This window comes from Odocoileus virginianus, chromosome 7 (genome assembly GCF_023699985.2).
Source record: "Odocoileus virginianus isolate 20LAN1187 ecotype Illinois chromosome 7, Ovbor_1.2, whole genome shotgun sequence".
NCBI classification, from domain to species: domain Eukaryota; kingdom Metazoa; phylum Chordata; class Mammalia; order Artiodactyla; family Cervidae; genus Odocoileus; species Odocoileus virginianus.
In genome coordinates, this window is record NC_069680.1 from 61,741,908 (window position 1) to 61,885,293 (window position 143,386).

Here is a 143,386-nt window from a genome sequence, read left to right on the forward strand (position 1 = left end):
TTATGAAAGGGATTCTTGTTCTTTTATATTTATTTTCTGACTTTATTATCATCCTTTTCAAAACATTTTTCCCTAATCACCTGACTTCTGAGCTCATCTACTTTTACTTTATGTTTTAATTTCATAGTTTCTATCATTTAAAATTTTTCTTTAATTTTTTGGACATACTAAGTTTTCCCCTCCTTTGTGGACATATTTTTCTGACATGTGCCTTTACTACTTGTAGAATATGTTGTTTTACAGCTCACTCTTCTTTTTCTCATAATTTTACACAGGACCCAACCTTGATGCCTTCCTGGTGTTTCTTTTTAAAGTAAAAGGAATTTTCTAGTACTTTTAGGAGACATCAGGGGAGTAAGGTTATTTTTCTAGCTTCATGGATCTTTAGCTCCTCATTCTGTTGAGTTTACAAAGTGACTGTTCTCATTATTACTGCTGCAAAACAAATTGCCCCAAATTTAGTGTATAAAACAACCACTTTACTGTGTTCGGGGCTTCCCTGGTGGCTCAGAGGGTAAAGCACCTGCCTGCAATGCTGGAGACCTGGGTTCGATCCCTGGGTGGGGAAGATCCCCTGGAGAAGGAAATGGCAACCCACTCCAGTATTCTTGCCTGGAAAACCCCATGGACAGAGAAGCTTGGTAGGCTATAGTCCATGGGGTCACAAAGAGTCAGACACAACTGAGCGACTTCATTTTTTTTTCACTGTGTTCATGGATCCTCTGGGTCAGACATTCAGAAAGAGCACAGTGAAAATGGCATGTCTCCACATCATGATGCCTGGGGTTCAGGCTGGAAGACTGGCTGGAGGTGACTTGAGAGCGCTGGGCCATCTGACATCTCTTCCATTCACCTACCTGGCACTGGATGCCAGCTGTCTGCTAGAAGACCTACCTGCGATCTCTTCATGTGGCTCATTGGGCTTCCGCACAGCATGGTAGCTGATTCCCAAGAGTGAACATTTTAAGAAAGAAGAGGACATGCATAACATTTGAGCAGTCTTGGAAGCCACATGGCCTCTACTTTCTCAATACTTCACTGGTCAAGTCCGTCACAAAGTTCCAGTCAGGTACATGGGTCCCACCTTTTAAAGGGACAAAAGTCAAGGCCACGTTGTAAGAAGGGCATGTGGGATGAGGAGATGAGTTTTGTAGTCATCTTTGGAAAATAAAATCTGCCTCAGTAATTATATATGTGTGTGTGTGTTATATAACACATATACATGCACACACATGTACACACACATTTGTACTTCTTCAGATCCCCTGATCCTCCATCCTCCAACCCCACTTTTGTCTGGAGTTTTTCTTTCTTTGTCCTTAGCGTTGCTATCCTGATTAGTTTGGATTCTACTCTCCAAATTCCAGTGCGGGACTTTGTCATTAAAGAGGGCTTCAGCCTATTAGTTTTAAGAGTGTATAGGGGAAGCAAAAACGAGTTTATGGGACCCAGATGGTTCTCAGCATCATCGGACATCACTGCACAGCAGTCCCCTGGCACTCATATGCAAACTGGATCCTGCAGAAGTATTTTCTAGTTTCAGCTGCTTTTGAATTGACCTGCTATTGAGTACAAGTTGGTGATGTGAGAATTCAACTGTTCTCAGGACCATCAGAAGCCCAGATGTCTTTCTTCTGCTTTCTCCTTCACAGAAACCAATATCACATAAGTGTAGTAACAGTGGTTTGTCCCCACCCAATCAGTATTTTGAGCTTATGGGTTATGTCACCTAGCTTTGCTACAGAAGCTGTCTGTGACTCTTCTGATTTCCTTATTCTAGTGGTTTTTCTGGAGGTGGGGGGACAGGAAGGGTGGCAGATGAGTCTGTTAGGTCTGTCATAACAAAATACCACAGGCTGAATGGTTCAAACAACAGAAATGTATTTTCTCACAGTTTTGGAGGCTAGAAGTCCAAGATCCAGGTGCTGTCAGGGTTGGCTTCTGTGAGACCTTTCCTCCTGGCTTACAGACAGCCACCTTCTCTCTGTCTTCACATGGCCTCTCCTCTGTGGGCACGTGGAGAGATGGAGAGTGATCTCTCATGTCTCCTCCTCTTCTAAAGACACCAGTCCTGCTGGATTAGGCTCCTTATGAACTCATTGGACATTAATTATATACTTTAAGGCCCTATCTCCAAGTACAGTTGCTTTGGGGGTGAGAGCTTCAACATGTGGATTTCAGGGGGACAGGGTTCAGTCGGTAACAGGGAGAACTTGGGGAGAGGCTAGCATCACATTCTGCTGTCTTCCCAGAATGAAAGAGGTTCTGGATGCAGTCTGTACAGGCCAGTGACCCAGGGCAGGGAGCGCAGTGGAGGAGGGTGGGGAGTGCTCTGGGGGTGAAGGGAAGATGCCACCAAGCACTTGACAAAGGCCTCCCATGGCTGGGCTCCTGCCTACCTCGAGCAGCTCCTTGGTTTTCTTACACACACCATCCTGCTCCTGGGTCTTCTCTGTGGGCCTTTGTGCCCACAGTCGTGACTGCCTGCAATGCCTTTCCTCGCTTCCCTGTCACTTATCTCCAGTTCAACCAAGAGCTCCTATTTTATTTTATCCTTTAGAATTTATCTTGAGCATCTCCTTCTCCAGAAAGTCTTCCCAGATGTCTAGTTGGCTGCAGGGACCCACCATCTCCATGCTCCCAGACTGCGCCTGCATGCACACACACACGTGCATACACACACCCCTCCTCATTGCACTTCCCTCACTGCAGTGTAATTGTCTTTATGAGCACCTCCACCACTAGACTGTTAAGACTCCTGAGGGCAAGGCCTGTGTCTTGTCACCTGAAGCAGACTGGATCTCTGCTCTCAATTCATTCCCCTCATCACAGAATTCACTCTCTATGCCATCACCGTGGCTTCATGTTGGATAAACAGACTTCTCTACTTTTATACTTTGGGGTTGGGCATGTGATTTGTTCTGGCTAGTGATGTTGGCAGAAGTTTTAAATGTGCTCAGGCGGTTTGTCTCCTGTGTTCCTGTGATCTCCCTTGAGAAAAACGTGCCCCAGGCTATCCACTGGTCCATGTGGAATATGGGGATATGAAGAGTAGACCTGAACCCAACCCAAAGGCTGGACCCAAGCCCAGCCAACCTGTGGTCTGAAACAGAAATCCCTGCTGACTCCCCCTACCCCAGTGCACCTAGGAAAGAGAAAGATAAATACCTATTGTTGGGATCTGGAGGATGTTTGTTTTGCAGCATCACTGCAGCAATAGCTGATAAAAACAATATTCATCCTAGTGTTCCAAACCCGGCACAATCCTGGACCAAAAAATGTTTGCTGAGTAAAGAAGCAAATACATCCTTTGATCCAGTACCTTTGTAGTATGAGTAGGCTCTAGTCACCTTCCCTGCTGAGACGTCTTCTATCTCTTCTTTGCAAAGGGGATAATGACGGTTACCTTGTAGGATTGCTCTGAGGATTCAATAAAATAACCTAGGTACAGCTCCTGGCACTTTTTGCCCAATAAGTGCCATCTTTCTTCCTCCTCCTTCACTCCTTGACATCTTTAAACGAGCTCTTAAGGTAAAATGATGGGGGCCCACTAGGCTCATGGGCCTTGGGCCCTTTAACTCCAGTGGGGGAAGCCTCTTCTTATCCTTCCCCTTCCTCTCTTCTTTTGCCTGCAGGCTTCTCCCCTGAGTCACTGCCAATCACCTCCTCCTGGCCCACAGAGGAGATGTCCCAGATCCCAAGAGGGGTTTGGCAATTCCGTGGCAGCATGCGGCCAGGCTCCCTTAAGAGGTTGGGAAGCTTACACTTCCTCTCTCTTGGACAGCATCTGCTAGTAAGAGGCCTGACTACTCTGAAAGCACCATGCTGGGAGGATGCCAGGCCAGTCACATGGGGACAGAAAGGCCACACCGAGAAGCACTAAGATGCCACGCGTAGGAGTGAAGCCTCTTGGACTTTCCAGCCCAGCTCAACTGTCAGCTGAACACATCAGAGCGAGTGGCCTCGGCCGATGCCAGGTGGGGCAGAGGAGCCCAGCTTCCCACAAGATGGGGAGGACGTTTCTGCTGTTTTAAGTCATTAAGTTTTGAGGTGGTGTGTTACACAACAGATAAATTAATAAATAAATGAAACTCTCTCTATATAATATATATGCTATATATAATTATATATAATGCACATTTTCATTATTATTCCTGAACCTTTGAGAGGAAGTGGTAGAATGACCTTAAATGTTTCTGTGTGTATCTCTAATGAATCAAGTGTCATTTTACAAAACAGTTCAGTTATCAAATATTGACACAATATTATTATTAATTCAGTCCCTATTCATATTGGGTCAATGATCAAAATAATGTCTTTCATGTTGATTTTTTTTTTCAGTTCCAGAATCCAGTTCAGGATTAGACATTACATTTAGTAGCTTTATTACCTGTAAGAAGGTGCATAACAAGTCACCCCAAAACTTAACATCTCACCATGTCTGTGGGTCAAGAATCTGGATATGGCCTCACTGGGCTATTTGGGTCAAGGCTTCAACTGAGGTGTCATAGAAGGCTGCAGTGATGCTAAGATACAACTGGGACAGGATCTGCTTCCAGGCTCACTCAGGGATTGCTGGCAGGATTCAGTCTACTGGCCCAAGGGCCTCAGTTTCTTAAAACACTGGCCTCTCCATTGGGTAATCTCACAATTTGGCAATTTGTTTCATCAGATCAAGGAAGCTGAGAAGAATGAGAGAAAGAATCCTAGCAAGAGAGAAGCCACAGTCTTTTGTAATCTAAACACATTCTTCCGGATTCTCAGAAGTGACATTCCATCACCTTTGCTGTACTCTATTCATTAGAAGCAAGTCATCAACATGGAAGCAACCTAAGTGTCCATCACCAGATGAATGGATAGGACTTCCCAGGTGGTCCAGTGGTTAAGAATCCACCTGCCAATGCAGGGGACATGGGTTCCATCCCTGGTCTGGGAAGATTCCACATGCCATGGGGCAACTAAGCCTGTGTGCCACAACTACTGAGCCCCAACTATTGAAACCCGTGCACCCTAGAGCCCATGTGCTACAACTAGAAAAGCCACTGCAATGAGAAGCCTGCATACTAGAGTGTAGCTCCAGCCTGTCACAACTAGAGAAAGCCTGCATTCAGCAACAAAGACCCAGCACAGCCAAAAATAAATAAATAAAATTTTAAAAAATAAAACAGATGAACGGATAAAGAAGACATGATGTATTTATACGATATAATATTAGCCATAAAAAGAATGATATATTGCCATTTGCAGTAACATGGATGAACCTAGAGAGTATCACACTAAGTGAAGTGAGTCAGAAAGACAAATATTATATGATATCATTTATATGTGGAATCTAAAAAAATACATCTAAAAAATGAAATTATTGACAAGCATGAAATGAAATTATTGAAACAAACTCACAGGCACAGAAAACAAATTTATGGTTACCAAAGGGGAAAGACAGTGGGGGGGCGGGGATGGATACCTTAGGAGCATGGGATTAACAGATACACCCCACTACATACAAAAGAGATAAACAACAGGATTTACCGTATAGTTCAGGGAAGTATATTCAGTGTCTTATAACAACCTATAATGGAAAAGAATCTGGGGGGAAAAAAAAAAACGAATCCCTTTGCTGTATAGCTGAAACTAACACAATATTGTAAATCAATTATATTTCAATAAAAAAAAGAAAAAAGCAAGTCACCAGACCCTGGCACATTCGAGATGAGGTGATGATACATGAGACACAAAAGAGGGGCTATAATGGGAGACCGTCTTAGAAGCCTGCCTTCTGCAGCGCTCACGCCTCTTGATCCTCTTCCAACCTGGAGAGGTTTCCCAGCCTTTTCCTTTATCTCTCATGTCACTGACATTTTAAATATTACAGGCTAATTGTTTTGAAAATGTCTCTCAGTCTGGATTTGTTTGATGTTTCCTCACAAGGAGACTCAAGTGATGTGTGTGGTTCTTGGGGCAGGAACAGTTTACACGCTGTGTCCTCCCCTCCTGTCCATCATATCAGGAGACACATGATGTTGGTGTGTCCCATTATTAGGGGCCTCAGCCCATGTCAATGTTGATGAAAAAAATTAATCAGTAGTCAATCTAAGAAAGAAATGGAAAATTTTATTTGAGCCAACCTGAGAATTATAATCTGGGAGAGAGTCTTTCTAAGAACTCTGAGAACTGTTTGCAACTCTTTGGGACTCTCTGGGGAGGCCAGTATATATGTGAGTTTGCCAAGGGGGTACAGAGCAACCAAGTACATGTTGTGGTAGAAGGTTACGATTATTCCGAGGAACAGAGATCCTAGTTAATGGCTTCAGTGCTTTTCTAAGTATGGGAAGATGGAAGAACCTGAGTTTATAAAATTTTTCCTGAACATATCCAGTTATCTGAGGACCAGTTCTATCAGTTTCCCTAGAGGTACAAAGTGCCTCATCCTGATCCCTGAACCCATTTCAACATGTACTGTAGGTCAGCAACTGCAGTCATTAACAGCTTGATTCCTGTAGAACTGGGTGGTGGGTAACATTCTTTACAACATTCTTAATCCCCTCTCTTTCAGTCTTAATTTCGACCAAAGTTTGGGAGGCATTTCATGACCAATGTGTCCCATAGCCTTAGGAATGCTCATTCTCAGGTCAGACGAAGATTTCATTGATAAGCCACTCACTGTGCTATTACCCTGTTAAGAGTAACCAAAAGCCTCTGGACTGCCTTTCTTACTAGTCTGCTACGGTTCAGGAAATGGTTCCCTTTTATTGCTTCCTCCCATATCTAGAGTCAACACTATTACCATCATAATCTTACAGGACTATATATTTGGTCAACTGTTTCCAATTGCCTAGTCATCATTATCTTTATCAGAGGCTCAGTCACTCATTTGGAAATGCAAGAAACAATATCTTGTAAAGAAATTTGTAAAATAGGCAGAATATAAGTAATACAAGTAGTAATATTAATAAGGTCATAAGTAAGTATTTTAGCTAAGAACTTCCCTTAGATGTAGCTGGTATCCCCCCAGGTCATCTGACCAGTCTGTTCTGCACCAGTCAACATCTTTAAAGGAAATGATATACTGACATTTAAATAACAAGTTCACCAAAGAGGTCTGCATATACAAAGCAAGTGGTGGGTCACCGTGACCCTTTACAGGATTGAGAAAAGAAAGATGCCTTTTAAGGAGTTACGTGACTGGTGTCACAAGGAGAAAAATGGATCTTTCTGGTTGAGCAGGTATTTCTGCCACTGTCAAGGTCTAGTTAACATGCAATGCAGCTGTACAAAGTGTGCTAGAGAGAAGAGAAGAAGCCAAAGGGCAGGGAAAATTTTGTTTAAATTTTTCTTATCTTGCTTTTAAAGCATGAATTTTTAGAATTTTTTATTTTACTTGTTTTTTAAGTGTGAATTTTTATTTCATCCGTCAGATCGCTTGGTTAAAATAGTGCTCAGGCTCCCACAATCTTAACTACCCTGCAATTCTGCCTCTGGCCTGGAAAGTTCTTTCAATTTTTCAAACATCATTAAAAAGAGAGAGAGAGACTAACTCTCTTAGCAGAGCAACTGTGGGGAGACATTAAGCCTGGAAACTATTTTAGGATGAAAATTCTCAATGTCCTGGATCAGACCCTCATTCTCTACCTCTGCCTTTTTCATTCAAGATACCCTCACTGAAGGCCCAAGTGGTGGCTGGCGTGCTTGAAGAGTGAATACTCCTTCACACCTATATTTCTTTCAATTGCTGGTCCCTTTACCTAGGAAGCCCTAGCTCATAGCTACCTTCTTTCCGACCTGCAGAACTTCTGCTCATCTCTTAAGGCCGCCACACTGCAGAGTCCCAGGGGTCTGGGCTTGTCATGTTCCACGACAAGCCTGGTGCCCCCTGGAGCTGTGCAAGCCTGTGCTCTTGTTCTGGAGACACATATCCCCACCCCCAGCCTCAGCTCACACAGCACATGGACTGACTAGTGCTTGTTTAGCTGTAGGTCTGTCTGCTCGAATCAGAAGGTGAGCCCAGGCTTGTTCACCTCTCAGGGCCCCATATCCAGTATGCGCTCAACAGGAATTCCGCAGTGACCACCGGGGCGCACCCTCTTCACCCCGACCAACATCAGTAGCACAGAATCTCACTCTTTATATTCCGGTGGTGACGAGGTCTATGCTTCCACCTTTGTATTCCTTGGGGGCATCACAAAGTTCTGGCAATAAAATTCCAGAGTCTGCAGGTCCCACAGGAAGGCCTTTCTTTATAAGAACAGCAGGTGCAGTTAAACGTAGCTTTTTGACAGATTTGTGAGGTTGAAACGGAGGCTCTCACCTCTGAGAAAAGGGATAGGGTCTGGATAAAACTATATGCCAAGATACCTACTCCGAAACAAGCTGGAGAGCCTGCAGACTGACTTAGGGGCAGAGGCCCAGCCTGTGATGTGAGGCGAGCGCAACGGAGGGAGCTGCAAAGGGAAGGGTTCCAGGAGCTAAACCAGGAAGTGAGCTGGGGTCTGATCCCCTCTCGCAGGTCACTGTTAATAACACAGGGCTTCCCGGGTGACTCATGGTAAAGAATCCACCTGCCAATGCAGGAGACGCAGTTTTAATCCCTGGGTGGGGAAGAGCCCCTGGAGGAGGAAATAGCAGAGAAGCCGACAGCCTACAGTCCATAGGGTCACAAAGAGTCAGACAGAACTGAGCGACTGAGTACGCACGCAGGTTAACAACGTAAGGGAAGCAGCCAGTCGGATTTTTCTGCAGTAGAGACACCAAGGTCTCCTCCCATAGCCTGGAACACTGCCTAGCCCCCTCCAGCTGCCAGCTGGTTGAGACTTTGGATGGTCTGGACCCAGGTAATGAACAGGGACCTCTAACTTCTTGCACCTGTGAGGGCCTGTTCCCGGGTCATTCTCAATCCTCTTTGGGCTTCTCATCTACACATATTGAGAATGACAGATGCCAAGTGCAGATTGAGGTTTTCGCTTTTTTGTTTGTGTTCCAACTCCAAGCCCATTACCACACTAGCCTTGGACCCCAGAGGGCGCTGCACCACACTCAGGAGGTACCACACTTGGTTAAATAGGATTACAGGTCACTATGAAATAATACCTACTGATTTAACCAAAGTGACAATAAAAGATTTCAAAAGCAGATAAAAAAATTTTTAATAATGTAAAAGCTTGAAAAGAAACTTACAATCTGTTAGCAACAGCAGCTCAACAGTTAAAAAAAAAAAAACTGTTCTCTTTTTTTTTTTTTTAACTGTTCTCTTAATAGAGAAACCAAACTCAGGCTTTGCACCATCTTACCTTTAACATTAAAATTCATTGACTCAATTAAACTAATTCTAATCTTAGTTAGTCTTGACTACACATAGAATTTCTTTTTAAGAACTTTCCCTCTTGCAAAGCTTCCACAACTTTCTATACCCATATTAATTTGTGCCTTATTTTCTTTCCCATTTAGAAATAACCAGCTTTAGGACTAAATTTCCTTCTTTCTCTTAAGAAAATGCATTTTCATTTCTTATACCTTCTTTTCCTTGCACACAGAGATGTTTTCCTTATTAAATTTTAGTTTTAATTTCATATATTAGAATTCTCAACTCTTAAAAAACTTAATTTCTAGTGAAAACTAAAGAAATAAGCAATTGTGAACTGTCTTTTACATTAGCACTCTGTAGACTGGCAAACTTGTAAATTAGTCAATAAACATATTGTTTAACTTAACAAAATTCTAAAGTTTCAAGGTACCAAATATCTGAAGAAACTGTTTTCAAGTAGAGAGCCATAAAACATAACTATTCCTAAAGAGTTCTCCTTAAAAAAACTCATCTCATTTACATTTAATTTACTTTAAAAAAATTTCATCAAAAAAAAAAATTTCATCATATCAAGTTATTTTTCTTGCTGACCAATTTTGCAGATCTTATTTGACTTCCAGTAAGCCTAGGTACTATAAAAAATTTATGTCGATGGCTCCAAGGACATGTCTGATTAAACCAGCAAAAATTAACCTAAATGCCAAAGTTAATTTAATACTGAATATTTCCCAGCTCACATAAACCTGAAATTTCTTTGGTTTCTTTTATATTTCTGAGAATTTATGTAATGCTTAATTCCTTTTAAGCCAATTAAATAGAGCTCATTAATTTTGTTAATAAGGTCTGTAAATAGAGATACATCATATGTATAAGGTACACACAGACATATAGACAGACACAACTAGAGATCTCATAGCTTCATTTTAACTTAGTTGTGAATCAGGTATTACAATATAAAACTCACTAGTTTATAACTAACAGTTTAGTTTATAGCTAACAGTCGGAGTAAGTTAAGTTTAAAAAGGCCTCCCCCTAACCCCATTTTTCCTGTCAGTTTCAGGAATTGGAGATATCTAGATGAGACAGGAATTCCTGAGGGCCCTGGTAGAATATTCACATCTCAAGGCACAGGGAGAGAAAAGCAAGTTCCTCCTAGAACTTGTTCCCTTAGGGTCAGAATTCCGAAAACATGTTTTATCAAGCTGGCACAATTAGTTCTGAACTGTCAAATGAGCCCAACCTTGGACATTTTTCTCCAGAGTCTAAATAATATTGTAGTCACACATTGTTACCAATAATAATAATAATTTTGGCTTTAGTCATGGAATCAGAACAAAAAGCTGGTCCAGTTTTGCAGGATGCCTCCTAAAGGGCTGTTTTTAGGTACTGAATTTATGTTTGCCACGTCCATCAATTAAAATAGTGCACCTTCTCTAACACAAATACACACACACACAAAGATAAACAATAAACCAATTCCAAAAGGCTCAAAGCCCAATCAGTTCCAAAAGGCTCACTTTGATACAACAGCATAAAAGCCTATACACAAAGAAATTCAAGCCATTTTCCTTCCCTTTTACAAAACAGTTCCAGTTGGTGGTCCCTTCCTGGTGGTCAAAAACTGTTACTGAATCAAACTCAGGTCTGCTCACTCAACAAGCAGCAAGGCCAATATACCTATGCCAGGCTGTGGTGAAAGAAAGTACGGGATTTGTCTGCAGGGCACTCAGCAAAGGAGTGGGGGACAAGCCTCAGATCAATTCCACTTGGTCTTTGCGGGAGGCAGGGGGGTTATAAAGCAGAACAACAAAGAGGCTGGGAATAATCATCATCTTGGGACTTTTTCTGTGACATTTTTTAACCTTTCTTTAAGTTGACGTGTAGCCAATTTACAATGTGTTAGTTTCAGGAATAAAGATGATTCAGTTATACAAATATGTGTATATGTATGTGTGTGTTTATACATATATATATATTCTTTTTCAGATTATTTTCCATTATAGATTACTATAAGATACTGAATATAGTTCCCTGTACTTTCCGTGACATTCAGGTTCTGAGAGTCAGGATGTCTCTGAGAGTCAGCACCACCTCTGGCCAGGTGGTCCAGGACTCAGGGGTCTGTTAACTTATCTTGCCCTGGAGAAACCACCTGAGTGTATACATTAACCATATCAATAACAGCAATTCTAGTACATTAACAATGCTATTCACAACAGCAACCGCAGTACATTAACAATCTTCTCAACAGCAGCAATTTTAGTCATCTGACCCTGGCTGATGAGTGTTCGGTTAGCACTGGGCTGAACTCAGAGGGGAAAAGAAAGGGAATAAAGTTTGGGATAGACACATTAATCATAAACTCAAAAGGGAACGTAGGTTTAGAAAGACTCTGATTCAATAGGATGGGAGGCCGGAAGGGCTTGAGGGGCTCTGGCAGGGTGAAGCCACGAGGAACTCCAGGCCCCCTCCCCCGCCCCTCCCCGCCCAGGAGGGGAGCTCTTCCCAGCCTCTCCGGGAGCGAGGAGGGCTCCCAGCGTCTTTGAGAGAGTCCCAGGGGAGAGGCGGGCTGAGGCGCAGCACTGGGAACAAAGACCCACGGAAGGGTCCGGCGGAGCGCAGCTCCCCGGGGGCCGGGGCCGAGGGCCGCCCACCCGTCAGCTCCTCCCTCTCCTCCCTCGCTTCCAGCCGGAGGCCCGTCGCGCAGCCAGAGCTGCGCCAACTTCGCCAACGTTTCCCAAGTTGCTGGGGCGCAGGGGTGGGAGCTGGGTGGGGTGAGGAAGAAGAGGAGGAGGAGGAGCAGGGCTCCCCAGGCGCCTTGGACGCGGTTCAGGAATCTGCCGCCGCTGCCGGCCGCTCGCCGACTCCGGCCGAGCGGGGAGGGAGCCAGGCAGGACCGCTTGCTCGCTGCGCAGGACGGCGCCCGCCTGGCGCCGCTTTCCGCCCGGCGTGCGAACCGGCGGGGCCGCGCCTCCTTTCCTCCCCGCTGCTGTCCCCCCGGGGGCGGCGCGCCGAGCCGGGGCCACGAGGGCACTGGAGGCCCAGAGCCGCTTCTGCCTGGTCCTGCCGGGAGGAGGGCAAAGTTGCGGGCGGATGCTGCCGGCGCCGGACCCTAGCCTCGGAGAGTCGGATCCGCCCCCGCTGGAGGAGGCTCCGTGGCGGGGTAAGTAGGGCGACCGCCGGGGCTCGGGAGAGGTGGCCCAGTGGTGCACAGCCCCACCATCCCTGATCGGGCGCGCGCGCCAAACTTTGGAAGAAGAGGGGAAGAAAGCGAAGGTGGGAGAGGGAGTTCTTGGCTCGGGGCAAGTTCCACGCAGGCACCCACACCTCCAGACCCACTGCACCCAGATTCACAACTGCCTGGTACGCACAGCTCATCACCCATCGAGCCACAGGCAACGCACGCACGCCACACCGACCGCTTCAGCCCGACTGTACAATTCTGGGGGTGTGAACGTTTGGATCTTTTACACCAAGCATGTCCTCCAGCCCTCAAGTAAATTCACTGTCTTTGTCTGCTGCCCCACAGTGAGGCGTCCCCAAAGCAAGACTGGCCAGGCGAGGGGCTGCCGTGGCTTTGAAAAGTCTTGGCCCGGACCTCGAGGCTGACTGCGGAGTGGGGAAGAGAAATCAGGCAGTGCAGTCGGCTCTCCGGGTTCGTCAGGAGTGAGTTTGGTGTGGAAACTCGGTGTCTGGGTGATGTGTCTGGGTGTGCGCCGTCCTTCCGGAGGCGAGGCCGGGAGAAAGGAGGGAGTGATTCATAAACTCAGACCCGCCAGTGTTAGGGTCTGTGGGCAGAAAAGACTGGCAGGCGGTGATGCCCTGGACAGTTGGCTGGTGGCAGTGACAGGGCCTGAGAGGGAAGCACAGACCCTTCCCCCGAGCGGATGTGCTTCCTCATAGCGACTTCCAGGCAATGGGCTGAGGAGATTCTAGCCGTGTGTGTGTAAAACGGTAGGGGATGTTTAAGACTCAGTTCACGGAGAAAGCATGGCGCTCCTGAAGTCTTATGTATTTTCACGGCACCTGAAGTTGTATCTGATTTTGGATTCCCTGGTGTCCTGGGACTCCAGGATGTTTCAAGGGTTGTCCTGGATCTAGTACAGTGCCAAGCACATCACTGGTACTCAGTAAATAGTTGTCTGTCGAACAATGACACCCATAAATTATATTTGTTAGGGTCATTCTATGAGCCAAGCCAGGTGGCCTCAGCTGGGTTGGAAGTGGTTTTCTGCAGAGGACGGGGTCCTGAGTGGTTCCAGGGAGCCCTGCATGATCCGTTCAGCCCAAGCAGCACTTGGCATTGTGCCCTGTGGGCTGGCACTAGGGACTTGAGTTTCAACATTGCCCTCTACTTCCCTAAGAGGGGCAGTAAGAAAGGCTCCATGTCTGCATCTGGCTAGGCTGGGAGTGTCGTGGGATCTTCTTCCTGGCTCCTACTGGCCTGGAAGGAGATGAGTTCTCATGAAGGGTCCAGGAGCTGGATCCTGCAGCAGTGGCCTGGTTCTGTGGTGGCAGCAGGTGGAGGGGTGGTCACAGTCCCTGTACTGAGTATTGGGTGGGTTCCTCTGCACCAGCTGGCATGAGCTTCCCAGAGGAGTGGAAACATCTCATGTTCCCGGAACTGGGATTGCAAGCAGTCTTGGGACTGATTCCCTACTGGCATGGAATTGGGAACATGCAAGGATGTTGTGGCGACTTGGCCATGTAATCACAAGGAAATGTGTCATTCCCCACCCCCACCCTCACCCCTTTGTCCCTAGGTTTGGTGTACATTTCAAGCATCTAAATGGTCTTAATGCTGAAATTAGCAAAGTTTGTAGGCAGCACCCAGGAATGTGGTCCCAGACGAGCGAGTGATCTGGGCTTGGCCACCCCCAATTTCAGGTGGAACACTGCAGCCAGTCCCGTCCCAGTATCACCTTTCCACCTTAACTATGTCTTCTGTAAATCACAAGCTCTACATTACCTCAGTAAGACTTTACATCCCTATAAACAGCATTTTATCACCATTTTCAGATTACAAAACTGAGGTTCAGAAAAGTTAAGTAACATTTTGGGGGTCACACAGCTGGTGAGGGAACAAAGCCAGGATTTGAAACTGGACAGTCTGACTCAGGAACCCATGCTGTTTCCACCACACCCAGCTGCCTCTAAGGTCCCTAACTGGTTCTCCATAGCAACAGGGAAGCAACACTGATGCACTTACTGGGTCCTAGGGCCCCTGACTAGAGTCTTCGTTTTATACACACTCTGCCCAACCTGGCTTATACCATGGGTCATGGAAATCAAAGGCTAGGTGGCACCAGGCTGCCAGAGCCTTCCATATGCATCTGGAGTCAGGAAACAGTGGGGGCCTGGGAGTGATTGTGGGGGAGATATGGGGGTAATTTCAGTGAGAGATGATTCATTGCTTATCTGAGAAGTGGGGACAAAGCTACCACTGTGACCATACAAGTCACAAGTTTGGTAGAAATTGTCAGGTAAACATCATCAAATGGATTACTATCTTCTTTCCCCCTTCTGGTCTTTTCCTATTACACAGGAAAATCAGCCTTCACCTGAATATCCAGGGGCAGGTCCTTCTCCCCTCCCCCACACACACCCCCAAGAGAGCTACACTCCGTGGCACTGTCTGGTCCTCAGGAGAGATGGATAGGCAGAGCTGAGACAGCCGGGGCTGTGATAACCACATGGCTCATCTGGTCCCCAGCTTATGCTTTCTCACACAAGCCCCACAGAGGGACAGCAGTTATCATTCCACTTTGCAGATGAGGAGATGAGGCTCAGAGAGGTGCAATGGCTGCCTAAGGTCACAAAGCTAAGAAGGAAGTGCAAGTTGAGAGTCCCTTGGACAGAAGGAGATCAAACTAATCCATCTTAAAGGAAATCAGTCCTGAATATTCATTGGAAGGACTGATGCTGAAGCACCAATACTTTGGCCACCTGATGCGAAGAACCAACTCATTGGAAAAGACCCTACTGCCAGGAAAGATTGAAGGCAAAAGGAGAAGAGGGCAGCAGGGGATGAGGTTGTTAGATAGCATCACCAACTCAATGAACATGAATCTGAACAAACTCCAGGAGATAGTGAAGCACAGGCAAGCCTGGCATGCTGCAGTTCATGGGGTCACAAAGAGTTGGACATGACTTAGCGACTAAACAACAACAGATGTGAGTTATGCTGCCTTCAGGACTCCCTTCCATGCACTTAGCGACAGCTGTGTTCTCTGCCTGGTTGGTACTCTATCTCCCTAGCCCCAGGGCTGAGAGGGGGGTACCCCTGCTGGGGCAGAGTCACCACAGCTCTGCCCACCCCCATCTCTACCCCCAGTGCCTCTGATACAGGTGTTCATGGTATGGGGAAAGCTGGCAACCTTAAGCAAGGAGCAGAGGATAAGCACAGCCCAGCCGGCCTTGCCCACCTTCCACAGTAAACCCACCTGGGTGAGTGCCAGAGCCTTTGCAGTGCTGAGCTGCATAGATATTGGAGCCTTCTCCCTTTCACTGCGGCGTGGACTCACTGTCCAGGATGGAAGCTGGGAGACTGGGCATGGGGAAACACTGCCCCATCCAAGGGTGGGGCTATTCATCTTTGTCCACTGGCTCCATCCCAGTGTGTGACACACGGAGGTACGTAGGAACTTTGTCAGAGGATGGGTGAAGACCAGGGAGCGGCTGTGAGCGCCTCTGTTGGAAAGTGATAAAGCAGGGAGCCAAGGTATCAGTCGTCTGAGCAGAAATGCTCAGACGGGCCTCTGCCCTTCATGCAGGAGGTCACGCAGGAGGAAAGGAAAACAGCTCTCCTTTTCATTCTTTAAAGAGAAATACTTGTCCCCTTTTCTTGTCTGATGCTTAAACAGGTGGTAGTACGCTGCCTGTCCTGCTGCTCTGAGCTTGCAGACTCCATGGCTTGTGGCCCCTGGCAGGCTGGACAGTCTGTTCTGTGCTTGAAAGTCTCCACCTTCGTCTTCATCGACCTAAATCTGGCAGTTGCTCCTGCACACCCCAGCACATCCCTGCTTCTGCAAGCTCGGAAGGAGGGGCATGCGGGCCATGGGAGCCCCTGGGCACCAGGAACTTCAGGTCTCTGCGGCCCATCGCTCCTTCTCTATGCCTCTCCCCACCTCCGTGCCTTCCCTTAGCCTCCTGCCCCACAAAGATGGCTGTGTGCTGAGGGACCGTGGTTGTTTGCGCTCTGGGAAATTTATCAGTGGAATTCCAGAAGGCTCTCTGAAAAGGATTTGAAGGGAAAAGTGTAGAAAATAAATAAGCCAGTTAGTCCCCAACTCAGCCTCTCCTGAATGCCGCAAGTAAACAGCTGGCTTGGGAAGCTCTGTCTTGGCCTCTGTGCTTACACCTGGCTCACTGGCTGCCTCACCAGGTCCCTCCTTCCTGCCTCTGCCCTGTCCAGCCCCTCCTCCTTGCCTCTGGGAGCCTCAAAAGTCAAGGAACACCCCCATCTCCGGCCTGTCCTTGTGCTGTGGGACGCTGGGACACTGGTGGCTGGAGACAACAGGAGCTTGTGGGAGAGGAGACCGCCCGAGGCTCCGGCACAGCCCTGCTCCGTCTGAGCAAGTCCCCTGGCCTCCGCCCTGCTCAGCGAGGCAGGGTGGTCTCTCTTGGTGAGTTTGACTTTGATGATGAAGAATGGTGGGGCTTTTTCCAGTTTTGTGGCATCTAAGGAAGCTTTGCATCTTAATTGTCAGTTCAGAGTGGATGGAGCAAAGCTGATTTTCTCCAAGGTGGGCTCACATGTGAAGAAACCCTCAAAACCCCGTTTACACTGTGGGGCTTCCTGGACTAACCAGCATGTCAGGGGTCTTTGCTTTTGAGCAGAGTTCTATCAGCTTAGGCCCTGTTTAGGGTGCTGGTGGTGTGAGTTCACAACAGTGTTTTCAAGAGGCTCAAGCGCTCTTGTAAGTTTCTCTGTCTGGGGGGGTAGGAAGTAAACTCGGGATACGTTAATACCTTCCTTTGATCCAGCTGACCCACTCTAAACCCAGTGCCCGGTAAGAAGGGAAGAACCAGGGTGCTAGGATGGGGGTAGCTCCCCGGTGGGACCTCCAGTTCAGGGCTCCACTTCAGTCACAGGGAGTGGCCGGAGGAGGGGGTGCTTCCCACTGTTGTGGCTGTGCCTGCCAGGTCAGCAAACTGAACCCCCTGGGATCTGGGTAATGGGCACCACCCCTAGACTCTGGTCCTGCCCCTACGCCAGAGCCCTTTGTCCTGTTGTTGCCAGGCTTCTGAGAGGGAAGTTAAGGGGTAAGCCCTGTGGTTTACAGTCTTGTTGGAAAAGAGACTGCACACCCACATACTCACAGATTAACACAAATCACCATGGACCAGAGTACACTCACACATACACGGAGAGAGAGAGAAAGATGAGCACAGGGATGCACTCATCCTAAAAGACAAATTATGAGATAGTGAAGAGTACATCTTCTAAAGCCAGAATGTACTCTGTATGGCTTAGTAGCTGTGTGACCTTGGATAAGTTACTTAACCTCTCTGGGCCTTAGTTTCCTAGAAAAGGGGTGATGGTAATAGGTTGTAAGTAATAGGGCTATAAATGAACTTGTATCTGTGAGGAGTTTAGAAATGTACCCTAACTATTGCTCACCACATACTCTCTGCCCCAGACACTCAGGCCCAAGGGCACAAGACTTCCCAGAGAGGTGCTCACAAACTTGTCAGTGTATGGGATCAATCACTTTGCACTTTCTGAGTCCTGGTTCTCAGGATGCATGGCATTCTCTGTACTAGGCCTGAATTAGAATTTATTAGAAAGATCATTTCACTTTCCCTTAGGAAGATCTTTATTTTAGAACAATGTGGGCACTAACTCCCCCAGAGAAGGGTATGATTCCTTTAGCAGCATCAGTTTTCAAACTGGGTTCCATGGAGCCCCGGAGTTCAACAAGGACACCTCAGAAGCCTGACGGAGGGGGGTTCCAGGCTCTCCCCCATTTATCTGTTCTACATATTGGGTTTCCTAGGAAAGTTCTGGCTCATAAGAAGGCACCACAACTTAGACAGTTGAAAGCTCACCACTATAGGCTGGCCCAATCCCATCCTGTGTGCACCTGTCCGAGCATGCCGCGTGACACCCATGCCCAGGCGGGCCCCTGCAGCTACCTGAGCTCTGGCCCGGGGCCTCTCCCACTCTCTTCCCTGCTTCCCTCCTCCCCTCCGCTCCAGCTGCCTCGCCATCTGCAGGATTCTGCAAAGTGCTAACATGTCTGAGCCAAAATAGTGCTATCAGAAGAAATATTTTGAAAACAAACCGGGCCACTCCCATGGCTGAGATTGCACCGATTTTCAGCGAAGAATTTCACAGCTTCTGAGGTGGAGGCCAGAGCCCTGAATCTGCAGGGTTAGGACAGACAGGACTGAAGAGGCCCAAGATTATTGCAAACCTAGAACCAGGAAGGGGGAGTTATCCTCACAGGATGAAGAAATAAAAGCCTCTGTGACCATAGAGGTCAGGACCCTGTCCTCTTCTTCCTTTGACAGATACCACTTTCCTTTCACTTTTCCACCTCCTGCATCTGGTCCAGGTGCCTTGGGGCTGAGGACACAGGAGATAACTGGTGCTAACAGCTAACTGCACACCCTGTGCTTAATTAGAGCTGTCTGGGCCCACACTCAGAGTTCTCACTGGAAGCTCTGGCAGTAGGTCCTGTGTGATCACCGCTGTACAGACTGGCAGACAGAACCAGACAGACGGAGCAGTTGCGGGGACCCCGCTGCTGGTGAGTGCAGAGCTGGGTCTGAGCCCTGCTGCCTCACTCCAGAGTCAGTGCTCCTGACCCTGGGTGTATCCGTCCTGCTGGGGCCTCGACTAGAGGGGCGGAACGGCTCAGCAGGACAGTCCTCTCGTTACTGTGCCCAGGGTACACGCTAGTCACAACACTGTCTCCTTCCTTCTTTTCTCACGGCCAGCTCCCTTCACCCTCAGGCCTCGGCTCGGATGTCTCCTTCTAGAAGCCTCGGTCAGTGGCCCTCTCTGTGGCTGCCTGCACGTCCCCATCCTCACACTCTGCCTCGCTCTGTTGCCCCAGCTGCTTTCATGGTCTGTGGTCTCCACTGGGCAGTGAGCTCTGTGAGCAGGACAGAGTCTGCCTTGTTCTCCTGTGTCTCCAGTGTTTAGTGCAGCCCCCAGCAAGCATGCCTGACTGGGGAACACAAATGGTGGGTGTGACACTGGGCCCCACGAGAAGGAGGCATGGGACAGTGCCCAGGCTCCCAGGAGAGGACGCTGCTGATAGGGAGTGAACCGAGTCTGCCCAGAGGTGGTGGGAGTCACAGTGAGGGGGAGACGGCAGCTGATGTGGACCAGAGGCCCTGTATGGGACCAGGAGGGGACGGGAGAGTGGGACCCTGGGCAGATGGCCTCTTGTGGGCGCTACCCTGTGGGCATGGGCTGGGATCCCAAGGATGGGCCTGAAACCCTCCAAGAGACTCTTTCGAGCTAGGTGGACTGTGCACTCAACCCCACCAGCAGGCGGTTCTCAGTCCTTTCCCCTCTCTGGACGGACATCCATTCATCCTCTTCTGGGTCTCAAACCCAACCCTCCCAGCAGCAGAGGCCCCCATGAGTGCGCCCTTTTCCCTGAGCAGAGTGACAGAAGCCCAGCTGGCAGGCTGCCTCCTGGGGGTGGGTCCAGTTGCAGCCTTTGAGCTGTCCTTGCAGAAGAAGTAGGGCTCTTAGTGCCGGGCTCCCCTCCACGGCACCCAGGGAGCACACGTGTGGTGCCCTGGCCAGGGCATCACCTGTCTTGGGTGCCTGCTCACGCCTGACACCATGACGGGCGGAAGGTGCCTCCAGGCTAGAAGAGGACAGGACACCTGGGCACAAATAACCACCTTGGAGTCCAACATCAATGAGCCCACAAAGGTGGACATGAGGGAGGACTTGGGGGTGGCTTCATGGAACAGGTGGGCTCCCAGCGCCAAGAAGGGAACCTGGGCAAACAGCACAGGCGTGGGAACGTTCAGATCGAGTGCAGAGGTGGGTGAGGAACCTAGCTGGACTGAACTGCAACTTGTAGGATGGACGAAGAAGAGAGAGAGAGAGCGAGGGAGAGAAAAGAGGCAGGGAGGAGCTGGTTATACATGCAAGCTCTGGACCCAGGCTGTCTGCATGAGGAACCTCAGTCCCCACTTACTGCTGTGTGACCATGGCCAAGCTGCTTAGCCTCTCTGTGCCTCACTTTTCTCATCTGTAAAATGGAGATACTAAAAGTATCCACTACATGGGGGTATTAGGAGAATAAAATGAAGAGTGATCTATTATCCTTTTTTTTTTTTTTTAAGCAACTAGCAAAGTAAATTGAGGTCAGATCATAGAGGCCTTTGGAGGTCAAGCTTTCTGTTTGCTAAATACCTGCTGTATGCCAATCACTTTACAAACCTTCTTACTAAGCAACCTACAACTAATACAACCTAGCAAAATTATTAGCACTGCCTCCATTTTATAGATGAGGCAACTGAGACTCAGGGAGGTAGGGTAACCTGCCCAAGGTCACTCAGCCAGGTAGAAGCAGAGGCAGTAATGAAACGCAGGTCTGTCTGGCACTTAGGTCTTTCTTCAACACGGAGATTAGAGAGACATGACTGACGCAGCATGGGGACATCCCCTGGGCTGGGGGGTCACAGCCAGAAGCAGAGCATGGGTGGTATAGCCATGGGTCCCTACGCTGGGAGAGGGTGGTAACAGGGAAGGAAAGATTCAGGCAAGCCTGGAAGGCAAGGAGATGAGGATGCCCCGAGGCCACAGCACAGAGCTCACCATTCAGAGCCCAGGGACAAGCTGTTGAGTCATTCTGGGAAAACATGACATCACTGAGTTTTGCTGTCTGCTGCCCACCTGCCCGTTCTCGTGCCCAGAGCCCTGTAAGGGGACCCTCACACCCAGGTAGCAGGGCCAGGTCAGCTCCCCGGCTTCCTGCCCTGAGTTCTCCCCAGCCTCTGTCTCCCATCTTCCCACTGCCCCCCTCCCACCCCACCCCACTCATAAACCTGGATGAGGCAGGAGCTTCTGGAAGTGATGATGGGCATGAAGAGCTTCCAAAAGGGCCTCCATGACAAGCCTCCGACTGGAATCTTGGGTGGGAAGAGACTGCTGGGTTGAAGTTTTAGAGTTGCTTTTCCCTTAAGAATGGTGCCTGCTATTCCACTGGAATCACTTTTTAAAAGTAAAGCCTGGTTGAGCTGTGTGCCCAGCACTATGCCAGGTGCCAGCAGCCTCTGCCTTCTTGGAAGGTACAGCTGAGTATCTGAGAGCTCTTTATGTACTAGGCATCCTCAAGTTAAGTGATTTATTTGTGTCAATCTGATTGCATGAAGCAGCCCCATTTTATAGATGCCATCCCTGAGGCCCAGAAGGCTAGGTGACTTGTCCAAGGTCACACAGCCAGAATTCAAACCCTTGGTTCTCCTATTCCAGATGTACTTAGCCACTCCAGGCTCAAGTAAAGCCACTGGAGAATCATAGAAGGTGGGGTGTACCAAACCTATGTCTGCCAAATGATGCAGTACAGACAGGAAATTCCAGGAGAATTTTCATCTCAAGAGTGTGGGTCACTCCCCAGAGCTTGTTGGAGGTTGTGGATATATTTAAGAGGTAACAGAGAGCTCCCAGGTTCCTTGGCCAAGCAAACTCTGCTGACGTGGCCATTTGGGGTGAGACTCTCCCCACTGGAAGGGGCTCGGAGGGGGGGGGTCTGTCCTGGTTTTGGTGGGCCTGACCTGGAAAAGGAGTATGAGTCAAGCGAGGGGCGAGTGCCAGCTTCCTGAGCCCAGTCCACGGTGCAGGATGCCAGGCTGCCGCAGCTGCTGCCACTCGCCACACCCTCCCGGCCAGCAGGAGGGACTGGTGGCCGGCCCTGTGTTGAGTGGCACCCTCTCACCCACACCACGACCTAGCTAGGGGGGCACAGTTCTCCCCACTTCACAGGTTAGGACGCTGAGGCTTAGAGAGGTTTTCTGGTGCACTGGAACTCCTTTGGCCGGAAAAGGGAGGAACTGAGACCCGTAAGTCTCCCTTTTGCTAAGAGACGGACGGAGGAGGGAGGGGTTAGCCTGCCCTCTGACACTGAGCCACACAGGCTGGCTGTTCTCAGACTAGTATTTCTGATTCATCTGTCATCACCAGATCCCGGTGCTGTAGGACAAATTACCGCTGGGGTGAGAAAAGCTCTGATTTCCCTTGGGCCGTGAGTCACTATTTCTCTGGGAGCACTTTTGAAGCCATAGAGCTTCTCCCCAGGCTTTGGAGGGGCGCAGGTTCCTTCTCTGCTTGAGTGCCAGCCCCACCCTGGCCCTGACACTGCCTGCTTGTGGAAGGGCCAGGAAACAAGAGGCCTCCACCAGAGGCCTGGCCTCAGTGATTTCCCAGCATGTGACCCCCTGCCTTGCTCTCAGCAGACAGGTGCCACATTCCCAGAGGTCTGCGGGGTCTGCAAACTTGAGGGGTTGCAACCTAAAGGGGTTGTCCCCTTTAATGCCCGAGGCCCACGTGGTGAGCACAAGTCTACTTGCCCTCCCCAGGGGTGTCTGGGAATCCCCCAGGACTCCACCTCTGCAGGGCGGCTCCTCCTGACACTTCCTCTCCGCCCAGGAGGCAGGGGACCCAAGCCAGTCCCTCCCATCTTGTCAGTTTCGGCCCAGTCACTACAGTAATAACTACTGGAAAGTTGTCACTTTTCTCACAGAGAAAGCAGACTGTTAAGTTCGGCTGTAGGGGTAGTTCTGCTTCTCACCGCCCCCAAGTTTTCCTTCTGGGATGGGATTTTGGCTTTGCCTCTGCTTAAATTCAAAAGCCTGTTCAGATGACTCTTCCAAAATGAGAGTCTCACCTCAAAGGAGCTTTGCCTGTCCCTCTACAGGTAGAAAACTGGCACCTGCTTTTATTTTTAGTTTTATTAAATTTTATCAAAATATGTAATCCAGGCCCATGGTATAAAATTGGAAAGGTACAAAAGGATACGTGGTGGTGAAATCTCTTTCCCAGGCCTGACTCAGACACCCAGGTCTTTCCACGAAAGCAACCAGCATTATCAGTTTCTTGTGTATAAGCTGCTTTTAAATTGTCCAGCTTTAGAACTTATGGTTTGCCTGGGCGGGGGAAGAGAGAGTTGGGGAGTTTGGGATCGACGTGTACACACTGCTGTATTTAAACTGGGAGCTCAGCCTGGTGCTCTGATGACTTGTCGGGGTGGCAGGGGGAGGGGATATATGTCTATTTATGGCTGATTCATGTCGTCGTATGGCAGAAACCAACACAGCATTGTAAAGCAAATGAGATGGCTAACTAACACAGAGCTGCCGTATAGCACAGGGGTCTCTGCTCAATATTTTGTGGCCGCGCAGATGGGAGAGGAGTTTGAGAGAGAGTGGATACATGTGTATGTATATGGCTGAGTCCCTTTGCGGTCCACCTGAAACTATCACAACACTGTTAATCAGCTACACTCCAATATAAAACAAGCTGTCCCTTACAAGCTGCGCTGGCTGCCCATGTCCTAGCCCCTCCTCCTCAGCGGTCACCCCGGACTCACCCACGCGGCACAGACAGAGGCCCTCACATCCCTCATTCCCGGCAGCCCCAGGGAGCCAGCCCGAGGTCGTCCCCGGCTTCCATGAGCGGCTCCTCCAGGCTCCAGGTTAACTCTGTGCTCTTGGCTGCCCCTTGTCCGTTCTCCCCTCTGGTCTGGCTGGACAGGGGCCTGCAGCTGGGGCCTGTGGGGTCAGGGCTTGGCGATGGGGATCTGACCAGACCATGCTGCCTCTTGGCCAGACTGAGTGTTCCGAGTGCCCTAGGCGCTCACACAGACAGGGCGCATCCATGTCACTCCCATCCTGAGTGTGACCAGAGACCCTGTGCTCCTCTTCCCGACCCCCTTTCCTCTGCCCAGCTCTACTCCTTCCCTTCCTCCCTGCTCCTCCCCTCCTTTCTTCTTTCCCTACGCATTCAGTCCCTGCTGTATAGCAAACAGTAAAATGAATCTGAAAGTGCTAAGAATGGCGCAGGGCAGCGATGAGTGCTGCTAGGAAAGCCTTGCCCTTCACATCCCTTCACAGCCTTGTACCTCCTGCTGGGTGACCTCGGGCAAGTCACTTAGCTTCTTGGAACCTCCTTTTCTCAGCTGATTAAGGAAAGAGAGGGTGGCAACCAGGGTCCAAAGGGCTGCCGCTGGGAGAACCTGGAGCTGCCAAAGGGCCTTCCAAGAGGGTGACAGGTTTGAAACGTGGGAGGGGGGCAATGCTCCTCTTCTAAGGGAATGGTTATGTGGGGCAGGGCTCTGGGCACCTGTGAGGTCTGGGCTCAGCCCTAGGGCATGGATGGGCAAGGGGTGGCCCTCTGGGCAGCACCATCCTGCCTTGGGCAGTGGCTTTCCTATTCTGTATTTCCACACAGAGATGGACTCTCGGCTTTATATTTTTTAAGTAGTGGCTTAATTTTTGTAATAATGAAAGATGTTCAACTTGCAGAATTCAAGTAAAATGGGCAAATACTGAGAAGAAAGCAACAAATCACCCCTCAGTCTACTACCCAGATGTAACTGATTACCTATGGTCCACATATGTCTCTAGGCATATATACATATATACATATAAAGAAAGGGGAGCAGTGGGGGGACGGAAAGTTTTATAAACATGGGGGAAACACACAGTTTAACTTAGCTTTAGGCCAGTGTTGTAAAGAGGCTGCCTGCCCCCAAAGCAGCCCCTCTCATCTGTTCAGTAATCTACTTGAGGGTCTGGTGTGGGGCAAGGGAACTCTCATGCAGGAATCTTTAAAACCTCCCAATTCATACAAATTAGACAAAAAAGAGAGTCGGCTGAATTACAGATCCTCCTTGATTTATGATGAGGTTGCATCCCGATAAATCCATCATAAATTGAAAATGCATTTAATACACCTAATCTACCAAACATCATAGCTTAACTTAGCCTACCTTAAACATGCTCAGAACACTGACATTAGTATGGTTCTAACGGCTACAATTGGGCAACATCATCTAGCACAAAGCCTATTTTATAATAAAGCGTTGAACTCTCATGTAATTTATTGAACTCTACTGAAACTTTAAAACAGAATGGTTGTGTGGGTGTAAATGGTCGTTAAGTGTATCGGTTGTTTACCCTCCTGACCATGTGGCTGACTAGAAGCCCCAGGTGACTGTACAGCCTAGCCCCAATTCAATTATGGTTTCTACTGAATGTGTATCACTTTCACACCATCTTAAAAGTCAACCATCTTTAGTCCGGGACTATCTGTAGTACATTCTGGCTCAAGAACAATAGCTTTCGATCTTTTTGGACCAAAACCTCAGACAGAGACACATACACATCACTGAAACAAAAGTCTTATGAAACCCATGCATATCCTTATTACAGATCCTTAACACACTCTGATATTTTCTGTCTCTATGGTTCTGTTCTTTAAAAAAAAAAAAAAAAAAAAAAAAACCTTGTCCAACCTAGCAAACTGACTCCACAACCTGAAGTTTGAAATGTATGGCTCTATAACTGTGATTTTCAAATTTAAGCGTGCATCAGAATCACCGGCAGAGCTTGTTTAAAAAGAGTGCTCTGCCCACCCCTGAGAGATTCTGATTGAGATGGTTTGGGCTGGGAATGGGGGCGGCAAGAATGTGCATTTCTGTCAAGTTCTCAGGTGCTGCTGCTGATCCAGGCCCCCCTCTTTGAGATCCCACCCTCCTAGAATATGTTTTAAAGCAATGTACTCCCTAGGCAGAAACTATCAGAGAATTTGCTATATTCAGCAGATGAGAATTGCTGGTGCCTAGCCTAAGAACTGTAGGTCTCTGGCATTTTTGAGGATACTGATTAGGCACTATCTTGGGGATCTTAAACACCATCCTCCTGAAATCCACCCTCCTGAATATAGAAAAGGTCTGCTAAGCAAAAGGACGTTTATACCCAACCCTGGTTGAATTGCCTGCCTCTTAATCCCAAGCCCACAGAACATAAAACCCTCCCAGCCCTTTTGAAAACACTGTTCTATAGGCAATGAAAGGCACCATTTACCGTGTGGATTTCACTTTTCTGTTTTTGGAAAGGGAAGGAGGTAGGTCAAGTGTGACCACCCCACAGAGAAAGCTGTCCCCCGGCTCTCATTGGGGTCTGGTGGGTTTCATTGTCCCTGCATCCCCAGCTTTAATGGGAAACTCTTCCTGGCCTGAGTGGCCGCATCAGCGCCCAGACTTTCCAGCCTGCTGACTTACGAGGCTGGCCTGCGTTCCAAGCTGCCTCTGCTCCTCCAACCAGGGGGCTCAGTCCCCACCCGGAATCCTCCCCCATTCCCCTCGTAGCCCTGGGGCCCCTCCCCAGCCCCACAGTCCTCCAGAAGCCAGCCCTCAGCTGGGAGCAGCTTCGTGAGGGAGAGAAGTGTTAAATGGGCACAGAGCCCCCTCTGTTCCATTAACAATGGCCCGTTGATGACTGGATTCTGCCTGGTTGGGCCCCTTGACTGGACTTCGGAGAGGAGGAGAGACTCCAGCCCCCCAGGCAGCTACTTCTGGGTGTGAGGTTGATGCAGAGGCCGAGGCCTCTGTCTGCCCACAGAACCTCCTTCTTCAGGCCCTGTGATGCAGCAGTGAGAAACCCTCTCACCCCTCCCATGCCATCCCAGGGATAGCGTGGGGCCCCAGGAGTGATTCACTTCAGTCTAATTCAACAAACGTCTATTGAACAGCTCCTGGGCACTGAGGCTCGGAGCTAAGTAGCTGTGGGAATAAGAATAACTGCTGACATGAATTCAGTGCTTACTATAATCAGCCCCACTCTGGCTGCCCAACAGAGTCACTAGGGAGCTTATAAAAATTCCAATGCATAGACACTTCCCCCAACCCCAGATTTTCAGGAGTGAACCCCAGCACTATTTTGTAAAAGCTAAGTGCTTCTCGTGCCCAGCTGACATTAAACATCACCAGTCCTCTTGGCTAATCACCGTGCTGAGCATTTACCTTGGAGCGTCCCGTTTCACGTAGCACGTGCTTGTGGGAAGCTGAATAATGTGCCCCCCACTCAAGATCGCCACATATGAATCCCCACATCTGTGGACATGTTATTCCACATAGTAAAAGGAACTTTACAGTGTGATTAAGGATTTTGAGATAAGAAGATTATCTTGGATTATCCAAGTGGGCCCAGTAGAATCAGCAGGGTTTTTATAAGAGGGAGATTTGACTATAGAAGAGGAGGCCTGAGTAATGCATTAAGAAAAGCTCAACCAGTCACTGCTGGCTTTGAAGATAGAAGAAGGGGCCCACAAGCCATGGAAAACAGGCAGCCACAAGAAGTGGGAAAAGGCAAGGAAGAAGGTCTCCCCAAGACTCCAGAAGAAACACAGGCCTATTGATTTTAGGCCAGTGAAACTGATCTTAGACTTGACATTCAGAACTGCAAGATAATAAATATGTGTTGTTTTAAACTACGAAGTTTGTGATAAGGTGTTAATACAGGAATATTACTAACCATATTTTATAGACAAGGCACAGAAATGTGAGGCACTCACTTGGGGTCACACAGGCAGAGCTGGAAGAACTCAGGTGCATCTGACCCCTTAATCCATGCTCTTTCCACTTCACCACACTGCCCCTACGTTGCAGCCAACCAGACATGGATTTAGATCTCAGTTCTGCCACATTCTGTCTTTGTGTCCTTTGCCAGTTGTGGGTACATTTGACCAGGGTGGAGGCTGCAGGGAGGCAGGTGTGGAGACCAACTGGAAAGCTAGTGTGGGCCAGGTTATCTCCAGGTGGAACCTTGTGAAGAGCTTGAACTTGATTCTGAAGGAATGGTGCCCACAAGGTGCCATCCTCTTCTTCCTTCTGCATTGCATGATGCTGCCTCAGACTTTCAAGCCCACTCAGTCTCCAGAATCTGGCCCTCCTGTAGCAGCCCAGCTGTGGTGCAGAACTACAGGGCTGAGGCCAGAAGCAGCATTCTGCTCATTGTCACCTGAAGCCAGTGACGGTTGCTTGTCTGGGGTGGCCACTAAGCTCGCATTTCATGGAAGGCCAGCAGTGGCCTAGTGCCTCCAAAGCATGTTTCTTCCAAGACCCTCCAGCAGCCTTGTGTTTAGGGCCATGCGCGTCTTAGAGAAGGAGTGTGAGACATAAAGAGGTCCAGGAGTTGTTCAGAGTTGCACAAGCTGGTACAGATCCTGGAAGACCAGTTCCTGGCCAGGACTCTGGTCTGCCCACTGCCATACACCTCCTGCCTTTTGGCTAAATCTGCCCGCTCAGTGCTAAAGCACAGTGGTTGAATCCATGGACTATGGAGACAGACTTCCTGGGTTCAAATCCCAGCTTTACCTTACAACTGAGTGCAAGCTGTGTGCTTTAATTGGGGGGGGTGGGGGGGCTGTGACTGTTACCTATGAAGGCACTGGGGTACCTCCTTCACAGGATGGTTCTGAGGACTAAATTTATATGTGTGTGAAGTGCTTGGGACAGGAGCTAGTTCATTAGCAGTATTAACTTCTGTTATGATTCAGCTCCCCTAGGGCAGAGACTGTCTTCCTCCCCTCTATTCCCAGTGCCTCTTCCCACTCTTGGCCCAAAGCAAGTACTCAGGAAATGAATTTACTGGTTGACTATCAGCATTTATCAGCCAGAGGCTCCCTAGGGACTTTCCCAAATGTATTCACTTTTCAAACGTTCCACCTTAGTTACTCAAACCCTTCTCCTCCTCCTTCTTGCTTGTGAGCTGCAGAATTGCCACAATGCTTCCTGAAGCTTGCCCTGCCCCATGGTAGGTCCCTGTGAGCAATTCAGAGATAACCCAGGAGTTGCCAGGTATCACCAACCCTTGAGTGACAGTGTTGCACAGTTCACGTACTGCCCAGACCTTCTCACTTCAGGACTGTGCCTGATCCTCCTACTCAGGCCTCCCTGGGACCTCTGAGCCCTGGGCAGCCCCGTTTGAGCACCTCATCCACACCAGCTCTTCCACCTAATGGGGGCTCAGATGTCTTGTCATCCCTTCCAGAGTCCTGTCTCCCTCTTTCTTTGTTCCCTACTTTGAGGATGGGCTTCCTCGTTGTTTTACTGCCTCGAAGAGCCCCTAAGGTTGTCCCTGCACATGAACAGACCCCAGGAGAGTAGCCAGTTCCTGGTATTCAAAAAAGCCAAACTTGGAGTTTCAGATTGGACTCAACTTCTATGCTGCTGCTGCCCCAGGAAATGCATTTCTGCTCATTCTTATCTCTCACCTCTTGCTGCATTTTACAAACATCTCTTCAAAACCTGCTTACTGTCATGGAGGCTAGTTTTCTTTTTTTCTATTTAATTACACTTTTGTTTCAAGATAATTACAGACACACATGCAGTTTTAAGAAATAATACAGAGATCCCTTGAACCCATTACCTGGTTTTCCCCAATGGTGAAAAACTACTGCAATATCACAACCAGGATATTGATACAGCCAAAGTTCAGAACATTTCCATCACCACAAGGAACCCTCATGATGCTGTATTATAGTTATGCCCACTTCCCTTCCACCGCACCCCTTCTTTGACTCCTAACAATAGCAATCTGATCTTATTCTCTCTTATAATGCTGTTGTTTCAAGAATGTTATATAAATGAAATCATGCAATATGTCACCTCTTAAAACTGGCTTTGTTCACTCAATACTTACTCCCCAAATTCATTTAAGTTGTTGTGCCATTTTACAGCTGAGCAGTATTCCGTGGTATTGGGTGGCTGGTTTTAAACAGAACACTCAAACACTAACCTAGAAGCTTCCCAAGCACTGTATCCTTAGTAAAACAAGAATACTGGCATGCTCACCCAGTGTCGAGCCCTGGGCAGCAACTCCCCTGCCAGTCTGGCCTTGCAGCTGAGCTAGTGTGCACACAGGCAGTGGCTCCGCTGAGATGCCCTGAGATGGTGCTCTCTAAGAGGAAGCTGGGTGCTCTAAGGCATGGCTCTCAATCTTCTACCACCTAGGGAGCTTTAAACAACTGATGCCCAAGCCATACCCAGACCAACTCAATTGTAATCTCTAGAGGTGGCACCCAGGCCTCAGTAATTTCTGAAACTCCAAATAACTCTCACGTGCTGTCAGGGCCAAAATGCAGTGCTCAAGCAGATTCAGCAAATGCATAGCAGCATGCTACCCCTCTAGACACGACGGATATCACCAAGCAGTCACCGCATTCTCTTCCTGCAGAGATCGACCTTTTCAAACACGGTGCTCCAGGCAGTGACTTCCAGTTGATCGACTTGGCCCAGGAATTGCAACTGACTTGCCCTCCCAGCTGAGAAGCCTGAAACTGGCAACTGTCCTGTCCAGGTGTGTCTAGGCCTGGGGCCTGATGCATTAGGTAAGCGTCCCTCCAAATCACGCTGCAAAGGAGGGGCTTGGCCAGTAGTAACAGCAGCCGCAAAGCCAGAGCTGGCCAGGGTTTTCTGGGCTGGTTCTGTAGGGAAAGGCGAAGTGAATCAGCCAGTGTCCATCCCCTGCAGCACCTACAGCCCAGCTCGGGGAGAGATGTACATGCAGAGGGTGAATCAGCGGTGCAGTCAGCACAGACAGGCTCAGGCTCACACTGGTGCAAGCCTGTAGTAACAACCAGCCTGTGTGCCATCCTCTCTATTTTCAGAGCCTCACACCAGCTTAGCTGATGTTCATGACAACCCTGTGGGGATGACCCAGGCTCAGAGTGATTAAATACCTTGCCTAAAATTACCAGAGAATAAATGGGAGAGCTTAAGTAAATGCAGGAGGAAATGGCAACCCACTGCAATATTCTTGCCTGGAGAATCCCATGGACAGAGGAGCCTGGCAGGCTACAGTCCATGGGGTCGCAAGAGTTGGATACGACGTAGCGAATAAATCATCGTCAAATGGGAGAGCTGGCACTCAACCCAAGTCTGATTGCAAGTATGGGGCCTGTGTTTAGTCCTCGGAGCAGTTGGCTATCAATAGCCTGGACCTCTCTCCCCACCCTCAGACTCCATCTCTCCTTTCCAGGAGGGGCTGGATACAGATGGGCTCCTTGGCAGCCACGGAGCAGCCCAGACAATAGCAGTAGTCAGTGTGGGCTAAGACCCCGGGGCTGCCCTCTCTCCTGCCCCTTCCTCCCTACAGAGCTGGTGCTGGGAGGGCAGGCAGAACTCCCTGGTGAAAAAGAGAAGAGGCTGGGTTTCTGGGTTTTTTGTTGTTGTTTTTGCTAGAAATAAAATCCCTTCCTGCTGTTAACACCAAGGGGCTTGGAGGAAACTGTGGGACTGAGGACTACCCTGGAGGATCCAAATTCCGTGTCCTCTGCATCAAAGACAGTAGGATTGGGGGAGAAACCGGGGAGCAAAAGAAATTCTCCTCTCCACCTGTCCCTTCTCCAGGTGCAGAAAGGTTCGAAGTCTCCTTAGGAAGGTCAGTCGGTGGGAGAAAGCAAGAAAGGGATCCTGGGCCTAGGTACTGAGAGCTTTTTCTCTTCCAGTCATCTCAGAAATCCTGTCATGGTGGCTCGGTAGTACAAAAAGGCTAATTTTGTACTTGCATCACATCTGATGCAGGCAAACAGCAGCTCAGGATCTGGGCTGCTTCCACCTTGCAGTAAGCCAGTTGGAACATGTGGCCTCCAGTCTTACCATAGCAAGAGAAGACAGGACCCGGGGGGTGTCTGGAGTCATTTTAAGGACCAGGACTTCAAGTGACTGACATCACTTTAACCTATCTGCATCCCCACAGGTCAAAACCTGGTCACTGGCCCAACCTAAATGCAAGAGGGGCTAGGGAAGGTGAAGAGCATGTGGGTACCTGGTGAGTACCAAGTCTCTGCCAGTTGTTTGCCCAGAATTTCACCCACACAGAATATTAAAGAACATTTTGTTCTTCTATCGAATATGGGGGGGAAACCGGGACCACGCCCCATTTTGATTTGCCCTTATATGCTTTCTATAGGCAACTGGCCACAACCTTTTGCTGCTGTAATACCCATGGCAGATTATGTTCACACTCAAGGCACACTCCAATGGACTTGCCCAAGTTTTCCCAAAACCCAAGAAACATTTTATAGGGAAGCCCTAAGACTTTTAAAGTTTTGGCTCTTATTCATAAAAACATATAAAGGTATGTGAGTAAGAATATAAAATTAGCCGTGTGAAGATCTCTGCCAGCCGTGGTGTGGGATGGATTGGCAGCAGTTCTGTGCAGGTCCTAGGCTCTCTGTAACTCTACCTTCACTCTCCTTCATGAAAGCACAAGCCAAGCTAGGGAGGAAGGTGGAATTATAAGAACTTTGTATCCACTGCAGTTCTTTTCAAAAGTACTCCCCCCCCCAAATTTGATGTTTTAACTATTCTTAGTGACCTCACCATTAATTGTAATATGTGCTGTTTTGTTCAGTAAAGGGTTTTATTGTTACTGTTGTTTAGTTGCTGTGTCAGGTCTCACTCTTTGCGACCCCACTGACTGTTGCCCACCAGGCTCCTCTGTCCATTGGATTTCCCAGGCAAGAATATTGCAGTGGGTTGCCACTTCCTTCTCCAGGGGATCTTCCCAACCCAGGGATCTAACCTGCGTCTCCTGCATTAGTGGGTGGATTCTTTACCACTGAGCCACCAGGGAAGCCCGAAAGGGTTTTATGTGCTAAATCAAAGGTTTGGAGGAAAGATCTACAAGGCATGTTTAGATGGAGGAGACTTGCAATTTGGCTGGCACTAGGGGGAGTGATGCCAGATGGCAGAATGGCAAACCAAAGGGTGATGAGGAACTGTGTTTGGTAGCCAGGAAAGATCCAATAAAGCTGGAAAGGCAAGCTGATTTTATCTCACATGCCAGCTCTAATGGATTGGCACTGCACTGAGAAGGTGTATGAGGCTGCATCTAGTTTCAGCTGAAGACAGTGATTGATCAGTGATGTCTGCCTCTGCCCCAGGCATAGGACTGCTGAGTGGAATGTGCACTGTTTATTTGACAACCCTGTGCTGGAGGTTCTTGACGGACTAAGCTGTGAGAGTCAGGGTGATAAAGTTGGGCAGGGCCATCACTAACCTGGGAGACAGGAGACTTTGTAGTGGTTCAAGTATCATCAGTATCCAGTTATGCCTTCTGTAGCCTGAATGGCTACAGATGAAAAATGAGGAAGGGTAGATAAGAAAATCTCCAAGCCCTTTCCAGTTCTGACATTCTGCACTTTTAGGGCAAGAGCCATGTTTCTCTTGATTGGTGGGGTAGTGTACAGGACAGATTTCCCTTGGACCGTTCCAAAAGAATTACCCTCTCAGACTTGCACGGCTGAAGGCAAGTAAAACGAGAGCTGCAAAGTCAAGCTGCTTTGTATAAGGCTCTGGCCTGAGCCGCTGCTGACAGCATGAATTGTCCTGGGGGCAGGATCCACTGGCATTCAACTTGACCCCAGCCTGATGGCTCTGAGGCCTGCCGCCTCTGCTCACTGCAGCCAGAGTGGAGCCGGCTCCTCCACGGGGGTCCCAGGGACCCCTGAACCACACTCTCATCAGCACACTCAGAGCTTCCTGGCTTCCTGGCCAGGCGGCTGTGTGGAATTTGTGAGCAGCGCTGACCTACAGGGAAGCTGGGGAGGGAGCATCCTCAGGGTTCTGCCCGCTGTCTTTCTGGGTCTCTCCCCACCTCTCTGCTGCCCTCAGGGCTGACCACAGTACCTGGGACAGGGAGAGTCAGCATGTTTATCCCCAGATGAGACTGGCAGTGAGGATAAGATGCCCAGGGCCAAATGCTGTCCATAAATGAGCGGATATTGGCTCTGCCAGAGGGACACTTCCAGCTGTGGTCAGGTCATCACTTTCCTTCACCCTGATATTTGTAGGGGACTGAGACCCCACTCCACTGCAACCCATCCAGTACTGGCCACCAATCACAAGCCACAGAATCTGCTGCATCTGTAAAGACAGGGTGAGTGGTTCCTAAGTAGGACCATTTATCGTGACTTGGGCTTGGGTTAGGCACTGCACTAGCATCTTCTCATTGGACTCCTCATGACCACTAAGTGTACAATAGATGCTATAAGTGTCCCATTGACAAATAATGAAACCATTCGAGTTTAAGTTCCTTTCCTAAGGTCACAGGGCATCAAGGTCAACATGTAAAAGCAGAGATGTCAAAAGAAGCCACAGTTGTGGAGAGAGTCCCTGTATGATTTGTTCAGGCTTTTCCAGACTGTCTTGTCTGTCTGTGTCTCTCTCTCTTTCTGTGTGTGTGTGTGTGTGTGTGTGTGTGTGTGTGTGTGCACACATGCTAAGTTGCTTCAGTCATGTCCAACTCTGTGCGACCCTATGGACTGTAGCCCACCAGGCTACTCTGTCCATGGGATTCTACAGGCAAGAATATTGGAGTGGGTTGCCATGCCCTCCTCCAGGGGATCTTCCCAACCCAGCAATCGAACCTGAGTCTCACATCTCCTGCATTGACACGTAGGTTCTTTATCACTAACGCCACCTGGGAAGCTGTGTGTGTGTGTGTGTGTGTGTGTGTGTGTATAAAATCAATAGCATATTAATCATCTCCTATGTGTCCAATATTCCACTAGCATGAGGGAAGAAAAACTACAAGAAACCACAGCCAACTCTTACAGACAGTTACGAATCCATTCATTCACCTCACGAACATTAATTGTGCCCTGCCACATGCCAGCGGGCACAGCAAAATACAGGACTGCTGTCCAAGGAATGAACAAGGGATCCTCCTGGAGTCCTCTATTGCCCTCCTTCCCCTGGCTGTTGTTTATGAATTCAGTTTTTTCCCCCTATGGAAAACAGACATACCATAAAATGTATGATTTCTATGGCATTAAGTGCATTCACGTTGTTGTGCAGCCTTCACCACAATCTATCTCCAGAACTTTTTCATTTTCCCAAACTGACACTGCGTCCTCATTGAATACTAACTCCCAGGGTCAGGCAACGACCTTTATACCTTCTGTCTCTCTGATTTGGCTCCTCTAGGTGCCTCAAGTGCATGCGTGAGTGCTAAAGTTGCTTCAGTCGTGTCTGACTCTTTGTGACCCTGTGGACCATAGCCTGCCAGGCTCCTCTGTCCATGAGATTAGGCATAAATACTGCAGTGGGTTGCCATGCTCTTCTCCAGGGGATCTTCCCAATCCGGAGATCAAACCTGCGTCTCTTACATCTCCTTCATTGGCAGGTGGGTTCTTTACCACTAGAATCAAATGAGATGTGTCCTTTCGTGGCTGGCTTATTTCTCCTCATAAGCACACTGTCCTTAAGGCTCATGTACGCTGTGCATGCCACAGGCACCACACTGACTTCCTTAAGGTCCCATGTGTCTGTCCCTCCTCTCCTCCACACTCTCCCCACTTGCTCAGACCACCTCCTCTTTCCTGGACCAGCACAAAAGGGACAGCCTGGTCTCCCAGCCTCCAGTCCTTCCTTCTTCCAGTGCATTTCCCACACCATTTCCAAAGTAATTTTACATTTCTCTTTTTAAGCTTCAGATTAGATTTTTAAATTTTTTAAGTGGTATATGTATGGTTGTCAAAAAGTCAAATACAAAAAGGTAGAAAATGAAAAGAATCATTACTCAATATTCCATCTCTGCAGCTGTGCATCAGCGTTTTTAACCCCTGCATGGCTTGCTTTCACTGGGCCAGTGCACTGTCTCAGCCAGCCCCATCTGTTGAGACACTCAAGGCGCTTCTCACGTGCTGGACTCCCAAGGCTGGGTCCACATTCTTGGCCATGAGTCTTGGCTCACGTCGAGGTCAGTTCCAGACAAACCAACTGACTCTTCACCTGGCCTCCCGGCTGCACAGCTGTGGGCATCCTGGACACCAGCCTCTGATGCAGCCCCTGACTGGGCAAGGGCGAGAAAGCCCAGAGCAGTGGTTCGGCACTGACCTGGCCCAGGGCCCAGCGTGAGAGGCATGGGAAGCACCTTTGCTGATGAGGGGTGGGGACTATTCTCTGGGGCCCTGTATCCATGCAGCTGTCAGCGTTTCACACAAAATGTGTTTCTCACACAGCTGAGCAGGCCCTGATGAAGTGACCGTGTCAAATGAGGGTAGAGAGCACCCTCCCCCACATCCTCACACAGGAAAACAGGGCTGAGGGGTCACGGGGGTCTGTCCCTGCCAGAGATGGCTCCCTGAGAGTCTGTGGCAACCCCCACCCCCCACCACGCTGGCCCTCAGCTCTGGTCCATCCCATGGCTCTGGCCCGCAGCTTCTCATAAGCTCTTAGATGTCCGCTGCTACTCAGATGACACACGCCTCCAACTTGGGAGCGTCTACTCTGGCTCTGTCTTGGCTGAGGCTGGACATGTGCCCATACAGAAGTTTTAGATGGTTTGTTTTTAGGAGAGGAAGCTGGAGTCCCAGAACATGAGAGGTTTGAGGAGGAATGATAGCCCCGGGCTGTGCAAGGGCGCATCCCTCAGCCAGGACCCCATCTACTTCCTCCTTCTCTCATGCCTTCTCTTCTTCCTTCCATCCCTGGTTCACGTGTTGGCACTTGGGCATTTACTCTCCTGTCAGACACTAAGCTGGACAGCCCAGGCCATCTCTGGACATCCCTACATGAAACAGAACCTCTTCTGGGACAGGCCACTGGATGGACTCCTGCATCCTCCAAGCTGAGATCTCCTCTGAGCATGCGTGCTCCTTCTCCTGATCCTGCCCCCTGCCTCCACTCAAAGGGAATCTAGAGACCACTCATGGAAACCCTCCCAAGGTCTCCCCTCCTAGGTGTCTGGGGACCTGGCATGGTCAGGGTACCTCCTGGCCCCCAGGGCTGTAGCTCATGAGTAGGTTCAGAGTTTCCCCACAATGGGCTTCACTGCTCCTGTCTCTGCCCAGGAGCCTCCTCCATCTCAGCCCCCGGCCTTCCTCGCCCCAGGCAGCTCCTCCTGCTGCCGGTGGAAAGGCTGTGAGCGGCGCCTGCCACAGCGGAGGCCCTGATCCCCACTGTGCTCTTGGCCTGGAGCGAGCCAAGTGAAGGGAGTGGAGCTTTGCTGCCTGATGCAATGTCTGGCAGGGCCCATCCCTTATCAGAGCACCATTCACAGCAGAGTCTGGGACCCCACCTCCTCCACGGGAGGCAGCCATCCAAGTATAAAACTGTTCCCTCGAGAGGGCCCTTTGCCAGGTCACGAGGGAGGCCTGAGCAGGAAGGCCCCCGAGGGGAGCAGGGTAGGGAAGCCAGTGCCTGGAGTGGAGGGCCTCAGGTCACCGCCTGCTTTCCTTCCAGGGCTCCCTCACTGAGGTTGCCTGGGCTGCCTCTGCTGTTCTCTGCCCTCCCCGCCCCCACCCCTCCCCTGTTACCACGTAGCTGGGGAGACTTGGAACTGAAAGCCACAGGCCGAGGTTCTTTATCCTCAAAAGGTATCCCAGATTGTCATGACAGCTCGAGACTAATACACGGGAAGCCCCAAGCACAAAGGCTTGCCCACAGTACACACTCGTAGCACACTCCCATGGCATACACATGTAATAGCCACTCAGTCCCTGTTTGTGGGCATATACTCTGTGCACAGCCCACTCCAGTGTCCTTGCCTGGGAAACCCCCTGCAAAGGGGAGCCTGGCAGTCTACCGTCAGTAGGACACGACTGAGTGGCTAGACATCAACAGTACTCACCGCGTGCCTGCAGCACAGGTCACAGCATGCAGGCATGCTTCACTCGGACAGGGAACAATGGCTTTTTCTTCTTTCTCTTTGTATTTTCCACCAACTCAGAATGATTGAACATCTCACAGTGGGCCAAATGCTTTAGAAAAAGCATTCATCGATTCCTTCTACAAGCAAGAGGCACCCACTGTGCCTGGTACACACGAAGCAGGGCAGTGGGGATACAAAGAGGGAGCTTACACGCCAGTGGCTGAAACAGGTGGTACCCAAGTACATTTCCATCCAGGAAGGACGTAAAGCAAGGTGCTAAAAGGCATAGGGAGAAGGGAGACAGCCCGCATTAGGCCAGTGGTCAGGGAAGGACTCCAGGGGAGGGGACATCTAGGCTGAGTCCTGAGTTTAACTGGGCTCAGGACAGCTGCCCCGCTCCCCTGCATTCGGGCAAGGCTGAGCCGGCGTGTGGCCCTGGCCTTCGTCACCACTGGCCCTGCTGCCCTGGCAACGTGACCTCTGCTGATATCCCAGCAGGGGGATACCACCTTTTCCTTTGGCTATTGTGTTACTGCTGGGTGTTGCGGGGAAGAAAGGTATTGAGTACTCCCCCGGAGATGGCAGCTGCCAAGAAAAGGAAGAGATTTTTCATTCTTCCCATGAGCTAAGCAAGGCGGGCACCACAGCTCTAGGGAGGGTTTGTCCAGTGTCACAGATAGCACAGGCACACTTCTTGCAAAGGGCCTCCTGCAGGCCACATTCTACTTGCATGACCCCCATCTCGGCCATTCCCCATGATCCTGTGACCTCCTGGCATCTGTGACCCTCTGCCACCTCCTGGGTCTGGGGAATCTCTAAACTACCCTCCCCTGACTGCCCATTTGCCTGCTGGCCTTCCAAAGCTAACCCTAGGGGCAGCCTGCCTGGACCAGGGCTGAGGAGCCAACAGCCTGTCTGGGATTTCATTTGGAGGGAGTTTTCACCCTTGTGTCTTCCTTTTAGGGCAATGTCAGCAAGGTTCTCAGGAACTCTGTATTATTCAGGGGCTAAGGGGGCTGGGATAGCAAGTCAAAAATAGAAACACTTCCTGGAAGGGAAGGGAGGAGAAGGTTCAGGATCTTTGTCATCAACACAGTCAACTTTGTAAATTGTACCAAAGATGTTAGACCCAGAAGAGAGGACAACCAGCACAAGTCCCTGTGCCCCACGCCTGCCTTCTCTCCATCTCCACGCACCAGACACTGCTCCTCAGAGCAACATTATACAGCAGGAACCACCCTTTTCATGCTACTAGTAAAGAAACTGAGGCCCAGAGAGGTTAAGTCACTTATGCAATGCCACACAGCATGTTAGACAAGCAGGAAGAACAAGAACCCAGGACTTCTGGTCCTAGCTCCTTTGCTTCCCTCACATGATCAGATCCGGGCCCTTTCCGCTGAGAGCCTAGAGGGAAGAAAGCCAATATTTCAATCCTTTGTGCTCTGCAGATTCAGTATCGGGTCTCACCCTCCTAGCAGGACAGGCGGCCTCACACCCTGCCACAGGCTAAACTGGGTGAGTGAGGAACACAGCCCTGCCCAGCATTCTGCAAACACATGCTGACTGCCTGCCAGTCAGCAGCTTCAATGAGCTGACTTACCAGTAACTTGCTGGGCAGTGGGTAGATGGCAGGTGCTGTTCTAGATACTGGTCTGGACTTCAGAGAACCTGTAGTCTAGGAATGAGAGACAGACACACCGTCAACTGCAAAGTCCAATCACACGTGCTGTGGAGCAGGGGGTGTCACTGTGGAACATCAAGAGGCTGGAATGACTTAGACTTGGGAGGGGCAATCAGGCTGTTGCTAGAGGAAACTTGGGCAAATTATATTTAATCTCTCTCAACCTGTTTCCTCATCTGTAAAATGGGTCACTACCTAACAGGGCTTTTGTGGGATGAGGAACTACAAATCAAGTCCTTGGCATGCTACTAGGCACAGAGTAGTAACTTTATAAATTTCAACAAATTTCATCAACTCATATCCTTCTAGTTGGCTCTTTCAACCAGAGTGTAAGTCCCATGAGGGCATGGGTGGGGTCTGCTTGTTCCTTGCTGTGCGATACTATGCCTAGACTGGCACATAGTAGGTGCTCAGGAGATATTTGTTTAATAAGTGCATGGGAAATGGCCCAGAAGAATTAAGAAGAGGCAAGAATATTCAGTTACCCTTGAACTGGCCTTGCAGCCCTCTTCCCTCCTGGCTCATGTCCACCTACCTATACTCACAAAGCACCCTGGCCTTGCCCACTGCCCCCCCCACCACCACCCTGCCCTGCTCAGCTGAGGCCCTCCACTCTGGCTGCCAGGGCACACATCTGTCTTCTCATAAGCAGAACCCCAGTCTCGCTGCTTTCCCCAGAGGGTAGATTTTCTGGTTGTCCCTAAAATCACTTCCATTGTATGATGAAGGTGCAGCCTGGGGACCGTCCTTTCAGCCCTCCCACTCCTCAGCATCAATATCAGCTTGGAAAAAATTCATCTTTCCCAGAAAGAAGGATGCTCCCAGATGCCCTGCACAAGGTCACAATAACACTTTTCTAAACTTGTAGCTGAATGTCTCCCATGGATGAGGGTCCTTGTGAAGAAATGGAGAGACTTTTGGAAGAGGGGGCTGTGCTGGAATCTGGGGGCTTGGGGTACAGGTATGTGTTTGATGGTGAGGATAAATGAAAGCAATGGTGATTCAGGCTGCACTGGGCAATGGTGTATTTGCTCTGGTTTTTAAAAATATATACAGTTTCATTTAAGAATCATTTATTCCTTTAACCATTCTGTCATTTAGCAGCCATGCATGTCTCCTGTGTGCCTGGCCCAGTGCTAAGGGATAATGAGGGGCCCAGATGCACTGCCCGCCCTCCACAAAGGGATGGTCAGCACTGAACAAGTCATTTCAAGTGGGTGTGCTTTATGACAGAATCTCAGGTCATAATGTGGTGGGGCCAAGGGTGCCCTAACCTATCCAAGAAGAAGCTGCCCCACGAAGCTGAGACCTGAAGGCTGAGGCCATATGAAGGATTTTGCTAGAATTCACATGGTATGGTGGAAAACCTTTAGTTAATTTTAAAACATTTATACATCCACATGGTAAAATTTCTAATAGTGCACAATGTTACACAGTAAATGTTAAGAGTCACCTCACCCTTCTCTCCTGACCTACCCATTCCTTTGTTACTGGCCTTGTGTCTCCCGGTTGTCACAGTCCACTTGTATCTAGCATTTATATTTTTCTCTCCCTTAATTTTTTTTAAAACTGCATCAGAGGTTCTCAACCTGGAATGATTTTGCACCACCCTATCCCTCCCCACCCCCCACCCCTCCACCCAGAGGACATCTGTCAATGTCTGGAGACATTTCTGATTGTCACAGCTGAGCAGAGGAGACTCTACTGGTATCTAATGTGTAGAGGCCAGGGATGCTGCTAAACATCCTACAATGTATAGGACAGCCCCCACAACAAAGAATTATCTGATCCAAAATGTCAACAGTGCTGACGTAAAAAAGAACAAAATAATGCCATTGGCAGCAACGTGGATGGACCTGGAGATTATCATACTGAGTGAGGTCAGAGAGAATGACAAATTTCATCTGATACAGCTTATATGTGCAACCTAAAAAAATGGTACAAATGAACTTACAAAACACAGAGTCACAGATGGAGAAAACAAACTTTACGTTACCAAGGGTGAAAGAGGGGGAGGGATAAATTCGGAGATTGGAATTAACATATACACACTACTATCTATAAAACAGATAATAAGGAGATTATATGTAAGAAGAATCTTTTTTAAAAAGTGGACATATGTATAACTGATTCACTTTGCTGTACAGCAGAAATTAACATTGTAAGTCAACTGCACCCCAATAAAAGCTAATTTCGAAAAATGTCAGTAGTGCTAAGAAACCCTATCCTATATGCAGACCATGTCTGCAGCTTGCTTATCTATAACATCTACACATTATATATAACTATATATAGTGGATTATTCATATCAGCATTAGTAGATCCACCTCATTCTTTGTGGCTGCATAATAATCCATTGTTTGCTTCATCATTTTTTTATTTAGATGTTTGTACTCTTTTTGCTATTGCAAACACATATACTGCAAGGAGTATTCTTTTCGTACTTTTGCCCTTGACTCTTGAGGTCAAAGCATAAATTGATGGAAGTGACATGGATGAATCAGAAGGTTCGTTAATACTTTAAATGACCTGATTTCAAGTTTCCGAGGCACAGTCCATTGGGAGAGTGGGTCTGGAGTTCTGGCTTCTAAACAGGGCTGGGGTACCCAAAAATCTGGTGGAAAAGCTCCTATTTGTTCTCAACTATAGACAAGGGTGTCCTGACTGCCCATCTCTCCACAGGACCAGGTGTCCCCCACCTGAACGACGAGCCAGGTCCTGAGTGATGCCCCTGAGCTGAGTGCCCACGGTCCCACCCTTCCCCATGGAGAAAGGACTCTCTTTGCCCCAGGACTGCCGACATTTTCTGCACAGCCTGAGAATGAGGAGCAAATATGCCCTTTTCCTGGCTTTTGTGGTGGTGGTTTTTGTCTTCATTGAAAAGGAAAATAAAATCATATCAAGGTGAGGGATGCAAGCACAAGTCTTCCTTATCCAGGTGGGATGGGGCGGGGGGGAGCAGAGAGGTGGCTGTTAGGCTCTCTCTGTAGACCAACAAAGGCAGTCCTTCAACCAGTCATCACCAAGCCCGTCCTGTGCCCAGGCAGGTCATGCCACGTCCTCATGACCGCACAGCAGTGAGGCTTGGGCTCTGGACTCAGTTGGAATCCTGATTCTGGCCCCCCCTCTTTTTTTTTTTTTGGCCACAGCATGCAGCTTTCAGGATCTTAGTTCCCTGACCAGGGATGGAACGTATGCCCCCTGCAGTGGAAGCATGGAGTCCTAACTGCTGGATCACCAGGGAATTCCCATGATTCTAGCCCTTTCTAGTTGTGACAGCTTAGATAAATTATTTCACTTTTCTGCCTTAAGTTCCTCTTCAAAAATGTGGCTAACGATGGGGCCGGCTTTGTTGTAAAGATTAAGTAAGAAAATGTAAAAGCATTTAGCCCAGTGTCTAACACATAGTTGGTATCCTGTGCTTACTGGCCGTTGCTATTACTGTTAGTTAACTTCCTGGCCTAGGATGATACCTCACACGAACAGCATATTTCCTATACTTCCAATATTCCTATATTTCCAAAGTCATGGATGAGGGATTTCCTGGGTGGTCCAGTGATTAAGACTCTGTACTCCCAGTGCAGGGGCTCTGGGGTTCCACTCCTAATCAGGGAACGAGATCCATCATGCTGCAACTAAAGATCTACATGCCTCAGCTAAGACCTGGCATAACCAAATAAAGTCATGGATGACTGTGAGGCAGGGTTCTGGGACAGATACTCTGGTCACCAGGGCTGCCATGTTCAGCTGCCCAGGTTGTGTACTGCTCAACTCCAGGGGTGTGCACTCTCATAGGCTACACGGAGGATGCATAGAGTTGGCAGTGTACCACTGTGTGCAGTGGCCTTGTTAGTGAGCCTGCTATACATAGAAAGATTTATAGACCTTCTCTCCCAGGCACAACCCTTGCACAAAAGCATCAACCAAGATGGGCAGATTAGGAATTCAGCTGTATAGTAGGCATTATGCTGGTGCCCTACCTGGGTTCCTCAGCATGGACTATTCCAGTCTGTGCCTACTGGGTCCTGCTGCAAGCCCCTGCAACTCTCCACCTGCACACTGGCAAGCCAGAAGTCCTGAGGAGTACATACCTCTGGGAGAATCCCTCCGCCAAGGCCAGCCACCTGGGAGTTTCACATCCCCTGGATGAGGGAATCCTGAGGTGTGTTCTGTCTACACTCCTTCCTGGGGTTCCCCTGGCAGAGCAATTTGGGCCACAGTGACTTTCCTCCTCGTCTCAAGTCCCTACCCATTCCCCCTGTGATCATGGGTCTACTTACACGCAAATAAACTACTTACACTCAAACCCCTGCCTCAAAGTCAGCTTCTGGGTGGTCATCCTGGGACGCTCCTTAGGTGCACAGGGGATAGAGTCCCCAGTCAGTCACTGATCATGGTATCCCTTTGCTCTCACAGGGTCTCAGACAAGCTGAAGCAGATCCCCCAATCCCTGGTAGATGCCAATAGCACCGACCCAGCCCTGGTCTTGGCCGAGAACGCATCCCTCCTGTCCCTGAGTGAGCTGGATTCGGCCTTCCTGCAGCTGCAGAGGCGCCTGCGAAACCTCAGTCTGCAGCTGGGCATGGAGCCAGCAGAGGAGGCTGAGGAGGAGCAGATGCTGGAGGCGGAAGAGGACTGGGAGCAGCTGGAACCCCGCCCACCCGCCGAGGCCCCGCCCCGGCGCCACGTGCTCCTCATGGCCACAACTCGCACGGGTTCCTCGTTTGTGGGAGAGTTCTTCAATCAGCAGGGCAATATCTTCTACCTCTTCGAGCCGCTGTGGCACATCGAGCGCACGGTGTCCTTTGAGCAGGGTGGTGCCAACGCCGCGGGCTCGGCCCTGGTCTACCGCGACGTGCTCAAGCAGCTCTTCCTGTGCGACCTCTACATCCTGGAGCACTTCATCATCCCGGCGCCCGAGGACCACCTGACCCAGTTCGTGTTCCGCCGGGGCTCCAGCCGCTCCCTCTGCGAGGACCCCGTCTGCACACCCCTTGTCAAGAAGGTCTTCGAGAAGTATCCCTGCAAGAACCGCCGCTGTGGCCCTCTCAACATGACGCTGGCCGCTGAAGCCTGCCGCCGCAAGGAGCACATGGCCATCAAGGCAGTCCGCATCAGGCAACTGGAGTTCCTGCAGCCGCTGGCCGAGGACCCCCGTCTCGACCTGCGCGTCATCCAGCTAGTGCGCGACCCCCGCGCTGTGCTGGCCTCCCGCATGGTGGCCTTCGCGGACAAGTACGAGACCTGGAAGAAGTGGCTGGCCAAGGGGCAGGACCAGCTGAGGGAGGAGGAGGTGCTGCGGCTAAAGGGCAACTGTGAGAGCATCCGCCTATCCGCCGAGTTGGGCCTGAGACAGCCGGCTTGGCTGCGGGGTCGCTACATGCTGGTGCGCTACGAGGACGTGGCCCTCCGGCCGCTGCAGAAGGCCCAGGAGATGTATCGCTTTGCAGGCATCCCCCTAACCCCGCAGGTGGAGGACTGGATCCAGAAGAACACCCAGGCAGCGCACGACGGCATCTACTCCACGCAGAAGAACTCCTCGGAACAGTTTGAGAAATGGCGCTTCAGCATGCCCTTCAAGCTGGCTCAGGTGGTGCAGGCCGCCTGCGGCCCGGCCATGCGCCTCTTCGGCTACAAGCCGGTGCAGGATGCCGCCTCGCTTTCCAACCGCTCCGTCAGCCTGCTGGAGGAGCGCGGCACCTTCTGGGTTACGTAGGGGGCCTGGGGTGCCAGCACCCCTGCTGCTGAAAGTCCCGCTCTGCCTGCCTCACCCAGGCCCGCGGGGAGTCTGTGGCACCGCCGCCGGGCGTGGGCTGGAAGACGCACCGGGCGTGAGCCGCGCCTGCGCTGTAGAAGTAGGCCCCCAGCCAGCTCGCTTCCCCTGCAGCTGTGGGCCCGGGGCTTCCCGCTGAGAACAGGACGGTGGCCGGCCTTTTTGAGGGCTGTCAAACCCAGACCTAGGGGACTGTCGTCTCCTGAGCAGACCCAGGCAGGCCCGGGCCTGTTCACAATTCTTTCTCTCCTCTCCCTCTCTCTCCCTCTTTCTCTGTCTCTCTCACACACACACGCACACACACACACAGAAACATACATGAAACACACATAGTTGGCCTGTAGACCTAGTGGGCAAGGGTCTACAAATATTTAACAACTGGAAGGGGTTCCGGCACGAACTAATAACAGTCAGACCCCCTGCTTTACTCAGTGTGAACCTTTCCGTTTCTGAATTTCTTCATAATCCAGTGCAGCATCTGAGTGAGTCACTGGGGAGAGGTGAAATCAGCTCTATATAGAGCTACAAAATATACATATAAAGACACATACCTACATTCACACCCCACACACAGAAAAACAAATACATGCACATATACATACAGAAAAACAGCTTTTCAGAGTTATTGGAGGATAAGGGAGGGACTTCCCACGTGGCACTAGTGGTAAAGAACCCACCTGCCTTCCCTCTTAGCGCAGTCCATAAAGAATCTGCCTGCAATGCAGGAGACCTGGGTTCGATTCCTGGGTCGGGAAGATTCCCCTGGAGAAGGAAATGGCAATCCACTCCAGTATCCTTGCCTGGAAAAATCCCATGGACAGAGGAGCCTGGCAGGCTACAGTCCACAGGGTCGTAAGAGTCAGACACGACTTAGCAACTAAACTGCCACCACCGCCAATGCAGGAGATATAAGAGATTTTGGTTGGATCCCTTGGTCTGGAAGATTCCCCTGGAGGAGGGCATGACAACCCACTCCAGTATTCTTGCCTGGAGAATCCCATGGACAAAGGGGCCTGGCAAGTGAAAGTCCATGGGTTGCAAAGAGTCGGACAGGACAAGTGAATTAGCTTGCAGCATGCAGGAGGATGGGGGAGTGGTATATGGTCATGAACCATGACCCTATTCCCCATGTAAGTCTGAGGCTGGATGATGGGTACAGAACTGCTAAGTGCATGGCCTCTGCCCACCTTAGATTCTCATGGCTGCTTCGCTCCTGTCCTTGCTTCTAGTAGGCAGCATGTTTTAAATTGGCGTGTTTGATCCCCGTGTGATGGCAGCCTGAAGGCCCCGTCCCAGCTCGGTTGACTCCCCAGGAGCATGTCCATGTTTGAAAGCTGCTTCAGGCCTGACTGGCAGGAGCATTTGTGGTCCCTGGAGACAAAAGGCAGCTCAGGAGTCCTGTCGTTTCCAGCCAGGCCTCTGTGGGGCCGGGCCCAAATGGAAGTATAGAGTGCTCTTCGGGGAGAAGTCACATCAGGATAGCCCCTCCCCTGAGAAGACAGTGGACCGAGGTCAGCCACATGGTCGGTTGTCATGGCTGTGTGGTTAGTGTCTGGAATTCCTCCTTTAGGGCTCTGGGAAGAGTGTTGCTCAACATGGGATGGTCTGAGTGTTTTAAGTTATTTATGGTTTGGTCTCTTGTGGCTATATTTTCAGGTTTGTTTCTGCAGGAGTGCTGCTTGGAAGCATTGTGGTCTTGAGGGGGGCTGGGAGGATCTGTGGGGAGCAATTTAGATCCTGCTGGAGAGAGAGGATTAGGAAAAGGAAACTTCCTCCAGAAGGATCAGAGCCTTGATGGCCACATGGCAGCCCACAGTGCCCCACGGGCTTTTCTGTTTGAACCCATGTGGAACAGATCTCAGAAATCACCAGTGTTCTTTGCCGAGTGTCCAAGGCAGCAGATATTAGCAGTCTTCACCCCCTCCTCAAGAAGAGGCCAGATTTGAAAATCTCTCCCAAGCCCTAACATATTTCCTGGGGGGTCAGGGGCCTATGACCAAGCACCAAATGTCCCCAAAGCAGAAGCCTTTCCCCACTCTCACTCCAAACCAGGAAGCAGAACTCAGTACCCCCTGAGAACTTTCAGGAAGCATCAGAAGTTCACTAAGGGCTGTTTCTGATTTCCTGGACAACCTCTGTATCAGATCCGTCCCATTATCAAGCCTGGAGGGCTGAGTTTTGTTTCGAGTATTATGGACAGGAGGGAAATACAAGATCTGAGTCCAGCTGGGGTTGCTATAGGGAAGAGAGGGGTGCATCCTTGTGGAAAGCCAGCCTTTGAAGAGGTGAGGACAGTGGCCATCTTGTGAGATCCGTTATAATCAGTGCCCTGGGTCTCCATCACCGTGGATTCAGCCAGTCAAGGAAATCTCTAGGTTTTATAGTCCAAGCATAAACTGTGCAGGGAACTGGCTTTAATTTGGGGTCCAAAGGTACTCTAGCTCTGAAAACTTGATCCTGGGGCAGAGTGGTGCCAGGATGGTTCTGGCAGGCCCAGAAGTGCTGGCCATTCTTCCCCAGCCCCTGCCCTGCTCCCTCCACTATCCCTTACTTGGGGGTGGTGAGGGGCAGACACCTCTGTCCAGCACCCTTCCTGGGTCCTGGGGCTCTCCTAGTGTGGATAGCGGACTTCCTTCCTTCCTTTCTTCCTTCCTTCCTACGCCTTTGGGGCTAAGGCCTCTACCCTTGAATCCTGAGGACTGTGCGGAGAATGGACCTTTGGGACTTCTCAGGACATTAACAATTTGTACACTGCAGGTTGACTTAATTTATTTATTTTGTGAAAAAGAAGAGACGGAAAAATATTTTATTATTTGCAGGGACTCAAAGCTGTACCCAAATCAAGAAAGACAACAGTAACAGAAGCCATTCACTTCATGTATACAAGGACACTCCAAGACAATTCAAAATACACCAGAGGACAAAGCTGAGAGCATGGGAGTCATGACAGCTACAGGGTATTTTTTTAGCTTGGGTTTTTCCCTTCAGTTGATTTGAAGATACGACAGTAAGACCCTTTCTGCATTATTACCTTTGCCTACGTGTCTGAAATAAGATACAACTCACCTGAGTGTTGCCTGGGGCTCAGCAATGCTCTGGGAACCCTTGGGGTTTTAGGGAGGGCAGGGTGGGATGATTACTGACTTTATAGTCCTTGGGACCTGGTTGGAGACCCACATGAGGGGTTACCAGCAGGGAGCTGGATTAGGGAGAGTGGTCCAGCTGAGAGGCAGTGCCTCGTTTTCCAGCAAGGCCAGCCCTGGTTTGTTTTTCTGTTCCCCCTGTGCTCCCCCCTCACACCGGAGCCTTCCCCTCTGCAACACCCACCTGCCTGGAGACGGGAGTGTTGAGGCCTCACCTCTGCCAGCCGCCAGCTACCCCGGAACAAGAGGCTCATTCAGCAATGAGCGTTTACTCATTTTCTTCTTCTTCATGAAGACCTCTTTAGCCCAGCCTGTAAAAATAGCTCAGAACATTCCAGGCCTTGGTGAGACAGGGCAGTGTCCAGTACCCTCAAGGCGTCACCCCTGCTGCCCATTCCTGGCTTTTCCTCTGGACCTCATTTATAAGTTTTGGAGTGGATGAGGACATGGGGAAAGGTCTATAGGAGCAGGATTTGGGAGGGGACAGGATTCCTGAGTCCCATAGAGAGGGAAGATGTGCAGGGCTCAGTAGCACAGCTCCTGCAAGTTATCACCAAGTTATCACTAAGGTGGAGAGACACGAGTAAAGTCTAGCCCTTTGTCTGTGTATGTGATGCACTCACTTGAAAATAAAAACAAAAACAAAATGTTTGTCTGCCAGCACCCTCAGCCTGGGAGCTGTGCCAGAGTCTGGTCTGATGGGACAGCTGCTGACCAAACCCTTAAGAGCAAAAGTCCCACCGAACCCGTTACAATGACATCTTTCCACCTCTGCTCTCCAAATGAGCTCCAGGGAATCCGTGTGCCAGAAGATGTATGCTTAGCCAATCAGCAGACAGGAGGTATAAGCATCCAGTGCTCTCGTCCTAACCCTGAAGGTCTCTTCCAGCCCTGGGCCTGTGTTAATTGACTGTGGGGCCTGTCCCTTAAGAGGCCCTGGATTATGAAGAATGAGGGCAGAAGACTGGATGGCTGTGTCCCTGAGGCAAGGAGGGGATGGGGGGAACAGATGCCTGCAGAGGATGCTCCTTTAAATTTGTGTGGACTGATGAGATCCTAGAAGTGGATCTTGTCAGTCTGCTCACATTTAAAGAAGGCGCATCCTCTGAGATCCAAAGTTGATGAGTTTGCCTGGGAACATTCCTAGGACATGGTCCAGTTAGAAACCGAGGGAGGAGGCCCAGGGTTTCCTGAATGCAGCCACGTGGCCTTTCAACTACCATGGTTTCACGAAGAGTGGAAGCTGCTCTTTACCTCAAGAGGATGAAGCAGAATTAGCAACTGCAGATGTCTTAAGAACTTCAAGATCCTAGGGTCTTGTGACTTTTGTCATTCCATACTGTGCATGGGGGACTAATTAGTTATGTGTTTCCAAGATTACATGGTGCCATCTTCAGGGCCTAGCCCATATTGTGGGCCAGGTATTTTATTTGTATTTATTTGTCAAATAAAATGACCTATGTATCTTGCTTCTTCTAACATTGGGCTTGAACAGGGCACCCCCTAAAGTCTCCATTTCATCTGTACTTTCTAGGCCAAATCTGCCTGATTCCCCTGCTCCCTCCTGGATCCTGCAAACTCTTTTTGCCAAGACCTTGGCCTTATGTCATATTTCATGGCCACATAGTACAGGATACCCCTTTCCTGGCCATAGGTGGCCTGGTATGTACATATGTGTCCACACGTCTGTATGTGTAGCATGTAGCTCAGCCTGCTTGGCCATGTTGCTCCCAGCTCCCTTGCCATCAATGTCCTTGCCATCAATGTTCTTGCCGTGGCTACAATCTCCTGAAAATACAGGGGTTGCCTTCAGAAAGCTGGTGGCTACTGCCAGTCGGGATCTGCTTTGCAGAACAGAATGTGAATTATTTAATTAAAAATGAAAACACGCAACAAGCAGAATCTGAAGTGTGTGTCTCTGTCGTCTTTGTATTTATTCTCAGCGGCAATTAGGTTGTAAAAATTAACAGGAACACTTATACGTCAATTATATCTCAATAAAGTGGGGTTGGAGGAAATAAAAAAAAAAAATTAGCAGCCATAGGAAAGGGGCAACTTCCAGCATGAAGCAAGTCACAGAAACTGCTCCCTGTTCCTGAGAGGTGAAAGGCACAAGGAAAGTAGGGATACGTGCAGGGGCTGTGGCAAAGGTGAATGATCTTTATGTTACCAGAATAGCAGAGCTGGTAATAACAGTTTGGAGTTGGCTGCAAGGACAACGTCTGAGAAAGAAACACCCAGGTATTCTCAAACAGGGACATTAGTTAGAGGCCAGGGGACCTGGTGACAAGTCCCACCTTGGCCACTTTCTAGTCCTGTGATTTTGGGTAAGTCAGTTCCCTTAATCTGTACCCCAGTTGCCTTTACAATGAAAGGTGTAATTAGTAGTTGACAACCATTGTTCCAAAAATACCCCTTTAGGGATGGACTCAAGTCAGCTGTAAGGGCAGGCAGTGCTTTCCCACTGGCAGCAGCTGTGCATTCATTTGGCCTTCAAATAAATTTCAAGAATCGCTTGAGATTGCTAGGAACACTTGCAGCTAAGAAATGCAGTGCAATTACATGCTGTATCAGTCATAGCAACTTGGTGCAAATTGCCACACTTTTGTTTCCGAACAGCCACCTGGAGGGAATGGTTGTTTCCCCAGGAAGAAGGGAGAAGGTTCACTTTAGAACCCGAGAAGACAGCCTGTGGAGCTTTGTGGGTTTGGGGACACAGGAGAAGCAGGAATAGCAGCTGCCATGAAGAGGCAGAGAACAGCTGAAAACTGGGGACAGTAGTCCCTGGAGTGAGGGGGTGACAGAGTAAAGCATGATATGAGGACAGGAGACCCCTTCACCCCAAATTCAATTCTGTATCTGTTATTTTACCCAGGCCAAGCTTTGGAAGCTCAAACCACTCCCCTCCCAACCCTTAAAAATACAGGAGGCAGCACAATGACACCCCAACCTGGGTAAAATCTTGGCCACCCGGCCCCCAGCCAGGTGCCACTTCTGTTTCCAATCTTCTGGCACTGGATATATTTAGTTTAATTTCTAGGCTGTGTTTCCTACCACAAATGGCCCCCTGGAGAAACAAATTGCCCTAATCATAGAGCTGAGAAGCCTGGAGACCTCCCCACGCGCCCACTCTCTCAGCCACCAGCCTAGGCCAAGCCTCTTTCCACTCCCAGACCTCAGAGGGCTCCTGTATGTTCCTGTACCACACCCCAAGTTATCCACCCCGGGAGGGAGCCGAACACCCCATGGGGTCGTTGAGACAGCCAGTTGGCTGGCTCCATCCTAGCAGGCAGCTTGATCGCGCACAGAGAGAGGCCTTGGGCTATGCACTTGTGCACAGAGCCCTGCCAGGTCCTGGAGTCTACAGCAGTGCCCCCAAGTCTTTTTGGAGGACCTGTGGTCACCTAACCTCTTGTAAGGAGGTACAGTTCACATTAGTATTTTAAAGGCTCTGAGAAGCCCTGCTTTCCTCTGACTGATCCCGTTTACCAGGATTCCCTCAAAACCAATTTTATGAGTGGAATTTTTATCATGTAAACTTTTTTTGTTTTTCTGACTAAGATTTTCAGGACTTTGGCATTCTACAGAACAGTTTGTACTTAGCAGAAACCTGCAAAGGTAAGTGTTAGGACTAAAAGCCATGGTTAAGCAGACAGTAAGGTGATAGGTGATGTAGCTACCTACTTCAAGGGAGAAAAAGCCCAGGGTTTCAGGGCCCCTTCCCTCTTTCTCATTCTCCTTGAGCTGCAGGCCAGGAGCGAGAGTCAGCCTTGGGGTCACTGGGGGTCAGAGTTCACAGCTCCAAGGCATCCATGCTGCTGTTGTGAAACCTGCCGGTGGCTTGAAACCCTTGGTGTCCTCAAATCGACCCACTCCTACGGGGCCTCTGTGGCACTACCCAAAAGATGTAGTGACCCCCACGGAGAGTAGGGACCCTGGAGAGCCAGGCCAGGCATAAACATCACAGGACACTACTGATCTGAGAAACTCGAGCTTGGGGTAGTTCTTAAAGGAACCATTTCTAAAACATCTGGACAAAGGTTACCAACAGTAAACAGGTTCCCTGGAGATGCAGTCCCCTAGTAGCTAGTAAACCCCTTGCTAAATGCTGCTGTGCAGTTTATTAGAAGAGCAAGCAAGCAGTAAAGACTCAGCTGGAGAGGCTTGCCCAAGAAAATCAGAAAGGGAGAGAAGGGAGGGAGGAAGGAAGGAAAGGAGAGTGATAAGGAAGAGACACTCTCAGAGATGCAGGGAAGGAAGACAGCCATGTTGCTGGAGAGAACACCCATGAGAATAGCCACAGCCACGATGCCCAAGCATTTAAGGGATGCCAGGGTCAGGCCAGGCCCAGTGCACACCTCGCCCCACACACCACTGGCCATGGACCAAATCTACCCTGTGGATGCATGGTCCATGCATGGTCTGCTTTTGTTTATAACAACTGACCAACACTTAAAAATTAAGGGATTCTATATAAAAACCAGATTTCTGCTTCATCTTGAACATGAGGCCTCTTGCTTTGAGTCACACCAGAAGCTGATGCTGAGACAAAAGTTTGAGAGCAAACGGTTTATGTGGGAGCTGCAGACAGCCCAGCAGGGGAAGAGGGGAGGAGACAGGCAGCAAAGGGTGCAGTGCTGAGCCAGCAGCCACCTTGGACAACTGGAGCTGAATGCTTCCAGGAAATGCATAAAGCTCGAACCTTGGGATGACCCGAGCTGAGGGGTGAGGTGAAGACGCTGAGAGCATACCTACATCAAAGACCCGTCAGTCTTTGGCTGAAGGCCATACCTGGGATGTATTAATTCGCTTAGCACTTGCCCAGCTGGCAGAACAACATTCTGGAATTCTGGAAAAAGCTGTCAGGCCCAGAAGGGAAGGAAGATACAAGTGGTTGGAAGTTTCCAGAGCACAGTGCAAGTTTCCAAAGTAAGGTATGAGAGAGGGGAGAGGCCTGACAGCACCTACTCCCTGGGGTGGTCAGTCACCCAGGGCTCTCATCCCAGCAGAACAGCGGGCTGCAACTGGGGAGAAGGGCGGGGCCCAGGCTCCCTCTGGTCTCTCCAATACGAGGCAGCACTGATCACAGCATCAGCATTGACGATTTACTTTCAACGGACACATCCTCTCTATGAATCCATGTCCATCCAAAGGGAGAAAGCAACGGGCCAGGAAGCCCACAGTGCGACTCCATTCATTAGGACAGCACCCCAGGCCCTGGAGCATTTGAGTTTTCAAACCCCGCTTGAAGTCCTGGTGGAATGCTGGGGTCTGTGTTGGCTTTCCCCGACAGGGCCCACTGAGGGGCCCTTAATGCTTAGATATTGGGCATAATGTGGTTAGGTCTCGATACCATGGACTCTGCCTAGGTCTGTCTGGCCAGAACACCATGGAACTTAGCCTTCCCCCTTCCCTTCACCATCTCTCCCCACACCCGCCTGAACTTCACCTGCCCACCCTTACCCCAAAACTGCTGCTGCCCACATGAGCAGGAAGACAGAATATACAGTGAGGTGGAGCACAGGGGCTTTTCCCACACAGAGGGTGGACAGGGCCACGCAGCATCTGGTTCATACCAGTGCTGCCCTCCCTGGAAAGTTTTTCACCTCTTTCTGCTCTGATGCACATAGTAGATGATACTCACTTGCAGGGCCTAACAGGCCCCTTGGGTGTGTTCTTGTGATGCTCAGCATGGCAATCCTCAATGCCTGGATTCAAATGCCATCCCATTCTTGCCCACCCAGGAAAGTTCAACAGAGTGACCAAGGAGACAGTGTGTAAAAAGGCTTGGAGGATGAAGAGGACTTGAAGGATTTGGGGACCAAGAAACAATTTGCTCTGGTTGAGGTGGTGACAAAGCAGGAGGCTGGAGAGGAAAGCTAGGACCTGAGCATGAAGGAGCATCTAAGCCATGATAAGAAGAGGTTGGACTTGATTCCAAGAACTATAGGGAGCTGCTGAATGATAGAGTGAAGCAACGTGGGCTGGCCTGACCAATAATGTCCCATTTTACAGATGAGAAGAGAGAGAGACAGAGCGCTGACATGACCAGCAGTGTCAGCATATGAATCTACATCCCTACTCCTTGAAGACCCTTCTGTCCCATCTTTTGCCTCAGTCTCCCACTTCCATCTGTTAGGACCCCACAGGCCACGAAAATGCTGTGGAGACCCAGAACCAAAGGGTTTCCTTTGGGATCATACAGAACAAGCCTAACCTCTTCCCTATGTGCCAGCTTTCCAAAGTCATCCTGAGTCTGCTCTTTTCCAGCAAGGTGTCCAAGCTGTGTGACCTTGGACAGTAAACTGCCCTCTCTGAGCCTTGGGTTGCTCATGTATTAAAATAGGGATAGTATCGCCTACTCAGTCTGAATTCGTGGAGAAGTGTGGGTTCAGAGGACTCCTGGGTTCACCTCCCATCAGCACTGTCCCAGCCCGGGCCTAGGGACCTGGGTCTTGGTGATTTGGGGGACGGTGCTACACCTGTCTCTACTGTTTGTTTTACTTCCCCCGCAAATGGATTTTTTTTCTAAGAGTCCCAGAGAATGGGGAATTGTTCCTGTAAATATATATTTTTAAAGGTGAAAAAATAAAATAAAATAAAATAGGGATAGTATCAACGTGAAGGATGCGTGTAGCATGTCTGGTTCATGGTAAGCCCTGAATAAACAGTGGCTGCTAATACTTGAAGACAGAGGCCCTTCACCCTATGTTCACACTCTTTTGGATGCCTCAGTTAATCAATGAATCAACAAATATTTTGAAGGCTAATGTTTTTGTTTAGCTGCTAAGTCTTTTGGGACCCCATGGACTATCACACTCCAGACTCTTCTGTCCATGGAATTCCCCAGGTAAGAATACTGATGTGGGTTGCTATTTCCTTCTCCAGGGTATCTTTCCAACCCAGAGGGTTGAACCCAATCTCCTGCATTGTCAGGTGGATTCTTTACCATTGAGTCATCAGGGAAGCCCCTTTTAAGGTTATAGGGAATCCTAAATAGAACTCACAGTGGGACCTGGAACCAAATAAAATAGGTCCCTCAGTATCTGACCCAGCAGGACAAATCATAAAAAGCAGTGCTGAGCTTCTAGGAATGACCCTCAGATGGCCCACAGAGCAACTTTCAGAGTTTGGTTGAGTGAGTAGGAGCTAATCTTCCCTTTCCTTTTGGAAGATTTCATTAATCCACCTCTGTGTTTCAGGAGTCTCTTTCCTCTGACTTGATGTTGATTTCTTTAAGCAGTTCCCTTTCCAGGAAAAAACTGCCCTCTACCTTCTGTCTGTATGAGTAAAAAGGCTGACCCTTGAGAACCGAGAAGATTTGGGTTTAAGTCAATTCATTCAAAACATTTTCCAATGGGCAGCACTTCTCCCTGATGACCGGGCCCCTGAGGGGTCTGGCTGGCCCAAATGGAAGTGTGTTCAGACTTGGTCTGAAACCTACCACTTCGAAGCAAGTCTTGCTTGGCTGGGAGCAGAGGAACAGCTGAGAAGACATGTGTTAAGACTTGCCCTTGGAAGTAGGAATCCAAGGAGCTCACAACAGGGAAATGCTCCTGACAACTTACTTCTTGATACATGCCCTTCGTATTCTCTTTAACGGGTGGTTAAGTCTCAGTGAAAGCCTTCACACTGTGTTTCCTGACACAGCACAAATGGTGGGTGGATGAATGAGTGAATGGAGAGGAAGTTTAAGAGGCAGTTGGAATAAACATTTTTTTCCAATTGTAGTAATACACACATGATCTAAAATTTACTGTCAAAGGTCGTGAGGAAGCAGCGCGTGGATTTCGGCCGCCGTTTCTTCCACCTTCAGTCTCTGGATATTTTGTAGAGCTTCCAACAGCGCTATGTTGGGACAGAGCATCCGGAGGTTCACAACCTCTGTGGTTCGTCGGAGCCACAATGAGGAGGGTCCAGGGAAGAACATACCATTTTCAGTGGAAAACAAGTGGCGGTTACCAGCTAAGATGACTTTGTTCTTTCGGTCTGGATTTGCTGCACCTTTCTTTATAGTAAGACACATGAGACAGATAGGAAGAGGAACATATTAAGAGGTGCAATCTCTTAAAAGGATCAAACCTTGAACTCAGCTTCCTAGATATGTTTGTAAATAAACTTATGGCATAAATCCTTAACGCCTCTTCTCTGAAATATGGAACATGATAATTGAACACGTGCTTACATTTTATTTGGGTAATATCGCATTATTAGTTTCTTAATTAAATATGTATTTGATTTAGCTTGTTAAAAAAACAAATAAATAAAATAAAATTTACTGTTAGTGAAATTAGGACATTCATAATGTGTGACCTGGAGAAGGAATGGGCAATCCACTCCAGCATTCTTGCCTGGTGAATCCCATGGACTGAGGAGCCTGGTGGACTGGAGTCCACAGGGTCGCAAAGAGTCAGACGTGACTGAAGCGACTGAGCACGCACAGTATGTAACCATCATCTAGAACATTTTCATCACCTTAAAAGGAAACCCCCATATGCCCTGCAACTGCAAATCTGCTTTCTGTCTCTACAGATGTGTCTATTCTGGACATTTCATATAAATGGAATCATACGATATGTGACCTGCTGTTTCTGGCTTCTTTCACTTAGCATAATGTTTTCAAAGTATCATCCATGTTGTAGGATGTATTAGAACTTCATTCCTTTTTAAGGCTAAATAATAGCCCATTGTGTGGATAAACCACATTTTATTTATGAATTCATAAGTTGATGGATACTTGGGTTGTTTCTATCGCTTGGCACCACTTTCATTTAATGAACATTGCCTGAGCTCCTACAATGACCCTAGCACTGTCCTGGGGACTCACTCATTATCTATTATTGAATCCTCAGTACTACTCTCAACTGAAGTGGAAATGATTTCCCCATTTTAAAGATAAAGGAATGGAGCGTAAGCAAGATTTAAGGAATTTGCTGAGATAAAAATTAGCAGTAGTCCAGCCCAACAAACACTGGCTACGTGCTCACAGTCTGCAGCCCCCACGCCAGGCCACAGGGCACAGAGTGAAGAGCAGGGTCCCTGTCTGTGTGATAACAGACATCCCATGTCAGACTTGCCAGGCAGACTCAGTATCACTTACTTCTATACTTTCCATTTCATTGGAAACTCAACAACAATTCTGATATGGCTTAATTTGTAATGATCTGTCTGAATAAATTCCTGATAAGGGAAAAATAAAACCTACCATCAGACCCAATGATTGTGTCAGTCCCTCCCTGCGTATGACAGATGGCACTGTCCAATTTCAAGTGGTTTGGGCCTCACTGGTTCAAGTGTAAGTCACCAGCTCCTTTCTGACCTTGGCAATGCAACATCACTGTCTCTACCTGTAGCAACAGCTCCCCGAGCTTTATCAGTCTCCTCAGAGGCCTAGGACCTCCATTCACTCAAAATACCTCTCTCAAAACCCTCCAGATACTCACAACTGATCAGTAATCATAATGAGGAACTTCCCCAGTGGTCCAGTAGTTAAGACTCCATGTGTCCACTGCAGGGGGCATGGGTTTGAACCCTGTTTGGGGAACTAAGATCTCATATGCCATCCACCATAGCCAAAAAAAGAGAGAAAACAGACTTGCAGTTGCTGTGTGTGTGTGTGTGGGGGGGGGGGGGCGAGTAGTAAAGATGAATAATCTCGTATATAAGGTCACAAAGAGCAATTTAAAAAATAATCATAATGATGATGATTTATTGAGTTTGGCACATGCCCAGTACCTTCCAAGCATTATCTCCTTGGATGAGCCTTCCATCCCTGTGAAATTGGCTCTTGATTTGATCATTTTACTCATTATCCCCTCATTTACTGGCAAGGCAACTAAGCCTTGGAGAGGCAGATCCTAGGTGGACCAGGTTGCAAGCCCAGGTCTTTCTGCTCCAAACTGGACTTCAGGACAGCTGTGCCACATCACTGTGGGGACCTGTGCGTGCTCCGGCCTTTGGCACCCTCAATCCTGTTCTTGGTGACAGGGGTATATAAAAGGCACATGTCAGTCCAGTTGTCTGGGATCTTAGGCAATCCCTGCAGATGTCATCTGCCTCTGTGAACAGCGCTCATAGGATCCTGGCCAAGAAAGAAGCAGAGGAACCAGAGATTCTCTTTAGGACTTGGCTTTCAGTGCCAGAAGAGTGGAGCTAAGACAGAAATATCACATGCAGAGCTGCTAGAGGAAATTCTCCTGTTGCCCTCCAGATACAGGCCCACAGTAAACACAGGCATAAAGCTCAAACTCAGCAGACAGCCAAGAAATGCAAACCAAAACAACAATGACCTCTTAAATTGGCAACAGTCTTTTAAATCACTAAAACCTAATGCTGGTGAAGGCATAAAGAAACACCCATTCATCTGCTGGGGAGGAAAGTTTGGTAATATGCATCAAATATCTTAACATTTTTCACATCCTTTCATCCAGCAAATCCAGTACAGGAGTTTATTATAAAGAAATAACTGTGGCTGAATGCTGAGACTTAATGTTTAAATCATTAAACGTTTCTAATAGTGAAAAACAAACAGAAAAAACCTCTTAACTATTGAATAATAAGGAATTGGTCAAATAAATTATGGTTACACATATGATGGGATACTTTGCAACTATTAAAATAATCACGTAGAAGGTCTTTTATGACACTGAAGACATCTAGGATATATTAAACAAAAGTAGTCTATTAAATTCCATTTACGTAAAATATTTTTTATAATGTGAAATATTTTGCACACAGAAATGATTGGAAAGACATAAACCAAACTGTTGACAGTAAATTACTTATCTGAATTTTAAACAACTTCTTTAACAAACATGGATTCCTTAGATTAATCACATAGTGTTTAAGAGCATAGTGTCTGGGGACTTCCCTGGTGGTCCAGTAGCTAAGATTCCATGCTCTCAGTGCAGGTGACCTGGGTCTGATCCCTAGTCAGGAAATTAGATTCCACATGCTGCAACTAAGAGATTGAATGCTGCAACTATAAGAACCTGCATGCCACAATGAAGATCAAAGATCTCTTGTGCTGCTACTAAGACCTGGCCCAGTAAATAAATGATCTATATAAAAAAAAAAAGAAAAGAAAAAAAATGAGTGTAACTTTTGGAATCAGACTGCCTCAGTTCAAATCTCAGTTCCATCCCTGATTCATGGAAACCTCTCTGAGTTTCAAAGTACAAATGGAGGTAATAACAATTCCAAAGCACCTGCTCAGGGGGTGTTGGAGGCTCTAAATGAGAAGGTATGTGTGACATTCTCAGTACAGTGCCCCAGGGTGATTTATCATCACCATTGCTATGATTTCTATGACTATGTTTCTGATAATACAAGTCATGTAATTAGGAAGGAGAAGAGCCTGAGCATTTGCCTGCTTCCTCACCCACCTCGGAAAGCCATGTCTGCTAGCTTTCCCCACTCAGGGCTGACATTTGCCCTCAACTTCCTGCAAGGCATTCAATTCACACTTGCCAGGATTCCCGTGTTCCATCCTCCTCGCCCTTGTCCACAGAGAGGAAGAAACAGTCCAGCAAACACTGGTGTGCTGGCCCCAGAGTGAGACGCGGAAGTTTACAAAAACCATAAGCAAATGTTTGGTTTGGGAGGAGAAGGAGCAGAGGCTGCGTGGAAAAAGGAGACTTTTCAGAAGCCCCTGGAGGAGACTGCCCTTCACTGCTGGGCCTCCTTCTTTCCCCTGTTTGTTTCTTGACTTGGTCCTGACCACCTCATTTTCTCTGAAGCATCTGGCCCCAATATGGGGCTGATTTTCATAAATCCAAGACATCTCCCTTAGCCCAGCAGACTTGGAAGAAGCCAAGGAGAAACCCCACAGTGTTGCCAGCAGAAGCCCTGAAAGGCAGAGGCAGGCAGGAAAGAGGAGGGTGGTTAATAACCAAATGAGGACCAAGGTGTGCCTGGGGCGCAAGGCATGTACAGGAAGCTGGTGTGTTCAGAATACAGACGGATGAGCCAGGGAGAGAAAGAGATGCCCCTGGAACCCACAGAAGCCTCCAGCAGGTGTCCACCTACCCTCGATTTCTTTCCTCTCCTGTGGCCCCTCACTAGACAAGAGCTGGCTCATATGGGTTACAGATTTCTCCAGCTGTGGAAGAACCAGATCAGGGGACATGTTCTGTCCCCTACATAGACACACACAGGTGCACACACATGCACACACCTCCTTCCAGGCTGGGAAAGCAGAGGGTATGGAGTTCTAGCCAGATTTCATCCCCCGGTTGCTTTAACCCAGACGCATACTTCAGTCCCTTCTGCCTGGAGATACCAATACGTGATCCCAAGACAAAGCAGAGTAAATGTTGCTGGGTGGAGCATCAGGAACAAGCAATCAGGAACATTAGACTGAAAATAAAAGAAAGAAGTGAATGAAAAAAAAAAAAAAGCTGTGATTCCTAGAAATTCCCACTCCACCCACTTCCCACAACTATTCTATTACTCCAAAATGAGAAATTAATTCCTCCAGGATTAGGATTGTGAAGAATGTGCCAAAACCCAAGAAAAAGGCTTTATGTTTTCAGGGTGTGAACTTGGCTTAGCTGGGACTCACTAAGCTGCAGCTAAGGGAGCCTGGGCTCCACCTCTTTGCTTTTTTCAGCACTGTCTCAAAATACAGTTCGTCAAGGATGCCCTGAGCCTGTCAGCCTCCTCTGTTACGGGTGTCGGTGATAGAGCAGAGTGGGCAGCAGTACTCACGGTGCTGCCTTGTTCTCACTATTCAAAGAATGTGAAGGTCATTGTCCCCTTCCACCTTACAGGGAGTGGAGGCCAGCTCCTCTCATCCTGAACTCTGAACCTCAGCAGGGAGGAAATAAGCCACCACTGTAGAGGCCACTACACTCAATCCTTACCCACTCACTTATTTTAAAAACACAAAGGTCCTAAACTAACCCGGGTGTTTTCAGCTCTGGACACACATTAAAACTACCAACTGGGCTTCCCTGATGGCTCAGTGGTAAAGAATCTACCTGCAGATGCAGGAGACACGGGTTCGACCCCTGATCTAGGAGGATCCCACATGCCATGCAACAACTGAGCCAGTGTACCATGACTATTGAGCCTGTGCTCTAGAGTCCGTGCTCCGCAATAAGAGAAGCCCCTGCAATGAGAAGCCGGTACACCACAACTAGAGAGTAGCCCCTGCTTGCTGCAGCTAGACAGCCCACATGCAGCAACAGAGATCCAACACAGCCAAAAAGAAAAAAGAAAATAAATAAAATTATATACAAAAATCTACTGTTTCTCAAACTTTTCTTGTGCATAGGAATCTCCTGGAGGACTGGTTAAAATGCAGATTTGGGGACCCCACCCCAGAGTTTCAGATTCAATTGGTCTGGGATGGGGCTGGGGAACTTGCATTTTAACCAGTGCCCTGGTATTGCTGGTCCCTGGTCCACTGCCTCCTGCTGTCTTCAGACTGACTCATGTGATCTGGAGTGGGATATGGACAACTGCTATTTAAAGGGGCTGAAGCCAACAGGACTCCATGGGGCTCCTGGACACAAAAGCCTTTCTGTGTCCCCCATTTCTTGATTACAGGAAATAGGCTTCATTCAGCCTCAACTCAACTTCCCTGAGTTCCTAGCAGCAGATTCAGTCACTAATTAAGGAAGGGAATGGATTTGGAGACCGAGTGGAACAGTCAAGAAACAATAGTGCAGTGTAGGGCAGGGTCCTGGTTCCCCTCAGGGAATATACATAACAATACTTCTGAGCTGTTCTGCAGATGCTGAAATCCTCACGGGGGTGGGGGGAGTTAACTGCATGCTGCTCACCAGCTCGGGAGATCCCAGAACGCTGAAACCAGAAAGTTGATGATGCTGACGCCCACTGACCTCACCATCAACCAATCAGAAGAATATCCATGAACTGATCACGCCCTCCTCCTCGAACCATTACTATAAAACTCCTCATTACCCACCTCCAGGTTGAGACACGCAGTTCTGAGAACATTAGACCTCTGTGGCCTCCTTTGCCTGGCAAAGCAATAAAACAATTCTCTACTTCACCCAAAACTCTGTCTCTGAGATTTAATTTGTTGTCAAGTTAGAGAGGCTGGATTCGGCACCAGGGTCCAGGAGATCCTGGGAGAACCATCGCTAACACCACAAGGGCCAATTGAAGTGAGATCAACTACAAGAGCATATTCAGTACAAACAGCTGTTAACAGTGAAGTACTTACTAGAATCCAGCTGTTCTCAACCATGGCCTTATCTAGTGTTTATTCCTTTTTTACATTAAAGGAAAATCTTGACATCTCTCTCTCTGATTTAGCAGGTCTGTAACTTCACAGAGGCCATTTCTGCACATCCCTGCTCTGCCCCTGGTTCTGGCTGATCTTTGGGGCACCAGCACGTGGTCACAGCTCTCAGCTCTCAGTTTGCAGGTCCATTGGTGTCTTAGCATCTTCCCTCTCCCCTTTGTCCAAGAGAAATGTTCCCCTTCCTTGCACATGGCACAGAGAGCCCTTATGGCACGCCTTCCTCATGACCCAGCCCGAGGATCGCTGACTCATCTTGATCCATGGAAGAGCCGAGGTCCACTGAGCCCAAGACTTTTGGCCAGCCCTGGGAAGTTCAGTCTGCCTAGCACACAGCTGATCCTCAGTCTGCATGGGCATAAAGCCGCCTCCAAGACCTGGCAGCAGTGTCAGGGTGGGCCTCCAGCCCCACTGTGGGAAGATTTACAAAACAAAGAGCAGATGCTTCGGTGATGACTTCACCGCAGAATGGGGCCCAGTGCATTTTCATCAGGGAGAGAAAGGTCAGTGGCTGCCGGCCAAGTCCTGCTCAGAGAAGCCTCAGACAGACAGGCAGACAAGCACATTGCCCAGGCCGCCATAATGAGAAGCAGAAAGAGAAGAATGGACACACATTACCACCCCTAGGCCAGACCCTCATAAGTAGAACCTTATTTAATCCCTACAACAATTCCATAGTAGATACTGTCATTGCTTCTAATATTTTCAAGAGGAAACAGGCTCAGAGAGGTCACATATCCTACCTACAGTCACACAGCTGTAGCTAACATTTACTGTTATAACTAACATCTTACTATATGCCACTTGCTTTATATATATTGACCCATTTAATCCTCACAACGGTCCTAGAGGTAGTGTTTTAGTCTGCATAGGATAGCGTGTGCCATGGTAACAAATAATTCCCAAAGTCCCAGGGCCTAAGATAACAAGGATTTACTTCTTATCTACATGAAGTCTATTGTGGGTCCATGAGCCTCTCTGGGGCATCTTTTCTTCATACAGTGATTCAGCAAGCTGGGTAGCTTTGATCTTATTGCTCAACCAACTGAACAGGAGGCCTTGGTGCTGAGGCAGAGAAAAAAACTGGAGAGTTGTACGCCATCTCTTTTACCCTTTCTCCCAGAAGTGACTCATGTCATTCAGCCCACAGGCCATTGGCCAGTGCTAATCACATGGCACCTACCCAATTTCAGGGGGTAGGAAATACAGGGGAACAGACAGAACGTTTGGTGACTATCACTATCTCTGCTACAGTAAGTACTGTATTTTTTTTAACAGTTTTTAAAAAATTGAATGAAATAAAAAAGATTCTTTAAATTCTATAATGCTTTACAAAATTTCACGCACACGATTTCATATAATCCCATCATGACACTTTTATTTCCCCCACCTCTATATTGCCCCTCCCAGTAGGTACTATTATTATCCCCATTTTACAGACAAGAAAACTGAGACTGAGCAGAGAGGTGCCATGCTGCATTAGTTTGCTAGTGCTGCCATAGGGTACCACAGACTGGGTGGCTTAGACAACAGAAATTGATTGTCACAGAGCTCTGGAGGCTAGAAGTCTGAGATCAGGTGTCAGCAGGGTTGGTGCCTTCTGTGAGGAGTGAAGGAGAATCTGCCTCTCTCCTAGCTCCTGGTAGTTTGCTGGCATCCTTGGTGTTCCTTGGCTGGTAGAACCTTCACCCCAGTCTCTGCCTTTGTCTTCACATGGTGTTCTCCTTATGCGTGTCTGCCTCCAAGTTCTCCCTTTTTATAAGGACATCACTCATATTGGATTAGGGGCCCTCTCTTCTCCAATATGACCTCATTTTAACTCATTCCATCTTTAACAATCCTATTTCTAAATAAGGTCACATTCCGAGGTTCTGACAGTTAGGAGTTCGACATATGAATTTTGGAGGACATAATTCAGCCTATAATTCTTGTTCAAGGTCACACAGAGCTAATAAGATGAATAACTTGTACCTTAGTCTGTCTGACTAATTTTAACTCTCCATCCAAGGTGATAATTACTTCCTCTGAAATGGGAGGTCTATAAAGCGTTTGGAGCCATGTTGATGATGAGAATTAATCATGTTATTCTTGTCAGTCTCCAAAAGCAAGGATCATACTTCATAAAACCACTCTCACACTTGTCTTTAAAAAAACATGATATCCATTTAAACGAGGATTCTTATAAATAAAATCTTCATCTAGGATGTTGAAAACTGCCTGTAGATTAAAACCCCTCTTCCTCTCTACCATCTCCACCCAAATAGGATGCAGTGTTCTCCTTAGAACAGACAGTTGTGGGGCTCTCATCTCTCAGGTCCCACCCATAGGCCGGATCTAGAGGTTGATGCCTCTGCTTTTCCCATCTTTACCAACTGGGATGGTGGTCTGGCCCCAACATAGATCTGGGAGGTGTGACAGCTGACCTACCACACTTCCTAGGGTCTGACAGTAAACCAACTGGACATGGGAAAGGGTGTGTGTGCTTGCATATTGATTCACAAACCTTTCTGCCCTCTACCCCAGGTTCCTACCCTTTCCTTCTCCCAGCCCCACTGGACACAGATCCCATGTTTATCTTCCTAAGTTTTCATCTTTGCCCAACACCACCCCCAGTAAGTCTTCTGTTGGATTGGTGCAGGATTCCTCCCTGCTTAACCCAGAGAGGGAGAAAACAATCCAAATGTTTTAAAGTCTTGGTGTCAATGTTCTTGCATGTCATTTTCTAACACCTTCCACCTACAACAGTATAACACACCTGGTGGAGATGCCCGATGAGCAAGGCCATGCCCAGCAATGGGCTGAGCATCTCATCTAAACTCTCACAGCGGGCCTGAGATGCCTCTGAGGAAGACAAAAGAGCCTGGCACTAGTTAGAGTGGTCTGGACAGATTTTAATCAGTAATAACCATTGCAGTAGGGAGAAGAGTCAACGTGAGCTAAACTCAACTTGGACTTGTGCAGAGGTGTCTGGGCATTTTAAAGGGAGAATGAGGGAAGAGGGAGGTGGGTAAGCGGGGGCTCAGGAGAGTCAGGGTAGTGAAGACCAAGGTGTTGGTCCAAATGAAACCCCTGACTGTTGGCTTACTGGCCTTATAGAGGTTGTGCTCCTCCCCTCCCATGGAGGTCGGGAGGGGGGCAATCTCTTCAGGTAACAGCTAGGACAGTCAGGTCTATCAGCAGCCATGAGTTCTCCCAAGTGGGCACTTTAAAAGGGACCAGCATCCATCCTAGGAATATGACCCTGAGTGTTAGAAACTGTTAGTGTCTGTTCAGGTGTCTTTTAAAAAATTTTTTTTAATTTATTTATGACTATGCTGGGTCTTCATTGCTTTGCACAGGCTTTCTCTAGTTGCAGTGAGGAGGAGCTGCTCTTCTTTGTGGTGGATGGGCTTCCCACGGCAGTGGCTTCTCTTGTTGGAGAGCATGGGCTCAGTAGTTGAGGCACATGGCCTCCGTTGCCCCACAGCATGTGGCATCTTCTCTGGACCAGTGATGGAACCTGTGTCCCCTGCACTGACAGGCAGGTCCTTATTCACTGTGCCACCAGGGAAGTCCTGTTCAGCTCTTTCTAGTTCAAGGTTAAGGCCTACTCCACAAGAGGACTCAAAGTAGCCTGGCTGGGGTGTGGTCAAGGAGAGAATCCCTGTCACTTCTATCATTCTCTGCCATGTCTCCCATGAAAGCAGGTCAGCGTTCCACCTAAGGCCACATACCTGGGGAATGGTCAAGCCATACCTGGCCTCCTGAGTTCCTCGCTATGTCTCTCTGGTTTCTGGCTTACCTCTCTCTCCCTGGGTGCGTCCACTCACAACCTGCCCCCCGCCCCTATTACTCTGTGCTCTAGCTGGGGGATGATGTGTCTATGAGGGTCAAGGTGCCAGGAATGAGGCGTGTGAGTGGCCCGAACAAGTTACTCACCCTCAGGCTGAGTCCGCACCCTTCCAATGGAGGATTATAGAGCATTCTCAAAGTGGGTTGGGGAGGCCAGTGACCCCATTCAAAAGCTAATGATAACAGCAGACAGTTATGCAATACTTATGATGGATCAAGTACTTTACCCAACCTGATTTTTTTTTTTTTCCTGAAAGTAATGCTCAGAGTTTCCTCTGCCACCAAGGTGTGAGGGTTATTTAGAGTGAGTCATCAGTCATCTTGGCCAGAGGATGAAGAGGGCACACAGCCCCACTCCCTCTCAGCCTTCAGACCCTGCCGGCCTCCTTGGGTCTCTGTCTCGTGGAGAGAAGTCAGTGTGAAGCTATGGCTTGGGCCCAGGGTCTGAGTGGCCCATGGTTGAGGATGTAGTTCTGACATCCCCTGAACGGAACTGCAGTTTGTTACCTGGTTATTGTCCCTTTCTAGTCTCATTTTCCTCATCTGTGATAACTCTTGGAATTATATGAATGCTGTGAAGTTTAATGAGATAATGCAGATAAAGAGCTTAGGAGAGAACTCAGCAGGTAGAAAGCCTCAAAAATGTTAGCTTAGGGACTTCCCTGGTGGTCCAGTGGCTAAGACTGTGTTCCCAATGTAGGCGGCCTGGCTTTGCTTTCTGGTCCGGGAACTAGATCCCAAATGCTGCAACTAAGAATTCACATGCCATAACTGCAGATCCTGCATGTTATGATGAAGATCAAAGATCCCACATGTCATGGGATCTAAGACCCAGCGCAGCCAAATTAAAAAAAAAAAAATCTTAAATAAAAAAATGTCAACTGCACTTATGGCTTCCCAGGTGACACTAGTGGTAAAGAACCCACCAGCCAAAGCAGGAGACATAAGAGACACGGATTCGATCCCTAGGTAGGGAAGATCCCTTGGAGGAGAGCATGGCAACCCACTCCAGTATTCTTGCCTGGAGAATCCCATGGACAGAGGAGCCTGGGGGACTACAGTCCATAGGGTCACAAAGAGCTGTACACAAGTGAAATGACTTAGCACACACGCGTGGCAGGGATGAACTTCAAAATCACATCTACTCTGGGAGATGTGGAGGGTGGACAGGGGTAACTAAAGGCCACCCCCACAGTTGGTCCTGTAGACCCGCGGGGCAGAGCCTAGCACAGGGGGAGCTCTGACCTGCTGCGAGCCCCAGTGTAGGATATCATCCCAGCCCTGCTGCTAGCCTCCTTCAGCCCCTGAATACCCTGCTCTGCTCTGAGGCAGGAGGCGGTTCATACGTGCACCAGGAGCAGCTCCCCCCTGTGACTTGGCTCATAGGGAGGCTGGCGGGTGTGGGGGATAAGGATGGGAACCCAGGAATCTGTCACCCTTGAAGACAAAGAAACAGCCCTTTGCTGTTTTTATTGAAAAGAAATTCTCCTGTTCAAACCCAACTGCTGCATAGAGCCCCAGCCTCAGACTCTGGGCCAGTCCAGGTCCCTCCTGGGATCGTGGGACCCCTGTCCTGAGGGATGAGCCTCCCCCCAGATTCTCACCTCCCCTCAGGGCACTTCCCATCCCAGCACTGGTTCCCTAGTTGTTAGCCACAGAATCCTGCCCCCCACAGTGGTATCTCACATGGGGATGATTAAAAACAAGAATAAAGCCCCAAACTAAAAGCACAGCTGTTATGCTTGAAGCCCTGTCCTCCTATCCAGCTTTTAATAATAATACAACAATGTGCTCAGTTACTCAGTTGTGCCTGACTCTTTGCGACCCCATGGACTGTAACCCACCAGGCTCCTCTGTCCATGGAATTTTTCAGGCAAGAATAGTGGAGTGGGTTGCCGTTTCCTTCTCCAGGAATGCAACAATAGCTATCATTTATTGTGCTATGTTGGAAGGACATTCGCCTAAATCCAACACTCACAATAACCACATGGGTGGTATTATTGTTATCCCTGTTAAACAGTAAGGATGTGAGAGTTGGACATTAAGAAGGCTGAGTGCTGAAGAATTGTTGCCTTTGAACTGTGGTGCTAGAGAAGACTCTTGAGAGACCCTTGGACAGCAAGATCAAACCAAGTCAATCCTAAAGGAAATCAACCCTGAATATTCATTGGAAGGACTAATGCTGAAGCTGAAGTTCCAATGCTCTAGCCATCTGATGTGAAGAACTGACTCACTGGAAAGGACCCGGATGCTGGGAAAGACTGAGGGCAGGAGGGGAAGAGGGCGAAAAAGGAGGAGATGGTTGGATTGCACTACTGATTCAATGGGCATGAGTTTGAGCAAAATCCGGGAGACAGTGAAGGACAGGGAAGCCTGGCGTTCTGCAGTCCATGGGGTCGCAAAAAGTCAGATACAACCGAGCAACTGAACAGCAGCGACCATGAAACAGATGGGAAAACTGAGTCACAGTGACATAAGCCACTTGCCCAAGGTGACACAGATCAGAGCGAAACTGCATAAAGGCCCCCTGCATCCCACTCCTGACTGTAAAGGCTCTCTCTGCCCTCGATGTCCTCAGGGACACACATGCCATCCCAGGGCCCATCCCTCACCAAGGAGTCTCGGCTCTGAGGGGTGGGCACATAGAGTCCTAGGCCTGAGCATCCGCCTCTGGCCACTTTTCTGTGTTTACCCTGAGGCCGCCATCTGGACAAAGCCTCCTTGTCCTGCCTCAGGAGGTAGCAGGGTTTTAAGGACATGGGTTTAGTACCAGGGCTGTTTATCATCAGGACTGGGTTTCCTCTCCCAGAGGTGAAGAAGTTGCCCCACAAACTGTGTGGAGGCGATATCAAGCTCACCACCTCATCCTCTGCTCCCTTCCCCGGGGAACACAGTTCTACCCGACAGAGTGCCACATACACACCCAGCACACTCACTCACATACACACACGCCTGCAAACACACACATGCAGTGTATACATGTACATGGCCTTCCAGGAAGCAGGGAAAAGCAAGAAGTGTCTTTCTTGAGTCTCTGAATGATCTCATGGGATTCCTGCACATCTGAAGTCATTTGCAAACTGTGGTGTGTGTGGCTTGTGCATAAGAAGTGCAGGCTTATGCAGGACATAATCTGCAGGGCCCAGGGCAAAATGAAATGTGGAACCCATTGTTCAGAAAGTATTAAAAATTTCATGATGGCAACAACAGGCCTGGGGCCCTCCTGAGCCCAGGCCGCCTGCTCAGGAAGGGGGCCTCATGCCTGTGAGTGGGTTGGATGTTTATATTGCAGGCACTTTTCTGATTAGAAAGTTCAGAGCTGTCATTAGAATCTCAAGAGGGTCCATGACTCTCAAGGTTAAGAATCCTTTGGTAGCAGAAGGCTGGAGTTAGAAGCATGGGTCTGAGTCCCAGGCATATCGTTTACTAGCCACGGGACCTGGACCAAGTTCCTTAACCTCTCTGAGCTATTTTCTCATCTGTGAAAAAACAAAACAGGGTTATAATAAAGCCCACCTCACAGGGTTAACATGATGACAGGGGCAATAGGATAAAGAACTTAGCACACAGCCCGGCGTGTCAGTTCCCGGGAAGTACTGAGAGTAGTTAGTTACTGAACTGTGAGTTCATTCTGTTTTACTTGTTATGTTGGAGTCATGGCCCTGTGTCACCTTGACCTCAGCAAGTTGTGCCTTCCGAAGCAGTCCTCGGCAGGCCCAGCACAGCGCCTGGCAGGGGCTCTTGTGGACAAGAGCTGACGTTCCTGAGGACTGGCTTGGTGTCTTTGCTGGTCTCTCCCTCAGAGCTTGCCCTGTTGGCTGCCTGACTGGTTTGGTCTGAGTGCCTGGGCCACACGGATATGTGATAGGTAGCCACAACCTAGCAGACTTAGGACTGGTGGATGGTCTCTGGGTTGAGCTTAAGAGGACTGGGCCCCTCAAGAGGACCGCCTAGCTTTTAAGTCCAGTGTCATCCTTGACAGAGCCTCCCTCCAAACTGGGGCACCCAGGAGAGGGTTCTTAGGAAACGTGGGGCCCAGTGGCCCACGGCAAGCATGTATTTCCCCTCTGGGTACCCACACGGTGGCTCCTCAAGGGCATCTGTGGCGCCTCAGCAATTGTCTCCTCTGGGCCAGCCAGCATCTCGGGGGGAACTGCTGCGGCACCCCGCAGCCTGGTGCCCTGGCCCCCTCACTCCCTTCAGGGTGGAGCCTCCTAGTGGAAAGGAAGAGGGGGCACCGGGGCTGAGGCCACTGCACGCTCCGCCCACAAGCGTGACCTGAGGCGCCTGCACCCCTCAGGGTCTCCACCGCCATGTTTCTAGCCTTCAGGGGCGGGAGGCGGGCGGTGTCCCCTTCATTTCTGCCTGGAGAAGCCCTCACACCCATACCAAAGCTAGTGTTTCCACAGGTACAATGTGCATCTTTGTGCTGATGAAAAGCGGAAGCAGCTAAACGTTCATCCAGAAGGGAGTGGAAAATAAATGGCCGTTGAGAATTAAAACTATCAGTAAACTCTCAGTAAACGATGGATATTGCAGCCACCAAGCCATTACCTTGTGGCCGCCTGGATGGTGAGCCCTGAGAGAACTCAGCATGGAGACAAAGGGGGTGCCCACTGCCAAGCCTGTATAGCAGTCATCCCCAATGGTGCACCTGAGGAAACTCAGGATGAGAAAACACAGGACACTGACCCCAGATAGCTGAGGTACGTAGCAAAGGAACAATTTCAGTGAGCCCAGACTCTTGCATCTTCCCATATATAGAAACATAGAAAAGCACCAAATTCCTTAACTTGAGATAACTGATTTTCCTTTATTAACTGTATCCTTTTGATATTCCACCTACCTGGTCTTTTTTGGTAAAAACTCCTAAATATCCTGGCTCCTCCACCCCCCACCACCCCCTCCACTTGCCTATTCAGAATGGTTTCCTCAGAGTTATCTGAGATGCTGTCTCCTGGACTTGAAGTCCTCAGAAAGCTCACCAAGTAAAATATAACTCTTGACTTCTAGGTTGTGAATTTTTCGGTCAAAACTATCGTACTAGAAACGTTGTCCAGCAGTTCCTAAAAGCCAAGTGGGCTGACACAGAAAGGTGTCTAGGATGTATTTTTAAGAGAAAAATGAAAAGTGCAAGATAATATAGTATAAATAATTTCTGTAAAAGTCAAGTATACATTCTCTAAACATACCTATGCACAGGGAAAGGTCTGGAAAGATGTATTTTAAGTTGATCATAGAGGCTGCCTCTGAGAGGGGAGGGGGCTGAGGGGGTTGTCAAAAGGGACTTGACGTCTACCCATCTGGAGTCCTTGCCCCAGAAAGCCTGTCTCAGATCCTGCCGGGATGGAATTCCTAACCCCAGGGCCAAGGCCGTGCTGCACTGCTGGCGTCTCGGGTGGGAATTCTCACTGGCTCTTCATGAATAACCAGCCTCCCATCCACTGATAGTAAAATTGTTCCAAACATCATTTATTAACTCCCCACCAAGGGCCAGGCATCCTACCCTCCCACAACAGGGCGGGTGTTAGAGTCAGGCATGGACTGCCAAGAAAGCGACAGGTCTGAGATTTCCCTCTTGCTCATAAACCAGCAGTCAGCCTGCCAGTGCCATGAATAATGGTAGAAGACTGCTGGGACAGAGACAACAGACCTGTTAGGTAAAAGAGGTGACACAAGCCCCATGATCATGTTGGTTCTCTTTGCCCCCTTGTCTCACAGGCCAAGTGGGAGGCAGGCCCAGGGGAACTCTGTGCCCACAAAGGGCTGGTGTCACAGCCAAGGAATCCTGAGATTAGGAAACCCCTAGCCTTATAAGGGATTCCCTGGTGGCTCAGATGGTAATGCGTCCACCTACAATGCAGGAGACCCAGGTCCTGCAGGATCGACCCAGGTCCGATCCCTGGGTCTGGAAGAACCCCTGGAGAAGGAAATGGCAACCCACTCCAGTACTCTTGCCTAGAAAATTCCACGGATGGAGGAGCCTGGTGGGCTACAGTCCATGGGGTCGCAGAGTCAGACTGAGTGACTTCACTCACTAACAGCCTTATAAAGCAGCTTCTAGCAAACCTGCCGGGATCTTTGCCTTGGAAGGAGACATTGTTTTCATTGTCCTGGAAAGCAAACAAATCTGCCCTCTGCGCAAGGGAGACACTGTCTCTATCTGCCAAGGCTGTTTGCTAAACAAACACCCTTGGAAAGATAGTCCAGAACAAAAGGTGTCACAAGACTCCAGAAATTCCAGAGGCCTCTGGAGAACTGTCTCCTAACACTGACAGCTTGAGATGAGGCCCTGAGAGGCTGAGTCCCTTCCCCAGGGCCACACAGTGACCACATAGCAGAGCCAGGGTTACCCAAGGTGATCCGACTCCTGCACCCTTGCTTTTTCCTCCCTTCCTCCAAAACAGGCCTCTGGGCCAGCCTGGGAACGAAAGAAGCCCTAACAACATTACTTCAGAGGGAAAATCCACATCAAGTTCCCAACAACTACCTATAGAAGAATTTCAGGAACAGAGTCTGACTGTGGCTTGGGACCAAGCGCTGCCCACACATTGTTCCTGACCTGACTCCCCCCAGGGGATGAGAAAATTTCTCTCCAGCTGCCCCTGGGTGATGTCAGAGAGTACCTGGAAATTAAGGAACCAGCTTCTGGAGACCGGATAAATGCTCTTTTCTTTTGCAGAAGGAAAATAATGTCATGCCGTTCCATATTTATTTAAATGTGAAATTTATTTATGGAGCAGAAAGAGTTGGTGTTGGCTTTCAGCGCCCAACCAGGAAATGAACTGGGCTTGTTTTCGTCTGCTCCAGCGCCCTGTCCCCCAGTGACCTAATCTGGATCCTAGCCCTGCTTCTCAGGCCCTCCCTGACCCACCTTTTCATCTCCAGAGCCACTCCTCTGTCTCTGGGAGGATGCACAGAGAGGGGCCAAGTCTGTCATTGGGGCTCCTCTATTGCTTACTGTCCTCATCTGTAAAATAGGGACACCCGTCTGCCCCACATCTCCCTCATCAATGCAAAGCAACTAATAGTAATACAGTAATAATAACAACTTCTAATTTGATGAGTTGCTAATAAATACATGCATTGGTGAGGTTTTAGGATTCTTCTTTACGGATAGGAAAACCGGAGTCAGGGACAGGGCAAAATTGGCCACTGTCACATCAGTTCAGTTCAGTTCAGTCGCTCAGTTGTGTCCAACTCTTTGTGACCCCATGAATCGCATCACACCAGGCCTCCCTGTCCATCACCAACTCCTGGAGTTTACTCAAACTCATGTCCATCGAGTCGGTGATGCCATCCAGCCATCTCATCCTCTGTCCTTCTCCTCCTGCCCCCAGTCCCTTCCAGCATCAGAGTCTTTTCCAATGAGTCAACTCTTCACATGAGGTGGCCAAAGTATGTCACATAGACACCCTTAAAGAATGTCTGCTTCCTGTCCCCTTGCCCCTCCCAAATTCCTCCCGGCTACTGAGGAAGACGCATCTCCATCTGTTCCTTTGAGCTCTGTCTGAATTTGCTCAAGGTTTATGTACTCAGAGGCTTGGGAATGGCTGAGGCTGGGGGCTTGTCCTACAAACAACAAGTTCTCTTCCCAGGGAGCTAGTCTCCATGCAGCCTTTGAAGTTTGTTTAAACCTCATGGCAGCCCTGATGGAAAGAGCTTTATCTCCACTTGCAGGCGGGGAAACTGAGATTCTGAGAGTCTTACACAGCCAGACCTCATGGTTGATGGAGACCAGGACAGAGCCCCACTCTGTAGGCCTGACTTCTTGTCCCCACACTGTGAAGCCCCTGAATCAGCAGGCTATGATACGGCCTCAGCTTTTCCCTCCACAGCATGGGGACAATTTCTTCCTCTGGTTCCTTGCCATCTGAGATCCTAAAGTTTTCTACGTTCCCTTCAGATGAACTCTGAGCTAAGAGCTTGGAAAGACGCAGAGAGATCCATGACATGCCAGAAGAGAGCCACAGTAGGGCCAGAAAAGGTCTGAGGCCTCTGCCTTCAAGCAGCACTCAGTCAGCCCCACATGACCTCCTCTGCAGGGGGGTGATGGTGGAGGGTGGGCCGAGGCCCTGTCTCAGGGAGGGGGTTGAGGGAGCAGTTCCAGTTAAGTCCTAAAGAAGCTTCTATGGCAGACAGGGCAATTACAGGGTGAGGTGGTGTTGGCAAGGCCGGGGTGGGGCTGGAAGACAGAAGAACAGGGAAGAGCAGGCCTGATGCCCACACTTTCCTGCCCAGAAGTGGCTGGTAGCTGTGGAGACGGACATCTGCAACCTGGTGTGTCTGGGGGCGCCCACCCCAGGAAAATTCCACCAGAACTGAGGCTGGCAGGCAAGCAGTGGGGATGACCCAGGAGCTCTCCCTCCCCCCTCCCTTCACGGCAGGGTGAGATCTATTGTCCTGCTGACCTGCCAACTAAAAAATGTCTTGCCACCCAGTTCCACAAGAATTAAGTCATTAGTCACTGCAGCTGCTGACCTTCAACACGCCCAGGAGTTCAGAACAGAGATCAGGACAAGGTACTCTGTGCTCTGGGAAAACCAACAAAATGGGTCTTCAGACAGGTAAGTATTTCCATGAGAAATTTTTTTCAAATGAGGATTCTTGCATCTTCCCATACTTAGAAAAGCGCTAAAAGACTGACATCTCTGCTCCGTGTGACCAGCAGCAACTTCTACTGAGATATATGTGCTTGGTTGCATGTACCCCCTTCATCAAAATCACATTTATGCTGACCTCCTCTACCTGTTCAGAGCAGTTCCTCTCTCTCCTGAGTAGTCCTCAGTAAGTTACCCAATAAAACAGAAACTCGCAGCTCTCACATTGTGCATATTTAGTTCTGCCTGGAACACTTTCTGCGCCTTCACCCTTCAGGTCTCAGTTTAAACTCTCTTTCTAAGGAACGCTGCCTGCTCCCCCCCCCCCCCCGCACCCCCGCAAATCTACTTGAGAGGAGCGGTCTCCTTTCCAGCTTGCTGGGTGTTCAGGCCCCGGACTGCGGGTTAGCCGCTTTATTTCAGACTCATTGTCACATGTGAGCCCCTCAGAGTCTAGGCCTTGCCTGGTTCTTTGTCACCGCTGTGGCCCAGTGCCCAACTCGGGCAGATGTACGGCAGGCGCTTGCTCTCTATGAAGAGGGCCCAGAATCAGCATCAGGATGCACTTGTTCATCCAGTTGCATGACAGGAGGGTAAGAGACTTGTCCCACAGTTTCAAAAAGTAGCAGAAAAGCAAAGCAGATCTCTAAGGCAGAATGGGGCCCAGGCTTTAGTGAGCCGCCCATCTGGGGCTCTACACCTTTCCCCAGAGCCCTCAATGCCAGCCAAATTGACCCCACCCCACCTCACTCAGTCAGTGTGGAGGATGATACTCCTTGAGGGGAAAAAATTCAGGTGACAAATAACTCTTTTCACCTGGCCCCATGGTGGGAAGGTGGCTCACCCTGTCACCAGTTGGGGGGACCCTCAGAATTCTGCATGGAAACTTGGGGTTCCTGAAAGGAGGAGGGGCTGCCATCTAGTGACCCAGAAGCATAGGCAAAGTTCTCAGGGGAGCTTGCCCTGTGTCTCCAAGAGTTTGGGATACTGGAGAGCAGAGAATCAGGTTTGGGAAGGCAGGCGCCTGGGCAGCTGCCCCAGCGGGTGCTGAAGGATATGTATATTAGAGACGGCCTGGTCCTACAAGAAAATGTAGGGCCCTTGTTCAAAGCTTACTAAGCAAGGTTACCATCAACAGTGGTAAGTCATGCTGACCACACACCTGGATATGATGTGATGAGAAAGGCACTTTGCTGCCGTGGGATCCCCTGACTCCCTGAGGGACGCCTCCCCAGAGGCATCTATGGAGCAGGAACCAAGAAGAGAAGAGCAGTGGCCAAAAAAGGTTTTAGAAGATGCTCAGAGGTCAGAAAAGTACAAATGAAAGCCACAATGAAATACTGGGTTTCATTGTGCAAATAGGCAAGAGTCTCAAACAGCAACAGCCAGGGGCACTGAAGGTGCCTGGGAAGCCAGCTGTGGTCTGCTGTGAGCACACAGCATCACTCTTTGAGAAAATAACCTGACGCTTTCTTCTAAAACACAGAATACACGTCCTACAGCCTCACAGTCCCAACACTGGCAGGTTTCCCAGAGGAATAGAAGCACCCATCAAAAGGATATTAAAAAGAAGTGGTTTTGTGATACAATTTGAAACAGTGGGGGAAAAAAACAAACAAACCTCGAAACAATGTAAGTATCTGAAGAGCCATTTCTCTATAAGAGAAATGATTGAATGAACAAGGTAGATTCCTCCTGTTGCATTGTCTGCATTTTTTTAAAAAGTAGATTAGACACAGCTCCACCGTCTGGAGGACTGTGCACATCCTGGGAAATGTAGAAAGTGTGTTGCCGAGTTGGGACACTACGGGAATCGCAGTTGCAAAAATGCCCCACAGATTACAGAACATTCAGCATCCCTTTTCCCTTCATGTCACACCAACCCTGCCTCCTCAGTGTCAAAAAAAAGGAGCAACAAAAAAGGCTTAACATGTTTCTAAATATTCCATGCTAAAAACCACTGGGACGGTGAGGCCTGAGGTGTGTTTTTTGGGGTTTTTTTTTTTTTTAAAGCAAATATTAGTAAGATCCTAGTTGCACAGAACTTTCACGTGCTTACACAGACATGAGGAGGGTGAAAGGGTCCCCAGGACTGATACGGGAATGGTGAGGGAGAGGATCTCTATGCCTGGTTCCATCTTTGTATGGATTCACCAGGCACATGAGTGCATGTCACTCTTGTAATCACCAAAATTAACTAGGAGAAAGACCTTTTAAAAGAAAAATAATGAAAGAATAACAAGAACAAAAATAAAATGAAAGAAAAGCAGGAAGGGAGGGAGGGAAGAAGGAAGGGAGGAAGGAAGGCAGACTGCTTTGGAGACCAAAACCCCCACCCCCTAGCACAATATACACTACATACGACGCCTTTTGCTGCCAGTGACCCTCACCCCGACTAGTGCAGCAGCATCAGAGTGTGGACAGGGAACACTGCCATCGCCCCAGTTCTACAAGGATCAAGCCATTAGCCACTGCAGCTTCCCACTGACAGTGCACCCTGAGGGGAATTCAGGATGGAGAAAACCAGGAAAAATTCTCTGCTTTGGATACTGGCCCTAGATAGTCAAGATGTGTGTCTAGGGAACAATTTCAATGAGCCCAGATTCTTGCATCTTCCCATAAAAATTAACTGGAGGTAACTGTTTTTTGTGATTAGCTGTAATCTTTTGATGTTGAATTGTTTCTTCCTGACTCCTCCCTTATCTCTTCCGAGCATCTCCTCAGAGCCGTCTGAGAGGCTGTCTGTGCATGCTATAGTCCTCAGTAAGATCTCCAAATAAAACTGTATTTTTAACTTTCAGTGTGGGTTAGGGTTTCTTCCTCCAGTAAACAGGGGTGACCTGGTGGCAGCACCTGCCGGCCACCTCCATGGCCACACAGCACTGGCAACCTCCCTCCAGTCCCGCGACCACCCTCTGCTGTCCACAAAGGCCCCTTTCTCTGCTGCCTGTTTTCGTTGGGCCTTGCCCACCTCCGAGGGCAGGCTCTGGCTGCTACTGGTGGCACCAGGATAGGCCCTTGCCCACTGCTGAAGGCTCACTTCATGGACATAAAGATTTGTCGGCCGGTGCACCCAGGCTCTTGGAAGGCAGCTGTTTCCACCTTCCTGCCACATTCCCACCCCACTCCCCGGGACCCCCCACTCCAGGACGGAACACACAGCTCCTGTTCTTCCTCATCCCAGGACAGAAATTATTGCTCCTCCAGCTAGGTACCAAGGCCAGGTCCCCCACAGCCTGCATCACAGGCATCCTTGACACCCTGCTGGCTGGAAAACATTCCCAGCGCCCCCCCTCCACTCAGAACTCTCCCTTCTCCCAGGCCTGGGGGAGGCCAAGCCAGGAGCCCCTGGCTGCACCCCAAGGCTACAGCAAGGGGCGGTTCCAACTCCTGTGTTTCTCATTTTTAAAACATTTTATGCATTTAAACATGCCCTGTCTTTTTCCAAAAATACAAAACAGTCACAAGGACACATAAGATGCGGTGAGCATAAACTAAGAACCAGGAGAAGATGCTTATAAAAATCTTGGGACAGAGATTTTTAGTATAGTTGAAAACACAGAAACCTCGGAAGCCACCTAAGGTCCAAGCATAGGAGACTAGTTAAATAAATTAAAATGATGCTACACAATTGAATATTATGCAGTCATAACAATTAAAATTATAGCTAGATAATCTAACTTATTTATATTTATAAAGAGTTTATTTATAGAATCTAAAACTAAATTTGTATGTCTATATGCCTAAGGGTATTTCTATGGGAAAAATATGAAAAGTCTCATGAGTTTCTTGAAATGACTGCAGCTCCCAAGCACTTAAGAGTCACTGTCTTGCATAAGTCACTGTCATATAATGCCATAACTAGATATTTAAGTTGTATATAAAATGTATGTGTTACAAAGCCTCCCACTGTCTAGCCTTCGGGTGCAGGACAAATCTGATGTGTGGCTGAGGGGTCTGCTAATACAGGTAGTCTGTTCAGGGGTATGCCTTGCAGCCCCCCTCTGATGACCCCACTGAGGAAAAGAGTTGACTCATTTCATCACAGAGGGGTAGGGTGAGATGGGGTCTGAAACCCTCTGTTCACTTCTCACAGGAGAGTCAAAGACACATCTCAAAGAGTGAGCCACTAATGGTGGTACTTTTGGCACAAACAACAGAATGTTTGGGGGTGACTGAAATCAGATCACACAGAAAGTTATTCACTCCACCCAAGGCTTAAAAGATTCTCACTACCTATCCCCAGGGGGAAATTCCCAGAACACTCTGTTTACCTACTACTGAGTAACAGATCACCCCAAAACTTAGTGGCCCGATGCAACAACCATCTTATTATTTCTCATGGTACTTGTGGGCCAGGAAGTCAAGGCTGGGCTCAGTTGGGTGGTTCCGGCTCAGGATCCCATGAGGTCGTAGTCAGATGGAAGCTGGCACTGGAATTGCATGGGGCTGCGGCAGCTGGGGGGATGACCAAGCATCTCTCTCTCTTTTCATGTAGTCTCGGGGCTTCTTCATGTGATCGCTTCATGTGTGATAGTTTGGGCTTCCTAACATCATGATGAGTATCATACAGAGCCAACACCAATATCCCAGGTTCGTTATACTATTCCTTTCATTTTTGTGAATGTGTAACACTTCCATTATAAAAAAATATACATTTATATTACAACTTAAAACACATCATTAAGCGTTGCTTCTAAAAGTGAAACTGTGATTAGGTGAAATTAAGTTCCTGGAAATGTCCCCTCCCCATAACTCAGTTCAGTTCAGTCATTCAGTAAAGTCCAACTCTTTGTGACCCCATGGACTGCTGCATGCCAGGCCTCCCTATCCATCACCAACTCCCAGAGTTTACTCAAACTCATGTCCATTGAGTCAATGATGCCATCCAGCCATCTCATCCTCTTTCATCTCCTTCTCCTCCCGCCTTCAATTTTTCCCAGCATCAGGGTCTTTTCAAATGAGTCAGCTCTTTGCATCAGGTGGCCAAATTATCGGAGCTTCAGCTTCAACATCAGTCCTTCCAATGAATATTCAGGACTGATTTCCTTTAGGATGGACTGGTTGGATCTCCTTGCAGTCCAAGGGAGTCAAGAGTCTTTTTCAACACCATAGTTCAAAGGCATCAACTCTTCAGTGCTCAGCTTTCTTTATAGTCCAACTCTCACATCCATACATGACTACTGGAAAAACCATAGCCTTGACTAGGTGGACCTTTGTTGGCAAAGTAACATCTCTGCTTTTTAATATGCTGTCTAGGTTGGTCATAAATTTTCTCCCAAGGAGTAACCGTCTGTTAATTTCATGGCTGCAGTCACTATCCGCAGTGATTTTGGAGTCCCCCAAAAATAAATTTTGCCACTGTTTCTCCATCTATTTGCCATGAAGTGATAGGACCAGATGCCATGATCTTAGTTTTCTGAATGTTGAACTTTAAGCCAAATTTTTACTCTCCTCTTTCACTTTCATTAAGAGGCTCTTTAGTTCTTCTTTGCTTTCTGCCGTAAGGGTGATGTCATCTGCATATCTGTGGTTATTGATATTTCTCCCGACAATCTTGATTCCAGCTTGTGCTTCATTCAGCCCAGCGTTTCTCATGATATACTCTGCATGTAAATTAAATAAGCAGGGTGACAATATAAAGCCTTGACGTACTCCTTTTCCTGTTTGGAGCCAGTCTGTTGTTCCATGTCCAGTTCTAACTGTTGCTTCCTGACTTGCATACAGATTTCTCAGGAGGTAGGTCAGGTGGTCTGGTATTCTCATCTTCTCCAGAATTTTCCACAGTTTATGATTATCAGGGTCATATATACAGAAAGAAGGAAATGGAAACCCACTCAGGTATTCTTGCCTGGAAAATCCCAGGGACAGAGGAGCCTGGCGGGCTACAGTCCATGGGGTTGCAAAGAGTCGGAGACGAATTAAGTGACTAACACTTTCACTTTCATATATATATCTATCTATTCTGATATAATCATCTATTCTGATATACTTAATTCAATTGTACAAACAATGCAGAATTTTCCTTGCAAGAGAAGTGTATTATATACGTGCAATAACAACAAAAATAATCCCAGTCCCTGAATTCAGAACTCTCAAAGCAACGAGGGAGACAGAGCTGGTGTTGGCAGTGGGAACAGGAATATCCTGTATGGTTTGCTGTGTGTATATGTCAATTTTTTTTAACTTAATTGATGTATTTATAATAAGAAAAAGCTGTTGAACTGGCTCTTCCTCTCTTTTTCCTGTAGTAATATCTTTATTACTTTTTAACTTGTGTTGTCTGCCAAGGGAGTAGGTATCACTAGCAGACAAGAAATAGCAGGCATCAAAGATAAAGAGAAAAGGATGCAAAGTTTTAAATGGAGTGAACTCTGATCATCAACTTAATCTCACTTCTCTACTTGGCCGCCACCCCCACCCCGCCTCCACCCCGCCTCCACCCATCACCTCTGACTTGAAAAAAAATCAGTTGGATTTCAGCCCCTGGATGTCTCCCAGTCCTGGCTAATGCAATGGCCAGCGCGCCATCTGGTGGCTTCTCGCAGAAGTGCATGGGCCGTGTTCTTTTCTGAATTCATAATATTATAAGCCAAGTTGTAGCTTCCACTGGTGGGTCATAAACTGATGCTCCACAGGCCAAATCTGATATACAGATGTACTGTCTACAAATATACAGATGTATATATCATAAGACTTTTACAGGTTTTGAATATTTTGTCCACATTTAAAAATCCAGATATTTTCCCTACAAAGTCTGACCTCTGGCGTCTTTTGGAAACCAGACCTGAGGATGCCTGGGGCTGAGGTCTGTGCTCTCCAGTTACCTGTCTGGCCTCTACTGTGGCCACTTTGGTTTGTGTTAGTTTGTCCTACACAGGATTCCCCAGAGTGTGTTGAATAGTGTCTCCCAAAGATATATGTCCAATCGGGAATTTCAGAATGTGATCTTATTTGAAAAACAGAGTCTTTGTGGATGCAATGAGTTAAGGATCTCGAGATCACCCGAAATCCAACGACTGGTGTCTTTATAAGAAGAAGAGAGGACACAGAGACTATCGTGCGGAAATAGATCCTGGAGTGATGTGTCTACAAGTTGGGGAGTGCCAAGGATGGCTGGCAGCCACCAAGCCAGGAGAGAGGCATGGAAATGCATCTCCCTCACAGCCTCCAGAAGTAACAACCCCACTGATGTAATTTCGGAGTTTTGACCTCCAGAACTATGGGAGAATAAATCTCTGTTGCTTAAAGCTACCCAGTTTTTGGTCATTTGTTACAGTGGTCCTAGTAAACTAATCTGCAGTACTCAAGAGGTCCTCACCTCTTTACAACAACCCCCGAACAGGCCTTTGCTCTAAAGTCTATAGGATGGACTTCCTCTGTGGCCCAGTGGCTAAGACGCTGTACCCCCAATGCAGGAGGTCTGGGTTCAATCCCTGGTCAGGGAACTGGATCTCTCATGCCGCAACTAAGAGTTCACATGCCACAGGTTAAAAAAAAAAAAGAATCTTTATGCTGCAACTGAGATCTGGTGCAGCCACATAAATACATATTGATTGATCGATAAGACAGATAAATAAAGCCTACAGGGACAAGGAACTTACTACCTCCCACTTGTGTGATGAAGTAATTGTGATGGACTAATTGTTGGAAACTCTTCCTGCTAAACCAATACATAATACAAACTACGTAAAATCATATAGAGTCTATAAAAGTCTATAAAACAACATAAAATCTTTATGGAGTCTATAAAGAGTAAGGGAAACCACTCTTAAAAAGAAACAAATCCCTACTGGTTATGGGCTCAGGAGTTTCATGGAGGAGGCAGCACTTGAATTGGGCCTTAAATGATGGGCATGATCAAAACAAGCGGAAACAGGGGTGGTGACCTGTATTCCAGATGACCCAGCAGTGGATGGCCCAGAAGTAGTAAAGTGTGGGCTATGCATATATAGACTGATTGACTGACTCATTCATTCATTCTAGGAATATTTATTCTCTGAGCAGTGGGCAATGAGCTTAGTTGGAAGGGAAGTATGTATCTGGGTGGGGTCAGTAGGTTGGAATTAAGTGTGAAGTGTCTAAATTTTTAAAAGTCCTGGTCTCCCAAGCAAGCTAAGTAAAATATGTTATATTTATCCACATCCCTGGGTTTTTCTTCAGGCTAGACTACTCTAGTCACCATCTGTATAGAGGACTGTTAGTTTCTTTCCAAGATGCTTGCCTGTGTCCCTTCCCCTGGTCACAGCCCATATCCTGGCCACAAGGGTGGATACATGATCCAGGCTGGCCATTCACAGCAACCCCCCCTCACCTGGCAGCAGTGATGGGTCCAGTCATCCTTTCCTGTGACTGATGTGTAGACTCTGGGAGCAAGCAACTCGCTCTCTGCTTGTGCCGCCAAGTTCTCTGCCACACGGAGAACATTTCAACAGGAGTCAGAGTGAACGAGGCCGGCAGGTGAAAAGAAACAGTGAAGGGTTGATGAGAGTTGGGCAGCGCCGGGGAGGGCCTTCCGGGCATGGACCTCACAGTTGCCCTCATAGAGGTCCTGGTTCCTAGATTTTATCCTTCACTTCCGAGAACTGCCCCAATAGCTTCCTCTTTTATGAGGGCCAGTAAATTATTTCTCTGCCTAGGCAAGTCTGAGTTGAGTTTCTGTTGCTTGCACCAAAGGGTCCTGGCTGATATGGTCCTGTTTCCACACTCTCCCATTCCCACTGGCCACGCAGTCAACGAGAGAAAGGAGTGTGGTTCCCATCCAGGCTGGCAGCCCTCCCTCCAGGTGAGAGAGGTCACCTGAACACTTTCTGATGAGCACGTGAGTACTTGGTGCTATTAGGGTGACGCTAAAAAAGCACAGGTGTGTGACAGCAGGAAAAACCCAAGCACAATGCAAATAAGACAATGAATGAAAGCCTCTCTGTTTTCTACCCCAAAGGACACCCATTTCCATTCTTAGAGAGTCATTCCCATGGGCTAGGGTTTCTTTTGAAATATAAGCTGGGAGGGTAGTTCAGGAGGCAGTAAGGTGGCCAATTTGCCAAAAATTCTATATACCTGAATACACCAAATTCACTACATTTTAAAAAAATTATAGAAGCTTGTTTAACTAAATATAAAATTTTCAGCACTTTCTATAAAATGTTGACATTTTGGTTTTCAACATGAAATGATTGTGTTACTTTAGTTTGGCAGCAATTTGCAGAAAGTTTCTACAGGAAAGGGTAAAACTGTTCACGTACCTGAAGAGAAGTCAGTGGTGATAAACTGCACCAGGAGTGATGATTTTTTAAAGGAAGATGTCAGGCTGAACTGAGACAAGATAATTCATCTAGCCACTCATTTATTTAACATATACATCCTGGTTATCTGCCCTGTGCCAGGCCCAGGACTCAAGGAAACACATGTGACAAGACATGATCCACGCCCTCAAGGACCTCCAGCAGAGGGAAAACCCAGGGAATCAAGGAAATGCAGCCCAGTGATCTTAGGACAGAATATAGGCCAGTGAGGGACAGGAGCAGAATGGAGGTGGGAAGGAGACGTGATGTTTGAGCTGGGTTTTGAAGACTGTGTTTAGGAGTTTACCGTGTAAAGGAGGAGAATGGAGAAAGTTTTTCAGGCAGGAAGTACAGATTAAACTAAGACTCTGAGGGACAGGAGGTGGAGAGGAAGAAGACGAAGGGGAGGAACAAAACGACTGTAGGGGTCAAATCATCAGGCCTCTAAAAAGTCAGTCAAAATGAATCTGACTTTCACTCTGTGGGTAATAGGGAGTCACTGAGGGTATTATGAAGAGGAAACAAATCCTGCCTCCATGGCAGCTGTGACCAAGACGGACCAAGAGTCCTAGAAAGAAACGGGTTGGAAGGCCAGTTTGGAGGCTGCCGTAGTTGTCCAAGCAACAGATGAATCAGACTAAGTTAGAATTTATTCATTCAACATACACTTATTGATCAACACCTGATTAGAGACAGGCACAGATCAGGTGATCAGTGCTGGGGATTCAGCAGTGCATAGAAGCTGGGTGATCACCAGCCACAGATAACAGAGTGTGGGGGTCCTAAGGTGGGAAAGATTTGGGTTCTTTTCAGGCAGGGAAGCAAAAACCGTGTGGCTAGAGCCTCAAGACTGGGAGGCGGGAGAGGCTAATACTGAGGCCAGTCTTGCAATGTGCTGCTCATCCACACTTATCTCTGCCCTTCAAGGACCAGGGTAAATGCCACCTCCACCAGGAAGCCTCCCCTGAACACGGATTCAGTTCTCCCTCTCAGCTCCCAGCTACTGTTAACAGGATGGCCACTGGAACAGTTTCTGCCCCAGAGTAAGTAATCCATAAATGTCTTTTGAATAAATGACTGTTAGAAATTGGGGAGGGGGGGAGAGTGGTATGAGAGAGATAGTGAGGGGCAGTGGGTGGTCACAGAAAACTGGGAAAGCTGGTGGCCTGAGGGGAGCAACGTCAACCTGGGTAATAGTCTGAACAGTGTTTTTCAGACTTCAGGTCATAACAAAATTTAGTGAGCACACAATAAGCATTTTTTTCAAAAAAACTGAAGTAAAAATATGAGAATGCAGAGTGTGGGAAGGGTTGGTATTGCTTCATGAAGGCCTATTCTGATTACACACACACAGCCCAGTGTAAAATCTACTTCTTCCTGTGGTCAGGGCAAAAGAGTTCGAGACCCTCGGAATTCAGATGGCTCTTATATCAGAGGGCTTTCCAGGTGGCGCTAGTGGGGAAGAACCCACCTACCAATGCAGGAGACATAAAAGATGCAGGTTCAATCCCTGGGTCAGGAAGATCCTCTGGAGGAGGAAACGGCAACCCCCTCCAGTATTCTCGCCTGGGGACTCCCATGGACGGAGGAGCCTGGCGGGCTACAGTCCATGGGGTCGCAAAGAGCCAGGTACGACTGAAGCAACTTGGCTCTTGTATTGGAGATTTAAACAAAATAAACACGTTTCTCTCTACTGGCTGGAACGGTGACTCTGGGGTGAGTGGGGCCCAGGCTGCTTCTCCCGGTTGTGTCACCTCAGATGGAGCAGCTGTGTCTGTATTCCCAGCAGTGGGAAGAGGCAGGAGTTGGGGGGGGGGGGGGAGTATGGCAGCTTCTCCTGAAGACCACCACCAGGAAGTGGTGTCTGTCATTTCTGCTCATGGGGAGTTGCAAGGGATGCTGGGAGGTGTGGCCTTTGCCTGGGTGGCCAGGGTCCCCGCCATAAACGGGGGCTTCTGTAACTCTAGGAGGGGAGCACGGATGTGGGCTCATCCTGCAGCCTCTGCACCGGCCTGTATTTGAGGAACTGCTAGGGATCCCGTGGGCTTTGGGACCTGTTGTTGCCTGGGCACAGGCCCTGCAGGCCAGGCCCTCCTCCTCTAGAGGGCAAGGCCTCCTCCCATCCTACGCCACACCCCACCTCATCTCTCTGGACTCCAAGGCCCTCAGAGCTGCCCACGCTCTTTGGACTCGATGAGGAGTGAGGGAGATGGCCCGGGTCAGTGTATTCACAGCACACGGCCTGGTGGGAGCAAGTCCTCTGTGAACCAAGCCATCTGCAAGTGTTTCCCTCCATCCACTCTTCTCACTTCACTGGAGTGACTGTCACAGTCCCCAGGGGTCCCAACACCCAACCACCCAAGTGCATTCTTCATCTCTCACTCAGCCTTGTACGCTTTGTCACCTGTGTCTCTGCCTTACCTCTATAAAGGGGGACTAGTGAGAGGGCTTGTCACAGACAGTTGTGTGACAGTGTCCTCATCCATGTAATGCTCAGATGAAATCAAGCATGTGAAGGCTCTGACCTGGCTGGGCCTGAGGTCAGTGTCTGCCCCAGCCACGCGCTGCGGAACTGTGTCAGCGAGGTGAGCTCCTCGGGCCCCCTCCCTGCACATGGCAGTGTGCTCAGGCTGAAGGGGACAGCACGCCTCTCTCCTCCTGTTCCCTCAACTGTAGGAAGCACCCTGCTCCCGTCTGGCCCCCGCCTCCCGACCTCCAGTCGTCACCGACAGAAGCACTCCATCCTTTGGTCCTTTGAGCCTTCCGAAAGATGGCTCCCTTGGCTCACAGCCCTTCTCCAGCGTTCTTTTTAAAGCCTAGTTAATTTTGCTTTGCAAATGTGTGAGCGCTTGGGGTTAATTAGAGGAGGTGTGGAATGTGAGAGGGAGAGCAAGAAAACTCTGAGCCTGTCAGGACTCCTGCCTTTGCACTCTGCCACAGAATCACAGAACGGGGTAGTCTAGTCCCAGCCCTTCATCTCACAGCTGCAGAAACTGGGGCTCATGGGGAGGTGCTGACCCACGTTCAGAGACCAGACCAGGCAAATCCCAGGTGGCCTCACTTCCATGCTCTTCCCCGGCACTCACGCTCCTGTCCGCGTTTGCCGTGACTTGTTTATGACGACGTGAGTTCTCTGCGGTAAATACTGCGGGATCACCCGGCAGTGGCAGCAGAAGGTGGAGCCTCACACTGGAGTCGGCCAGGCCAGGTTTACATCATGGATACAGGAGTGAACCAAGGTCACCCCCTGGAGGCCAAGTTGTTTCCTGCATGAACGGGAGTGGGTGGGTAATACCTCTCTCTTGGGGTTGTTGGGAAGATTAAGCAACATAATGCAATAAGCACGTGGGATGCTGATGGGAAGAGAGAAACACTTGTGTTTTCCTCCTTTCCCTCACCTGTGTTGCTCAAAAATAAATTTTTAAAAAATTATTTTTTAAGTTAGGGGGTGTTTTGTTGCTGTTGTTTTCTGTTTGGTGTCTTATCTGTGCTTGGTCAAATCTACCCCCTCTCCAAGCTCACTCTACCCAAAAAGGATGAGACCAGCCAAAGGCGTGGGGCTCCCAGGGCAGGTGGGGGAACGCTGGTTCTCTATGGGTTTACATGTGACTTTTTTTTCTTTTAGATTTGTTCTTAGGTCTGGCTACCCACCTGAGAGCAGTAAATACACAGTCCTTGTCTGCAGGAGGCTAAACCTGTGGAAAAGCAAGGTACCAGACCAGGGTGGCACCCACAGTGCAGGGAGCGGGTGGGACGACCAGGGTTGAGGGACCATGTCCAGGAGGAGCAGTGGCAGTGGGCATCCCAGTCACTCGCTTACTGCCGTCAGCTCTTGGGCCTGCCCTGGGTGATGCTCTCTGTTCACTGCCCTGGGAACCCAGGATGCCAGGCTATGATGACAAGGGATGAATTTTTCCAGAAGCTTAGGCCCTGCCTAGCCTCTGCCTCCCCATTGCCTGAGCAAATGTTGATCATGAAGTGCAAACACCAACATTTCCCTGCAGCCTGAGGATACTCACACTTCCTAAGGGGTGAACACAGGCACATATGGCAGACTACAGGCTCCCCGATGATCCAGTACCCAGGCCTGGCTTGGTGACTGACATTAGATGAAACAATAAAATGGAAGACCTACTGCCAGGGGACCGCTGGACCTCCTGGCTCCTGCCCGTGAACTGGCCTGCAGACCTCACACTGTCCCCACCCAGAGACAGGGGCCCAGTCCTGGCTCCTCACTGGCTTCTTCCTGCCCTGGCCTCTTGCACATCCTGCCCTCACCTAAGGGACATGCCCTGCTCCTATCTGCTTAGTCTGGATGCCACATCTGGTTGCACATCAGCATTATCTAGTGATGGCCCCAATGCAGAACAATGAAACCAGAATCTCTGTGGGTGGGGCTTGGGGCCTGGACTTCCTCAGGTGATTCTGATATGAGACCAAGATTGAGCCACTAGGTAGCTCCTCCCCATGTAGGGGGCCTAGCTGAAGTCCCATTCCTCCAGGAAGCCTTCCTGGCTTAACCCTGTGCAGGTGACCATCCTCCTCTAGGAGTCTGGGGGCCATACAAGGAGCAGTTACTGGACACTGATGACAGCCTGTTTTGTGTGAGGTAGTAATTAGGAAGCAGAATCAAGGCTTTGCCTCACACTAGCTGCATATCCTTGGTCAGATTACCAAACTTCTCTGAGACTGTTTCCTCACTGGCAAAATGGGCATTAATAATAGTACCTACTTCATGAGCTGGTATAAGATGCTTCCACTGACCAATCCAACCTCAAGGACCCCACATCTCCCCATAGCACCCCTACTTCCAAAACTATAGGTCCCCACAAACCCAGAGAATGAACCAGTTTCCAAGAATCTCCATCTCCATCTCCAACCTACTTTCTCCTGCATCCTGCATGCTGGGAGCAGCTTCTAGGCAAGTCACATCATCTATCTTTACACTTCCTTCCAGGAAGACTTCTGAGCCTCCAAGTCTGACCTTGCCGGTGACAGTGAGAAGTATCAGAGAACAGAAAACCAGCGCACACAGCTACCACCCAGGAGGTAGCTCCTCTTCCTTAGGATCTATTCCAGCCAGATGGGCAAAGTCTGCTCTATGGGCTGGCACAGGGGGCATAGCTACACATTTATGCAGGGTCTTCACTGCTGAGAAAGCACTTCTTTTTTTTTTTTTTAGTATATGTGCTGCCGAAGCAAGCACGAGAAAGCACTTCTATGTGATTTTTGTGAGATGACTTCTCCACCTCTGCAGATGACTTGACCAAGGTCATGGTTAGCAAGTTCTAGGGCTAGAGTTAAGAGTATTAAGAAATTAGGAACAATAGAAATATTAAAAAATAGAGAAATGATTAAATTCATTAGAGCACATCCATAGTGTGGAATACTATGCAAGTACTAAAGTCATGTTGGGGTCGTGGGGAGGGATAAATTAGGAGTTCGAGATTAAAATATACATACTACCACAAATAAAATAGATAATTAACAAGGATCTATGTATAGCACAGGGAACTACATTCAATAATGTAGTTATACATATAATGTATAACTACATTATAATAACCTATAATGGGAAAGAATCTAAAAAAGAATATATATATTCTTTACTGAATCACTTTGCTGTATATCTGAAAATAACCAACATTGTAAATCAACTATATTTCAATAAAATTTTTTAAAAAGTCATGTCTTCAAATAATTTTATAGGAAAATGTTCATAATAGGCTGAATTTTAAAAAGCAGAATATAGAGTTTGATCTCTGCTTTGTGATATAGATATACTTATTGGCCTATCTACAAATATATATAGCACATATATTTATAATAATACCAAAAATGTTTCTAAGTTGCTTCTGGTCCTCCCTCAGTAAATCGGGCCCCTCCTCGCAGCCCCATCCTCATGGAGGTCTAACATATGAAATTGAATAAGAGAAGCCTGCTGACCACAAGCCTGAACTCTGAGACCTTGTTTTGTGAAAAATGACACTGAGGGAGAGAATAATCAGAGTAGTGCCAGTAGGTGGTGTTTATAAAGTTTTTATTTTCAGTTTTCTTAAAAATAACATTTGATTTCCTTTATGCATGTGTGAAGTGTACTTGCTTTCTTAGGCTGAGTTAATAGGCAGATAAAGACAACACGAGGCAGGGTCCCCAAGTAGAGGTGGGGGGGAGAGGGTGTGTGAAGGGGGGGCACAGGGGAGAGGGAGAGGGTGGGTGACCCACGGGACGCTTGAGTGCCCATCAATGCACAGACACAGTCTAACACTTTGTTTTTCGATTTTTTTTTAAGACATCTAAAATTACTGAGAGATACAGTTTCAGCACTTAAATATACAGACGGAAATCCAAGCACTTGAACACAATTCTTAACTCTAAGCTCAGTTATTGCACATAACACGGTTTAAGCAGGCTTCAGGCTATAAAGCAGTTTGCTCTGCTTGGGACTTCCTTGGATGTCTCCAGTCTTCTTTTGCACCCCCAGTGTCTCTTCCCTTTGACCCCTGCGAGTCCACAGCCTCATGATGATGCCGGGGGTCAGTGGATTAGCCATTCATTCTCCCCAAGGGCTGAGGGTGAGGCTTTGGTGAAATGGAGGGTCCCCAGGTTGATCCCCATGGACCCCCCCCACCCACTCTGGTGAAGCTGAAAGCACATGGAGCTCATGAGAGGTGAGTGGGTGGCCTGCCCAGGTGGGGTGGCATGAGGATGGAAGTGTGACCACTGGCCACATGTGGTCACAGCCCCCAGGGGATAATGGGGTGCAGTCATGCCCCCTCACTCTCTCATTGGCTGTGCTTCCCTCCTTCTCCTTCTTGAGCTCCCACACCTCCTTCCCCATTACCCTGAACCTTCTCTGAGCAGTCTCTCAAGGCACATTTGTTTGTTCTGACTCCAACCTGTCCCATTTAGACGCGACTGTCTCTCCCAGCGCCCAGGGGAAAGGAGACTGGGGTGGCCAAGGGCAGCTCCAGAGCCAGGCCAGAAATTTCTTTGAAAATCTGGTCGAGCTCTTTTCAACACAGTTCAAATTCCACTGCCTGCCTAAGCCAGGGGAGTGGGGACAGGACAGAGAGAGGACACGGAGAAGAGGGATGCAGAAGAGGCCGGGTGGCAGACAGCTTGGTCAAGGGCACACATCCAAGGAGTGAGGAAGGACACCCCTGCAACCTTGCTCACAAGGAAAGCTGCACCTCGTCCGACAGGAAGTCACCTGAGGCCTTCAGCCCACTGGGCTCAAGCTGCTTGGTCTAACTTTGGGGGGGCCTCGGTCCCAGAAAGTGGGGTGAAGCAGCATAGGGGCTTCAGACAGGGCAAGGCTGGACCTCTGAGTCCCATCAGGGTCTAGTTCAGCGTCTTTTGCTTTCTTTCTACAACATATTTACAAGGTCATAAAAACGTGCACAGCCGGACGACCCAGAGACACGGAGAGGATGCGTGCCCCCAGGAGGGGAGGGCCACTGTGAGAGGAGAGGGGTGCCCCTCACCCACCCCAGGATGCCCCAGCATCCTCAACAGCTGCGCCCAGGAGATGGTTCCAAAAGTCTGAGCCAGGGCAGAGGGAGGAAACAGACAGACTCCAATCCTAGTGAGAGCACGAAGTTTCAAGTAGCTCTGAGAGGGGCTGCGCTGACGTGGACCGGTGTTTCCCTGAACCGAGCAGGGGACCAGAGGGCGGGCTGGGAGGCTGGGAAGCGGGGAGCAGGAGACGGGCAAGGGGGATCTGGAGCAGCGCAGAACACCTTAACGACCAGAACTGTGCTGGAGAATGAGAAGCGGTTCATGGGGCTAACTGGAGTTTCGTCATTTCCCCTCAAGGGAGGACCTGGAAGATGTGAATCCCAGGGTGGAACTAAAGAAGCCAGGGAGCCAGGCTGGGAGGCTCGCCCAGGGAACAACCTCACCATGTGGACCCCACACCTGCGACCCCCCAGCACACAGGGTGCTCCTCCTCACACGCCAGGCCCCCAGGGATGGTCCCTTGGCTCACACACACTCACACACACACACTCACACACACACACACAAACACAAACACACACTCACACACACAAACACACACTCTCACACACACACAAACACACTCACATACACACACACAAACACACACTCACACACACACACTCTCTCACACACACACAGCACTCACCATACACCAAAGGGCATCAGAGGCCCAAACCCAGGAAAGAAATTCTTTACCAAAGTGTTAGGAAATTTGCTTTAACAGGGAGAACTGGACAGAGTAGGGGAAAAAAAAAAAACATGGGGTACCTGCTCATCCACCCCGGCTCCCACCTGGTAAGAAGGTTTGGGGAAGCACTGAGACAGGGCCTCAGATTCTGGCTACCCCAGACCCGTCCCCTCTTACTTTTCACAACCCTAAACACCTCAGAGCTTGAGAAGTCCTCCACTACAGCAGCCCTAGGATCCCTCAGAGGGGAGGGGGGAAAAGCCGAGGAGCTGAGAGGACTGGGGCTGGAAATGGCCCAGGGGTGCCTCTCTCGGAGGAGAGACGGGGAAATGTTGTGGTCTCTGAGGGCAGAAGGCTGCAGCTGTCCCCTCCGTCACAGGATCTCAGGGACAATGCCTTTTGTTGGTCTGGATGGGAGGGGAGCATTTATTAAGGGGTCAGGGAGGAGGTGGCACACCCATTGGCAAGACCCAGGCCCTTTATCTGCTGCCTGATCTTCAGGTTCCTGGAGTGGGGACCCCAACCAGGGAGATGGGGAGGGTGTGCCCCCCCTACAGGGACAGGGGAAGCCCATCTGCATAACTACCACCCACTGCCTCCACAGAACAGCACAGACCAGGCCCCCATGTGAGAGCTGCAGGAAAGGGCATTCCAGGCGACCCCATCTCTACTCCTAAGGGCTCTGCCTGGATCTGCAAAGGCAGCTAGCTCCCGCTGGCCCCTCCCCTCCCGCACATGGCCCCCCTCACCAGCCCAGCAGCCTGGCAAGGCCTTCTCCTCCCCCACCTCTCAGCTTCTGCCCCCAGGTTCTTCTCAGCCTGGTCTGGGTTAGGAGGAGAGTCCAGCAGAGGGAAAGGGCTCCCTAAGGTGGGTGCCCGACTCACCGCATCTGAGTCTGAGGAGGGGGAATGTCAGAGCCAAACTGGCCAGCAGACAGCTCCCTGCCCTCCCTCCCCTCTGCAGCGAGGATTCATCCCACCAGGCCAGGGCCTGACTCCAGAAGGGAGGGGCGACGGGCATGGGCAGGAGATGCAAGGCTGGTTGAGGCAAGGGCAGAAAGCCAGGACCAGGAACCCCAGGGTGACAGGGCGGCTTGGATGGGGCTGGGGGGCTGGCAAAGGGCACAGAATCCATTTTGAATCAATTTTCACCTTGCAGGGTGTGTGTATATGTGAATGTGTGTATTTCAAAACTAACAGATGGAAGAAAACAACTACAGGAGGCCTTAGGGGCCTTTGGGTGACCCTCTGCCAGTAGCAGTGTGGACCAAGGACACATTTGTCAGTGCATGCCACACACACACACACACACACACACACACACACAGAGTCATGCATCCTGGCCACACACTCACACAAGTGCCATGCACATTCACACGTCCGGTCCTCCCCATTGGAGTCAGGGTCCTTTAGACTGTATTTTCTGGATCCATTTGTAATCTGCCTGCTTCTGTCCAGGTCTCTGCTGCCGTGTCCCCCCGGCCGTCAGCACGCTGGCCTGCCCCGGCTCCCCGCGGGCCATCTACCAGATGTAGCCGCCATCGTCCGCCTCGCCCGCCTCGCCCTCCTCCTCCTCTGTCTCCTCGCCTGCTTCCTCTGTCTCCTTCTCCTCCTCATCCTCCCAGCCGACACCGCTCCCGAAGTCCCCTGAGAAGCCCACGATGTCGTCTGTGAGGGGAACCAGCCAAGGGGCAGGTTAGGACCCTGTCGGCAGGGAAGCCCACCCCAAAAAGCTGGGCCCCTGGCTGCCAACCCCTGGCTTACCGCAGTCGGGGCTCCCGTGTGTGCGGGTGCCGGTCAGCTCCAGGCCCAGCTGGTCCACACACCAGCAGTCTCCGCTGCTCTGGTCACACTGCATCTTCCGGTAGTAACCATCCTCGTCACAGCTTGGGATGAAGATCCCTGAGTGGGGCAGGCCCCGTAGGGTCAGAGCAGGGGCCTCAGGGTGTGGGCTCCGGAACCTCAGACTCACAGATGCCCGGGCCCCACCAGAGCCCAGCCAGACCAGGTACCAACCACTTAACAAGCTCGGACATCCAGGGCTGGACGCCAGGTTTTCTTCCAGTTCAACTGAGCAGAAACAAACCAACCAAAAGAGCCTCCCTGTCTCAGCCACCTGCTCAGCCCCTGCTACGGGTCCCATCTGCCTCCACGGTTTCCCAGTCCTGTAGGATGGCCAATCTGACCTCACTGTGCCGGACGCCCTGGATCTCAGGCTGCACCTAGGCCTGCAAAAGTCCAGCTTTTTCCTCCCAGCCCTCTGATTCTGACCTGCCCTCAGGGCCACCCACTTTCCTTCAGATTGCTCCTCAGTTCACTCAATGGACTGCTGAGATCCCCACTCTGGGGCCCCAGGGCTAGACAGACTGCCCACGTTGTGGGGGTGACGTACGTAAAAGGACAGGCGCCCAGTGCACGTGTTCCAGGAACACAGACCAGAGAGGACGGCTCCCAGGAGGCAGAGCCTGGCTTCCTGACAGAAGAGGCAGCAGCACCGACGCCCAAAGGCCACTGGGCTCTCGGTCAGTACGGCCTTGTGGGGAGGTTCTGGTGTGTGGTTTCATGGATGCTGGTGTCACTGCTCAGGTAAATGCCAAGCTGCACCCAGGAGCTGTGAGGCCCCATGGGACCTGCCTCATGGACCTTTGTCCGCACAACCACCATGCTCAGCCAAGAGCATGAGCTTCCTGTTTCCCAAGAACGTTTCCCCGCCCTCGGCTTTGCTCCTGGCTGGCTCACTCTCATCCCCTCAGGTCTCCTCTTGAACACCAGCTCCCAGGGAGGCCTTTGCTGACCCCCGGCTGACTTCTGTCCACTGTGCTCTCCCTCAGCACCACATGCACAGGAGCCATAAATGGGCGCTCTTTCTGGAGTGTCAATTTGTGGGTGTGTTTCCCCAAGTAGCCTGTGTGCTTTATGAGTCCAGGGACCACGACCGTCGTGCCCAGCAGTTCTGATCTGCGCTGGGTTCGCTGCTGTCTCTCCAGAGTTGGCACTCAAGTATTTGCTGAGAACATGAACATCTGCTGTGGGGGAGGGTCCTCCCTTGAGCTTTGCACACACTCTGCAGTCCATGGGGTTGCAAAGCGTTGGACATGACTGAGAGACTGAACTGAACTGGCTGACTGAACTGAATTGAAAGGAGGGTTCGAGGAACTTTCCGTATTTCTACCTACAGCCCCAGCAGGAATGGGCACAAAATTCATGCTTAAAACACCCTGAGGGGTTGGTTGGGAGACCTTGCCTCACCATGAGGATAAACAGGAGGGGAATTTCCCTCTCCCGTCTTCCTAAGCCAGGGCCTCCTCTGAACTCAGCACCTTCCATGACACCCACAGGCTAGAGCCTCTGGGCCTCAGAGGTACCCTGGGGCACCTGCCTCCTCACCTGGCTTCCTCTTGGCAGCCTCCTGGATCTGGATGCGCTCCAGCTCTGCCAGGCAGGGAGGCTCTGTGGAGAGAGAAGCCGCCTCTGATGGAGGCCGTCCCGTGGTGCTGACGGCACTCACTGAGCCCCTACCCGAGGCTTAGAAACCAGGCAGGGGGCTCTGCAAGATGAAAATACAGCGCTGCCGCTGTGGGATGCACTGATCCCTCTAGGGTCCCTGAGATGACAGAGGGGCTCTTCCAGGGGAGAACACCCAGGTTCCAGTTGAGAGAGGCTATTCCATGGCTGTGGGATAGGTTGAGGCTCCCCAAGGGCACTGGGGACTCATGGGATAAATAAACAGGATTCAGAAGAGGAGGTGGGGTGAAGGCACAGATTCCCCAGGGTGAGAGGCCTCCAGGGCAACATAAGGCTGGAGGGAACATTCAATGGAGGCCTGAAAATAACTAGCAGCCAAATCTAACTTGTCTGTGACCTTGAGAAGTTCCCTAGCCCTTCCCAGCATGAGGCCTAACTGGCTGTAAAATGAGCTCAGCTCCCAGCTAGACGGCTGCTAGAACAGAGAGCGTGAGCTCCAAAGGCCTGGGAAGTAATAAGTGCTGCTGGACCATTGTGGGGAGAGTGGAAGGCTGGACAGTTCGGGGCAATGAGACTGATCAAAACAGGAGACCCTGGCAGGGGGATCTGTGCTTTACATGGTGCTCTGCACCCAGATTTTTCCCACTTCGTCTTCACAGCAGTCTCTGAGGTATTGTTATCTCCCCATTGAGTTGCCCAGGGTCCCAGCCAGCTAACGGTGGAGCCATAGCGGAAGCCCCAGCCTCAGGTCACAGATGCGGTAACACTCCCACCACAAAACCACAGTGGGGACCACGACAAACACCAGAGGCAGAGCAGGGGTGCCCCACCTCCAGCTGGCCAGCTGACCCTTTGGAACCTCAATTTCCCCATCGATGATGGTTACCCCTTGACCTAGGTGGTCTCTTGGTGCATGTCCCACTTTGGTTCAGGATATAAAAAGCTGGCAAATGACACCACATTTCTAAGGCTAATGATCACTTGCACACCCATATCTGAGGCGTATACTATGAGATGGGTTCAAAAGTGGAATCATTAAGAAGCCAACGAAGCTTCAGTTTCAGGACCGCTTAGCTTCTCCCAAGCCCTCTGAGGGGCCCTAGAAATTTTACATTTGTAGTTTTTAATACTCTTCCTCAAAGTAGGCCTCCGAAAGTGCATAAGCTTCAGGACCCATAAGATCCACCCGGGGCCTGCTGAGGAAGGGGGTCAACGTGCTGGTTTCCCTGGGCTCCAAGAGATGAGCTACTGAAGAGTGCAGGAAGCTGGAGAGCTGGCAAGGTTCTGGGTGGTGGGAGGTGGCCGAGAGGGAGCCACCCTGACTCCCAGAGAGGGCCTGGAGTGAAGGTCAGAGCCCGCATGGCAGGCAGGGGGCCTGGGGAGGGGGCCCCACTCACTCTCCCTCCAGAAGCAGAAGCACCACTCCGCGGTGGAAACCCGGCCATCCTTGTAGGTGTCGCAGGAGTTGAAGAAGGGGCGGATGCAGACTTCGTACTTGTCCAGATTGATGGCAGCCAGCTCGGTCTGGTCCAGGAAGAGGTCGGCACTGGTGTCCAGCTTGGAGAACATCCAGCCAATGGAGTCCTTGCAGCTGGCCCCCAGGCTCTTGTCCAGCCCTGGGGAGAAGGCCACAGTTCAGACCTGCTCGAGGTAAATCACTCCATCCATCTGTCTATCCATCCCTCCAATGCTCGGTCAGCCCCAGCCCTCTATTCAGGGTCAGGACAGCTCAGAATCAATCCAACCATGGGGGTGAGAAACTCAAGAACGGCTGAAGGCCCACCCCTCGGCCTCTTTACATGACCCCCCACACCAGTCAAAATCCTGTTTGGAAAGTCCTGCAGGGAAAGTAATTCCTTCCCTTCCCTTGGCTGCTCATTCAGGATTTAGTTTCTCTCTACCCATTTTAAGGAGTCCTTCCTGTTAGCTAATTCAAATCCCTCCAGTCCGGTCAAAGCCTACCTCCCCTTGTTCTGAAGTTGAGGCTCTTTCAGGCGCTCAGTGTCTGGCAGGAGGGGGCAAAATGTCGGTGCTTCCCCAGTGGATCCAGGTGGCCCCAGTGCACACCCATCTCCCCATCTTCCCGCCCTCCTCCCCGGCACAGCAAGCAGCTCCCATACCACTGGCCGGGCTGGCTCCACTGCTGGCTGAGCCGTTCTGCTTGGAGTTCTCATGAAGGAGCTGGAACCAGTCCCGCAGCCGATCCCCCAGGTCAGCCAGGTCCTGACCAGTACACGCCTCTGCAGTTGGCAAGACAGGGAGAAAGGAGGGGGGGGGGGGGTGAAGCAGCAAGCTTGGTCTCGGCTGGGGGGTGGGGTCTTACAGGCCTGGAGTCCAGGCAGTGGTTAGGAGCGCCAGGGGGAAGGAAAGCTAGAAATCAGAGGCTCTGTCTCCCCATCTCCCATCTTCTCCTCCCTCTCACTCCCTAGGACCAAAAGCACACAGCACAGGCTCCCTGTGATGAGGCCAAGCCCTCCTGCTCCATGCAAACCAGACCCTCCAGCTCCACAGGTCCCTCAGGCCTGTTCCTGGTTTTGGCTACTTCTTCCCTCCTGTTGCAAATCTCCTTTGCCCTCCCAGAGCCCCGAAGGAGGACCCCAGGGTCCCTGGCAGTGAGCCCCCCCGGCCCCCCCATGGCCCAGCACTTGTTACCTGGTTTGCTGTCGGAGGCAGAGGTGGCGGCCTGCTCCGTGGGGCAGGGGCAGGGGCCCTCGCATCTCACCATCAGCTGCTTGCTGCTCAGGCACGCCTGCTGCTCCAGCTTACACTACAGGACAAGAAAGTGGGCTGGGTGATGGGGGCACTGCTGGGCATACCCTCCAGCCTACCATGGCAGCCACATTTGCCTTCCCCCTTGGAGATGGGAGGGACAGACCTGCCAATAGCCCAGAAAGGCCCTCCCACTCCCTCTGCAGGCCACGGGTGCACACTGGTCAGAGGAAGCAGGCCCAGGAAATCGGGAAATGAAGTGCTCCCGGGATCCGCACTCTGCACCAGCCTGCCCTCTCTGCACATTTGTCCTTCCCAGGGTACTCGCATGCCCTCACTCTCATGCACCCACCCCTCCTTGCCTTCTTGGCCTCTCCTCCCCCTCCCCACAGTCCCTTGGTAACAGGCTATGGGCCCCTCCCTCACGGCCTTCCCACAGTCTCCTCTATGGGCTCTCTTGATAACAAACAGCTACTACCTACTGAACATCTGCTAATTCCCTGGCCTTTAGAGCTTCCAAAAGGTTCATCTATTCCTTGCTTTTAAAGCATTTTTCTCTGGTCGTGTCTGGTTTCTCCCCATGGGATGACCACTTATGAAAATCAGGTCCTGGTGGCATCTTATAACGTGATCTCACCTGGTCCCCCCCTCAGCTCCACAAAAGAGAAATTGTGTTTCTTGTGCTCAGCAGAGAACACGGACACTCAGAGAGGCCCAGTGGCTCAGCCAAGGCCACAGGGCTGAGCTGGAATCCAGACCTCCTGATGACTTCCACCCCCTGCCCTGGGCAGATAGGGACTCTCACACCACGGCCTCCTGCCCACACCTCACTTTGCCCTCAGGTGGTGTGACTCAGGGCACTCCTCCCCACCCCCACTGGCTCTGCTTGCCTCCTCTGTAACCCTCTGCCTCCTCCAGGCAGCTTCTGCCCTCTGGCTTATTCTCTCTCTCCTTCCTCTTCTCCCTGGTGACCTCATCCCCTCCCCAACTTCAATCATCACCCACAGCAGATGACTCTTAAAAGTGCATCACACCCCAAATGGGATCCTAAGCCTAGAACCCAACTCCAGCTAACAGTCCATGCCCTCCAAACACCAAAAAAGTCCTCACTGCTAGTAGAAGCATTCACAATTAGCACCTGCACTTCTATGGTACTTCAAAGTTTATGCTTTCACAAATACAGTCTCATTTAACCCTCATAAAAATCCTACAAAGTTGGCCCTCATTCCCCCAACCACCATTCCCTCCCACACCATCATCTCTCTTCCTCTTGTACCAGAAAGCCTGGTGCTTGCTGGTGAACCATCCTGTCCATGTGGATACCCAACCATGGAAAGATGTCAACCCCCAACACCTGGATGACAGAACTCCTTTCTTCTATTGCCCTCCATGTTTTCATGAAGCTCTTCCCTCGCCTACTCTAGACTTGTAGTTACCAGCCTCCTCCAGGCCCCACCCCTCACCTGCACCTGACCAAGGTCAGGGGCAGGATCTATCTCAGGCCCCTGGGCTTGGGGCCAGTACTGTGGCTGGCCACATTGATGTGCTGACAAGTGCACCTGGCCCCACATCATCACTGGGAGCCACACAGAAGGCCTGGCTGAGTTGTTCTCTCTGCTCCCTGTGGCCCCAAGTGTGCACCCCACCTCCACCCCGCCTGGGACCACAGCTCCTCACCACTGAGCTGTAAGTGTGGCCATCAGAGCCGCAGACAGAGGCAAGGTGGGCCATGTGACAGGGCTTACAAACGGTGTCTTTGTTTCCATGGAGCTTCACGGCAGGCTGCTTGATCCTACAGGAGGGGGATAGGAGGTTACAGGAATGAAAGCAAAAATGAGAGACAGACAGGGGAAGGGAGGGTTCAGGAGACCCGTTCCAACAAGAAGCTGCTCTTGGTGATCTACAGCATTTGGAGCTGCCTCCCTGCCCCCGCCCACCCTCCTATCACCCCCAGTCAGACCCTCCTCTCGCTCATAAAAGTAGAACCAATCAGGCAGAGTATAGACACTCCCAGCTTCCCCTTTCCAGCAGGGCCCTCAGGTTCAACTCCAGGTTCAACTGTAAGATGTAAATGAGAGTTGTGCTCACATAAGGGGTCAGGTCAAATCAGAAGTTGCAAACTGATGGCCCAAGGGCCACTTGTGGTCTGTAGACCCGAATTTTATTGCACACCAAGGATTTTTGTTTTCAATTGGGTTATTTACCAATATTTGCAAAATGGAAGAGTTCACATAAAAAATCCAGAATTTCTGGCCTAGGTAAAATGGAAGATATGAGAGTCCTGGTCCCACATTTCCATAATGCCTGGCCTCACCAGACTGGTCTGTCACCAATGCAAGCTCTCTCTTATCAATTTACATTACCTGCCAGGCCCCTAAAGGCATCTAAGATTGCAACCCCATGTCCCTGGTTTCTGATTATATGATTAAGGAGAAAGGGGAGGGGAATGAGATCTTCTCCAAGGGTCTTAGAGTCAGGCAGGGTCTTGTCCTTGGACTGGAGCTAAAGCCTCAAATACGCCTCACTCCTTCCCTCCTCTGTGAGGTCCACTTGACTAGGGCCAACAGCGAAGTGAGTGATCTTGGAAGTGGATCCTCCAGCCTGAGTCCAACCTTCAGAGGAGGGAGCCTCAGTGCACATCTTGACTGGAACCTCCTGACAGTCCCTGAGCCAGAACCACCCAATAGAACCACGTCTGGCTCCTGACCCTCAGAAACTGTGTGCAGTAACACACATTTGTCCCTTCAAGCCACTAAGCTTTGGGGTAGTTTGAGCTGCAGCAAAAGATAATTGTTACCTAGGAGAGGATCAGTTAAGCCCTTCCTCTTTAAGCAAACCCCCTCCAGGCCTTCCACCTCCCCAAGGCCCTCACCTATGCTCCAGCTTCTTGCGGCTGATGCACATGGCCCGCTGATAGCCCTGGGCAATGCACACTTTATGACGGCTGCACTTCACCTTCTGGCAGGGGTCCTTGGTGGTATCCAGGGCTGCAAGGACAAAGAGTTAGGACACAGGTTATCTGGGATTCAGTGTCAGAGAGCCCAGGAGCCTACAGCCCCACTTCTGAGCTGGGAAGCCCCCGTCTCTAGCAGCCCTTGATAACCACAGCTCCTCAACTTGGAAGTTTCATCTCAATCCGGGCCTGGCTCCCAAAGGAACCTCCAAGGCCACAATCAGGACTTGCCCTCTGGTCACAAATCCTCATGGGTCAGTCACCTTCCCCCACGAGAGGGGCATGTTACCTTCATCTCCTTGCTGATTGTCCTCCCAGCTCTTGATGTAGTCATCCTAGGGAAGGACAGAGTGGGTGAGGGGGAAGGAAACAGCTAAGATTTACATCTTAGAGCCAAAGTTCAACTCCAGGGCCAACAGAGCAAGGGCCTGGGCCACTGCTTCCCTATGCCAACTGCCATCATCCTGGTGGCTTCCCAGGTGACCCTGTCTACCCAAGCCCTGCCAGCTGCCTCCCCCAGACCTTTACCCCCTAAACCCATGTCCAGAATCCTTCTGCCCTCATCCCTAATTTCCTTATTTCTGACCCCTCATCCCACACTGAATGCTGCAGGGAAGGAAAAACTGGGGTGAGGGTGCAAGGGAGAACAGTGGGGTGTAGAGTTACAGGTACATATGCAGGGGGCCCCAGGCAGAACTCACCTCCACCTCCTAGGGATCGGGCAGCAGCAGCAGGTCACGGGAAATGGACCAGGAGGAGAGAGGGAGAGATGGTGATTTTAGTGTGTGGCCTATCCTCAGACACGAGGTGTCAGGGCTCCCCAGGCCTTCATCACATGACTGTGGATGCTGGGCAATGGTCTTTGACTGCTACGGTCCTCTGATCTCTATGACCTCCAACTGGGGGATGGTATTCCTATGTCTTTACAATAGAGAGCTTAAGCCCTGGGCACACTCAGGTCTGGCCTTAGGAGCAATAGAGGTGAGGCTCAGGACTTTGAGAACGAGGTCCCATCCTTCCACTCCAGGCCCTAAAGATGGTTCCAAATGCCCAGCCCTGGCCCCACCACTAGGACAGATGTCTGAGGGGCCCATACTACCTGGGAAGGGATTCTCATACCACTGCCTTGGCTGTTTCAGAGACATCCTCTCTCCTTCTGCCAGGGTCCTTTCCTGGGCAGTCGCCTCAACTGACACCTGCCCATCATGCAAGTGAGGCAGAAAGTGCCTCTCCTCTGGGCCACATGGGGACTGTTTTTCAATCAACATTTAACTTTCCTGCAGAACTGAAATGGTACACTGAGAGAAAGGGGGGTCGTGGCCCCTCCTGATGGCTTTCTCAGTTCCACCATCCAGCTGCAAATCCTGACCCAGAAAATCCTGAGAAGCCCCTCTGAGGTCATCCGTCCCAGCCCCCGCTGTGTGCAGGAGAAGCCAGGAAGCCCAGAGACAAAAGAGGACCTGATCCAGGTACCACCATCTCAAAGCCCAGGTCTCCCAGTTCCCAGCGTAGAACTCTCTGCTGGATACAACACACCATTACGGACCCAAGGCAACTGTGTGCTGGGTGTTCATAGGTAAACAGGATGCTTCAATAAAGTTCACCCAATGCTAGATGATCTTTTATCTGAAAATGAAGTAATAACCCACGTATGTGTCCAAGCAGCCAAGTGTCCCAGCCTTGGATTCAGGAGCAGCAGGAGGAAGGCCACAGGAGGGGCTTCCAGGGAACCTGGCCTGGGTGGCCCCATGGGCACTGGACAGACCAGCCCAGGCTCCTGGCTCAGGCAGCCACCTGATTCCTCAGGGCGGCTGGAGTCCTCTTGTGCCCCGCCCCTGGGCAAGCTTCTACAGTGACTGCAGGGCAGCCGTTAGGGAACTACAGCATAACTCCATTTGCCAGGACCAAAGGAAGCCAGCCCAGACCCAGCCCTTCTCCAGAACTCATCAGGGTGAGGGGTCCGTCCCCCAGTGTCTACTCCACCATGGGAGGGAAATGAGGCTGAGCGTGACCAAGTGGTCGAGGCTAGAGTTATGAGTTGGGGCAAATGTAGAGACTGGCCTCCACTGAACTGGGGTCTTCTCACCAACCCGGCATTCTTTGGGAGGGGAGTGGGCATGAGGTTATAAAGAGGACAGGGGAAGTAGCTGGTATGAGTCACCTGCTCTCAACCAACGAGAGCAGAGAGTGCCACAGAACCCACCGACACCTGAACTGGACCAGGGAGGGGTGTCAGCCAAGGGCCTCAATGCCCGCTCACTCCTCTCTCACTCTGGCCCTACCCTGCTGCTTTAACTTCTAACTAGGCTGTGAGCAGAAGCCTTTGGGACTCAGAACCAAGTAGGTTCTCAAAGGTCAATACCAAGAATTTCTGATTAGAAATCCAGGGGGAAGTGGATTTCCAATCCAAGTGGAAGTGGATCCAGGCTGGTGGAAGACAGAGTTCTAAGAAAGGGACTTTAACTATCTAGTTGCTGCGTGAGAGCCCTGGTGGGGAGCCATCCCCACCCACCCCAACCCGAGCAAAGGTAGGACTCCTTCCTCTCATTCAGGATACAAGGTTTGAGCCCCTTTTGTATGTAAGTGTTGTCCTGAGTTCTAGCTGCGCTCCTTGTCTCCACTGCTGTGGATGAGGTAGGGGGAGGCCTAAGTGGTTCTGGATCCCAGGGCCCTTACTCCCAGGAAAACGGGAGCAGCTAGCCAGAAAGAATGATGAGGAGAGAGGGCCCTGGAATCACACGTTTCCCCACCAGCACACCCTGGGCAAGCACCTTGGCCTGTTGGAGCTTAGCCTCTATCTCCTGGGATCACTCAGAGACAAAAGGAGATAGGGTCTGAAAAGTGTCTGGTGTTCACAGAAGACTCAACAAATAAAAGCTGTTATAGCAGAAGAGACCAGAGATCTCAGATGGAAAAAATGTTGGAGGGGCAGGAAATGAGCAGGGAGAGGCTACACGAGGGGCCCCGGCAAGTGGAGGAGAGCGGCCACCACTGGGAGAGCAGAGACCACAGGGGTGCGAGCAGGGTCACCCCCAAGGGGCCTCAGTGAGAGGGGCGATGAGGAAGTCCAGTGGGTGACATGGGAATGGCTGCTCCGGAGGCAGAGACCAGGGGCACACTTGGGAGCTCCTAAGGTCAGGTGTGGGCTGGTCCACCTATAAGGTACAAAGGAGGCATCTGTTGGCAAGTGTGAATAATGCCTTTCAAAGCAGTGGTGTCTATTTATGGCACCCAAGTGGGCTCACTAGCGATTATGAGACATGGTCTGGTAAGGGCACCGGAGACTCCTCAGGAAACAGGCCTGTTCCATACCGGCTCTGCTGCCGACCAACTGTCCTCTCCTGAGAAATGGGGGTTTGGAAGCGCCCACCTCCAGTACTCTGGGTCCAGGGCCAGGCTGAGACCCAAAGCTCTGGGCAAAGGGGAAGCCCATCTATTTCATCTGGTAGTAGAACCAGCCATGACCACCCCTGCACCCAATGGTGCTCAGCACAGGGCAGGCACATGGGGAAAGGTTGGGATATATAAGCAGCTTATATGTCATGGTGCTTTTAAATTAAGTCCTCTCTATGTATTTTTATGTCTGTCTTCCTTTTATTCTCAAATTCCTGTGAATAGAGCAGGATGGATAGGATCAGCTCCACAAAAAAAAAAAAAAAAAAACAACGAGAAAATGGAGGCTCGGAGAAGCAGGGCAACAGGTCAAGGGTCCCAAGACAGATGAAGAGCTGGGCCGGGACTTCCCATCTGGGCTCGACCCTATGACCGTAACCCTATACAGGAAAGCTTTGCTCTTAGGGGGACAAGGGGAATGGGTGGCAAGGACTTTGGATCCTGGGTTTGCTCTAAACTTGGTGTGCTGTGCATCCTCGGCAAGTCACTTGCCCTCTTGGGGTGTCTCTCAGCAACAGCTGAACATCGGAACCACCTGAGGAACCTTTTCAGCCCTCCGTTGCTGGCGCCACCCAAGCCCACAGGGCAGGCAGCCCTGGGCTCCCCTGGGCTCAGCCGGCAGCTGAGTGAGCCCATGGCAAGAGCCCTCAGGTGTCAGGTCCTTCCAGCTCTGCCTCTTGTGTCTAATGCTCTTATCTGCTCTCACAGGGGGCCTCAGGGAGGAAAAAGAGCAGTCATTCACTTTCTTCTGAGGACACGTCACACAAAGCAGATCCTCAGGCCAACTCACTAACCAGGGTCTCCTGACCTCCAGCCTGAAGCCTTTTCCTTTGGAAAGTGAAGAAAGTGTTAGTTGCTCAATCCTGTCTGACTCTTTGCAATCCCATGGACTGCAGCCTGTCAGGCTCTTCTGTCCATGGGATTTTCCAGGCAAGAATACTGAAGTGGGTTGCCATTTCCTTCTCCAGGGGACCTTCCTGACCCGGGGATTGAACCCGGGCCTCCCGCATTGCAGGTAAACTCTTCACTGTCTGAGCAACCAGGGAAGCCCAAAGAGGATGCTGTGGCTGAGTGCACATTAATTTATTCTCTCAAATCTCAGGACACCAAGCCCACTGCACCCGCTGCTCTCTCTCCAGCCTGCCCTCCCCTCCCCACCCCCACTGGTCCCACCATAGCAACCCTGGCCTCAATTACTACGGGGTCTCCTCTGGGCTCTCCTCGACCCCACCCAACTCCCACACCCCTGCAGGCACAGGGATCTTTCTAGAACACAATTCTGATCATATTTCTCCTATCCTAAAACCCTTTATTGAGTATGCAACTTTCTCTCATTTTGAAAAAACTATTTAAAGGTGATTAGGTTAAAAGGATTAAAATCAAAATATTAACAGTGACTTCCTGTGGGGAGAGGAATAGAGAATTTCTGCCTTTTCATAAGTTTCCAAAATTTCTACAATGAACATGTATTAGTTTTGTAATGAAGGTGAAAAAAAAAACACACAACAAGTATCATATTTAAAGACCCTCACAGGTTCTCGGTCACCAACAGGAGAAAGCCCATCTTCTCTGTCTGTTCCTGTCCCCATGTCCTTTCACCAGATGTTCCAGTCTGGCCAGGCCTCGGCAGAGCCTTCTTCCCACCCCGGAATGTGTTTGCATCCAGCCCCCAGAACTTCCATTCGTATTTCAAAACTCAGCTTTCAAACTTTATCTTCCCTAACTTTGCCCCATATCTAGTTTTCCTTCAGGCCGACTATACCTAGTAGTTTATTATTACTCTGGCTACATGAAGCAATGCCATAGCTTCTGACCTCTTTAGATGGCCAGTTTCTTGAGGGCAGAGACCATATGAAGTTCACCTTTCTATGCCCAGCACCTAACAAACAATAAAAAATGCCCTAAGAATAGCTAATAGTTTTTCACAAATTACCATGTGGAAGGCATTGTGCTAAACATTTTACACTCATTGGCTCATTTTACTCTTCATAAAAATTTAAGAGAAAATTACTATTATTATCCTATTTCTCAGGTGGTAAAATTGAGGCTTGGAGAGCTTAAGTGACTTATGCAGGATCACACATCAAATAGCACAGCAGAAAAGTATTGGAACTCCGAGAACTGGGATTCCAGACTCTGTGCCCCTAATCAGGACTCTCGTTGTTCCTTAAATGTTAGAAAAAAAAGTCTCAGAACCGAACCCAGGAGGCCTAACCCCAGCCCATGAGTGACTTCACCCTCCACACCAGCTCTGTTCCAACCCCTAGGCTGGGAGTCTTGTAGCAGAATGGAGGGATTGAGAGAGGCGGAGGAAGACACCTGGGGGCCCCCTTCTTCAGGCATTTTCCAGAACCCGTTCACACACCCCTGGTTGGGCTTGGTTTGGAGCTAACCCATCTCCTACTTTGATCTCGGCAGCTCAGCCCGGTTGCCATGGAGACGGGGCCCACTGTGCCAAACTGGGGGAGAAACAGTGGTGAGTGCGCAGGCCTAGCTGGGCTTAGGGGGGCACATGCTGGGTGTTTCCAAGCGCTGTTTACTTCCTGTCATTTTAATTAGCACCCGAATCACCCGCTCACTTCACAGCTTGAATTAACCCAATCTCTCCCAACCTCTCCATCTGGTGGGGAGGATGAGACGCGGCAGTGAATCAAGCAGAAGAAGAACAGTGCCCCATGGCTGAAAACCACCTGGGCGAATCTCCACCTGCCTCTTCGCAGCACAGCGTGTTGGGGAGACCGGCACCCCCTACCCCCACCCTGGCATGGAATCTGGGTACCCACTTGGCCTGGCCTCTGACTGCCAACAAGATGTGGGCTGGAGAGCCTTGCTGGAGAGCCTTTGGTCTACAAAGTGAGGAATACTCTTGCCTTCCTCCCTGAGCTGCGGAGGGGCCCAGTGTGGCTGTGAGAGCACTTAGCAAACTGTAAAGCCCTACACTTTCAAACCCCACAAAACAGGAGCACTTAAGCTGGGTTCTTCGGCACATACGGGGAGTCTGGGGGACAAGGTGGATGAGAGGTACTTCCCAGTCTCATAGTCACAAGGAGCCTCAAGTGCAGACTTCTGACGTTGTCTCCAGCTGAGGCTCTAAGATGTGCTGACAGGACGGAAAGAGGTGCATCACGAGACTTTAAAGAAACCACAACTTCTGTAACCCTATTATGGCATTTCTTCATTTTTTAATAGATTGAGAACCTCTAAAAATGGAAGTGGGCCAGGCCTCTCCCAACCTCTGAAAAGCCTTGTAGCTGGCATTATTTCTGCCTCATTCCTCAGGTGAGGGAATCTCTGATGGAACCCGGTCCCCTGAGAAGGCCCAGGAGTGGGGACCTTGAGGCTGGGGGCTCCTGCTGTGGCCCCCTGCAAACCACCGGGGAGCACAGAGGGAGGGCCCAGAAAGGACCGAGCAGGGGTGAAGCGGGGGCTGCCTGGCTCCTTCTCAGCTGAGGCCGACACCCCCATTGCATGCTCAGGCAGAAGGCATCTTGAGGAGGCAGCGCCCTCCGCACGGAGGAGACTTGGGGGGGAGGCAGTCATTAAATATTTGCCCCTCTCTCAGAGGGAGCAGTGGAGGCCGTGTGAGGCCTGGACAAACAGACGGAGGCAGGCATCTGGCAGACTCCCCGCCTCCCACCTCTCCCCTCGGAGGAATTTCTTTGGAGGACAAAAATGTGCTTATCGCTCCCTGCATGCCAGGATCTCTACCTGGCCTCAGGTATGCCTGCACCAGCCGCCACCCCACCCCCAGACTCCACGGGGCCTGAGCTCTCCACTGCTCCAGGGCCATCTCAGACCCCAGTCCTTGGGTTTCCTGTTCAGGCAGTGGTCCAGGGCTCCACAGAAGACAGAGAACAGGAGAGAGAGACAGGGCAGAGCAGGCCTGGAGTTCTGTTCTGAGCTGCCTCAGGATCTCTGTTTCCTTTCTAGAACATGAGTGGGGGGCAGGATTGCCATCCAAGATTCTCTGAGGAGGCCCAGACACTGGAGCTGAGGAAGCACAGGCATGGGGTCATGAAAGAGCACGTGGCATTGTGTCTGGTCCTTCTCTTTACCTGCAAGTGCTCAGTGCTTAATCCTACCAAGGCCCCGTGGTTCTGCTTCCCCACCCTCCTAAACTGAGAACTTTGAGAAGAGCAGAAAAGGAGCCTGAAAAAGTTTAGACTCTTCCATGTCCTCTAACCTGTGCAAAGGAGCCAAGGATCAGGGAAGGAGCCAGCAGCTTGCATCCAAGCAGGGGTAAGACACAAGCTGGGCCTGGCTTGTCTTCCCTGCTGTGTGCAGCTTTGACCTGTTCTCAGATGTCAGGGAAGAGACTCGGAGGGGCAGGATGCCCTGTCTCGGGGAACCTGGTCTCCACCTGAGGTAGCCCTGTGCTCACCCACACACAGATCTGACGGTGGGTGACCTGCTCTCTGGGCCCACTGAGGTGAGGGGAAATTCTGAGTCCCCTCTGCACCCTCTCACTGAGGAGAAAGGAGGCTGGCTGCACCCAGGTCCAGGCCGATAAACATGGGGAAGACAGGGAGGCCTGGGGGCAATCTTCCTTCCTGGCATCTTTCATTCCCTTACCATACAAATGAATCAGTGGAGTAAGTGCTGGGCTTCTAGCCTTGACTATCCCAACCATTCAGGGCCCAGAAAGGGGAAGAGAGCACCCCAAACAGCATGGCTCAGCCCAAAGCCCCACCTGAACCCATGGTGCTGCTAACTGGAGGGAAGAGGGAGGGGCTCAGAGGACAGATTAGTTGAGATCCTCCCTGGCCCTCACATTCCATGGTGCATACATTTATCCTGAGCACCTACTATGTGCACGACCACTCATGCAGTGCTCTGAGGATGGGGTGCAAGGTCACAAAGCAGTCTATCTCCAAATCCTGTCCTCAGGGACTTGCTTTGGGAGGAACGTGATACACACCAGCAGGAGGACTCTTAAGACATAAGCCCACAGTGTAAGGGACGCAGTGAGGCAATACCGACATGTGCCAAGTGAGTTTATGGCCAATAAACGTGGCAGGAGCCCCAAGGAAGGTGCTATATCGACAACTGAACAGTGGCTGAGCCCTCAGGGGTTCAGAGGCTGGGACATTTCAAGAATCACGTTACCCTAACTTGAAGCTGGGCCTGGGTCTGCCCACCAAGAGCAGACACATTTTCCCTGTCTACAGCCCTATAAAGACCCACATGATACCTGCAAGGGAACCTTACACAGTGGCGATATGGCCATTCCCAGACTGATGTTTGCCCTGGGATGCCATTAGGCTTCATTTCTCAGGTTCCTTTGTCTCTGGTTCGTACACACTCAATGCTGATCTGGTCATAAATGCTACCTAAAGAGCAAAAAGAAAATCCTTTCCCTAAACCCAAGTCTTGCTGCTCAGCTTGTGTCAAGGGTGGGGATGGGGGGGGTGAAAGATGCATGCCGGTGGAGGGGCTGTAGATGGGCTCTAGTGCCATCTTCCGGAGTCACAGGATGACAAGGGCTGCCCATTAAACCCAGAGGAAAATCAAGGGCTGGAAAAGGGAAGTGGCTCTGCCAGGGAGGAAGACAAGCTGAGAGCCCTCCCAGGGCCCCTGGGGCTCAGGGTAGGCTAGAGTTCTCCCACTCCTCCACCCTCTGACCTTCTGGAGAACGGAGGGCTGGTGTGGGCTGGCCATCCTCTTCAGACTGCCTGGAAGTCAAGAGGAGACTAAGATGGCCTCTCCAGGCAGAGTGCTCTTCTCGGCCTCTCCTCTCCCTCTCTGCTCAGGGCCTGGAGCCCCGCTGGGTGTTCAAGAGTCCCTCAGCATGCTACACTGCTCTGGGTGATGCCAACCCCTCCACGGTGGGAGAGGAGTCGAAACTAGGGTGGAGGAGGAGGAGGCCAGAGTGGGGCCCAGCCTCCTATTCTGAAACCCCAAGGATGGAATCCATTCTGACCCAGTTTGGGGTTCTTCTCACACACCCACACTTATCCACAAACACCTGTGCAGCTCAATCCCACACTTGCTCTGGTTCAACTGTGTGGGGTGGAGAAAGGGGAGCTTCTTTATGGCTGAAACTTACTACTGGCCTACTTGGTGTTCATATAAACATATGAGAATTCTCATATATGAGAATCACTAAGTAGCTAGCAGGTGGTATTTCTCTGGGCCAGACCCTAGGTTCATGGTGAAGTCCTGGGCTCCAGGGAGGTGCTAAGATCTGCAGTGAGTAAGTGAATTAGTGCACATACATCAGTGTTGTTCTCATGGAGATGGAGGCTGGTGTGAACTAGCCCCAGAAACACTGATCCATCTGGTGGTTTTTCTATGGGGCTGAAGTTTCTTTCTCTATTGCCTGAAATGGATGCCCTCTGGCCCTCAGACAAGATGTCTTCATGCTCACAGTCTCCCAGACTGAAAGTGAAGTTCAGAGAGGTTATGTGATGTACCTGGCATCGTGTGGCCAGGCAGTGGAAGAGTCAGAACCTGACCCCAGGCCTCATGCCTCTCCTGGGTGGAGAGCTGCCTCTGGAGGGTCGCTAAGCCAGGCTGGTGGCAGGCTGCCGAAGACACTGAGTGCCCTAGCCCTCCTTCCGAGGAGGCACTGCTCCTGCCCAGGCATCCTTGAGCCCACAGGACACGAGCCAGGGTAGGCTCTTCTCTTCCATCTCCACTAAAGGTTAGGCCGAGAGTTCTTGAAAAGCAAAGTTGAGTTAGATGACCTGGGTTCAAATCCCAGCTCTGCCGTTTGCTAGCTATTTGATAGTGGATACGTTACTCAGCTTCTCTGTGCCTCCTTTTCTTCAAGTGTAAAATGGGTAGACTACAAAGTAATGGTAACTATCTCACAGGTTGTTGCGGGTAGGGGAGGCACGAGAGAGAACAGGGATAAAGTGCTGACTGCAGGGACTGGCAGATGTAAACACCCCCTACAACCAGTGATATATGCCTCCCGGGTGCCCAACACTGTGCTGGACACTCATAAATATCATTAAAATGTAACCAAAGTGGAGTACAGAGAAGAGCCAAGAAGATAAACAGGAGTCAGCACTGTCCAGCCAGCTCTTGGAGCCTGCCTGGAAGAATGCTGTGTAATGGCCTGTCTCCTCTCAAGTGTCCATCTCTATGAGGTCCTGGATGCTTTGTTCCAAAGACTGCAGTAAAATCCACCCACTTCTGCAGGGAGTTAAATCGAGAGATGGGAGCACTGGGGAGCAGGGCTCCGAAAAGCCCAGGCCTGCACAGAGTGGGGCACAGCCAGATCCCAGCTCCTCTGACTTGAAATTCCCTCCTCCCTGGAAGCAGGACATGAGGCATTAGAAGCGATCTATCCAGACACATGTGAGAGCCCCAAGCCCACTGGAGAGGAGGATTACTCTGTCGGTAAACCCTTCACAACACCTCCCCCCTCCCCCCCAATAATCCTACTGCTCAGAGGAAGAATGCTAAGCTGAATTTCCGGCTGACCAGCTCAGACCAATTCCACACTGGAGCATTGGCCATGCTTTCCTTCTCTTCTTGGTTCTCCTGACCTCTTCGATGCGATTCCCTCAATCTCCCCACCCTCAGTTCGGTCCAACCATTCAGTGAGACACTGCCCCCACCCACACTGACTCCTTGATCCTCTTCCCCAAGAATATTCCACTCCCCCTGCTTGCGTGCCTCCCTTGCACCAAGGCAGAGTAGGGGCCTTGCACCATTTTGTGACTGATAATCAACAAGATTCTGGCTCAACCTGGCAACGCCTTAGAGGTTCAAGAGAAACTCCTACCTCTCCTTTGAGGAGCCAAGGAGAAGAGTTTCAAGAAAGCCTGCCTGATGAAAGGTACATAAAGCCCAATGCTACTGTGCCCAACTAGAAGGCCTTCAGTCCTTAGGGTGGAAAGTGGGGCCTCTACTCACAGAGGAGGGATGACAATGGTCTGCAGTCCTGGCATGGCCCCTATGTATGGTCTGTGCACTGCACAACTCCAGGGGCATCATTCACATGATGGCACCCCTAGAGTTATGCAGTGCAGCGGCTCTGAGCTAGTAGCCTCCTGCATTTCTGCAGAGGCTGCCAAAGAATCCCTTCAGCCAGGCCCTCCTGCCCAGTCTTCCTTGTCCTCCTTCTCTCCCTGACACTGTTCTCCTATAGCCAGGGCTACCTTAAATGGGGTGTTAGAGGAAATCTACCCTACAAAGTGCCTGAGACCACCTAAACCATTACATGCCTTGAAGTTTTCCATGAATCCTATGGAGGCAGATCCTGCAGAATTTCATTCTGGCGCCTTTCTTCAGATGAGTATGGGAGGAAGGGGGAAGTGACTGGCACCAGTACAGGGAGACAGGTGGGCAGCCCCATGCCAGGGGGTCACGGAGTCAGTCACTTATCCTCACCCACAGAGTTGGCTATTGGAAGTCAGTGGAAGAAGGAAGGTGGGGAGGAATCTTTTATGACACATGGATTCAGGACGGGCCAGCCTGCTGCCACCCTCTCACTGCTGTGGCCGGGCTGCTTCCCAGGCAGCGGCAGGAGACTGCAGTTAATCTTCGATGCGCCTGCAGGGGACTCGGAAAAGGCCTTGCTGGACTGCCAGGTTCCTGTCGCTGGACCAGCCATGGGTGGGGCAAACCGCAGCCTGGGGCCCAGGCCACTCAGCCCTGAGGACCAGGCAGCCTGTGAGTCCTTCTGATGAATTACAACCCACCAGTTTGACTTTGGAGATAAACAGTCATTTGTTTAAGGGTAACAAAAAGATGCGTATCTGCCTGTTCCCATCATTTGGCTGGTTATCACATGAAGCATGTTTGTTCTAAACGCATTGCTAAGGAACTTTTGGATGCATACAATATAAGATGAGAAAGGTCACGGTGTTATACTAGGTGGGTCTGATGTGGGACTCTGGGGAACTGAACTGGAGAAGCAAGAACTGGGGTCGTAGAAGAGGCTTTCTGGAGTTAGGGCGCTGGAGAGCACCGGGTGGCAGACACCAGCGTTCCTCTTCTCTGGAGCATCCGGGCCCATCCTCCACCTCACATCCCGCCCCCACCCTTCCCTGGGTCCCAGCCACGCCCTCTACGCGCCCCTCCTCACTCCTACTTCCCCTTCTGGGAACAAGGCAGCCTTCAGTTTCCCCTCTGATCTACAGGTGCTTGTAAACAAAGTGCTGCAGCGTTGCCTGCTCCTCCGCAGCCACCTCCACACCCCCTACACGGCAAAGTTCCGCGCAAGGTTAAGCTGGGTTCCAGCGGGGATATGCAAAGGGTCCCCCGACCCAGCTACTGGGCTCGCTGCTCTTTTCAAGTCCAGTGAGCTTGGGAGTCTTCCCTCCAGGTTGGAGGTTCAACTTCTGGGTCGTTCTCCCCCCTGAAAGATTGGTCCTGGAAAATTATCCTCCATTAGTGCTCGCGTCCCTCAATGGGAACCCCAGACCTGGCTCTGGCGGCCACCCAGAGGTGGCCTATGGTATTTTCACTGCCGTCACCCGCCCCCCATTACGGACGGACGGACACGCCTTTCACCATCTCGCCTTTAGGAGGATTGCTCAGAGCGCCCCCCTGACCCCAACTAAAAGCGCCAACCGCGGGCCGGTCCTTTCTGTCGCCCCCACCCCAAAGCCCAAGATGGAAACAGAGGATAAGCACAGGAAGATGCTGCCTTCCCCGCCGGCCCCACCCAGACCTGCCCCTTCCGCAGTGGCCCGTATGTGGAACCTGCAGCCCCCACCCACCTTGGGGACACCTGGGGGTGGCTCATCAAAAAAAAAAAAAAAAAAAAAAGAGAGAGAGAGAGAGGAGTAGGTCAGGGACCCAGCCAAAGCCAGGGCCCCCGTGCCTCCCTCCCTGCCTCCTCCCCCTAACCTCCGCATCCCGCACCCCTCTCCGCATCCAGCCTGCAGAGGAGAGCTTATCGCTAACGCACGCCCCCAGAGCAACTCCTCGCTTGGGGCGTGTATGTATGGGACTGAGGGTCCCAAGCCCGCCAGCTCCGGGGCTGAGGGGAATATGAGGAAGGGGTTCAGGAGCCCGGTGGGTGCGCGCTGTTTACTCTCTGCAATTATCCGGTTGGGATAGTTGCGGGAGCCTGTGGCTGCCATGGGCAGCCTTCACTCCTGGCCCCAGGGTCTCTGCTCCGAAGCTCCCTCCCTAAATCCCCGCGCGGACCCTCGACCCTCTCGGCCCTGCAGACTCACATCTCGGAAGCGGTTCCAGTGTTTGATCTTGCCACTGTACTGCGAGATGGACGACAGCCATTGCTCGTCCTCCATGAAATTGCCGGGGGTCTCGCCCTCCTTGAGCCCTTTGGCGTCGCCTTCGGCCAGGGCAGCTGCCGAGAGCAGCAGCAGCGGCAGCGCCAGCCGCCCGCAGCCCCGAGCGCACATCGTGGTCTGAATTCGACCTGGAGGGTGGGGGAGTCTTGACTTCTGCAGTATTTTAATGTCCTTCTTCCCACCCCGCAGCTGGCGAGGCAAATGTCCTCGTCTTCCTCAGCCTTCCTCCTGCGGTCTGACTCCGATGACAGACGGATAGTGGGTCGCTGCTGAAATGTGACCTGGTTAGGAGATGCACTTGTCTGAAAAAAAAAAAAAAAAACCCAGCGCTGGACGTGGAGAGGAAGAGAGAATCAGAGAGGCTGCGCCAGCAGGGGCCGTGTCTGTAACTGTAGCATCAGCATCACGTTTGACATCATCATACCTGGTTTAAAAAAAAAAAAAAAAAAAAAGGAGGGCGTAGATTTCAAAGGGAAGCGCTTAATCGGAGCGCCAAATGCCAGTCAGCCGCCGCAGAGCCCAGCCCAGCCCAGACCATCCCAGCACTTAGGCAGTTGCAAACCAAGGAATCCAAATCTCAAGATGTCCCTGCTGTCTCTCCAAGGGTAGAGAGCAAAACCAGTGCCAGATCCTCCTCAGGGAAGATGGGAGTGAGGAAAAGACAAAACTCTCTGGTTACAAAGCCAACCAGGCTCAGGTGTCTAAAAGGGAATTTGGCCAGAGACAATCTTCTCTCCCCTTGCCTCCCACCCAGAGGGGCCTGCGCCAAAGCCCTGACAGCTGGCTTCCTGCGAGTTATGGCTCTACAATAATGGGTGGCTTCGTTAAGACAAAAGCCATATAACAACTGGCTGCCTCAGAACTATTGCTGCCAAGCCCCACATGCTCTTTTCAAGGCAAGGCCTGAGCACTGAATAGCTGGTGAAACAGAGGCAGATGTCCTCCTCCCAGGCAGCTGTTTAAAGGCTGTCACCCTTTTTGTTAGCTCTTCTGAGGGCGACCCTAAAAGGCAAATGTCTGGCCATTTCATCTGCCTTGAGGCTTCAAATCTGAACTAGGCACATTTGCTACGGTGTTCACTTCGAGTTGACTTTATAAGTCACTGGGGAAGGGGGTGTAGGGAGGCTGGTTTTTTTGAGGTATTTTTGTTAAAATCGTGATCTTTATCACTGCCTTTAGAAATGTGTTGACATACACATTTCTGGGCACAGTCCCAGGATCAGAGCAGAAATGGGGCAAGGTTTGTATCACAAATAAATTGAAGAGGAAACAGATAATATGACAGGACAAAACATATTAAACTTTTGGGATCCAAGTCCTGGATTGTTTTTATTTAAAAAACAAAGAAACTTTTTTAAAAAAAGAAGAAATCAAAGGCAATGAAACAACATGATCTTAATCGATAGGGAGAAAAAACACAGGTTACAAGGTTCATAGGCACCCTGAGTCTGGCTTGCCTGGGAATTCTGAATGCATCAATGGCTTGGGCTGGGGTCCCTCCGGAAAACAGAAAACAATAGCTCCCTTTGCATGTTTTCTTTTTCCTTTGCAGCTGGACTTAAGAGGTGCTGCTGCAATGAGGCCCTGGCCATTGATGCTTTCATCTCACAGTAAATACAGCAGCCTTGCCTTGCCCGGTAATTTGTTGTCATATAGACTGGGGGCGGACCCCCTCTTACTAGCTGGGTTCTTGGGCAAAAATACCTAATCTATTTTCTATCTATAAATTAATGATGATGCCATTCACCTCAGAAGACTGCTGTGGAATCCATGCAAAATTAAATACTAAGTACCTGGGCATAGTGAACATTTCTAAAATGCTATTTCTTCTTCCCGCAGGTTGAGAAGAGGTAGCTATGATGTCCCATAGTTCTGAATACACACTAACGTTTGCTATCTTTTTCCATTTCAATCCTAGTCTTTTAGCAAAGCTAGTTATGTGTCTCCCAGTCATTAAGGAGGCAGAACCTAGATACCATACACCTCCCATCTCCCATCTTCGATACTATCTTATGAAGTCCCTGGTCTTCTGGAATCACTATGGTTGCCCAATAAAGAGTTTGAAAGGCTTTAACAAGATGCCCATCAATAAGACAATAACTGTTTCCAGACCCCTGAAGGTCAAAATGTTTCCCATATTCCTGGGTAATGCCTCCAATGGGACTTGCCTTCTGTAGCACCTTCAAGATGGGTCAATATTAGCCACGGGCAAATCAACAAAAATCCAGAGCTGTTAATTCTACTGTAAAGCTACTTAGAGAAAATTCAAATTTCCAGATAAGAAAAAAGTTGTAGAAAGTGGACAATAACTATAGTTTATAAAGAAGAAAATGTTCTCCTAAATTTTGAGAGACTTACTGGCAGGTCCTCAAAGGGCCTCAAAGCTGCTGGGTATATTTGATAAATGGTACATGTTTTTCTTTTTTAAAAATATTTAGCAATACAAAATGGAAGAAGGGCCTTAGCTTCCAAATAAGAAACTTAAATTTAACCACATCTTTAAAACCATTTAACCTCATTTCTAGATGACCTCACAGACATAAAAATACAAAGATATTCAATCCAGAATTATTTAAAATAGCCAAACCTGGAAACCAAATCAATGTCCATTAGTTAGGGATCAACTAGTTAAATTATAAAAACATACAAAAGGCTATCCTGCAGACACTAAAAATAATGTAACTCTGTATCTATTGACAACTAATGTGATCCACTGCGTGTTACTGGGTAACGAAAGCTCATTATAGAAGACCGTATATTCTAGGTTGGGCTTCCCTGATGGCTCAGCAATAAAGAATCTGCCTGCAATGCAGGAGGCTGAGGTTTGATCCCTGGGTTGGGACAATCACCTGAAGGAGGAAATGCAGCCCACTCCAGTATTCTTGCCTGAAAAATCCCATGGACAGAGGAGCCTGGTGGGCTACAGCTCAAAGGGTCACCAAGAGTTGGACACCACTGAACGACTGAGCATGCACACACATAGTATAGTGCAGCAGTTCTCAGATTTCTGGTCTCAGGAATCCTGTACACTGTAAGATTATAGAGGATTCCAAAGAACTTCTGTTTTTGTTTGTATGAGATATACAGTATAGACACTGATATACTGTACTTGAAAAATAAACCCGGCCTCTCAATTTTTCTGTGAACCTTAAACTGCACTAAAAGATCTTTCAAGGAAAAATTAATATTCAGTTCGGTTCAGTTGCTCAGTCATGTCTGACTCTTTGCGACCCCCATGAACCGCAGCACACCAGGCCTCCCTGTCCATCATCAACTCCTGGAGTCTACCCAAACCCATGTCCATTGAGTCGGTGATGCCATCCAACCATCTCATCCTCCATCGTCCCCTTCTCCTCCTGCCCTCAATCTTTCCCAGCATCAGGGTCTTTTCAAATGAGTCAGCTCTTCGCATCAGGTGGCCAAAGTATTGGAGTTTCAGCTTCAACATCAGTCCCTCCAATGAACACCCAGGACTGCTCTCCTTTAGGATGGATTGGCTGGATCTCTTTGCAGTGCAAGGGACTCTCAAGAGTCTCCTTCAACACCACAGTTCAAAAGCATCAATTCTTCGGCGCTCAGCTTTCTTTATAGTCCAACTCTCACATCCAAAAAGTTTATTTAAAAATAACAACACTGACTCATATTAACAAAATAATGTATTTTATGGAAAAAAACTATATTCCCCACCCTACTCCCCACAAAATGTAGTACTGTTTTATACTTTGGCAAATCTCTTTAATGTCTGGTCCAAGGAAGAAAGGTAGATTAGCTTCTGCATTATAGCAAGTGTTGTTAGCTGGGGCTGCCATAACAAAATACCACAGACTGGGTGGCTTAAACAGCATTTATTTTTTCAATAAATTCTGGAGGCTAGAAGTTCACAATTAAGGTGTTGGCAGACTTGGGAATTCCCTGGTATTTCAGTGGTTAAGACTCTGCTTTCACTGCTGGGTTCAAATCCTGGGCACAGCCAAAAAAAAAGAAAAAGGTGCTGGGAGACTTGGCTTCTCTTATCTCCTCTTGGCTTGCAGATGTCTGCCTTCTTATTGTCACACCTGGTCTTTGCTCTGTGCATGCACATAGCTGACGCTTCTTTCTTTTCTGGTTATCAAACAATCCTTTATTGACGTATTTTCCTTTGTTGTCCTTAATTAGCAGGGCATTCCACTGGACCACTGTTGATGTCATCCATGATGTCATTGAGGGCGGCAGCCATCAACATTGCAGTCCACAGACTGGGCAGTTCCTGGGATCTCTTTAATGATTCTAGACAGTTCTTGAACTAAAAATAAGTGCCACATCGGCTGGGCAATGCTGACAATCTCATCAAAAATTCTATTTCCACTGTGCTCAATGTTCTGCTTCTTCCTGTCTCTTGGACATTCCTTGAGGGTTTTGATGATCAGGGCAGAGGCAAAGGGAACTTCTTCAGTCTAGCCCTGTCTGTTCCGTATTGGTCAGTTTCACTGTCATTCTCAGACCCTTCTAATCACCAGTTATTAGGTAATATTATCAACCAAACATTTTTGAAGACAGACCCAGGGACCAATATTGGTAGTCTGGGGTCCAGTGTTTCTTCACGTGTCCAAATCTCCTCTCCTTATAAGGACATCAGTCAGACTGGCTTAGGGCCCACCATAACAGCCTCAGCCTCATTTTAAATTAACTACCTCTTTAAAGGCCCTATCTCAAAATAGTCACATTCTGAGGTACTAGGGGGTGAGAGCTTTAACATATGAATTCTCAGGGGACACAATTCAGCCCATAACAGCAGGTGTAACGGGAAGTAGCTAGTAATAGCACAGCAGAAGTACTGAGAGCAAACTATCTCTAAAAAACACATATCTAAAACCTAAAACCACCAACTTATAAAATTCCAGAAAACATAAGAATATACACACATACTATTCTATTAACCATCAGTGTGGTGATGTTACCATATCACATAGCCTCTGGACACTCCAATGTACACTCAGGAGAGAATTAGAGTGAAAAAGGTAAATTATATCTTAGTATTTTCATGAGAATAGTAGGATTTTCTCACCCCTCTCAAGGAATCAGGGACTCTGAGGGGTCCAAAAATTACATTTTGAGAACCACAGATACAAGCTTTATGACCTCAGGCAAATTTCTTAACCTTATTAAATCTCACTTTCTAAAATGAGGTATGATAACACCAACTTATTGACTTATCAGGGATTCCCTGATAGCTCAGCTCCCACATCTGCAATGTGGGAGACCTGGGTTCGATACCTGAGTTGGGAAGATCCCCTGGAGAAAACAAAGGCAACCCACTCCAGTATTCTGGCCTAGAGAATCCCATGAACTGTATAGTCCATGGGGTCACAAAGAGTTGGACACAATTGAGCAACTTTCACTTCACTTCACTTCAACACCAACTGAAGTGGGCTTGTGAAGATTTAATGAATAAATACACATTATTTACAAATAAATGACAAATGTGAATATTCTGTTAATATTAGCTGTTATCATTTGTGAAAAATAACTTAGCAATATGACATATGTGCTTAAATGCATAAGAAGTAGTAGCCTGTGGATGAGGAAATTTATTTTTTAAATGAATATTTAAAGTGAAGCACAACACACACACTGGAAAAAGTTTAAGACATTAAAGTATATAGCTTGATGATTTTTCACACAGTAAGCTTATTTTACCTTTAAGAGATCATTTTATTAACAACAAAGTTATTGATAAACAAGCACAACAGCTGCCCCTTTTCTTACCTATAGCATCCTTGGGCTTTGCTATTCATCTCGCTGCAGGCCTAAAGACAGAATCTGAGAGGTGTTCCTTAACTCATACCCCTCTGGTTCCCTTTAGCACCAGGAAAATGGCAGAGTGCAAGGGCAAACCTGAACTAAGCTTTGTGTCATTATGAAGCTGGATTCTCATCAGTGTCCAGTTTAATAAACTCTGAAATCCACTTAAAAAATAACCATTATAAGTAAGATTTATCATGTCTCTACCAAGGGTATGGAGTTTATTTGGGGGTAACTCATTATGCCCCATCCAAAAAACCCACAAAATTATTCTCCATAACAAAATTCCTTTTATAACAACACAGATCTCATGTAACAATCGTGGTAAGAGATTCTTCTCCCCCTCCTCTTCTTAAAAGAGTTAAGGGTGAAGCCAGTGGTGCCTTAAAAGTCAACCGGAGCGATGTTAGCTGCAACTTAACTCTATTTCACTGCAGAATGAACTGCAAATTGGTAACACTAAGGGATACTGGATTATAAGTAGAGATCAAATCCTCCAACCTTGACCTCATTACAGTTTGGTGAAAGAGGACTTGGAGTCTTAAACAATTCTGTTAGCTCCATCAAAAATTATTTGCTTACACTGTTGCTCTTCATAAAATTTCTGTTATACATCAAAACTATCTGCTACTCCCTCTCCACAATAGTTGTTAAAAGTGTACTTTCTTTAGAGCTATGGTGTCTCAAAAATTTGTCTACTGGCATCCAGAAAAAAAAAAAAATTAAAACATAAACACATTCCCCCCCCAATTCTACCGATAACTACTAACCTACAAAATTCTACAAAACACAAAAATACACAGGCACACACATTATTAACCATTGGAGTGATGATGCCACCTTATCATGTAGCTGCTGGAAAATTCCACTTAACAGTAATGCTAAGTCCTTCTTTGCTTGGTTACCTCTAAATACTAAATAACAGAATTTCGGTTAAGAATTTATGACTCAGGGTAAAGAATCTGCCTGCCAATGCAGGAGATATGGGTGCAATCCCTCGATTGGGAAGATCCCCTGGAGAAGGAACTGGCAATCCACTCCAGTATTCTTGCCTGGGAAATCCCGTGGACAGAGAAGCCTGGCAGGCTACAGTCCATGGGGTCATAAAAGAGTCAGACATGACTTAGCAACTAAACAACAAAAACATATAAAGTTACATTTTCCAAAAACAAAAATTTTATTTCTAAAAACAGAAATCGTACCTCTGATACTCAAAAGAAGACATCTTTATTTCCTGGGATGGTAGCTGTCAGAAAAAAGCCAGTTAGACAGAAGCAGTACCAAGATGAGATGAGGGCACTCAACTCCACAGTCGATTCTGCTATTCAGTACTACCCCTGGGAGCACTTATTCCCATACACCATCGAACAATCAGAGGTGAGTGAAGTAAAAGCTCCACTTAAATAAAAACTGAATATTACCTGTAGAAAGCTTTTTTGGGGAAAAAACCAACCCTGCAAGCACCAATATTAAGTCTTGGAAGAATAAAATAGCTATGCCAGTGAATAAGTGATGGCAGCATTGTATCCCGATGTACACCAAGGGGGTCAAACTAAAACTAAACAGGAATACCAAAAGAAAACACAGTCACTTTAGAAATCCATTTATTCACAAATGATCTGTGCTGTCCCAATGATGACAAATCCGAGTGTTACATACAGTCTTACCAGTTAGTGGCCTTATTAACACATGGGGTTCAGAATCAGACTTCTCAAACAGAAAGTAAGAAATCAGGATGAGACTAAGGAGTGAAGGAAAGACAGAGGCCATGGAGGGAGGAAAGCTGCGAGGGGGCAGGGATGAGAGGTGACAGTGAGGCTGGAGCTCCCTAGCAGAGAACGTGGCAGGGCTGATGGGTGGGGCTAAGCAGAGGAGCCCCCGCCCTCTGCCGGTCTGCAGCAAAGGAGTGTCTTCTGTGGCTGACATAGTCCTGGGAAACTTTGCACAGTCCTGCTGATATCATCATTGTTTCAATTGCTGCTGCCCTGGGAAGTAAACAGAAAAGAGCCACAATACTGCAGCTCCATCAGTGGTACGGGAAGACAAGGGTTAGGGTAGGGTGAAGGAACAGGAATTGAATAAGCATAAAAGGGACCAACCTCAGAAGAAAAAGGACAGATCAAAGTAAGAAGTTAAAACCTTTACCAGTTATTTTGCTTAAGTTAAAATTCTAAGTAGTAAAGGAACTGAAAGCAGGGTCTCAGATATTAATTTGTACACCCACGTTCACAGGGCATTCTTCACAACAGCCAAAAGGTGGAAGGAACCCAAGTGTCCATTGACGAAGAACTGGATAAACAAAATGCAGTACAATTGGCCCTCAACACATCCATGGATCCCACATCCGTGGAGTCAGTCAACTGTGGACCAAAAATATTCAGAAAGTTACGGAAAGGAAAACTTGAATTTACTGTGTGCCGGCAACTATTTACATGGCATTTACATTGTATTTGGTATTATAAGTAATTTAGAAATGATTTAAAGTATCCAGGATGGTATGTATAAGTTATATGCAAATACTATACTGTTTTATACAAGGGACTTGAGAATCCACAGATACAGAGGGAGGTCCTGGAACCAAGGGAAATTGAGGGATGACTGTATACACATCCAATGGAATACTATTCATTCTTAAAAAACAAGGAAGTCCCGACACATGCTACATATAGATAAACCTTGAGGGCATTATGTTAAGAAGAATAAGCCAGTCACAAAAAGACGAATATTGTATGATTCCACTTATATGAGGTAGTCAAATCCATAGACATAGAAAGTAAAATGGTGGTTGCCAGGAGGCAAGGGGAAAAGAAGAGTTTTTTAATGGGTACAGAGTTTCAGATTTGTAAGACAAAAAGGTTCTGGAGATATTTCATAAGATTAATATAATTAAAATTACTGAACTATACACTTTTAAGTGGTTTAAGACTGTAAAGTTTATGCTCTGTGTTTTTTACCACAATGAAAAAGAAACTCTGGGTACTGATTAAAAGTTAAGAGCGTAAGAGGAAGGGAAAAATACAAACCTTCTAGAATTTGTTGATATTTGATCTAGATGGAGAGATTAATAAGATCACATATCTATAATTCTCTTAAAGTATTAATACAAAATAGTTTAAAGGCTGGGGAAGAATCAGTAGGTATATAAGAAATACTGCAAGTCTGAGCTCCAATGGGCTTCAGAGGTACACTTCCAGAGAAGAGCTTTGGAAAGAGAGATACATTCTGTGAAAGATGAACAGGCATATGTTACAGGCACATGTTCTCCCCATGCCCAAAACTATCCTGGCTGACAGTATGGTGATTGTGGACAACCATTAGACACCATGGCATCCTCGGGGAGCCACCCAGGGAAGTTATCACCCAATGTTCCACAGATGACATTTCTCCCTCAGCACCTTGTGAGGATGTTTAACTTCCAGTGCTTCCCAAGATTCACCTCAGGAGAAGTCAATTTGTCCACAGGAGGCGTAGTTTCCAAAGCTGTCTACTGTGAACCTCTGAGAGATGTGAATTGAATTGAGCTTTAGGGTACCAAAGTAGAAGTTCTCAAATAGCTGAAAAGGAAAAATAAAAACCCAGAATGAGTATCCAAAGAAAATCCAAAGAAGACAAAAATATTAAACATCAGATTCTCTTGTAAAAATCTGTTGCTCTGTGTGTCCACAACAATCCCAACAAACGGCTTATGCTTTGTTTCTCAGTATTCTCATCTGAAAAATGATCCTAGAGAGCATGGACGGGAATGGGAGTGAGGAAAAAACAGCAACTCTTCGTCAACTGATTGAAAAGACTCCTGGGACAAAATGCACTAGAGAAAGAGGTCTGAGAAGCCAACTCCAAAGTGTGTCTATTGAGGAGACATGAGGAAGAACTTGTAACAAACATCCTGGGGCCATACCCTGATTCACAGGGCCTGACAAAGCTGCTTCTATGGACTTTCAGTTACTGACCATGAAGAATGTTAAGTTTTGTTACAGCCAGGATAAAATTTGATATAATACATTCCTCTACCTTATCAACAACATTTATTAGAAACAGTGACTAAAATAAACAGAAGATAAGGTTCCTGCCCTACAAATGATTTTGATAACCTAGTGAGGAGTTCAGAACACTCTCACACACAAAACAGCCAGGGAAACACTTCTATTGAATGACATAACAAGTACAAATGATAATGTTTATCAAAAACCTTTCATTAGACTTTGGATTCAAGCCAGCATCTTAAAGAAAATGCTCTTTACTACAATTCTTTATTTTAAAAGCTTTCAGCTTTGTCAGAAGAAGGGATGAGCCACACTCTGAGAAAGACCTACTCCTGTGATGAACACATTTACAAGGCAGAATGCAAAAATGACATCAGAATTCACCCCAAGAAAATTAAGCTACAATGCTTAGATAAGGAGTGTCAAAGTGCAAAGGGCTGCCCTTTTTCTGTTAGGATGCAAGAGTTGCTCTTTCTTAAATGTCAGCATGATCCCAAGAAAGCCTTTCAGTATGTGAACCAACAATGCTTGAGTAGAACCTAACGCTGAGACCTTTGCACACTAGCAAGTGACTATCGTGTCTCTTCACTTACTTTTATACTCTCTACAGCCATGGACTTTAGCCATTGTCACCTTTTCTCTTCCTGCAATTAATGTCCTAGCAAAATGCCTGGGGTTCATTAAAGGCTAACTTTATAAAGCCCAGTAAATATTGATTCTTCAACATGACATCAACTTGACCCCAAAGATCTATTTAGAGGTTGTGTGCTGCATTGTCTTGTCTTTCAGAAAGGTGATCAGCTCTTGCCTGCATTGATTTACACAATTAACTTCTCTTCCTGGCTTTGGCAGCCTGTTCAAACCATATCTACCCTTTTGTGTAAGAAAATACTGCCTGAAATGTTTATTTGCTAATCCCCTTTGCTGAACATTAAAGTGAAAACCACGTCAACAAGACCAACAGATTTGTAGCTTTACAAACTGAAGCCTTCTAGGTACAAAAAAGATATAACCAAATGGGCAATGAAAAACAAGACAAAAACAAAACTACAAGGGAACTCATAATACTTCCAACGAGTTACTTTTTAGGGATTAGCAGCCCATGGTTCTCCTCTTTGTGCCTATGTTTCCATGTGATGGAGACACCACAGCTAGGAGCTGGAAGGTATTTATCTCTGACTTCACTTTGGCATGATTTGACAGGGAGATTTCTCATGCTTTAGGTTTGAAGCGAAGAGTAAATACTACTATAATGAAGTTAGCTGGGATGTGATTTCAATGAAGTAATTACAAAACTGAAACAGCAGACTGAACACAAATTCTCTTGCTTCTCTAAGGCAAGAGCAGTGGGTGGGAAGGGTGAAGTCAGTCCAAACTTTCAACAGGCCGTGTGAGAGCTGTGGACAGACACCACCACCCACAATACAAGATCATAAAGGGCAAGGACTCAAAAAGATGAACAAGTCAAAGTACCTTCCTTATAAAATGCAAAGCACTACTGAAAAGTAAATATTGCCTATGATGTTTACAACATCTCTCTGCTCTTTCTGAAGTGATGAAGTGAAGTGAAAGTCGCTCAGTTGTGTCCAACTCTACGACCCCGTGGACTATACAGTTCATGGAATTCTCCAGGCCAGAATACTGGAGTGGGTAGCCTTTCTCTCCTCCAGGGGATCTTCCCAACCCAGGGATTGAACCCAAGTCTCCCCCACTGCAGGCACTTTTTAAAACCTGTCCTTATTCTACCTTCATAGGTCGCCATCTTCTTCCACACATGTGGTAACATCTTAATCAAATGAATTTCTTATCCAAAGTCCCTACTGCAGTGTAAAGCTTCATTTTGGCCTTTTCTGTCCCCATGTCCTTGTTCTCTCTGTGTATTTATGATGATTTAGTAACAACCTTTCATAGTTATTTTATTTTTAGTCATTGTTATATCTTCAGTCTTAAGCTTTTGTTTTAGTTCTGCCAATTATTTCTAGTGATTCATTGAAATATAAGCACTCTGAAAGAAGGGTATTTTATGTTCTTCAAAGCTGAATTCCACTATAGGCTGTAACTGTAGCCAGGAGACTGCATATGATCAATAAATATTTGTTGGATAAAATGACAACAAAAACAAATGTTTAAAATGTCTGTGTACTTTGTGTTGGAAAACAGAAAGCATGGCCTTGTTTAGACGGATATAAAGATTTCATTTACAGATCACTGCCTAGGAACCCTTGAGGACTTACTCAATGGTGTTACTTCCAATTGTACCTCAACTGTAATTACTTGTGAAGAAAAAATTTATTAGTAACAGAAATTTCATATATTCCTTTAAATTTCTATGTTTCTTATTTTTCAAAGCCTAGTCTTGAATCAGATTTTTGATCTGGAATGTCACTGAGCACCTGATGATGTGCTTTTTCTTGCAAAGAGGCATATGATGTGGTGCTGTATCCCAGGCCATCTGGTTAGGGAGACAGGGTATGTGTCAGAAGAGAGGCATGTTGATGACATGGGTGTGTTCACCTTGTGACAAGTTACTGTGTTATATATTCAATTAAAAAGTTTACCTAAAACAATATAGACAGTAAAGGTTCAGTGTGGGAGGAGAGGTACAGGCAATCAATATGCAATGGGAGGTAAGAAAACGATGGAGAGGGCTCGGTCTCTAGACAAACCCATTAGAAGAGACAGAAACTGAACTGGGCCTTGTAGCAAGTCTAAGACTTAGAGAAGAGGAGGAGGAAGGGCAGCATGAAGGCAGAAATGGGTCTGGAGGGTCAAGAAGATCAGTTTAGATGTATGGAGGGTTCCTAAAAAGACGCAGTGAGAAGCACTAAGGCTAGAGACATAAGGAAGGTGAATCAGATTAAGGGGGGGTCCTGAGGGTGAGATTCAGAAGTAAGACTTCATTCTAGATGGTGGGAACCACTGAAGGCTTCTGAGGAAGCTAGGGGCCCAAGATGAAAACCAAAGGAAATTAACCTGGGTGTGATATATATTTGCTAACTGGGGAAAGGAACAAGAGAATAAAGAAAAAGAGACCAGAGTAGTATTTAAGTTGTGACATACTGAGTGTCTCTTGACTAAAAATAGTAGTAGTGGGCCTAGAAAGATTGGAGCAGATGTGAAATACTATGAATGAAACAGAGAACAGACTCTGTGATTTCTGGATATGAAGGAGGATACAGGAGATGAGAAAAGTCATGGATGACAGGGTAAAAGGTATGTGAGGGCACCAGTAATAGTAGCAGAACATTTCTGAGTGGGAGCGATTTTACAGGGAAAACAAAAACAATTCAGGTCCGTATCTTTAGCTGTGTGTCTCAAGCCCTTCTGCAGCCAAGGGTTTGCCTGGTATGCTCTAAGAATATAAATGAAAGGCATGAAATCTATAGCACAGTTAAGTGGAAGCACATCCCATAAAAAAACTTTACAACTGTGCATTTCTAAAAATTGAGTAGTAGTTCTCTATCTATTAGGGAAATGAACTACTTGCATGATGAATTGCAAATATATTTTCCCCCAGTTTGTCATTTGTCTTTTGACTTTACTTATGGTGATTTTTACCATGTCAATTTAAACTTTTATAAATTCAAATATAACATAACAGGAGATTTTTAAAACAAAGTTACCTAATGCAAATACTGTTATATATTAAAAGATCAAGGTGAACAACAAACATATAAGTGTTGACAATAACACTAATGAAATAAAGATCATAACAGCCAGAGTTTACTGAGTAACCATGCATGTCAGGCATTACACTTTGGGCTGTATGTGATTATCTGATGGCCTCCTCATTTTGGAGTTGAATGTGAAGTTTAAAAGGCTAAAGTAAGTTTCCCAAGAATACAAAGCAAATAAACACTAGAAAACTGACATTCATAAAGTCTGAAAAAGGGGAAAAAAAGGAGACTAAGATTAAAACTCAGAACTTATATACAAACCAGAAACAGACCCATAGACATAGAAAACAAATGTCTGGTTACCAAAGAGGAAAGTGGGGGAGAGATAAGTTAGGAATTTGGGATTAACCTATACATGCTGCTGCTGCTGCTAAGTTGCTTCAGTTGTGTCTGACTCTGTGCGACCCCATAGACGGCAGCCCACCAGGCTCCCTCGTCCCTGGGATTCTCCAGGCAAGAACACTGGAGTGGGTTGCCATTTCCTTCTCCAATGCATGAAAGTGAAAAGTGAAAGGGAAGTCGCTCAGTCGTGTCCGACTCTTAGCGACCCCATGGACTGCAGCCTACCAGGCTCCTCCATCCATGGGATTTTCCAGGCAAGATTACTGGAGCGGGTTGCCATTGCCTTCTCTGAACCTATACACACTATTATATATAAAACAGATAACCAACAAGGACCTACTGTATAACACTGGGAACTATACTCAATAATCTGAAAAAAAAAAAAAAAGATACACATGTATGCACAAGTGAATCACTTTGCTGTATACCTGAAACAAACACAACATTGTAAATCAACTATACTTCAATTCCAGTAGTGATGTACGAATGTGAGAGTTGGACCATATAGAAGGCTGAGCATAGAAGAATTGATGCTTTCAAACTGTGGTGCTGGAGAAGACTCTTGAGGGTCCCTTGGACAGCAAGGAGATCAAACCAATCAGTCCTAAAGGAAATCAACTCTGAATATTCACTGGAAGGACTGATGCTGAAGCTGAAGCTCCAATACTTTGGCCACCTGATGCAAAGAACCAACTCACTGGAAAAGACCCTGATGTTGGGAAAGACTGAAGTCAGGAGGAGAAGGGGGTGATAGAGGAGGAGGTGGTTGGATGGCATCACCAATTCAATGGACATGAGTTTGAGCAAACTCCAGGAGATAGTGAGGGAAAGGGAAGCCTAGAGTACTGCAATTCATCAGGTTGCAAAGAGTTAGGCATGACTGAGCGACTGAACAACAATACTTTGATTTAAAAAAAGAAAAAGACTTCATGTTCATGGATTGGAACAATCAACATAGTGCAAATGAGTATACTACCCAAAGCAATCTATAGATTCAATGCAATCCCTTTCAAGCTACCAATGGTATTTTTCACAGAACTAGAACAAATAATTTCACAATTTGTATGAAAATACAAAAAACTTCGAATAACCTTGAGAAAGAAGAATGGAACCAGAGGAATCAATCTGCCTGACTTCAGACTATATTACAAAGCTACAGTCATCAAGACAGTATGGTACTGGCACAAAGACAGAAATATAAATCAATGGAACAAAACAGAAAACCCAGAGATAAATCCATGCGCCTGTGGACACCTTATCTTTGACAAAGGAGGCAAGAATATACAGTGGAGAAAAGACAATATCTTTTAAAAAGTGGTGCTGGTGAAACTGGTCAACTACCTGTAAAAGAATGAAACTAGAACACTTTCTAAAACCATACACAAAAACAAATTCAAAATGGATTAAAGATCTAAATGTAAGACCAGAAACTATAAAACTCCTAGAGGAAAACAAAGGCAAAACATTCTCTGATATAAATCACAGCAGGATACTCTATGACCCACTTCCCAGAGTAACAGAAATAAAAGCAAAAATAAACAAATGGGACCTAATTAAACTTAACAGCTTTTGCACAACAAAGGAAACTATAAGCAAGGTGAAAAGACAGCCTTCAGAATGGGAGAAAATAATAGCAAATGAAGCAACTGACAAAGAATAAATCTAAAAAAGATATAAGCAGCTCATGCAGCTTAATACCAGAAAAATAAATGACCCAATCAAAATATAGGCCAAAGACATTTCTTCAAAGAAGACACAGAGATGGCTAACAAACACATGAAAAGATGCTCAACATCACTCATTATCAGAGAAATGCAAATCAAAACCACAATGAGGTAACATCTCACAACAGTCAGAATGGCTGCTATCAGAAAGTCTACAAACACTAAATGCTGGAGAAGGTGTGGAGAAAAGGGAACTCTTACACTGTTGGTGGGAATGCAAACTAGTACAGTCACTATGGAGAACAGTGTGGAGATTCCTTAAAAAACTGGAAATAGAACTGCCATATGACCCACGACCCAGCAATCCCCCTGTGGGGTATACACACCCAAGAAACCAGAACTGAAAGAGACACGTGTATCCCAATGTTCATTGCAGCACTGCTTACAATAGCTAGGACATGGAAGCAACCTAGATGTCCATCAGCAGACAAATGGATAAGAAAGCTGTGGTACATATACACAATGGAATATTACTCAGCTATTAAAAAGAATGCATTTAAATCAGTTCTAATGAGGTGGATGAAACTGGAGCCTATTATACAGAGTGAAGTAAGTCACAAAGAAAAACACCAATACAGTATATTAACGCATATATATGGAATTTAGAAAGATGGTAACAATGACCCTATATGCAAGACAGCAAAAGAGATACAAATATAAAGAACAGACTTTTGGACTCTGTGGGAGAAGGTGAGGGTGGGATGATTTGAGAGAATAGCATTGAAACATGCATATTACCATATATGAAACAGATCACCAGTCCAAGTTCAATGCATGAAACATGGCACTCAAAGCCAGTGCACTGGGACAACCCTGAAGGATGGGATAGGAAGGAGGTGGGAGGGGAGTTCAGGATGGGGGACACATAAACTCCCATGGCTGATTCATGTCAATGTATGGCAAAAACCAGTACAATGTTGTAGAGTAATAAGCCTCCAATAAAAAAAAAAAAGACTCAAACTCAGGCAGCCTAATTCTAGAGTCTAAGCTCTTTAACCTGTGCACTCTTTCCTAGTAGGTGAGATCCCTTAAAACCTGGCCCTGTTAAACTACAGACAGGAAGCTTGACTCACAAAACTCCCAAAGGCTGAGATGAACATATTCTTTACTTATTACTTCTACTTTCACTGTCATCTCTTATCTTGGACCTGGTTTAAGAATCAGTGGCTCTAGTTCAGCTGGAAGAATTTTAATTGAATTCTGGTTGAAAATAAGCACAAATCAACTAAATGGCTCCATTTAATTAGGTACCTGAATGGAGAAGAAGAAAAAGCTTAAACTGCAAGTTTAGAAAAGAAAACAGAAACTTGGTTGCTCCTTTTAGGCTAATGTGGTCCAAGAAGAGCAAAGTGATCTATTGTTTAGAAAATAAAAGACAGAACAGGAAAATTTTAAATTCAAAAAGAATTACAGCAAGGTATTTAAATCATGTTGAGTTTTTTCTCCTCACTGTTGTTTTATAACAATCCCTTGGGGATTTTGAAACCTAAACCTTTTTCTTTCTGAAAACATTTCTCTCTGATGTGCACACACATAGAGCCCTGTTGTGCTCGAAGCCAGTATTTTTTAAAGTCTGCCATAGAGGAACAAAACAACGAACAGCTGCACAAAACTACAAATATTTGATGAGAAAATAAAAACAGAGTTTAAGACCGCCAATATTTGCAAAATCACTTGTAAGTAATATGTACTAATTTGGACAATTTAAGAAGAAAATTTAAGACCTAAGTATGACATTTGAAAAATGTCAGCCATACAGTTGCTATCCTTTGACTACACTACTCACAGTTATCTTCAGAAAATTAAACAAAGTTTTCCTATTACCAAGTAAAGAGAGAAAATGTGAACCACCAAGATGAAAAGGTTTTTGGTCAAAACCAAAGCTTCCCTGATACAATCTCAAGACCAAGGTCTAACCATCTTGCTGCCCCCTGCTCACATGATCTGTGAAGCCTACCATTTTTTAGTTTGTACATGGTTGTTTCCTAGGGAAAACACAGAAGGAATTATTATTTCTGGTAGTATAGTGGTACACACTGAAAGAAAGCAAATAGCAAGACTTCAGGGCTAATTGTGGTCATTTTTCCTTGCACTCATTTCAGACCTTCTGCTCTTTCCTCTCAGGCTCCATGACACAACCATAAAATATCAGAAATAATTCCACATGTGACGAGGCTGAAAAGATGAGTCTGAAAATCTCAGTGAGAGGTGGGGAGGAGGGTAAAAAGGAACCTTCTCATATCTACAATCTGAAGCTACAGAACTGAATGAATGGCCAATCCTCAACAGCATAATGACAGACATGTTGGAGATCCCTGTTTATTGGACTTCCCAAATAAGACCCGCTCTCTTTCTTCAATCTTCAAGTAGTGGCCACTCTCTTCAAAGATTTCTCCTTTAAGAAAATCTATTTCTTGTGCTAGGTAGACTCAGCAAGCTATCTGCTGTCTAATATGACTTTAAAAAGAAGAAATTCAGTTTTGAAGTCTAAAATGAAGATTCAAAATATGTAATTCCTGGTTAAAAGAAATAAAAGCCAAAATGAACAAATGACATCTAATTAAACTTAAAAGCTTTGCATAACAAAGGAAATCAATGACAAAATGAAAAGACAACCTAATGAATGGGACAAAGTATTTGCAAATGATATGGCTGATAAGGGGTTAATATCCAAAATAAATAAACAGCTCAGACAACTCAGTAACAACAACAACAAAAAAAAACGAATTAAAAAATGGGCAGAAGACCTGTATAGACACTTTCCCAAAAAAGACATACAGATAACTAAAAAGCACATGAAAAGATGTTCAACATCATTCATTATTAGACAGATGAAATGCAGATGGAAACAACAATGAGATAACACCTCACACTTGTTAGAATGGCTATCATCAAAGAGTCAACAACAAATGCTGATGAGGATGTACAGAAAAGGGAATCCTCCTATACTGTTGGTGGAAATGTAAACTGGTACAGTCACTATGTAAACTGGTACATCAGGCATGGAGGTTCTTTATAAAACTAAAACAGAATATGACCCCATCATTCCACTTCTGGGTATATATTTTAAAAAAATTTTTAAACACCAATTCAAAAAAATACATGCACATTAATATTCATAGCAGCACTGTTACATAACAGCCAAGAAATGAAAGCAAAGTAAGTATCCATCAGTAGATGAATAAATAAAGAAGATGTGGTGTTTCTAATATATATATATACACACATATACACACACATTCATACGTATACACACATAAATATCTTTGTGTGTGTATATACGTGAATATTACTCTGCTATAAGAAAAGAATAAAATTATGTTATTTGCAACAATGTGGCTAAACCTAGAGAGTACTATGCTTAGCTTAAACATGTCAGGCAGAAAAAGACAAATATTATATGTTATCACATATATAAAATCTAAAAAATAAAACAAATATACACAGCAAAATAGAAACAGACTCACAGATACAGAAAACAGATCAGTGGATACCAGTGTGGAGAGGAAGAGGGAAGGGGCAAGATAGGGATATGAGATTAAGAGACACAAAATACTATGCATAAAATAGATAAGCAACAAAGATATATCATACACTATAGGGAATCATAGCCATTACTTTGAAATAACTTTAAATGGAGTATAATCTTTAAAAATACTGAATCACTCTGCTGTACACCTGAAACTAACATAATATTGTAAATCAACTATATATTTTTTAAAATGTAAGTCCTATGAAATTTATAGTGATTCTTGATATATGCGAGTTAAACTAACTCTTAGAACATAACCTGGTGCAACTGAAAATAATACTAGTATTCAATTACTGCAAGTATTTAGAAGGACAGAGTGGGTCCTGTTTCTCCCCCAACAAAGGATGATCTTCATTGTTTCCATGTATGGAAATTAGACTTTTGAAGCCTAAAACACACAGGGATAGCAAATGCACACTACTTTGAAGTTTTCCCAGTGTTTTTCTTCTATAATCTGTTTTACCAACTTCTGTTTCTCACAATTACCTCCTGTTTACAGATAAAAGTAACGGTAATAACACCATTTTGTACTTAATAGTAATGCTCACCCACTTCCCTCCTTACCAGGGATGGTATGAGGATAAATGGAAGACAGTCTGACAAACACTTTGAGCTCTTTGGAAGGCACTCCTGCAGGAAGCCTTGCTGAGGCTAAATAACACCTTTCATCTAAGGATCTATAAGTATCTCACAAAGCCCAGATCATTAACCCTTCCAAAAATCCCTGTGACATGAACCAGAGCTCAGCATTACCATCTTCATTTAAAAGATAAGAAACAGAGACAGGCTAGGACCATTACCACTGTGCTATAAATTTAATAGTTTCTGGGACCAGGCCTAGAACACAGGCCAGTAGCAGGCCATGTCTACATGGCAGTGTGCATCTGTCTGACAATCTGAATAACAAATCTGTACGAAAGAATGCTAAGTGGGGAAGAAGAACCATTTGTGGGCTATGGGTATGCAATCTGACAGAAAAGGAAGTGGTCACTTGGTTTTGTGGCCATGAACGAGAAATAAGTAATGTGAAAAAACTTTAATCATAGCCCTTGGAGGATCCTAATTGAAAACAACAAAATAAATAATGGTACACTTCAGAAGTATTCTTCACCCAACTGGCCTCTAGGTACAATAATAAAAAGACTTAAGGTAGTAAACAGAAAATGTGGACATCAGACTAAAAATATAAAAATTTGAAAAATACCACACAGCTTTTTATATGCTATATTGCTAATCTAAGAGTTAGGATCACAAATAAGTTTCTTTTCCCACAAGTTAAGTTTTGTTTCAAAGTCTTATTTGTTAAAATCCCCCAATTCTTAAAAAACGATTCTAAGTTTCTGTCAAGGAACCCAGCAATTCCAACTTCCAAACCTTCTTGTACCTTGCATTTTCCTTCTGGCTATGTGTGAGATTACTTCTGAAGAGAGCAAATATGAGAGATGCAAAGAGACAAGAAGGAAAATGATGATCCGACACCTCAGGTTCAAAACACCTTCCATCCACATAAAAAATATTCATATAGGCTGCACTCACATGGATTCTTTCTAAATCTTCATGGAAGAATACAATGGAGTCTATTCACACTGAGGTAAGCCATGTCCCTCCAAACACACACAAACATACACAACTTCACCTGGAAATCAAAGATAGAAACTTATTTTTTATTGAAGAGAGAAATCAAAACAGTTCTTAGGGCAAATGAGATTTCAGTGCTTTCCTGTCAATAACCACACAGCTACTAGTCTCTCCCTCAATTTTTCCATCTTTACACAGGGACAACACCTTACAAGAATATTCTGCAGTTACAGGAAGATAAATTATCAGACGGTATTTTGAGCTCTACTATTGTCACTCACCAACTAAAACCTCCAATGCATCATCATAGGACAAAAAGCAGCTTCCTTAAAAAAAATAAGAAAAGTCAAGTAGGAACTCATAGCTTACAGTCTCTGCAGTCATCAACTGGCCTCATGGGGCTGTAATATTTTTAAAGAATGGAGCAGAAACATCTACTTCAGAATAAAAGCCAACGTGGCTACTAGGTGGCTACTCTCCCAGTCTTCTCCAAATATAGCCCCAACTCCATCTCAGAAACCACATCTAATCTGAAATCTGAGAATGCAGTAATCAGTGGTGAGACAGCCAATAATAACAGCTAATAATAGCCAATAAAAATGGGACATAATGTATTTCCAGAAGGCCAGGGGCACCTCAGAGCCAAGGAACAAGTCAAGGCCAGTCTGCGTGAGAAGTAATCCTTATCGTCAACTACCTCGGTAATCAGAGGACTCAGCCACGATTTTCCAACCTATCAGCACATCACTCCTGCTTTGGGCACCTCCATTACATGAGTACCAAAAAGCTTGCATGTCACCAGAGCCGAAGTCTCATCTCCACTGACTTCAATGACATGGGAATGTCATCAGGCTGTGCACACAGAATAGGAACATCAACTTCCCTCACTGATTCTGCTCTCCCAAACCATGTGCCTGTCTTGGCTGCAGTGAGCATGAGGAATGTTATGAGGAGCCTGACCTGAGGAGCCGCCAGGCAGAAGCCAGACAAACAGCCAAGGAATGAAGGCTTTAAAACCTCCTTCAAATAATTTCGCAGGGTTGCACTTTTGGATGTGTGGCCTGGGCCTCACTGCTGACGTGAGGATTATCAAGTTTAAGACTCAGCTGGTAAGGTCAAATGACCTATTAAGAGAGTGAATTAAAACCATTCTAGACAAACAGAATGCCAGGCTGTTCTGCTGAGCACCTCAATACTCAAAATGCCAAGGGACTTCCCCTCCCCTCCCTTCCCTTTTCGGTTTTTAAAAGTAGCAAGAAAAAAAAAATGTGGGGTGGAGGTAGGAGGCAGGAAGAGAGAAGAGGCTGTGCTGACATGGCTGAAGAACCCGAACTCATCTCAGCACACACCAGCACGCTCTGGTTTCCACAGCAGCATGCAGAATTAGCATCAGAGAGAGGCTGCTGGGAGTCAGTTTGCTGAAAATTACTTCCAGAGAAAGCCTTGCCTTCAGGCATGGATATTATTGCTTCTTCAGGGCAAAACTGCCCCAGGTGGCTGCTGGCGAGCAGGAACTCTTCAACGCCATAAGCCGGTGCCCACCAACCCTAAGGGCAGATGCCCTTTCAGAATCTAGCTTGTTTCCACAGATAAATTCCTTCCCTCAGAAGGTGGCCGCCTAATGCTCATTCAAATATGTTACCACTCTTACTTTCAGCTTGGTCATCTTCCCTCAGGGATTACTCATAACTGTCCCTCAAACAATAGCAACAGGAGGTAAGTGTTTGATTTTGTATCATACATATCATACAGGAGAAAGGAAGTGCCAGTTAGCAGAAAGGGGCAGAGATGATTTCTGCTCAGACTGGGGGTTCTCTAGGCAAGTGGCTTTAGCTGGCAGGGCACAAAGATGCTGACTATTGTGTCAAGTGACAAAGTCGGAAAAAGAACAATGAGATGGGAGAAAAGGTCATCAGGTGCAGCTACCTCCACTCCAACTTTTCCAACGGGAGGACAGCAATCAGAAAAGTTTAAAGAGCAAATCAGAGGCCCCTTGGCAACATCAGGCACTGGCAAGAGTATATATATATAAATAAGAGCTGTCCAAAAAATAGCTGGGTTTGAAATGCTTCCTTGGAAGATGTGAGAGAGGTTGCCACATGTTACCTTAGATTTTCAACTAAATCATCTTATTAGACAACAAAACATGAAATATTCTGTCCTCTGTCAGGACCATAGGAAACCTGCTTTCAGTAGCACCAATGCAACATTATCTACTATGACACACTCTTATCTGTAATCCAGTCCAGATGGCCTCCTTCCCTTCTGCAAAGGTGTGGGCTAAACGCCAAATAAGCAAAAGGCCTTGGGAAAGGCCTTCCCACCCCACCGACACACTTCAGGAGTTGCAAGATCTCCACAATTTAAGGAACTGGTATCAATTTTTTTTTTTTGGTATCAATGTTTTAACTTACAACTGAGAGAACAAACTTTGAACTAGAGTTCTGAATGATTTATATTTTGTTTTTCTACCTTTATTTTGTAATAATAATGTTCACCTATGAGCTTTAATTCTAAAATTGCTTCATCACTGAGATATGGGAAAGAGGACATTATTTCTTAAGAAACCATCACAGTTTCATGGCAGCATGAACTTCACTCTCGTTTCTTTATCTCTTCCCATGATGTCCTCCAACATTTTGAGTAACACTTAGACACTTGCTGGCACCAAGCCACCTAATCTAACATGGTTTCATTTGGCTTGGTCTGTAAACAATAGGCTGGCTCAAAAAAGACAGTGCCCTGTCACTGTCTCTAGGTACAGATTTATACTGGCTTCTTGTGGTTCAGTTGCCAAGTTGTGTCCGACTCTTTGAGACCCCATGAACTGTAGCACACCAGGCTCCTCTGTCCTCCACTATATCCCAGAGTTTGCACAAATTTATATCCATTGAGTTGGTGATGCTATTAATAACTAACCATCTCATCCTCTGCTGCCCTCTTCTCCTTTTGCCTTTAATCTTTCCCAGCATCAGATTCTTTGTGGTGTGTTTATACTGTAGCTAAAAAACCACAATGGAATATATAACACATGCCCATATAATGCACACAATGGAATATTATATAGGCAGGTAAACATACAGTAGAATATTCAGTTCAGTTCAGTTCACTGGAATATTAGTCAGTCTTAAAAAGAAACTAGATCCTGATACATGCTACAACGTGGATGAAACTTGGAAATATTATAGGATTGAAACAAACCAGAAACAAGGAAAATATTGTATAATTCCACTCATATGCAGTACATATAGGAGCCAAATTCACAGAGACAGAAAGCAGAATAATGAGTGCTAAGGGTGGAGGGGGAGAATAAAGTTACTGTTTAATGGGTATAGAGTTTCAACTTGGGATGATCCAGTTCCGAAGCTAGATGGTAGTGATGGTTATACGACAATGTGATGGGGTTATTAATGCCACTGAATTATATACCTAAAGTGGTTAACATGGTGAATCTTATTTATATTTTACCACAACTAAAAAAACCGACAAAACTCAATGGATCCAAGTGAATCATAACCTAACTCCCTTCATTTGTGAAGTACACCCAAAATTTTATACTAGACCCCTAGAAATGAATATATAGAGATGAATATTTCCCACAATAATAAAAAGTACACTGTTCAAAGAGTTCACAGCAATGGGATCAGAGAGACCAACTGAATATCTGTCCCCATCTCCCAGAAACACAGCAAACAGTAGCTTAGTGTTTTGCTAAGGAGGAGGGAGTCAATCCATGAGGAGGGATTCAATAAAATATTTTTCATTCTGATAAAAAACAGAAATGATTTTAAGAAAAGTAATTTTAACCACATAATTACTTTCTACTTTCATTGTCTTTTCCTATTCCTTATAGGTTAGGCTTTCCAAACCTGTCATTCCCTGCCTGAGCCAAGGCAAGGCATGAAGTATCCCAGAACCACTGCAAAGATGAACAGCCAATAAACAGAAATTCAAAAGAGAGTGAAGGGAGGAAAAAGCATCTTGTATAAACAGACAGCAACAGACCAGGGAGGGTGCGTCTTTCTAGGATGGATGTTAGCTCTGTCAAAAACCAGCTAACAGCTTGTTTTCCAGTTTCATTTTAACAATGGTTTTGCCTCACTGACAGTCATATTTTTGGATGCCCTCATTAGTGTTTTAAGACTTCACTTTCCAGGCAAAGTGACACATGAAGCAAACTCAGAGGATACGTTTTGGTGAAATCCTACTTGGATTTGAATTGTCCCCCTACCCCAACCCAATAATCTAAAACAAGAAATGTACCAAACCAAATTAAAGTGCTTCAGACTGTACTTTTCCCTATATACCTGATGCTCCAAGCAGAAGTCTTTTAGATTTTTAACATAAAATACATTATTTCTATTACTAGCAAAATATGAAAAGCCCCTAATGATTTCTTATATCTCCCATTTGCTTAAGTTTCATTCTGTAATCATCAAGAATGAAGGCTGAGCCACAATCACTAACACAGCAAAGCAAGAGCGGCCATATTTTGGCAAGGTGTCTTATCACACCTTCCTATATGTCACGTTTTTCTGATAGTCATGCTAGTAATATGATTTACTTAAAAGTTCACTGGCATTTATTTTTCATTCAATACTTTTTATTAATACACTCTCTCTGCAATAAGGCATAAATGAAAATGCAAAAGAAATCATGTTCATGCTTCAAGTCAATCAGTGTAGGGTTAGGGTCAGGGTACACCATGGGCTTCCCTGGTGGCTCGGGCACTAGACAACCTGCCTGCAATTCGGGCGGCCCGGGCTCCACCCCCGGGCCAGAAAAACCCCCTGCAGAAGGGAATGGCTACCCACTCCAGTGTTCCTGCCTGGAAAATTCCATGGACAGAGGAGCCTGGTGGGCTACAGTACATGGGGTCGCAAAGAGTTGGACACGACTGAGTGACTAATACTTTCACTTTTTCACTTTCACAGAGAAACACAAGACTAATTTTGGATGTATTTTGAAATAAAAGAAATTTAAGTGTAAATTCAAACTCAATATTATTCATATCAGCTGAACTCTTCTGATGTGAAGTAATAAAATTACAATCAAATTTAATTGAAAAATAAACTTATCAACAGAGGATTGTGAGGTATGAGTTATAGGTATATTTGACTCTGGGCTCTCTTTTCTGGAATTTAGTAAACTAATTTTTAAAAAATATTTGCTAGAAAAGAGTTAACAAAAATGCAATAGGATTGACTGCTATTAATTAAATACTTATGACATAAATAATGTATCTTGAGGGTCTATTAAATATGAGCATATCTAATCATAAAGCAGAAAGGACACTGGGTGAAATTTTAAAAAAAAAAATGTAAACTAAATACTAATCTTTAAGACAGGGGTCAGCAAACTTTTTCCATAAAGGATCAAGATGCTGTTGTTGTTTACTCGCTAAGTCATGTCTGACTCTTTTTGCAACCCCATGGACTGTATGTAGCCCCCCCAGACTCCTCAGTCCATGGGACTTCCCAGGCAAGAATACTAGAGTGGGTTGCTACTTCCTTCTCCAGGGGATCTTCCAGATCCAGGGATCAAATCCAAGTCTCTGCATTACAGGCAGATTCTTTAGCACCTGGGAAGTCCCATACATGTATAAACACATATACAAAGGATTAAATAGCCATACTCTGTCATCACAACTACTTAACTATGGCACTGTGGCACAAATGCAGTCAGTGGATAAATAAAGGAAGATTGCTGTGCTCCAATAAAATTTTACTTAGAGACCCTGATATTAGAATTTCATAAAATTTTTACATGTCATGAAATATTATTCTTTTAATTTTTTTCAACCATTAAAAAAATAGAAACACTATTCATAGTTTGAGGGCCACATAACAAAACAGGTAACAGGCCAAATTTGGTCCTTAGACCATAGCTTGCTGACTCCTGAGAGTTTACAATTTCAAGTATGGGGCAAAAAACACTTCCTTCATCAAACAAAACCTTTTTCTTTTTTGAAAAGAAAAATCAACAGAAATTTATAGGCTTCTGATCTCTCTAGAAAACAGTTTTAGCTTCCTGAATGCTTGCCAGCACAAGAGACATGGCCAAACACTGACCAGTCTCGGCACAAAGGAAGGGGTGGAGGGAAGGCGCCGACCGCGATGGTCCTCACCACTGTACGGGAGGTGACATCTGGACGGGACTTTGAAGAATGAGTAGGATTTGGGTAGAACGAGACTGCAGTAAGAGAAAAAGAGAGATAAGGACAAAACTTCAGGAACTAATGAATTTAAAAAAAAAAAAAAAGCAGATCCAGAAAAAGGGAAAAAACCAGCAGAACCAATTGCCAGGGAAGCCAAGAGAAGAGAACATTTGAAAGAGAAAAGGGTTTAAAACTCTCAACGTGGTTACTGGGAAAAAATAAAAGTAGGTCAAGGCACGGGACAAATGCGGGCTGTTGGTGACTTTTTTATCCTGCTGTTGCAGTGTAACGATAAAGAGCTGACAGATAGGTTTCATGGAATTAAACAGGGAATAGCCTGAAAGGGATGCTGGTGGGAAGAATGGCTTTATAGAGATATACACTATTTTCTTAAAGAAAACAAACAAAAAACATTTTAGTGAAAGTTGCATCTTTCACTTTCACTACCTTATTAGTAGCTTGCTCAATATGAAACATCCTAATCAGGAAGTTGTTTCCTATATTAAATTCTAATACCCTTTGAAATCAAATGGGCCAAATTTTATGGTAAGATCAAGAATTAATAAAAGTTGCATCTATCCTAACTGCTAGAACAAAACACAGGAAAAACTTCCAACAAGTTTTCTTTAAAAAAAAAATAACATATCTATAACAAATGGTAATGTCCTATTTCCCTTCTGTCTTTCCTTGCTTTTTTTTTTAGTTTAAAAAATTTTGTATGTTGATGAAGTTTCAGTCTTGCAGAAAGCTACAAAAACTGTAAAAAGAATTCCTGGATACCTTTTATCCGTTTTTGTTTTTGTTTTTAAAATAACTTAAATCAAAGCATTCTTCTGTTGACTTCCTGGTTTTTGTCCTTTGTAATGTGGATACTGCCAATGAATTCTGGACGTTCAATTTAAAAAGTGTTGGGGTCTAAATAGTTTAGTTAATGTTGTCCATGATTCAGTCACAAGTTGTAGGGAAGAAAAGTGCAATATAAGCTCACTCAACAAAACTGGAATTCACTTGGCTTCTTTAATTTGTAGGTTGATGTCTTTCATCAGCTTTGGCCCATTCTCTCTCTCCTCTCCTTCTGGGATTCAAATTAAATGTGTGTTAGACCTTCTCATTCTCTCCTATATGCCTCTTTTTCTCTTATCTGTAATTTTTACTTTTCCTCTCT

At 47.9% G+C, this 143,386-nt stretch overlaps 3 protein-coding genes across 15 annotated transcripts in view; 1 reads left to right on the plus strand and 2 right to left on the minus strand.

Annotated features, from left to right (window-relative positions):
• Positions 1-11,846: 11,846 nt before the first annotated feature.
• On the plus strand, positions 11,847-50,441 carry CHST3 (carbohydrate sulfotransferase 3). Of its 6 annotated transcripts, XM_070470794.1 has the most exons (6): positions 11,847-12,461; positions 30,512-30,665; positions 32,036-32,107; positions 35,269-35,467; positions 42,300-42,521; positions 44,034-50,441. In XM_070470794.1, the coding sequence occupies exons 5-6, from the start codon at positions 42,382-42,384 to the stop codon at positions 45,331-45,333; spliced, it is 1,440 nt and encodes a 479-aa protein (XP_070326895.1). In that variant the 5' UTR covers positions 11,847-12,461; positions 30,512-30,665; positions 32,036-32,107; positions 35,269-35,467; positions 42,300-42,381; the 3' UTR covers positions 45,334-50,441. The 6 variants fall into 6 exon arrangements, with proteins under 6 accessions (XP_070326895.1, XP_020763651.2, XP_070326896.1 ...); XM_020907992.2 differs by lacking the exon at positions 35,269-35,467; XM_070470795.1 differs by lacking the exon at positions 35,269-35,467 and having other exon boundaries at positions 30,512-30,634.
• Positions 50,442-90,543: 40,102 nt separating this feature from the next.
• Positions 90,544-115,827, minus strand: SPOCK2 (SPARC (osteonectin), cwcv and kazal like domains proteoglycan 2). The gene is made up of 10 exons (XM_070470797.1): positions 115,370-115,827; positions 102,127-102,172; positions 101,757-101,871; positions 100,562-100,676; positions 98,828-98,942; positions 98,296-98,415; positions 97,573-97,791; positions 96,098-96,160; positions 94,475-94,612; positions 90,544-94,378 (listed from the first exon to the last, which is right to left on the minus strand). Exons 1-10 carry the CDS (start codon positions 115,556-115,558, stop codon positions 94,233-94,235), a joined length of 1,266 nt encoding a protein of 421 aa, XP_070326898.1. The 5' UTR covers positions 115,559-115,827; the 3' UTR covers positions 90,544-94,232.
• Positions 115,828-122,815: 6,988 nt separating this feature from the next.
• ASCC1 (activating signal cointegrator 1 complex subunit 1) overlaps positions 122,816-143,386 on the minus strand; it is a 103,087-nt gene continuing 82,516 nt past the window's right edge. For 3 of the 8 annotated variants that reach the window (XM_070470798.1, XM_070470799.1, XM_070470800.1), the window contains exons 10-11: positions 124,624-124,782; positions 122,816-123,588 (exon numbers count right to left, since the gene is read on the minus strand). In XM_070470798.1, coding sequence (XP_070326899.1) covers positions 124,666-124,782 — 117 coding nt within the window. In that variant the 3' untranslated portion in view covers positions 122,816-123,588; positions 124,624-124,665. Of the gene's footprint in view, positions 123,589-124,623; positions 124,783-143,386 lie in introns of those variants that run through there. The other 5 variants (XR_011488776.1, XM_070470803.1, XM_070470801.1 and 2 more) reach the window with 5 other exon arrangements.

What these genes read in the sequence shown, in the direction of transcription:
- CHST3 (XM_070470794.1), top strand. Translation starts at nt 42,382, where the DNA reads ATGGAGAAAGGACTCTCTTTGCCCCAGGACTGCCGACATTTTCTGCAC. An exon ending in GAAAATAAAATCATATCAAG is followed by an intron (nt 42,522 to 44,033) that starts GTGAGGGATGCA and finishes TTGCTCTCACAG; the next exon opens with GGTCTCAGACAAGCTGAAGC.
- SPOCK2 (XM_070470797.1), bottom strand. Translation starts at nt 115,558, where the DNA reads ATGTGCGCTCGGGGCTGCGGGCGGCTGGCGCTGCCGCTGCTGCTGCTC. An exon ending in GCCACACTTACAGCTCAGTG is followed by an intron (nt 98,943 to 100,561) that starts GTGAGGAGCTGT and finishes CTTGTCCTGTAG; the next exon opens with TGTAAGCTGGAGCAGCAGGC. An exon ending in TGGAGCCAGCCCGGCCAGTG is followed by an intron (nt 97,792 to 98,295) that starts GTATGGGAGCTG and finishes CCTTCTCCCCAG; the next exon opens with GGCTGGACAAGAGCCTGGGG.